This window comes from Hibiscus syriacus, unplaced genomic scaffold (assembly GCF_006381635.1).
Source record: "Hibiscus syriacus cultivar Baekdansim isolate YM2019G1 unplaced genomic scaffold, ASM638163v2 tig00111098_pilon, whole genome shotgun sequence".
Lineage (NCBI taxonomy): Eukaryota > Viridiplantae > Streptophyta > Magnoliopsida > Malvales > Malvaceae > Hibiscus > Hibiscus syriacus.
The window spans coordinates 18947-158105 of record NW_024062983.1 but is presented as its reverse complement, the minus strand read 5'-3'; the positions used below and the strand labels follow the sequence as shown (position 1 = coordinate 158105).

At 35.4% G+C, this 139159-nt stretch overlaps 9 protein-coding genes and 4 pseudogenes across 12 annotated transcripts; 5 read left to right on the top strand and 8 right to left on the bottom strand.

Annotated features, from left to right (window-relative positions):
* Positions 1-2175: 2175 nt before the first annotated feature.
* Positions 2176-4975, bottom strand: LOC120153079 (sulfite exporter TauE/SafE family protein 3-like). The gene is made up of 12 exons (XM_039165087.1): positions 4750-4975; positions 4494-4653; positions 4167-4367; positions 4023-4087; positions 3893-3932; positions 3761-3822; positions 3597-3683; positions 3466-3516; positions 3074-3295; positions 2850-2943; positions 2615-2755; positions 2176-2496 (listed from the first exon to the last, which is right to left on the bottom strand). Exons 1-12 carry the CDS (start codon positions 4969-4971, stop codon positions 2414-2416), a joined length of 1428 nt encoding a protein of 475 aa, XP_039021018.1. The 5' UTR covers positions 4972-4975; the 3' UTR covers positions 2176-2413.
* Positions 4976-8684: 3709 nt separating this feature from the next.
* On the bottom strand, positions 8685-11624 carry LOC120153080 (acidic leucine-rich nuclear phosphoprotein 32-related protein-like). Of its 2 annotated transcripts, none has more exons than XM_039165088.1 (2): positions 10326-11624; positions 8685-9101 (listed from the first exon to the last, which is right to left on the bottom strand). In XM_039165088.1, exons 1-2 carry the CDS (start codon positions 11415-11417, stop codon positions 8850-8852), a joined length of 1344 nt encoding a protein of 447 aa, XP_039021019.1. In that variant the 5' UTR covers positions 11418-11624; the 3' UTR covers positions 8685-8849. The 2 variants fall into 2 exon arrangements, with proteins under 2 accessions (XP_039021019.1, XP_039021020.1); XM_039165089.1 differs by having other exon boundaries at positions 8685-9098; positions 10326-11617.
* Positions 11625-20243: 8619 nt separating this feature from the next.
* On the top strand, positions 20244-21594 carry LOC120153030. Its single transcript, XM_039165058.1, has 3 exons — positions 20244-20423; positions 20683-20977; positions 21059-21594. The coding sequence occupies exons 1-3, from the start codon at positions 20244-20246 to the stop codon at positions 21592-21594; spliced, it is 1011 nt and encodes a 336-aa protein (XP_039020989.1).
* A 19013-nt stretch (positions 21595-40607) lies between these two features.
* Positions 40608-43218, bottom strand: LOC120153070 (annotated as a pseudogene).
* Positions 43219-45639: 2421 nt separating this feature from the next.
* Positions 45640-56917, bottom strand: LOC120153027 (annotated as a pseudogene).
* Positions 56918-81838: 24921 nt separating this feature from the next.
* LOC120153029 lies at positions 81839-83128 on the bottom strand (annotated as a pseudogene).
* A 642-nt stretch (positions 83129-83770) lies between these two features.
* On the top strand, positions 83771-85901 carry LOC120153095 (NEDD8-conjugating enzyme Ubc12-like). Its single transcript, XM_039165101.1, has 7 exons — positions 83771-83916; positions 84134-84260; positions 84450-84558; positions 84755-84833; positions 84955-85071; positions 85172-85319; positions 85686-85901. The coding sequence occupies exons 2-6, from the start codon at positions 84152-84154 to the stop codon at positions 85307-85309; spliced, it is 552 nt and encodes a 183-aa protein (XP_039021032.1). The 5' UTR covers positions 83771-83916; positions 84134-84151; the 3' UTR covers positions 85310-85319; positions 85686-85901.
* Positions 85902-88402: 2501 nt separating this feature from the next.
* Positions 88403-89952, top strand: LOC120153099 (E3 ubiquitin-protein ligase RNF185-like). The gene is made up of 2 exons (XM_039165102.1): positions 88403-88498; positions 88906-89952. The coding sequence occupies exons 1-2, from the start codon at positions 88459-88461 to the stop codon at positions 89607-89609; spliced, it is 744 nt and encodes a 247-aa protein (XP_039021033.1). The 5' UTR covers positions 88403-88458; the 3' UTR covers positions 89610-89952.
* Positions 89953-95921: 5969 nt separating this feature from the next.
* LOC120153028 lies at positions 95922-98320 on the bottom strand (annotated as a pseudogene).
* An 8018-nt stretch (positions 98321-106338) lies between these two features.
* On the bottom strand, positions 106339-133287 carry LOC120153130 (protein DA1-related 1-like). 3 transcript variants are annotated; one of them, XM_039165126.1, is made up of 14 exons: positions 133210-133287; positions 132043-132183; positions 131738-131828; positions 131317-131638; positions 131016-131136; positions 130787-130870; positions 130170-130289; positions 129844-130056; positions 129694-129756; positions 129473-129591; positions 129336-129394; positions 128888-129247; positions 125481-125483; positions 106339-106351 (listed from the first exon to the last, which is right to left on the bottom strand). In XM_039165126.1, exons 2-12 carry the CDS (start codon positions 132142-132144, stop codon positions 128904-128906), a joined length of 1638 nt encoding a protein of 545 aa, XP_039021057.1. In that variant the 5' UTR covers positions 132145-132183; positions 133210-133287; the 3' UTR covers positions 106339-106351; positions 125481-125483; positions 128888-128903. The 3 variants fall into 3 exon arrangements, with proteins under 3 accessions (XP_039021057.1, XP_039021058.1, XP_039021056.1); XM_039165127.1 differs by lacking the exon at positions 133210-133287 and adding an exon at positions 132655-132861 and having other exon boundaries at positions 131317-131635; XM_039165125.1 differs by lacking the exon at positions 133210-133287 and adding an exon at positions 132655-132860.
* On the top strand, positions 110581-111397 carry LOC120153132 (probable calcium-binding protein CML41). The gene has a single exon (XM_039165128.1). It carries the CDS (start codon positions 110650-110652, stop codon positions 111211-111213), a length of 564 nt encoding a protein of 187 aa, XP_039021059.1. The 5' UTR covers positions 110581-110649; the 3' UTR covers positions 111214-111397.
* LOC120153129 (lysM domain receptor-like kinase 4) lies at positions 122923-125156 on the top strand. The gene has a single exon (XM_039165124.1). It carries the CDS (start codon positions 123250-123252, stop codon positions 125137-125139), a length of 1890 nt encoding a protein of 629 aa, XP_039021055.1. The 5' UTR covers positions 122923-123249; the 3' UTR covers positions 125140-125156.
* On the bottom strand, positions 125482-127570 carry LOC120153128 (pentatricopeptide repeat-containing protein At5g66631-like). The gene has a single exon (XM_039165123.1). The coding sequence runs from the start codon at positions 127451-127453 to the stop codon at positions 125486-125488; it is 1968 nt and encodes a 655-aa protein (XP_039021054.1). The 5' UTR covers positions 127454-127570; the 3' UTR covers positions 125482-125485.
* Positions 133288-139159: the final 5872 nt, after the last annotated feature.

Below are 139159 nucleotides of genomic sequence, written 5' to 3'. Positions count from 1 at the left end.
TAGAAAAGTACATGTTTGATATATAGTTTAAAGTAAAGGACTTTAATAATTATTTTATTTTATTTTATGCATGATTTATTTAAATGATGTTTTATACAAAATTGTTTATTTTATATGTTATTTATCTTATTATGTTGTCTCACTAAGTGTAATACTTAGCGTGTGGTTGGTTCACACGTAGAGAAACCAACGTCAGCAGAGTAGGGAGTTAGGTAGGACATCCTACATTTTGTCAGACCAGTTCAGACATCTAAAATCAGTATGACATCTTTCTGATGTTTTTTATATACATAGTTGACATGTATATATTTTTAATTTGATGTTCTGATTCAAATATGCCTGAACTCTTTTTGATCATATGATGAATGAGTATTATTTTAAATATTTTATATTATAGTTTTAAATGCAATTACTTAATTTAATGTCTATTTTAAATGAAATAAAATTTTATTGACTTTTGAACAACATATGTTTTATACATTTGATGTGACACTTCTACCTCGTATATGAGACCGTATACGAGATAAGGGTGTTACAAACTAGTTCGATACCTAACTCGGGTTTGTTACTGGGTAGCAACACTCTAATTACTCTTATTGTACTTCTCCTTAATACCCCTTGAATTGGAGGAACAACTTTTATGTTCTCGGTTCACTGACGTTCTTGAAGCACACACTTTTCGCTATTATTGAATCTAACTTACTTATCGTACCGCTTGTCGGTACATCCTTTACAACAATCCTTGTTCTTAACTTTTAATGTGTGCTCGACTGAAGATACTTTGACGTATTACCCTTAGTATGGTTACATCGGTTGTAACCCACTCATATGAGTGTTTTTAGGCCCTATTGGCCCTTTGTGTCCCTCACGAACTAAGTTCCCCCATCACAGATCATCCTTAGCTCTTACGAGCCTTAAAAATATCAAATCTAACCATCCAAAGTGTATAGTATCGATACTTTACTTGCAGTATAGATACTCCTATGAGTATTGGTACAAAAAATGGCTTATGTTGTTGAAAATTTGACCCAATATCAATACTCTCACCAACAATATCGATACTCCCAGTTTGAAATGTCCATATTTTGTCTCAATTCATCCGGTATCAATACTCGAACACAAAAATGTCTTATTTAAGCTCGGGAAACACCAAAAAATCATCCCAAATGTCTTAGTTTGGTTTCTAATCATGTGCTAAAGCTTTAGGAAGTTACTTAAGGTCGGTGTAAAAACACCTTATTTACATCTAAAACGTCGTTTAATCATGAAATCAAACGTAAATCCTAAAATGCTCAAATGCACAAATCTTAGCAATTCTTCATGCTTATGAATGCTTTAACACTCCAACGGATTAAAAATACACTACATTGGTTAAAGATCCCAAAACGAAGCTCATTTAGCTAGCAATCACTCTCCTTCTAGAACTTGGTTGATTTTCCACCTTTTTCCTCTAGCAAAACATGAAGACAATGATTTCTTAACACAAGATGAAAATGAGGAACGTTATGGATGAATTTTGAAGCTTAGGGGAGAATGGGTGAACCCAAACACTTACATTGAGTTATGCTCTTGCTATGGAGGAGGAAGATAAAGGAAGAAAAGAAGGAAAAGACAAAGTGGGAGAGCCTGCGTCTACATCTCGCATTAAACCCTAAAGAATTAGCCCATTTTTCTATCAATGGTCTAATTGCACTTTTAGCCCTCCACATTTGGTCTTATATTTAAAATCCTTTTTTATGACCAATCGGACTTAATTCTCATTTAAATTAGTCCAAATTTGACCCAACGTCTTTAATTGCTACTTCACAAGGTCACATGCATCTCAGTTAAACTCGAGACTAATAGTTCAAAATTTGAGGGTTACAATTTAAATCAAAATTTTATGAATGGAATTTGGATACAACCATGAAGCCAAAAGCAGATTCATTATTTATATAGTATTAGTAAAAACAATTTCTTTTTTAAAAAGAAAACTAGAAATTTTATGTTTTTATCGTTTAATACTATGAAAATTATGGGTTCGAACCTACTTAACAAGTAATTACCTTCAAATTTAAGTTTTGCTTTATAAGTAATGTTAGTATATATATATATATATATATATATATATTATATATATATATATATATAAAGGGTTTGTTTATAATTAGGAACAACAGGGAAAAAAACTTCATATGAAGAAATAAAAATGAGGAAACCAATAAATAAGCTCAGCTGAAGAAAATTTTTGCGTACAGTGGACAAGAAAATCAATGCCCGAACAACACATTTAAAAAATCCAAATTATTTAGGTAAAAAAATTGACAAAATACTTGATTTTGATGGGCTGAAAGTTAAATGCAGTGTGGATGATGATGTTGTTCTCTACCGAGAAAATTCCACCTATAACAAGGCAAAACGAAAACAGAAGAAGTCATGATATCTTGCAGAGGTTTTCAAATCCCATGTACTCTCCATTTTCCAGCTTCTCAACCATATCAATAATACCAACTCCACCTGTAACAAAGTTCAGGAAAACGGGATCAGGATCTTGGCATTTTGAGAGGTTCAAATTTAAGTAACTTGCTTCGCAAGGTAAATTGTAAGGCCTCGAGGAATCGAGGAGCCGTTGTACCTAAACTGATTGAACTGATAAAGATCGTCAAAGCGAGTATGAAAATGATTATCGATGTTCTTCCGATGACTGCAATAATCTTTCTGACTACATGCTGGCCGGTGAAGGCAGCAATTGTTGCCACGAGAACAAAATAAGCAGCTGCAGAGGAAGAACAAGGTAACATTGAAACTTTCACTGATATTGCTGTAAAAACCTATCATAATAGTAAACTTTCACTGATATCGCCACTTACCGTATGGGACAGGAAAACGGTTGAGAAGATAATATTGTACAACTGACATCGAGGACGAGAATACCATTGCGAACGTCGATGTCGCACTAGCTACCTGCAGAATGTGTGTGTTACTATGTCGAATTCGGATACTATGAAGGCTGAAGAGTAATTTTGGACCAGAAATTTTTGGACCACAGCAATTTGTCTGATAATAAACTATATGAAAGTAGTACTAAAGGTACCTGAGGAGGAATTCCTAGCTCAAGGAATAGAGGCCCCAAGATGAAGCCACCTCCGAGTCCAAGCAGGCCACCAACCATACCGGCTATAATTCCACAAGAGCAGTATAAAAGAACCTGATAGAACTTCCAATTTACGACTTCCTTTCCTTTGGATGCAATCACCCTGGTTCCTTTGTATAGGCTTACGGCTTCAAAGAGTGTCACAGAGGCAGCAATGGGTATCTATTAAAACAAGAAAACGAAGCAATAACGATCGAGTCTAGAGCTTTTATCCCCGATAAACTCTAGATTTTCTGATTTGTAAACCAGTGCTTCTTAAGCTTTTATTTCAAGGCATTAACATGGATCAATCATACTGTAAAATAGCCTTAAGAATTTATTCCATATTTTACCTGCAAAGAGTTCACAACCCAATACATGACTGAGCAGGTTGGAAGATATTCCTGAAGAAACAAACATGTAGACTATGTAAAGATACAAGATCATCGAAATTGTTCTTGTAACATGCACAATATTAGCATACCTTGATTATCTGAACAACAAGAAAACCGACCCACACGTAGACGAGCAGGAGTACCTCTTTCCAGTATATGTTTTGCAGCAGAGATACCTGAAATGAACATAACAATAATAAGCAATCATGACAAAGACTAACTTCTATGAAAACCGAACTGTTCTTGAACATACTTCATAAATTGGCTGGTTTCCAGGGCCACTTGGTAGTGGTTTATAGTCCTGTGCACTTCCATCTGCAATTCTCAAGTTCAGCATAATCCATTTGAGATAATTTCTATAGTACTTAAGGTTTACAGCACTTACCGGATGGGTTGGACTCATCGACTTTGGATTTAGCCGCTTCCTGAAAACAGAATATCAAAATCCTCATAAATAATGTTATGCCAAATGGAAGCAATCCAAAGAAAACTGAAGGAACAATGGGAAATTATACCTTCTTCGTCATTGTCTCCTTCTTCCACATATCTATACCTTTGAATAGAGCTTTCGTAGATGTACCTGGCATAGACAAATTTTCGTAGACCGAAATTTGGAACAAATGAATTTGAACTCGAAATACGGTGTTAATTCTTATTACCAATGAAGAGGATGATGAGCAGAACTGTGACCATCCAATCAGCAAACATGACATTGAAAGCAACTCCAATACTGATTCCAAGCATAAGCATGGGCTGGAAGAGCAATGCCAAATCATAGTCTATGAGGGGCATTTCCAGGGTTGGGTGCCTAAGTTTCAGGTTATAGTATACTGTTGATCCAGCTGCACCCATGATCATACCTTCAATCATAAAAATCCTTGTTATAAACATGTGATTAGTGCTAAAGACTAAACAATCAGCATAAATTATCGAGTTTTACAATGTTAATCATGTCATGATCATGCAATGTTGATGCATGAACTCACACTTGGAAATGGCGGTGGATGACTTCGGGTCAAAGCCGATAATGAGAGAGAGCATCGGCACGAAAATCCCACCGCCTCCAACGCCTCCAACGCTGCCCAACGCTGCACCGAGAAATCCGACAATCGATCCCACAACTATTTTCCAACCAAACTCCATCTCCTGCTCCAAAAATGATTAAATTCATATACATCAAACTCAACAATCTTGACAAGAATTAACAGTTGCATAAGATAATCGGCTGACGGCTTTACTTACCGGCCAGACAGGTTCATAGCCAGACTTCTCACCTTGCCAGAGGAAGTTGACAACTCTAACAAGAAAGCCCTGTGTTTTAACTGTCTCTTTGGGGACATGTCGGTTCCCTTTGTCTTTCAATAATCTCTCTGCTATCCCCACATTGCTCATCACCACAAGAACCAGAAAGACTCTCCATGCCATGATTGCCAACCATCTTCTGTTAACCTTAATTCCATCCATCTATTCTACGAATTTGCAGCTCAAATGAATCTCTTTTTGAAGCTTTAAGTTCACTCAATTCTCTTCTTATCACTCTCCGGTACCAATACAGTAGCTCACAACATGGGAGAAAAAAAAATATGAAAAGTAATGACTTCACTCCATCGGTACCTTCCCTGGTGTCTACATTTATAAATGTCTCTGTACTCCTTCCCTGATTTTTACCCCACGACACAGTTCCTCAGATCCTCCCAGTACTAACTGGATGTTTTAACCATGGTGGATTATATACCTAGACATGGATATAAGATAACATATTTTAAAAAAATAAAATATTAAAACATACTTGTATAGGATATATACTCATGTCTGCAATTCATCATAAATCCGGCTGAGTCAGAAGTGTGAATGAATCGAGTTTAAACTAATAATTGTGTTTGAGTTTGTTTGTTTATTTTTGAAGTTGTTATTGTTCGATTCGTGTTCGTTTGTTTATGTTCGAAAGTATTTTTGTTTAATTCGTTTAACATTCACGAATATATTCATTTAAGGTTCGCAAACCATATATGTTCGTCGACATATTTATTTATATGATTAAAAATAATAAAATTATGACAGTAGACCTTAAGCTCTTTAGACTTCACATATTCAATCTCAAAGTTCGTCTTGTATTTAACTTAGTTTTTACTTTCACCAATATTTAAAATGTTAAAAAGGTAAAAGAAAAAAAGAGAATCGGTTAGACGAGTTTATAAACAAGCTTTATAATGAGTTTGTTCGTGAACATAGAGGAACCGAACACACCTCTATTCGTGTTTGTTCGTTTATTAAATGAATATAAAAATTTATTCATACTAATTTATTTGATTTAATAAATAAACATCGTAAGAACGATTTGCGAACAATTTATCAAACGCTTTGTTGATTAACATTCCTCCCGCTAAACATAGGTTTTGGAAGTGGAAATGAAGAAAGCAAAGGCAAGATGGCGAGCTATGCTTGGAGGAAACTTCTCCGAAGCAGCATACAAAATTGTCAAACATTTTAGTACGGAACAAGAAGTAATATTAATAGGCAGCATCGAAAGTTACAGTAAAAGGGAACCCATTAATGGTGATTTATACGGAAAATCCATGAAGCTTCATATCTGCTTCAGTCCATCTTGGCTTCTTATTTTAACTGTTTTAACATGTTTCCTTCTTTAGTCTTTACCAGATTCACGTCTTCTGCTGGTTTTGGAATTTTCTGATCCAACGGTTCACTTCGGTGATGGATAATTAATTGTGATGAGATTAAAAGTAATAATGACGGTGAATGTAGTTATCGAAAGTTAATAGTGATTAAGATAAAAAAAACGACATATTATGGTTAAATTCTATCATCAGTCCATGTACTATGTGTAAGTTGTGAATTTAGTCTATATATTATAATTTGGTCAACTTTCGCCCTTGCACTTTTCATGTTTCAAGTTTTAGTTATAATCCAAATAATTCGTGGACAATATGACTAAATTATAGGAGCTTAAGACGATCAAATTAGATAACTAGAATTAAATACAAAAAATTTGCATTAACAAGGACTAAAATGATGATTAAAGAACAAGAACTAAACCATAACTATTATTTGAGTCGAGACAAAAAAAAATGAAAATTTCAAAAGTACAGGTTTTCAAATTGAATAAATTATAGTATGAAAACTAAATCTACAGCTCTTGGCTAATAGGTGACTAACATAAGTATTTGACCTGTTATTATCATAATATAAAATTGGTAAAATGGTGTTTTTAGCCCTCAACATTTTTGAAAAGTCATTGCAGCCCTTAAACGGGGAGTGTAATTAATTGGCTCTGTTTGGAACATAATCTCGCTCTCTCTTGAACGGCCAGGTTCACCAGTGTTACTAGGGCGATGAAACGCGTAAAGGATAGGACTAATGAAGAAGGGTTGGAGCAGATTATGGTTGGTATCGGTGATGAAGCGATAAAGGACGATGACAGAAGAAGGGATGCTGCTTCAGCGGTATAGTAAGAGATGGCCAACAGGCCAAGGTAAGTGAATTTCTGGGTTTCTCACAAAGCTCAAGGAATTGTTCGGTGATCTTAACAGAGCTATACGATGAATTGAAACATGCTTGGAGTATGAGGTTCAGGAGAGTCGATGTTGAAACGGATACTCGAGGTGTGTCGCTTGCTGGTTCAAAAGTCTTTGGTAGGAACGAGCAAAACTCGACTCGAAAAATCGATTTTTTTTTTAATTTTGAGTTATTTGAGTCAATTTGAATTATCAATTCAGTTTTTGAATTCGAGTCAAATTGAAATTTGGAATTTCGAGTTACTCGAATAACTGAAAGTTTAACTATGTATTTTGACAGTTTTATGATTTAGTCTCTGATTTTATTATTCATTCATTTTAAGTTTACTTTTAATCAAATTTAAACCACATGCTCTTAAACCATAGTAGAAACCATATGCACTTTTAGTTCCTCTTTTCGATAACAAGTTTTCTATTTTTCAATTTAGTTCATCAATTTTTTATATTTTTTTTTATTTCTTCAATTCATCCTTTATTTTAATTATATTTTTACCAAATTTGAACCGCATGCTCATATACCACCACATAATACATATGTAACTTCAATTCATATATATTTTAACTAAAAATGTGGTATCCTTTTCATTTAGATCCTTAACATTGCATTTTACCCAATTTGATCTTTTGACTGTAATTGTTTGCAAATTATTTCTTCACATCAATTCATTGACTCTTTTATACCCTCATCAATATTTTACCCTCAAATAAAGGAAATTATAATATTATAAATATATTTTATAATTTTATATTTTATTTTATATATTAAATAACATTATACTGTGAAAAAAATATGAAATATATGATTAGAGAAAGTCAAAAATATTAGAATTAATCATTACCATAATAATTATAATAAAATTAGCATAGAAACTCGAATAACTCGACTTAACTCAAAATATTTTCAAGTTAAGTTCGAGTTCAAAATACAACTAGTCAGTTTGAATAACCGGATTTTTTTACTTGACTCGCCCTATTCGTTCGCACTAAACGGATAGGTCTGTTTGACGTCTGTCGTGTGATATTAGATTATTTAAACTTGGGAGAAGAATGTTTTATGAGAAATCACAATAAGAAAGTACAGGAAAAAAAAGAGGGAAACTTCAATATTTATGCAAGTTATTTACAATCAACAAACTGCCCATTCAATGAAAAAAAAAGTACAAAATAGAAGTGGGTTGGCCCAAAACAACCAAAATGTGAAGCACTCTCTATAACTTTAAAAGGCCCAATTAAGCAACCCAGAACTAGTTTTCGGCTTTTGCGTATCCACAATTCTAACTGCACAACCGAGTAGCTAGCGGCTGCACCCTATCGAAAATTGTAATCACACCGTTGATCACAATCCATCCACAGTAAAGACTGTCAATCAGGATGCGGAGGTGAAAGGTCCCATCCCATCCCATGTGACTGATACCCAATGGACATGTGTGCTGATAAAGTACAGACTGATCTGGTCAAATTGCCTGAACCCACCCAATTGCTTGATTATAACAACTACAATATCTACATGGTTTTAAACCTTTGAATCCACCGAGTCCCTCCGCTCCGCCAAACACAAAAACAGTAGACTCCCGATCCGAGTCCGAACTGGGGGTAAACCCATCATAACTACCATTTGAATTAACAAATAGCAACGGCTATATAAATAAAAAAGCCCAGCGGGAGGAACAAATTTTGCTAACGACTTTTTGAATGTTTTGGTTCCAACAACAACAGTCACTATCATTTTAACATCAAATCCCCCTGTTCCAAAGCTTTTCTAAGCTTTTAACATAAACATCTAACTCCGGATTCGGGAAAAAAAAAAAGTTAACCATGCTTCTTTGATGACTTTGCGAACTCAACAACATCATCATCATCATCCACGTCTTCCTCTGCATCGCCACTTCTCTTTCTCTTAATCTGTGAAGACGATGGCAACACTTCCTCATCATCTTCAACTTCTTCCTCCTCTTCTGCATCTTCTTCTTCATTCATCTGCTCCATACCACTACCTCTGGCATCATGTTCTTCAGCTTGGCCCACTGGTTGAACCAGGTATCCTTCACCATAATCATCCTGCTGCCATAACATACACCAAAATATGAGTTACACAAAGAACTCAATTCAATTATTTCGTCAAAGCAGAAAATATTACATTGAACTAAATTTTCCCTTTAAAGAAAAAGGCATTGTATTGAAAACAAAATATCGTATAATCTAAGATGGCACTGCAATTAGCCAGCTTCTATTTCTCTCTCCGTCCTCCAAAACATCAAGATAATTACAGTAACAACGAATAATTCAACTAAAACTACTGTAACAACACAAAAAAATACACAAAATGCCAATATCTTTTTTTTCAAAAGAGAAACAAGAAGTTCCTAAATCCATGAGCAAAAACAACTTCACTAAGAATGCAATGTGCAGATTGTCAAATAGGCAGATAGGTTGAGAGAAACTAAAAAAGTTAACAGATAAAAATGTATACAATAAATGTAATCCCCATAGATACCTTGAATATCAAGATAAATCTACAGAAACTTCATAAAGTAAGCAGCCATTGCATTTCAAAGATGCTTATCAGCTTTACAAGTATATTATCATGGTAAAGTAGTTCGAAAGTGATAAAAACACGCTTCGAAGACAAGAACCCCAATTCACCTTCTCTGACAATGAGAATATGAAAAAACAAAAACCAACAGTTCAACGAAAGAGCCAATGAGCTACATGTCTCAAGGGATTCAAGAAAAACATTAGAGAAACCTCCATCAAGCTAAAAATCTAAGACCATTGTGCTTCGACATAATTTCTCATCGTGCAAGCACTTATAAATAAGAGTAAATGAGAAAAAGAGTTAAAAACTAACCTAGAATCCACTAAATACATTAGCGAAACATACAAATACCAAAATGATCAATGAAGCATGCATAAATTGTTAAAATGTTGTGTATATGAGCTCTTCCACGGGGAAATCGTAAACTACATATATGATTTTCTAACAAGAAAACTAGACAGATTTATAGCAGGAAAATCTTGGCACCATTACAGAAGCACAACACATTTTGTTCCCTCCCTGATGTTTCAAAGAAACAAAGGCACACTGCAAAATTAATTATAAGGCCAAGAACAAATTGTAAAGTTAAAAGCACAGCCATGCCATGGCAGATCGGCATCTTCTTTTCCTGAAAATTCTAAAATGGTTAATTCAATCAAAAAAACATTCACACCTGCTAAGGACAAAAACAGTCAGAAAAACTGGAAACTAAAACACACCAATTAGGTTAAGAGTAAAAGGAATCTCACCTCCTCTTCGCCCTCTTCTTCATCATCAAATTCCTCATCATTTTCAACACCTTGCTCTTCTTCCTCACCAGTCTCACCATTATCATCCCCATCATCTTCTCCATGTTCATGCCCATCAATCTCCCCTTCTGTGCTCATCAAACCCCTAGCACTCCCTGGCTCAGTAAAATCTACATCATCATTATCCACCTCTTCCTCGTCATCATCCTCAACCCCATCTTCCTCGTCATCACTACCCCCAATCTCATGACCTTCCACAACATCTTCTTCTTCCTCCTCTTCATCGTCATCATCATCATCAACTTCCTCATCTGAAACATTCTCATCATCGTCATCCTCGTCGTCTTCATCATCATCTCTCCCTACTTGCTCTATACGAAACCTGTTGGCCTCATGGCTCTGCACATTTACTCTTCTACCAATTTCAGTCTCTTCTTCATCAGCATCACTGTCATCATCATCTTCTTCATCCTCATCAGCAATCCCTTCCTCTTCTTTACTATGCCCATTATTCATTCTGTTGGGCCGATCCTCTCCATCGATTTCCCCACTCCCTGGATCCTCCTCCTCCTCTTCATCTTCATCTTCCTCCTCCTCATCCGATTCCGGCCTTTCATTCCCCTCAGCGTCCATTTTATCCAAATATTTCAACGATTTAATCAAACCAAAAACTCTAGAACGATAATCCTTAACTCTGGTAACTGGACACTGATAAAGATCGAGCGAAACAAGCTTAAGCTGAGCAAGCGGGGCAAGATCCTCAATATATTGAATCCGATTGTTGGACAAGTCGAGGTCTCGAAGCGAGTCAAGGCCAGCTTCAACGAGGAACTCAAGTCCACCGGCTATTCTGTTATCAGAAAGGATAAGCTTCTGGAGATTTCGTAGACGAGGAAACTGTTCTAGGGATGAAACCCCTATGTTGGCGATGGAAAGGTGTTCAAGATTCTCAAATTTTTCCAAGAGACTAGGCGGCGGGAGTCGACCTTGAACACACTTCACCGCACCGTCAAGTGTCAAGGTCCGAGTCGCCGTGCGGTCGGTGTGTCCATCTAGCGCTGTCTCCACCGCTCTCTCCCAGATCTCGTCCATCAATAACGACACCCTAACCCTATTTTTTTCTGATAGACCGAGAGTTCGTATCCAACCCGTCTAAACAGCTTAAACACTAAAGTTTTTTTTCCTTTAAGATGTACGGATCCAATTCTTCCTAAGTCCCCAACCCTTGCAAATACAATTAAAAAGAAGAGAAAATCCCAATCTCAATTTTCTCTGTCCTCCTCTCTCTCTCTCTCTCTCTCTTTGGTTTTTGTTTTTTTGTTATTGTATAATTTTTTTTCCACTTATTATTAGAGACGTGTATTTATGGGCGTCGAGAGGGGATGAACCTCTACTCCATGGGAAAGGATGGGGCCATTGGGGCTCGTTGTTCCTGGCTAGGGTTAAGGCCTAAGGGTGCGGTTTTGTTCGAGGGAGCGGGGGGTTGAGGTAAAGTAGTGGTTTCGTGAATTATTGGAAGACTGGAAAGCCGTTGGATTGACGAAGACACGGATCGGTGAGGTGGATTAAATGGACGGTGAAGATGGTAGGCGGATGTGTTTGTTTTCTACATATATTTAGGCACACGAGAGAAAATGCGCAGGCACAAACAGAACGGACCTGTAAATTTGTGCCACGTCACTTGAAGTTAAAATATCAGGAAGATTAAAAGAATACCACTGGAACTTAAATATATTACGCAAGTGCCACACACGTTGGTTGTGGACAGCTGGATTGGCTAAGCAACGGCGAATCAAGGCCCAGCCTACGACTTTCAAACCCAAAAAAGTTGCATATGACAGATATTCACAGTAATAGAAATTAATTTCTAAAATTTAGGTTCCAATTTTAAGTTTTTTTATTTGTATTGTGTATTTCTAATTTTCTAAATGATATTCAAAACTAATGGAGGCAATTGTTTTTTTAATTGCACTACTAAAAAAAGTATTAGTTAAAAAAAATATTACCAAACATCAACCCTACTTAAACACCACCACAAAATCATATTTAAAATAATAACAAAATCAGATCACTGCCGAGTTCTAAAGCCTTGAGAGCTTTAAAGGTTTGATTATCCAGATTTACCACACAGAACAAAGAATAAAGATCATGACAGAAGAAGAGGAAGAATTGAGAACCTACCTAAATAAATACATAGTTTGAGAAGAATTATATGGTTTTGCCAATCATCAGTTTTACCTCTCACAAACTTGGGCAGCACACAGCCAAACCCAGAGGTACAAAAGTGCAATAAAGATTTCAACTTTGAAGCCTCAGATTCGGCATTCTTGGTAAACATCATTCATTGATCACTTCCAGTTGTGGGTCTAACTGTCCATGCTGGTTTGTTTCAGACTTTTCCTCGGTTCTCTTGCACTCTGCCAACATAAATGGTAAAGAAAGTCTCATGGCCACTGCAAAAATTCATGCATGTCTCACTCTACAAAGTAACAAGTGTAAACAAGCAGATAATGAATATAAAATGAAGTTACTATTTCTATAATAAGCTTGTTTCCTTCAATTGTTCCAAACTGCAATTTTACTTATACAATCAAATCCAAAAGGATATGATATATCCATCTTATGAATCGTTGTATGCAATAAGTCTTTCTTCTATGATGCCTGATGCCATTAAGCTTTAACCATGATGAAAACATCGATAGCAAGAGAAGGAAAACTTGGGGCAGGATCTTGCAGATTGTTCACTATAGTCAATTAGGTAAAAAAAACAATCTAGGATTTCAATCACACTCGATATTTTCTACCCGTGATCACATTCTCTCTACATACTCCATTAGATAAACTGGTTCTCAAGTCCAGAAAATCCCCATGGTTCATTGAATTAAAATGCAAATGATCGGAAGAATAATCGGAGAAGACCCCTGTTCCTTATTTGTCTCCCTAAAAACATTGTAAAATGTAGCACCAAGGAATGTCTTCAGCTCAGAAATCATGTAAAATTCAGATTATAAGCTCCAACTGTCAAACTGGTTGAGGGGATATATCTACTCATTGAACTAATCAGATCTATTTGAATGCCTTTCCATGTGAAACTTTACTGACCATTGATCTAATTCAATCGACTTATTCATTCTACTTGACTCATTCGAACCAAAGAATTCAATAATAGATGAACCACCGAATCTTACATCTCTATCCGGCTATCCCCTTATAAAATTCTGTCAAGAGAAACATTCCAGCATCCTCACAGCACCATGGAAAAGGTCACTTAAACGGGTTCAAACTCTAAAACTTAATATGCCCAAGATTAAGATTAATTAAAGCTTTGTCAAAACTCGGAACTGATCTCTTCTACAAATCGAGGCCAAGAGGTACAATACATTATTTAAAAAAAAATTCTTAATCCACCAACAGAATTGATAGAGATAATAAGAAAAATAAATTAGCTAGAAAGGCAAATCAGGAACACATGGACTCTAAAAGATTAGCAACCAAATTTAATACGTCTTTCTTGGAAGAAAATGAAGATAAACACTCTAACTGGATAATTATTGTCTGCAGACCGCAAAGTAGCCAACAATGGCGTAAATTGGAGCATCATTAATGCTTGAATAGCCACATTTATTCTATATCACCAAAAACTAAGATAAGAACGATAAGAACGAAAAATAAATAATTAATTTACAGAGGAAGAAAACCCTAAATTCTTACAATCGATTGGATGCGAGGATGGTAAAGATCCACGGACCGTATGGACATCTTAGCGATCTCAGTGATTGTGTCTTCTCTAACCCCGGGCACATCACTGGTCAACTCCTCGTAGCCAGCCTCAAACGCCTCTTGCCAAAACCTCATTAATCTGATCCGACAGCTGTTAGTGTACGCATCCCACATGTGCTTCACCACTTTCTCTCTCTCCTCCATTTCCTACCAAGAAAAACAAAACAATTGAGAAACAAAATTTTTTAGATAAATGAGTCGTATCCGCTTCTCTCTTGGTTCAAGGTGCTTTTTGTTTTTTTCATCGATCATTTCATCTCATCTCAACCATAACCGCCCGCCATCTTTATACATCGCGTTCGTCGTCTATTGTACAACGTCTATTGTCTACAGTCCGACTTCCGCCGTTCGCCGCCACATTCCGTTATTCGTTCGCTGCCATTTTTACCCAGAAAGATCGTTTCCTCACTCTGATTTTATTTTTGAGATTAGATTTATGAGAAAATAATCCATTCGGCGCAGATCTAAACGCCGTCCTTCACCGACTTTCGCCTCCGGCCGTCGTAGGTTCACCGTCATATCATCGGGCTCGTCGTACAATCGCGATCTATTCCCATCTATCCTAGCGTCGCTGCCTTTCTCTGTTTTTCTGCCTTTGACCGGCTAAGATTCGACAGTCGGACTCTCTTCATCATTTTCGTCCTTCTTTTCTTCGCCGGCATCACATATTTCACGATCCCGTTTTATTCTGACGGTTTCGTTGAAGTCACAGCATATTTTCGCCGGACTAGCGGTCGGGATTTCTTGTCAGGTCACTGGGTTTTCATTATATGGAGGGTGTTGGAATCGATCCTTGTCACCAGCAGAGACCATCGGTCCATGCTCCTCCACCATCCACAGCATCGTCTTCTCCAATATCTCATCATTCTCATCAAGACAAGGTTCGTACTATTTTCATTTCGGGTCTACCTGAAGATGTCAAAGAGAGAGAGCTGCAAAATTTGTTGAGATGGCTCCCTGGTTATGAAGTCTCGCAAGTGAGCTATAAGGGTGAAAAGCCTAAGGCTTTTGCTCTTTTCTCTAATGTCAAATTTGCAGTTGCTGCCAAGGTTGCCCTTCAGGAGATGGTTTTCGATATCAAGTTGAAGTCTTTTTTGCATATTGAGATGGCAAAGAAGAATCTGGTTGTTAAAAGAGGAATAGGTAGAGAATATTATCCTGTTCCTCCTGTTTTGCCAGTGTCGAATCCAGCTCCAGTAGCGTTTCCAAGTTTTCATGTGCCTGATAATTCTGGGAGTTGTGTTGAAAAGTCTGCTGCAAATATTGACATCGGATTGTCTTCTTCTCTTGGAGGGAGACAAAAGGCAGGAAAGAATTCTTTAGTTCGGGTATCTCTAGCTCTTCCTATCGTTGATATTGAAGACGGAACCAAGGAGTGCGACATGAAAGGCCTCTCCTTTGAAAAGTTTCTCGAAGTTTCGAGGAGGAGAAGAAATGGGTTCCAAAATTTGTCGATGGATGGTCATCCAAGAATCGAAAATGGGGTCATAAATGGTTGTTTCACGATTTTTATCGAAAACCTTCCAAAGAAGATCCATTGGAAGAGACTTGGGTCTATTTTTGGCACACATGGTCAAGTTATTGATGCATTCATTCCTAAAAAAAGAAACTCGAAAGGGGTTCGTTTTGGGTTTATTCACTATGCAACAATTGAAGAAACCAAGATAGTGATATCTAAGATAAATGGTAATTATATTTACGGTTGCAAAGTTAGAGTCTCTCTGGCTAAATATAAACCCCGACAGTCTTTCTGGAGGAAGGCCTCGACAGTGGTTCATAGTAAGTCTAGGAGAGATGTTACTCCGAGGAATAAACTCTTTAAAGTTGAGGGCGTAGTGGACGATGATAAACTACAAGTGTTGAGCAATTGTCTTATGTGATGGTGCAAGAATTTTATTAAAATTGGTAATCTTGCTAACCAAATACAAGCAAAAGGATTAGCTGGTTTCACGCTGATGAGAGCTGCTGGTAATGTAATTCTCATGGTTTTTAAAGACTCTGATTCGATGAGAAGCGTGAAGGATGATAAGTTAGAGATGCTTGCAGAATGGTTTCCATAGTGGAAACTTGGTCAGAGAGCCTATTGGTGGAGTGCAGGCGCGTGTGGTTGGTTTGCAAAGGTATCCCTTTTCACGCTTGGAATTGGGATACTTTCAAAAACATCGCAACTAAGTGGGGCAAGTTAATAGCAATTGACAACAGTTGTGAGTTTCCATCGTCCTTTGATAGGGCTAAAATTCAAATACTCACAAATGATAAAGGGAGAATTGATGAGTTGTTAGAGTTGAAGGTCGGTGATAGTTCATTCAATGTCTTGGTGCATGAAGTTGATCCTTCCTTCAAACCTAATTCTTGGGTCCCTGAAGATTGCGATATTTCATTTGATCTTATTCCTCCTATTGGATTGTGATGTTTCAGCAGCAGTATTCAAAGGTGTTTTCTAGTTTGAGGTTGTAATTGTTGGTTTTTATTTGGCTATGTTATCTTATATCTTGAGGTGTTTTTTAGAGATAGGGTTTGTCTTAGGTCGTTTTGTTTGAAGATGTAAGATTTCTAGGTTTTTGGTTTGTAATGGCATATATTCCCGTATGAGGGATTGGTGTTACCAATTGTACTTGGTTTACTATTTAATAAAATATGAGGTACTCTTTTCTCCCTTCCAATGTTCTTCAACATACTCCTAAGTATGTGGAAGAATACGAAGGGAGTTTTTAATGAGACCTCCAACTTCTATAAAAAAAAATTTAGATAAAAACAAACTTAGAAACGAGGAAAACAAAACAATTGAGAGGAACATACGAGGACATCTATGTCACCGTGGAAAGGACTATGGAGATCACCGAAAAGACGGTTCAGATTACGGGCTGACCACCGAAGAGTAACGGTGGCGGTGAACATGGACCACAATGAGAACAACAAAATGGCCGCTAATGCCCAGCACTAGTACCGTCTATTACCGAATAAACTGGAACCTGAACTTTCCTTTTTCAAATTCGCTGTCGCCGATGTCGGCAGACTGTCCTCATCTTTAATCTCGAATCGCAATGTAAACTTTTGGTTCTAATATTTTCACAAATTTATTGTTTACCCTTTGAGTTATACTACTAAGAGATGAGTTGGGATTTGGGGAGGACACATTCAAGAAGGCGATTGATGATTGATGTCGATATGCCGTCTCACAGTGGAGATCAATGGGAGAAGCAGTTAATAGTATTTTATTAGACGTAGCTTTTTTACTGGCCACCACACTAGATTATTTCCGCTTTACTTGATCGTTTTACTCATCTGTGAACGATTTTGACCGTTGATGTTTCGGTACAGAATTAGCAGTTTATATGATAATTGTCATTCTCCTTAGATATGTCATATAACACCAACTCAAGACGGCGCATTTTTCCCGCTACTCGATATTATTAATTTTATGAAATTGACCTCTTTAAAAATAATAATAATAATAATAATAATAATAATAATAATAATAATAATAATAATAATAATAATAATAATAATAATAATAATAATAATTTCATGAAATCGAACTATCTGATTTATTTGCCGAAATGTCATTACTTAATAATTATTTTCAAATATATTTTTATAATAATTTATATGACTAAAAAAACAAAGAGAAAATAATCTCAGTGACCAAAAATGTCTTATAATATACGATTTTAACCAACTTTTTTTGGATTTGCCAAAATGACCAACTAAATCGCAATGCGATCGATAATTCGCAACGCGATCTCCGGTATCGTAAATCAGTTTCCAGATTCGCAACGCGAACTTCGACTATCGCATTGCGATTTACATATTCGCATTGCGATAGTCCAAGTTCGCAGTTCGCGTTACGATTTATTACAAATTCGTTGCGATAGTCCAAGTTCACGTTGCGATTTATTCCAAATTCGTTGCGATAGTCCAAAATCGCAACGACTGGTGGTATTGCATTTGTTTCTTAAGAATTTTCTCTAAAAAGATAGTATTCGCGCGGACGTGTCGAAGACACGTATTACCAAGACCACGACCACGACCACGAGACGAGACGGACGGCGGCAAAGGCGACGCGCGAGAGTCCCCCTTGTTCTCTATCACTCAACAAGGATGTGGGAAAGCCAAGCCTTAAATACCATTCACAATAGTGTTTTCAATACTATGTGGGATTGAGCATTACCAACACTTGTTTCCAATACTATGTGATTATTCAGGAAACAATTAACAATCATGCACCTTAAAACAACTGAATCAACAACCAATTGTATTAGTATTATACGATTAAATATGTCATAATTAAAAGTCAATCTACAATCAATCGTGATTATTGCAATTTTAAGCAAAACATTCAAAAAAAATTGCATCACTCGCGAGAATAAAAAAAATTGTTATCGTGCAATTATAATCAATTGAAAATAAATTAGAATTGCATGAAAACTAAACGAACCACAAATACTTTTCATACAAATACTAAAGTCATTAACTATAATTCATAAATAATATCACTATTTAAGGCTCAATCCCACATAGTATTGGGAACAAGTGTTGGTAATGCTCAATCCCACATAGTATTGGAAACACTATTGGGAATGGTATTTAAGGCTTGGCTTTCCCACTTCCTTGTTGAGTGATAGAGAACAAGGGGAACTCTCGCGCGCCGCCGCCGCCGCCGTCCGTCTCGAGTCGGGTCGGGTCGGGTCGGGTCGGGTCGTGGTCGTGGTCGTGGTAATACGTGTCTTTTACACGCCCGCGCGAATACTATCTTTTTAGAGAAAATTCTTAAGAAACAAATACAATACCACCAGTCGTTGCGATTTTAGACTATCGCAACGAATTTGGAATAAATCGCAACGCGAACTTCGACTATCGCAACGAACTTGGAATAAATCGCAACGCGAATTTCGACTATCGCAACGAACTTGGAATAAATCGCAACGCGAACTTCGACTATCGCAACGAACTTGGAATAAATCGCAACGCGAACTTCGACTATCGCAACGAACTTGGAATAAATCGCAACACGAACTTCGACTATCGCAATGAACTTGGAATAAATCGTAACGCGAACTTCGACTATCGCAACGAACTTGGAATAAATCGCAACGCGAACTTCGACTATCGCAACGCGAACTTGGACTATCGCAACGAATTTGGAATAAATCGCAACGCGAACTTGGACTATCGCAACGAACTTGGACTATCGCAACACGAACTTGGACTATCGCAACGAATTTGGAATAAATCGCAACGCGAACTTGGACTATCGCAACGAATTTGGAAAATCGCATTGCGATAGTCGAAGTTCGCGTTGCGATAGTTGATGTTCACGTTGCGAATCTGGAAACTGATTTGCGATATCGAAGATCGCGTTGCGAATTATCGATCGTATTGCGATTTAGTTGGTCATTTTGGTAAATCCAAAAAAAGTTGGTTAAAATCGTATATTATAAGACATTTTTTGTCACTGAGATTATTTTCTCAAAAACAAAACACTAACTAAATATGTCTCATAAATAGAAAATAAACTAAACAAATATTTGAAAAAACATTTTTAATAAAAACACATTTATTTATATGATATAATTTAAGTGATTTAAATTAAAGTAAATTCCAAATTTACTCTTCTTTCTCTTATTTCACTCACGATAATATGTTAAATAAAAATATTATTAATTTTAATTATAAATATTTAATTGATTCTTATGTTTAACATATTTTTTGTTTAAATTTCGAGATAAATACTTTTTATTTAATCTCATTAAAGTAAAATATTTTTAAATAAACTTTATGAAGAAGTTATTCCTTAAGTTTAAAACACTTAAATCCAATCTTAAGCAACTAAATAAGGAGTCTTTCAGTGATATTTCTGTTTGGGTTAGGGAAAAATAGGAAGAGACTAAAAAGCAGCAATTGCTTTCTTTAATAGATTTAGAGCCCATTGAAAAGGAACTCAAGTTGCAAAGGGAGCTAAATGCTTTAGAAGAAGCCGAGGCCATGTTCTTAAAGCAAAAAGAAAAAACTCATTGGCTCAAAGAGGGGGATAAAAACTCTTAGTTCTTCTATTCTGTAATTGCTACAAAGAATAAAAAAGACACCATAAGAGCTCTTATTGATGATCAATGAAGGAGATTAGACACCTTCGAAGACATGTCCGCTGAGTTTATTAATTTTTCAAAAACCTCTTTGGCTCAACCGATTCGAAAGTCACAAACTGTTCTGTTAGCTTACTCAAAGATCTGCTTAATCCAATTCCTAGAAGTGATAACTATCAAGGAATCACAAATGAAGTCACTTCCTAAGAGATTTATGAAGCTATTTATGGCCAAGGTAACGATAAGGCCCCATGACCCGATGGTTACACGCCTCTTTTCTTCAAGAAAGCTTGGCATGTGATTGGTGATGAAGTGATTGAAGCCATTAAGTTATTCTTCCAAGAGTCTATAATTTATCCTTCTTTCAATGCAACTTCCATTGCCTTAGTTCCCAAAATTCCTAACCCTTGCAAAGTTTCGGATTATCGGCCTCTGTCATCTACAAGGCTATCACTAAGATTATTGTCAAGAGAATCAATTTTTTTCTCCCTCAGCTTATCTCCCCTAATCAATCTGCCTTTGTTAAAGGGAGCAGTATTATTGATAATACTCTCATTGCTCAAGATATTGTGAAAGGGTATAGGAGGAAAAATCTCTCTCCTCGATGTGCAATCAAGATATACCTCCAAAAAGCTTTTGATTCAGTTCACTGGGGTATCATTCCTATTATCCTTAAGGCTCTTAATCTCCCTACTTATCTTATTGACAGGATTGTTGCTTGCTACTCAAATGCTACTTATTCCATTGCTTTTAATGGAAGTTTGATTGGATTTTTCAAAGGTGCTAAAGGTATTAGACAAGGTGACCCTTTATCCACTCTATTGTTTGTGCTGGTTATGAATGTCCTATAAAAAATGCTCAATACTATAGCCGCCAAAGGGATTTTCAACTTTCACCCAAAGTGTAAGAAAATTGGCCTTACACACTTAACATTCGCAGACGACCTTCTTATATTCTACAAAGGTAACCTTGAGTCTGTCTTGGGAATCATTACTGTCCTTAACTCTTCCTATGAACTTTCTGGTATTAAACTCAATGCTCTCAAGAGTGAAATATTTACTACTGTAATTTCTGCTCAAGTTATTGATAACATTATTTCTTATTCGGGATTCAAGCATGGTCTACTGCCTATTAGATATTTGGGAATCCCTCTGGTAACTAGGAAGCTTTCTCCCAAAGACTGTCAGCCTCTCCTTGACAAGATTTATTCCAGACTTAATCAATGGTCAAGGCTGAAACTTAGTTATGCAGGTCGCATTGAACTAGTTAAGATTGTTCTTATCTCTGTTGCAAATTTCTTGTACATGCAACTGATTTTACCCCAATCTGTCATACATAAGATTGAACAAATATGCTCGATATATTTTTGGAAAGGATCAGATATCCTGCCTCTGGAGCTAGAGTGAGTTGGGATCGTATATGCATCCCAAAGTCTGAAGAAGAATTAGGGATTAAGGACATTAAGTCCTGGAACAAAGTCTGCACAATTATCCATATTAAAAATCTGTTGGCTGGTGAGGGTTCTTTATGGGTTGCTTGAACTCATAAATATATTATCAAACAACAAAACTTCTGGTCCATGGACATTCCTACTTTTTCTAGCTGGACTCTTAAGAGAATAATGAAGCGTAGACAGCTTGCTTATCCTATTCTGTCTGCAGGATTAAAATGTTCTAAAAATTTATGGGAAGAGGTTAGATCGAAGAGCAGCAAAGTTTCTTGGCAGAAACTGATATGGTATTCCCAAGCACAACATCATCACTTGGATGATAATTCTGGATTGTTTGCCAACTAAGGACAGGCTGTAGAGATTTGGAATTCTTACTAACACTCAGTGCATCTTATGTTCTGAAGCTACGGAAACTAGGAATCATCTTTTTGCTGAGTGCAAAACGTCAGCCTCAATCTAGAACTCTATTCTTCTTCTTTCAGGTATTCAAAAACCGCAACTATCCTAGTCTAACTTCCTTATTTGGGCGACTGCAACTTGGAAAGGTAAATCTCTTATCACTTGCATGCTCAAGCTCTCTTGGTGTGCTTTCAACTACACAATTTGGGAGGAAAGAAACCATAGGCTATTTAGAGGTGCCCATAGAACCGAGGGGGAAGTACTACAAGCTATCAAGCAAACTGTTAGTACTCACTTAAGTAACATAAATATTAATAGATTAGATAGCTCTAATATTGATATATATAACAATTGGGGTATATTATGATTTTGTTTGTAAATAGGTTACCCTTTTTTTTGTTCCATTGATTGATTGGTTCTTTTGTAGCAACTTTGCTTTCTTTGGATAATAAAATCTTATTTATCCAAAAAAATATTTTTAAATATATATAAAAATATGAACATATTTATAATTAAAAATTTATTTAGTAAATAAGAGTTATGATGTTCAAACTTCTTAGTTGAGAGAGGTTGATTCCTCTGTAATTTTTTTCATAGAGACAAAACTACATAATTCAAGAATGGTGAAGGTAAGAAGTTCTTGTGGTTTTCGATATGGTATTGAAGTTGAACCCTAGAGGACTCGCTAATGACTATTCCTCGCTTGGAAGTTTTTGAATGAAGTGACACTATGATCAATTTCAAGTTCACATATTGATGTGATGATAACCGATAATATTGATTTTAAATGGAGGTGTACAGGTTTCTATGGTGCTCCAGAAGAACAACATTGAAGAGAGTCGTAGAATTTGCTACAAAGTTTAAATGACATATCGAATATTCTTTGCTTAGTAAAGTTGTGGATGGTTGTGGTTTATCGGATTCGGGTTCTTGGTTCACATGCGAACTGTCCGAGGCATCCCCAATCTTCGGACATTCTAGCTAAGAAGTTTCATTGCGACCGGTTGGCCTGGGTGCTCAGACCTGTCGGTATATTCGAGTTTCCAGCAACATTTTCTTCAGAAACAATCGAAGCCACTGGACTACTTCACTGTCTCTTAACACTCTCCTACTTTACGAGAGGATCATCTTCCTCTGCCCCAATCATTACCACGTTAGTCCCTCCTTGTTGATTTCTATCTATATCATGTCTTGGAAACACTTGCAACCCACGTTTTCGTCTGGTGTCTCGTATTATTTCCAACTAGTGATAATGTATTACTTCTCTCAGTATCCATATGATATGTGACAGTGCCTCTCGTTTTAGGATAATTCGATTTTATTACCCAAATATCTGTATAAAAATAGCTTGTTCAAGAATACAAACAGTATCTACTTATAGCAGAACATAATTCAGCTATTCAATACCCCAATGATTACAAAGCATAGTATTAACACTATCATTCCTATTAATACTTCTACCTCTTAGTTGGATAGAAACAGTGTGTTTTACAGCATAGAGTAATGCTTCAAAATTCCATGAGCATCCCTGGAATAGCCTCTTGTTCCTCTCCTCCCAAACAGTGTAAATAAATGTTGTCCAAGCTAATTTCAAAATTGTAGTGAACAAGGATCTACCTTTCCAAGTATCACAAGCCCAAGCTAAGTGATTTCCCCATGTACGTGATGTCCTTCGCATGCCATTGAGAATGATAACCGCATCCCATAGAGAAATAGCCAGAGGACATTGAATGAATAAATGATCACTAGTTTCCATTGAGTCATTACAAAGCACACATTTGTCATCGATATCAAACCCAAAACGTTTCAGTCTGTCTTTAGTTGGGAGTCTGTCTAATAAGGCCATCCATGCAATAATACTAAACTTAGGAATATGGAGAGGGAACCAGATCAGTTTGTGCCACGCCACTTTTACCCCTTTGTTTCGAATCAGTAGCCAAATATCCTTAATTTTCTGCACACCAGAAGTTAGCACATGGATAGCTTGGAGTCTCATTCTAAGTAAGCGTCGAAAGCTCCAAGTAGTATTAATAGAATCGTTCATATTCCAAAAATCGAAATCCTTGATTGCATAATTTTTTATCCAGGCAATCCACAAGGAACCTTCACCCGCTAGTAAATTTCGGATCAAATGCATCATACAAGCATTATTCCAGGATTTGATGTCCTTAAATCCAAGCCCTCCTTCAGGTTTAAGGAGGCAAAGCTTTTCCCAGCTTACTCTCGCACCAGTAGCAGACTTGTTCGAACCTTTCAAGAAAAAACGCGAACATAGCTGCTCAATTCGGCTAAGCACAGATTGAGGTAGAATAAGCTGTCTGCACCAGAAATTTGTAATGCTCAACAGAACAGATTTAATAATGTTGAGTTAATCGATTGACGGAATTGGCCAAGAGGGGGGTGAATTGGCAATTAAAAATTTGGTGGAAGCTTTTGCAGAAAATTGAAAGTAATTGCACATCGATTTAGAGTGGTTCGACTTTCTCAATCAAAGTCTACGTCCACTACCTTAGCTATCCACACTAAGGATTTTCCAACAAATTCACTAATTTGTTCTTTCTTTTGAGGCCAAAGAGATAACCTTACAACACCCTCAAGAATATACCCCAATTCTTGAGAACACTCTTTCCCAAAGAGAAAATTACAAATTTGCAAACTTACAAGGAAAACCTCACAAGGTAAGATGTTTGCACAATTCTAGAACAAGAAAAGAACACTCAAAGATAATTACAAATGAGCACAATGGTGTTCTTGAAAGCAAAATGAATATTGAAAGGAAAATTGGCTTGATTTGCACAAACTTGGTGTTTGATGCTTTCTCTCTTGTTTCTCTATGATTTCTTGTTGATCAAGGGCTTTAGAACTTGTTTAAATACACCTTGAATCATTTATGAACGTTGGGGATGATTAGTGAAGATCATATAGCCGTTTTAGTGTGAAAACAATTAATAAAACAACTTGGAGCGTGGGGGGAATCGGTTCCCCCTCATAGGGAATCGGTTCCCTAAGTGTAAAATTCAAATATTTCGACCGTTGAACAGGGGGGAATCGGTACCCCCTATGGGGGAATCGGTTCCCTCCGAGCATTCTGGAAATCTCGGAGCCAAACCATTCAGGGGGGAATCTACCACCTTGGTGGGGAATTGGTTCCCTCTGAGAAATCTGAAATTTTTGGCTTTGAAATGGTTCGAAATACTTTGAAAGATTATTTTGAAATTGTTTTAAGATTAAAACTTAATTTTACACTTAAGTAAGGATTAAAAATGATTTTTGAAATATTTGGAGTAATGTTTTGATATTCGAATAATTTTATCGAATATACTTAGAAAATCATTTTGGAAAATCTTAAAATTCATTTAACTTAATTTGTTATATCGAAATATCAAAATGTTTTCAACAATCTCCCCCTTTTTGATATAACAAAACATTTTAGTAATTTTAAGATTTTGAAATCAAGTTTTGAAATTACTCCCCCTTACTTTAACACTTCTCCCATTTATCATTTTTAAAACATACTTAAAACACACACTTCTCCCCCTTTTTGTTAAATCAAAAAAGATTCAAAGAAACGTGAAAAACATTTAGCCAATTGATTAGGTATATGTATGCATAAGCTGCTAAGATCACAATCAAGAGAAACGTTAGCCATTAGTTCCATAATCAATATTCATAAACAATGTGATATGGAAAAATTGGTCATATATCTAACATGAAGTAAATGATGTGATAATGAATAAATCACACAAAACATATAAGTTCATACCATCCATAAATCCAAACAAATTCACAATCAATCAAATTCAAACATTCCAAAATATTCAAAATGTTAAAACAATAAGTTTGGAGTTCAAAGTAAAACATTTAATCACATATCCGAATCAGGAGGAGGAAAACGAGCTCGCATAGCGGCCATTTCGTTAGTGAGGTCATTAATACGTGCGTTGGTTGCTTCATTATTTGCACGCATTTCCCGAAGAATTTCTAATTGTTGAGCTCCTATTGTGGATAAATGAGACTCTATAGAAGTAAAACGCGAATCCATGGTCGCATATCGGAAATCAAATGTCTCCATAAAAGATTGAAAATATGGAGGCATTTGAGTCGATTGTTGTGCGTGCTCCTCGGGTTGCTCAGGCTCATCTTCGGTTTCATCGATATCCCTCATTAATTGTTCAAACTCTGGATCTTCTTCAACTTCTAGTGGAGCTTGTGAAGAACTAGCTCCCAGAGTAGTTGCAAAAGATCGAACCCATTCACCGGTTTCTTTATTTTTGACCCATCCCGCTCTTGTTAAAGAAAGAAGATTGATTTGTTTCTTAAGAGGAAAGGAGTCATCTAGACCAACTCGAAGCTCGGCTTTAGAAAAGAGATTACTAAGGATACAACCGTAAACTAGTGAAGAACAAAGTTTTTTATTTGGCACTAGGTTAACGGTTTCAACAATCTCAGCAAAGATAATCTCGGAAAGGTTTATTTTTATATTGTGTTCAAAACAATGCAATCACCAAAGATCTAAAGCTCTGAGAGTAGAATAACGACCCCCGGATGGTCGAAACCACCAAGTGATCATAAGATGAAGAAAACGCTCATGAAGATCTAGAATACTTGCACTATCATTTCGTTTATATCGTGAGCCTAAAACTTGTTTTTCATTTGATAAACCTTCATTATCCAAGCCTAAGGCATTGGCTATGTAAGCCGGATCAAGATAGAAATATTGACCTAGGAGGTAGGAACGTACTCCTATGGTTTTGGTTTTGTCACGATTTTTTATACAAACGGCATTACAATAGAAGATACGAACAAGTTGATGATAGACAACGGGTTCAAGTTTGAAAAGTTTATCAAATTTCCATTCGTGCAAGATAGGAAGATATTTAAAGTTAATAGTAACCATAGCTTGAAGAGATGTGATACGTTCTTCCTTAATCTTATACGAGTCAAAATATTGGTAAAACCAATAACGATAATCTTTAGGACCCGGTTGATTGAAACAAGAATTTTGGATAGTCAAGTTAGGATCAAGATTTGGAATAGGATTTTGAGGAATAGGAGGAGGAGGATTTGGAGGTGGATTTGGTTGACGACTAGAACGACTAGATGAAGACCTAGCACGTTTAGGATTAGACATGGTGAAGGAAATCGGAATAGATTGGATAACCTGCAATTTTAAAAACAAATGTATGCAATTCAATTAATCCCAAAACTCAATTGAGTCCTCAATATTTCAAGGTTCTCTAAATCAATCCTAATGGGCAAAGTTTTTGAAAAACTTTTGAAAAATATGGTTTTGAGAAACAATATATGTATAGTTTTCATAACAACAACATAATTTAATTAAAACACAATAATTTGAAAATTAACATTTTTTTTTATTTCGAAAATTTGAAAATTTTTGGAAAATTCTTGTGTTTTTGATGAAATTAATTATAACATCTAGTTTCTAATCACTAAACAATCAATGCCCGATCACTATTTTAACCTAGAACTAATTAAAACTAATATTATGTTCAAAATCAATGAAATATAGAGTTTAGAAAAAATTACCTTGAAAGATGAAGATTGAGGGGATTTAGATGTTGTTTGCACGATTTTAATGATTCCAACAGGTTTAGAAGATGATATTTGAATCGAATTCCGATTAATATCTTTGATTTGAGGCAAAAATGGAGATTTGAGAAATTGAGAGAGAGAACGGCGTAAGGGTTTTGGGGTGTTCTGCCCGATTTTAACAGAACCACAGGGGGGTATCGATTCCCCTGTGGGGGGGAATCGGTTCCCATTCAAAGGGGGAATCGGTTCCCTCATGGGGGGGATCGATTCCCTCTGCACCAAAATGCTAAAATCCGACTTTTAAGCACACAAAATGCTAAATTAATCTTCTCTAGTGGTATAGGCAACTCATATATTGAAAAATAATTATGTTCAAACAATTAAATTAATCTTTAATCAATATTTGAACATAAAGTTAATTTTTCATCAAGAATCATAAACTCCCCCTAACTAATAGCAATGAATGCAATCAAAAATTACTATTATGAGCATTTTTCAGTATCTATTAAAAGTGCTGAATTATTTTAAACACTAAGTGAAGATAGGTCAGTTAAACCTAATTCTCTCCTAAGTGTCCAAAACCTTTCCTTATCTAAGGGTTTTGTAAAAATATCCACTAATTGATGCAAAGTATCAACAAATTCTAGAACTACATCTTCCTTAGTGACATGGTCTCTAATGAAGTGATGTCTAATTTCAATGTGTTTAGTTCTAGAGTGTTGGATGGGATTTTTAGTGAGACAAATAGCACTAGTATTGTCACACTTGATAGGAATAGTACCTACTTCAATTCCATAATCAAAAAGTTGTTGTTTCATCCATAAAACTTGTGCACAACAACTACCGGCTGAAATATATTCCGCTTCAGTGGTAGATAATGCAACATAATTTTGTTTCTTTGAAAACCAAGAAATTAGCATATTTCCAAGGAATTGGCAAGTACCGGAGGTGCTTTTCCTATCTAATTTACATCCTCCATAATCCGCATCAGAAAAAACATGCAAGCTAAAGCTAGAGTCTCTAGGATACCAAAGTCCTAAACTAGGAGTGTCCTTAAGGTATCTAAAGATTCTCTTAACAGCTAGTAAATGTGATTCCTTAGGGCATGATTGAAATCTAGCACATAAGCAAACACTAAACATAATGTCTGGTCTACTTGCAGTTAGATAAAGTAGAGATCCAATCATTGACCTATATAGTTTAACATCTACACATTTACCTCCTTCATCTAAGTCAAACTTTGTTGAAGAGCTCATTGGAGTATCATGAGGTTTCCCATTTTCCAGTCCAAACTTCTTGAGCATATCTTTGACGTACTTAGCTTGATTAATGAAGATGCCATCTTTTCTTTGCTTGATTTGGAGTCCCAAGAAAAATGAGAGCTCCCCCATCATGCTCATCTCAAACTCACTTTGCATTAGCTTAGAAAGTTCTTGGCAAAGAACATCATTAGTAGAACCAAATATTATATCATCAACATAAACTTGAACTACTAATAAATATTTACCTTTATGCTTTAAAAACAATGTAGTGTCAACCTTTCCTTTTGAAAAACCTTTTTTAATTAAAAAAATTGACAATATTTCATACCAAGCTCTAGGAGCTTGTTTTAAACCATAAAGAGCTTTTGTCAATTTAAGAACATGATCTGGAAATTTTGAATCTTCAAAACCTGGAGGTTGTTCCACATACACTTCTTCTTTTATAAAACCATTTAAAAATGCACTTTTAACATCCATTTGATATAATTTAAATTCATGAAAACATGCAAATGCTAATAACATTCTAATTGCTTCTATCCTAGCTACGGGAGCGTATGTTTCATCATAGTCTATGCCCTCTTCTTGAGTATACCCTTGAGTAACAAGTCTAGCCTTGTTTCTCACTATATTACCACTCTCATCAAGCTTATTCCTAAATACCCATCTAGTACCTACAGTAGATTTATTACTAGGCCTTTCAATTAATGTCCATACTTTACTTCTCTCAAATTGATTTAACTCTTCTTGCATAGCTATAATCCAATGTTCATCATTTAATGCTTCTTTAATATTCTTAGGCTCTATGCATGAGATAAATGCAACATAATTACAAATATTTCTAAGAGAAGATCGAGTTGTTACCCCTTTTGATGGATCACCTATAATTTCACCATCCTTGACATAGTTGTACTCTCTTGGATAAGATACTTCCCTTTCTTCAATGGTTGGATTCTCAAGAGGATCATGAGTTTCCTCATTTTTCGTTTCTTCCTTTGAAGATGGTTCTCCAACTTCATGTCTAACATCATTTGTATTTATAACACTTACATCATCATTCACACAAGAATCCTTCCTTGGAAGGGGATTATCATCGAAAACAACATGTATAGACTCTTCTACAACTAAAGTTCTTTTATTAAATACTCGATAAGCTTTAGAATTTAAGGAGTAACCCAGAAAAATTCCTTCATCACTTTTAGCATCAAATTTGCCAAGGTTTTCTTTACCGTTGTTTAAAACAAAACATTTACACCCAAAAGGATGGAAATAGCTAATGTTAGGCTTTTTATTTTTGAAAATTTCATATGGAGTTTTCTTTAAAATTGGCCTAATCATTACTCGATTAACAACATAACAAGCAGTATTTGTGGCTTCCGCCCAAAAATATTTTGGCAAATTATTTTCACAAAGCATGGTTCTAGCCATTTCTTCTAAAGTTCGATTTTTCCTCTCAACAACTCCATTTTGTTGAGGGGTTCTATGTGCTGAAAAATTATGACTAATACCATTAGAATTACAAAATTCAATAAATCCAAGATTTTCAAATTCAGTGTCATGATCACTCCTAACACTAGTTATAGAGTAACCCTTTTCATTTTGGATTATTTTTGAAAATGTGATGAACTGTTCTAATGTTTCATCTTTAGTACTTAAAAATATAACCCAAGTATATCTAGAATAGTCATCTACCAAGACAAATGCATATTGTTTTCCACCCAAGCTAGTAGTCCTAGTTGGCCCAAAAAGATCTACATGGATCAATTGTAATACTCTACTAGTTGATACGTCATTAATGGATTTAAAAGAAACTCGCTTTTGTTTTCCTTTGGCACAAGCATCACAGATTTTATCATTATCAAATTTAAGCTTAGGCAACCCTCGAACTAAATCACCTTGAATTAGCCGTTGCAAAACACTCATACTAGCATGTCCTAGTCTCCTATGCCATAACCAACTATCATGTTAATCTTTAGCAACTAGGCATAAATTAGTCATATCAAAAGAATCTAAATGCACCATGTAAATGTTCCCTATTCTATGACTAATAAGCATAATTCAATTAGATGCAATGTCAATGACTTTACAACCATTAATTTCAAATAAGACATTGAATCCTTTATCGCATAATTGACTAATACTCAATAGATTATGCTTTAATCCATTCACATATAAAACATTCTTAATTTGTATGGAAGAGGTATTACCTATTGTACCAATACCTTCAATGTGACCTTTTGAATTGTCTCCAAAAGTCACTTCTCCTCCATTTTTAGCGTTAAGCTCAATGAACCAGTTTTTGTCTCCGGTCATGTGTCTTGAGCATCCACTATCAAGGTACCATGAATTTGAATTTGTTTCCCGTGCCGTGTAGCAATGTTCCTTTCCCTATAAACATAGATTAATTTTTTATTTTTGGTACCCAAATTCTTTTGGGTCCATATTCATTAGTTTCCAAAATCCTAGTCCCTTTAGGTATCCATTTGTGTAGGATATTTTTATCTTTAGTAGTAATGAGTTCTTTAGGAACCCACAAACTTCTAATGATTTTTCCATTAGAGGTTCTTTGGGGACCTCTATGATTGTAGTTTCTAAAACTTTTTCTAACAAAGTTGGATTTTGAATTTCCACCTTTTTCAAAATGTTTTGTTCCAACTTTATCAAAAGAAGTTTTAAGATCATCAATTTTCTTTTGATGACCATCATTGATCTTTGAAAGTAAATTTTGCAAATCTAAATTTTTCTTTTCAAACTCTTCTAGTTTGATTTGCAAATCTTTGATTTTACTTTCAAGATCGTTGTTGGTTTTGGATATGAGTTTGTTTTCATTTTTCAATTTTGAAACATCGTTTTTATATTTTAAAAATAATTTCTCATAATCCGAAGCCAACCCATTATATTCCTCTAATAACTCATCATAGGATAAATCATCAAAATCGGATGAGTTAGAGGTTACCTTAGAATCTTCCCCAAATTCCATCAAGCACAAGTTAGCTACTTCTTGTTCCTCTTCATCGGAACTTTCTTCATCGCTCCATGTAGCCATATGAGCCTTGTGCTTATTCTTTGATTGACCCTTTTTCTTCAATTGTGGGCAATTATATTTAACATGCCCTGGCTTTTTGCATTCGTAGCAAATGATTGGGTCCTTCTCTTTCGGTTCATTTTTGAGGCCTTCATTTCGTTTGAATTTTGTTCCTCGATAAGGTCTCATCATTTTTATGAACCGTTTGGCAAACAATGCCATTTCCTCGTCATCGTCATCGTTATTCGAATCACTCTCATCTTTTGTGGATTTGAGAGCAACTCCAATGTTTTTCTTCGTCTCCTTCTCCTTTGGTGTCTCGTCAATTTTGTCGAGGTCCACCTCATCTTCGAGCATCATTTCATGAGTGAAGAGTGACCCAATTAGCTCTTCAAGAGTTAAGGACGTTAAGTCCTTAGACTCGATGATTGCCGTCTTCTTTGATTGCCACGATTTTGAGAGGGAGTAGACTAACTTCCTCACAAGCTTTTCATTTGAAATGATCTCTCCATATGATTTGAGACCATTGACAATCGTTGAAAATCTATCCGTCATAGCTTTGATATCTTCATTTGGTTTCATCCTAAAATTTTCATAGCTATGCGTTGGAATACTAATTTTAGATTTATTTACATCATCGGTACCTTCATGAGTGACTTGAAGTTTGTCTCATATTTCTTTGGCGGTTGTACACGATGAAACTCTTCCGTATTCATATGGTCCAAGAGCACAAAAAATGATATGGATGGCTTTGGAGTTGAGCTGGAACATTCTTGTCTCTCCTTCACTCCACAACCTTGGATGAGTGGGAGGTTTGATGTATCCTTCTTCTACAGCATTCCATGCTCCCATGTCACTTGCTTGAATGAAGTACATCATTCTATTCTTCCAATAGGCATAGTTAGCTCCATTGAAGAAAAGAGGCTTGTTGACGGGCATCGAGTCGAGACCGGAGTCGAAGTTTGAAGCGGAGGCCATTGATGACTTTGATTATCGATATAACTCTTCCCGAATCGACTCAAGAGGCGATTAAACCTTCAAATGAGTTAGGCTCTGATGCCAATTGTTGAGTTAATCGATTGACAGAATTGGCCAAGAGGGGGTGAATTGGCAATTAAAAATTTGGTGGAAGCTTTTGCAGAAAATTGAAAGTAATTGCACAACGATTTAGAGTGGTTCGACTTTCTCAATCAAAGTCTACGTCCACTACCTTAGCTATCCACACTAAGGATTTTCCAACAAATTCACTAATTTGTTCTTTCTTTTGAGGCCAAAGAGATAACCTTACAACACCCTCAAGAATATACCCCAATTCTTGAGAACACTCTTTCCCAAAGAGAAGATTACAAATTTGCAAACTTACAAGGAAAACCTCACAAGGTAAGATGTTTGCACAATTCTAGAATAAGAAAAGAACACTCAAAGATAATTACAAATGAGCACAAATGGTGTTCTTGAAAGCAAAATGAATATTGAAAGGAAAATTTGCTTGATTTGCACAAACTTGGTGTTTGATGCTTTCTCTCTTGTTTCTCTATGATTTCTTGTTGATCAAGGGCTTCAGAACTTGTTTAAATACACCTTGAATCATTTATGAACGTTGGGGATGATTAGTGAAGATCATATAGCCGTTTTAGTGTGAAAACAATTAATAAAACAGCTTGGAGCGTGGGGGGAATCGGTTCCCCCTCATAGGGAATCGGTTCCCTAAGTGTAAAATTCAAATATTTCGACCGTTGAACAGGGGGGAATCGGTACCCCCTATGGGGGAATCGGTTCCCTCCGAGCATTCTGGAAATCTTGGAGCCAAACCATTCAGGGGGGAATCGGTACCCCCTTGGTGCGGAATCGGTTCCCTCTGAGCAATCTGGAATTTTTGGCTTTGAAATGGTTCGAAATACTTTGAAAGATTATTTTGAAATTGTTTTAAGATTAAAACTTAATTTTACACTTAAGTAAGGATTAAAAATGATTTTTGAAATATTTGGAGTAATGTTATGATATTCGAATAATTTTATCGAATATACTTAAAAAATCATTTTGGAAAATCTTAAAATTCATTTAACTTAATTTGTTATATCGAAATATTAAAATGTTTTCAACAAATAAGTTCTAATCTACCAGCATAGCTCAAATGTCTTATAGACCACTTGTGTAAACGATCCCTGATGTTGTCAATAAGAGCCACACAATCTTTATCCGAAAGCTTCCTCGATACCAAGGGAATACCCAAATATCTAACTGGCAAGCAACCTTGGTTAAAACCAGTAAATCTTTTTATTTCATCAGATTTACTTGGTGAAATTCCAGCTGCAAAGAATTCACATTTGTGAGCATTTAGTTTGAGACCAGAAATTTCATAAAACTACTCTAAAACGTTAATAACACCCACAACATACTCCACATTTCCTTTGCAGAAAATAAGTAAGTCATCAGGAAAGTTAAGATGAGTTAACTCAATTTTTTTGCAACGAGGGTAATAACCAAATAATCCTCTTTGAGCAGCCTTGTTAAGTAATTTAGAGAGTACGTTCATGGATATGACAAATAAGAGAGGTGAAATAGGGTCACCTTGTCTGAGACCTCTTGCACCTTTGAAGTAACCAATTAAGGTTCCATTAAATGAAATGGAATAACGAGCAGCAGAGAAACAAGCTTCAATCCAGTTAATGAAAGCTCTAGGTAGTCCAATAGCAGTCAGGACAGCAGAAATAAAGCCCCAATGTAGCGAGTCAAAAGCTTTATGAAGGTCGATTTTCAGTGAACATCGTGGTGAAATAGATTTTCTACCATAGCCCTTTACGAGTTCTTGTGCCAGGAGGGTGTTATCTCTAATGTTCCTTTCTTTTACAAATGCTGTTTGATTAAGGGTAATAATTTATGGTAAAAGATTTGTCAATCTTTTAACCAAAATCTTAGAAATAGCTTTATAAACCACTAAACAACATGAAATAGGTCTGAAATCCTTCACTTTGCTTGGATTTGGAACTTTAGGCACCAGAGTAATACTTGTTGCATTGAAAGCAGGTAACATGATAGATTCCTGGAAGAATTGAGTAATAGCAGCCACCACATCATTTTCAATAATAGACCAGGTAATCTTGAAAAAATAGGGAGTGTAGCCATCTGGTCCTGGTGCTTTATCATTACCTTGACTGAAAAAAGCCTCTTTAATTTTATCCTTTGTAAGTTCCTTGACAAGAGCATTGGAAGCATCGGTAGGCAAAGAGAATTATAGCAAATGTTTTAAAATGTTGGGGTCACATTCTTTGACTCCTGGATCCGCAATCCCAATCAACTTAGTAAAAACAATAATCACTTCTTTAGCCATATCATCGAAAGATTCAAGTTTGTTTCCATGATCATCAACAAGGACTCTAATAGTGTCCCTCTTGTTCTTAGAAGCCACATTCGAATGGAAAAATTTGGTGCATTTGTCTCCTTCTCTGAGCCATTAAACTTTGGCCTTTTGTTTTAAAAACAAATTTTCAGCCTCTTCAAGAAGTCGAAGCTCTCTTTGTAATCGAAGCTCTTGGTCTATGGTAGCATCTCCTCTTAAAGTTTTTAGTTGTTGATGTTCTAACTCAACCTTTTTATGCTTAACTCGGGCTGATAAGTCACTATAAAAGTGATGGTTAAGAGATTTCAAACTAGCTTTGAGACGCTTTAGTTTGAAGAACAGAGTTTGCATAGGGCTGCCTTGTGAGTCATTTTGCCAAGACTGCCTTACCACATGTAGGAACTGAGGATATTGTGTCCAGAAATTAAAGAATTTAAATGGCTTTGGATGGTTAGCAGGAACCTCTTTAGTGAGCCAAGCCAATGCCAAACAGTGGTCAGAAATTCCAGGGGCAAGGAATTCCACATGAGAATCTCGAAAGGAGTTGAACCACTCAGTGTTGACAAGGACCCTGTCAAGCTTCCTCGCAAGGTAAGAATCTTGTTGTTTATTGCTCCACGTGAAGGTAGGGCCAAAAAAAGGATGATCATATAGCTCCAGATCAAAGACAACATCTTGGAATTCCTTCATATCAGCATTCAAAAAAGGTCCCAACAAGTCAGAATTTGAGGTCTCATTTGAGTTTAAAATAACATTGAAATCACCTACCAAAATCCAAGGAAGGTTGCCAAATTGTCTATTCAAATCATAAAGGTGGTGCCAAAGCTGTCTTCTTAAATTGCCATCATTTCTGCCATAAATAGCTGTGATGACCATAGGAACACCAAGGAAAAGTCCTTTAATAGAGATGCATTGGTCCGTAGTATTGATAACAGTGAAATCCAAGCTTTTCTTCCGAATGATCCAAATCCTTCCATTTTCAGTAAAATCATAGTTAGTGCAAACATTCCTTTGCTCAAACTTACTGTCAAGGATACATTTAGATTTACTAAGTTTAACTCTAGTTTGCAAAAGGCAAAAAACATCAACATTAGTAAGAGTAGCTCTCTTAAGAACATTGTTTTGCTTTAGAGGGCTATTCAGTCCTCTAATATTCCAAAACCCAATTATCATTGAGAAGGAGAGATGGGGGCATTCACGTTACCACCCACTGTAACATTTCTAACTTTCTCCAAATGATTCTTCTTTTTGGCTTTCAGTTCATTGACAAGCACAACAACTCCTAAAGAAGCGACTCTTTTCTTATGTTGGACATCAACAGAACACGAGTCATCTTCAGCTGAGTTTAAAAGCTCAAAACGATTCCTTGATCCAGTAAGAGCAGATTTTGAAGTGTCCTTGGCAGGCTTACCTTTACCCCGCGTAAGAATTGGAGGCTCATGATTTGGTTTTTTGTCATCCACTGGTATTTCAATAGGTTCAGGAACAATAGTTTCATCTTTACCAACAGAATCAGGTGGCTCGGTAGGAGAAATGTTTTATGTTTCAGAACTAACTGCCTTAGTATTATGTTCTTTAGTATCATTTACAACAGAGGGAGTCGGATCTTGTAGGAGCTCAATGCCTCCTATTGTTGGAACCACCACATTAGAATTTTGCAGAACGTCTTTCTTTTTCCATATCTGCGTAATAGCCTGGGAAGATTTTGATTGTTCTTTACAACCCTTATCATTGTGCCCAAAGACTTTACAAGCCCTACAGCTCGGAGGTAACCACGGGATCTCAATAGGGATAGAAGTTATTGAACCATCATTTAGTACAACATCCACATATTCTGGAATTTTATCATTCCATCCTATTTCAACACAGATTTTAGCGAACTCTAACCTTGTTTTAGAAGCTGTTACAGAGTCCATGGAGAGAGGAACTCCGATGGCACTCGCAATAAAACTAAGGCCTGTCCGAGAGAAGAGCTCTAAAGGCACGTTATGGAGGTGTACCCAAATAGGGATTTTAGTAAGATCGAAGTTTAATTTTTTTCAGATTTGGTTCCCATTTCCTAAGAATTAGAGGTTTTTTTATGTAAATGCCAAGGTCCATTTTCTAACACCCATTCTTTAGCATCTTCCGAATTGAAAGAGAAGATGTATAAGTTGTTACCTGCCAAACTAAGATGAACCCGTTTTCCTTTCAGTGCTTTCTTCCACAAGATGTCAACAGTGCGTTGTAATGAAGAGAAATAAGGAGGTGGCCCAAGGAATTGACCCACTAGAGAATGTTTCCACTCTGAAATCCCAGCCTCGAAGACCTCAGGCGGAGGCTGAACCGTCGAAGACCCATCGCACACTTTTGGGGGAAAGAACTCCAAATCATGCCCTATTGTGCTCACGAACAACTTCCTCCAATCCATCTTGCCCCTCTCAGTAAACTCTCGCCGTGTTTGAGGTCCGAGGCACGCTCAGAGATGTCGCCGGCAACGGTCTGAATAAAAAATCTATGTAAGTGCCCCTCGTTTTATCTCTTAACAAAGGATTCAATATTGCCCCTCTTCTTTTTGGAGGAGCACTTAGTAAAATGTCCCATTGTGGAACCAGGTCTTTCTTCTCTTCCAACAGTCTCAGAGGACATAAATTTTCCCCACGTCCTAATTTGCCACAAAGGAAACAGAAAAAGTCTAGTTTTTCATACTGAAAATTAATGTAAGTAAATCCAGTGTTCGGCAAAGCAACCTTTTTCTTTCGCTTCGAAGGTTTTCGAACATTTAGTGCAACCCGAATCCGAATGCATCTCCTATAGCTGAGAGTTACAAGATTAGCATCAAATTGGCCACCTGCTCCGAGATATAACCAATCGACACATCATTCACGTGAATCCAGAATCCAATTCTATTCAAATCACCATCAACTCTCTTGTTCTCAAACGATGCAACACTAGAAGGTTGGAACTAAAATAACTCGGTTCCTCCTGTTCGGTCCTATCAACATCAACCTCATGAGAAAACCTGAACAAAAACCACCCTTCTCCCAATTCTGTGACGGAAATTCCACCGATTGGATGCCATACGTTCGTCAGTGTGATCCGCATGGCCTGAAAATTAATCATATTTGACGTAAGAAAGCGTCCGACAAAACGATTATCAGAGGAAAACCGTGAGGAACAATTTGTTTGCATCAAAACCAACTCCTCATCCTTTTCCTCTCACAAATTCAAATCTTCTAACTCACGAGCAAGATCCCTCGTAACACCGAAAACGAAAAAACAGAAAATAATGAACTAGCAGAACTAACCCAAATCAAAATACGTGCAGCACAAAGGCAGAGAGACGGCAAGCCAAAGATGGCGGAAAACCCTAGCACAGAGGTGAGTTATATTATTTTTTATTAAATAAATACATTCTTTTTATGTAAACGAGTTCACAGTTTTGGAAATTTGTAGGGATTAAAAAAAATTATGATTTGAATCATGTTATCTCGCTAATACAAATGGAATGAAAACTGGACTTGAAATACAACTGAATATAAGAAGAAGCTGATTCAAAATTTTCTTTTATATTAAAATGAAATTCCATCGTGTAAAGCCAAAGCCATTGACCGTTGTTTTTCTTTAGTCATCTTGAAAACCAAAGAAAAATGTAGATTTCTCTTCTTATGCTTCTAAACTATATTCTATATATGGAATTCTTTCTTTCAACTCGTTTGGCGGATCAGAAGGCGGAAGAAAGTCCTCCTTCCTCAAACCCCAAACGTTGAAATCAACATCTTCGATCTTCCATTTCTCTTCTATTGCCGCTTGTTTTCCCAGAATGTGCGATGTTAATGCCATCGGTTGTTTTATGGTCATCCATTACCGATTCCGTCCTCGTGATCTCCCAGAACACGTCGTTGTCATCCTTGTTCTTCATCATCAATAGCCTGGAATCCTCGAATTGAATCATGAGACCCGATCGCCGGCTAAAGTAACCCCAAATTGTGTGGTTTATTATCTCATAGTTCGGTCCGCTTTGGGCCTCACGGATGGCTGCACTCGTTCCAAGCTTCAGGATAAAGCAGTCTTCATTGCTTATAACTTTCTCACCTCTGCATGTGGCATCTATAAACAAATATTAGATTCAAATTATTTTTCCAAATATTAGATTCAAATTATTTTTACAAGCACGAATTAACCTACCTTAATGATTAAAAGAATCGTTGTTCTTAGAGGTCATGGATTCGAACACCAACGACTGTAGCAGGGTAATTGAGCGTTCATTGTCAAATAATTAAAAATATTTAGAACAAATACTATTTTGTAATCACGTTAACTTAATAAAAAATATACTTATAATATGTACTCACGTGTTTATATTTTGATTTATACTTTAAATATGCCCACTTCTTATTCGAATTGACATTCAATGCCCAACCAAATGGTGAGTAACTTAATTAATTAATACGATGGTATTACTTTAAAGACCAAGAGTCTGTTTGTGTCAATGAAAATGTTTTTTGAATTTTTTTTATAAAATAAATTGTATCTTTTGAAAAAAATTTACAGTGTTTGGAAGAGGTTGTATAAACTATTTACTACTGGTTGATGGTTTTTTAGAAATTATTTAATATAAATATTAAATACAATAAATAATATTATTCATTCTTACCAATTTAATAATATTATTTCTATGAAATTAATAAGTAATATAAATTTTATTAATAATTTATTATATATTATTAAAATAAAAATATAATATCTTATATAATAATAATATAATTGAGTATATTATTATAATATTAAAAATTATAATATTATATTATTAGAAATATTAATAAATATATTTTAAATATTTTAATAATTAATATTTTATTTAAAATAATATTAAAATATAATATTAATATTAAATATATAAAATAAAATTATTTTAAGCATTTATTTTTTAGAGTGAAAAATTAAAAAAAATACTTACATAAAGTCACACAGTAAGTTTTTTTTTTAGAAAATGCAAAGAAAATTTTATTGACCCAAAATTATTTTACAGTAACCAGCATTTTTTCTTCCAATCAAATATAAAAAAAATGAGAAAAACGTTTTTTTAAAAATATTTTAATTGAAATAAACATACCTGAATTTGAGTCATAGCTCATATCTCGAGGACATGTAACATGAATCCGACAGCACTCAAAATCCATTAAAGATTCATGAATCCGACACGGTAACATCTAAAATCTGCCTTTAATTGATTTCATCTTTTGTGGTAGAAACAATAACTCGGTATTAAAAGGCATAGAACAATGCTCGAATGACAAAGGAAACTGAAAATTCGATTATCAGACTTCTCATTCCAAAGCAAGAACAACAAAAACCAACACATAGCAACAACAACAAAAAAGTAACATCAATCAGTCCTTGAATTTAAGCAGACTTAGCATTTGCTAAACCATCACCATTCAAGTTTCTTCTATGGTAGCTTTACCTGAAATTAGCATATAACTGATTGCATAATTCATCTGATCATTCTTAGCTGCAGGTGAAGTGAAAGCAGCCAACTCAAAAGTCAAAACCACCAGCAAATAACAGCTACAATCTCACTTCGAACCTGTAGATTCTTTGGCCTCTTGAACTTCAGCATTAGCATCACTACAAGAAACCAAACCAAGTTCTTTCTCGAGCTTGGTCCAGGCATTCAAGAAGTTGGGAGGAAAATTCTTCTTTACCGTCCTCATTAACCCTTTGGCGACCTTGATCTTCTTTTTCTTCACCAATCCCTCCGCCAAAGGCTTCAATGTGTTAAAATCTGGAATCTTATTTAACCTTGCACTCTCTTTGAACACCCTATAGCCTTGCTCATATAATCCATTTAAGCACAAATAAAACACCACAGTCCTAAAGGAAGCCGCATTGGGGTTGCACCCATTATTTTCCAATCCTTCATAAACCTTCTTAGCTTCATCCAACATGCCTCTCTTAAAATAACAAGTCATTAGATAATTATAACTAATGGTATCCGGTTTCAAACCCAGGCAGGGCCGGCTCTGGGCCGGGGCAGAAGGGGCGCCCGCCCAGGGCCCATAAAAGTTAAACATATTATCCTACATTTCTACTACTAATGATGCTATCATTTCCTGTAATTTTTTATTTATTTGATTCGATTTCACAGTACATAAATCTTTTGAGGAGAAGTGGTGAAATAGAGAAGCTGCGGGAAGCAAGGGAAAATATGAATACATTGTTTCCACTGAGTCCCGAAATGTGAATAGAATGGGCTAAGGACGAAGCTTCTCTTTTGAATGATTCCAATTTCGGTTAGGTAGAGCCCCACAAATTTATTATAATTTTTCTTGAATTAAATGCAATAAACGTTAATTATTATAATATTTTTGAAAAATCCAATAGAGGTTAATTATTTTTAATTTTTATTAATCATTTTTAAATTTTACCTTTTTAATTTAAAATAAAAACATTAGTTATTGTACGAATAACCGTTTTAGAAATTTATTATAACTGTTCATTTCTTTGCATAATTCGATTTGATTATAAATTTTTTGGAAATTTATTATAACTGTTAATTTTTTTTTCATTTTTTATTAACCATTTTTTAATTTTACCTTTTTAAATTTAAAAATAAAAACATTATTTAAAGATTTTTGAAACTTGTTTTGGATTTTTAATTGATTTTATAAGGTTGAAGTCACTGGATGATAATAAATTAAGAGAATGTTGTAATAATTTTAAAATTATTTTTTCTCATAATAATTTGTCGGATGTTGATGCACTTGGATTTTTTTTTTTCTGAAATGAAAGTGTTTTTCTAAGTTAAAGATTATTATTTTTCATAAGTTAGAGATTATTTGTTTTCTCATAATAAATTAAGAGAAGCTTTTCTAAACTGAAATTGTTGAAAAATTACTTGAAGTTAATAATGTCACAAGAAATATTGAATGAGTTAGGTATGTTATGTAATGAAAAAATATGTTGAAAAATATTAATATTGACGCTATGATTTTGTATTAAAAAATGCTCGAAGATAATATTTTCTATAAATTTTTGTGTGCTTTAATAGTTTCTTGATATTTTTGAGATGACAATTAATCAATATTTATTTATTTTAATAAAAAATTAATATTAATATTATACTATATATACTTTTAAAAAAAATTAAAATTAAGGATTCATTTTTTTTATTTCCGGGTCAAAAAAAAAAACCCGCCGGCCCTGAACCCAGGCTGCTCATTTCATCAATCAATTCCTTCATTTTCTCCGGATCCCCGCCCTGAAAGTTCAAAATCCGAACGTTGTAGGCAGCAACATCTAATTCATTACCGGTCTTCATCATCTCCATCCACAACTTCTCAGCTTCTTCTGTTTTTCCCTTCTTATACAAACCATTTAAAATTGTCGTAAAGGTAACTGTACTAACCTCAACGCTTTTCCTTTCCATTTCTCTTAAAACCTAGAGCCTTTTATACTGATGACCCGCTTCGCAATAAGTTTTAATTAAAATCCCATAGGAAACCTTGTCTGGTGAGATACCGTTGTGTTTTTTTGGGAATTTCGTCGAACAGTTGGGGACTTTATCAAACTGCTTTGACTGATTGCATGCCGAGAGCAAGGTGTTAAAAGAAATGGTTGATCTTGGGGTACCAAATTGATCCATTTGAGGGAAAGTTTTGATGGCGTGATCTAACATGCCAGTGATCCCATACGACCTGATGAGAGTAGAGTGGAAAGGCTCCTGGGAAATCTTGGGGTCTGTTTTGTGCGACTCGAGAAAGGATTCGATCTCGGAGAAACGGCGGGACTTGGCGAGGCGGCGGACGGTGAGGTCTTGAGCGTAGCGGGAAGAAGAAGGGGAAGAGTAGTTTTTGGAAACGGAAGTGTAGATTTCGAGGCTTTGTCAGGATCGTATTCGGTGTGGAATTTGTTTTTGGCTTGGGAAACTGAAATGGAGGACGAGTGAACGGCGGCGACTGCATTGGTGGTGGTCGAAAAGCGACGGAGTTGGCTGAGACGAATAGAAGACATCTTGTTTGAGGACTCGTGAGGATTTGATTAGGGTTTTAGAGTGGGAGAGGACACGAGAGCAGCTAAACAATGGCCAACGTTGCGATAGTTTATAAATTCGTTGCGATAGTGTATACGTGTCGAAGATATATATTATCACGATCACGACTCGAGACGAGACGGACGGCGGCGGCGGCGCGCGAGAGTCTCCCTTGTTCTCTATCATTCAACAAGGAAGTGGGAAAGCCAAGCCTTAAATATCATTCCCAATAGTGTTTCTAATACTATGTGGGATTGAGCATTACCAACACTTGTTTCCAATACAATGTGATTATTCAGGAAACAATTAACAATCATGCACCTTAAAACAATTGAATCAGTAACCAATTGCATTAGTATTATACGATTAAATATGTCATAATTAAAAGTCAATCTACAATCAATCGCGATTATTGCAATTTTAAGCAAAACATTCAAAAATAATATCACTATTTAAGGCTCAATCCCACATAGTATTGGGAACAAGTGTTGGTAATGCTCAAATCCCACATAGTATTGGAAACACTATTGGGAATGGTATTTAAGGCTTGACTTTCTCACTTCCTTGTTAAGTGATAGAGAACAAGGGGGATTCTCGCGTGCCGCCGCCGCCGTCCGTCTCGTCTCGCCGTCCGTCTCGTCTCGTCTCGCCGTCCGTCTCGTCTCGCCGTCCGTCTCGTCTCGTCTCGTGGTCGTGGTAATACGTGTCTTCGACACGTCCGCGCAGATACTATCTTTTTAGAGAAAATTCTTAAGAAACAAAATCTTTTTTTTAAACTATCGCAACAACAACTGTAGACTATCGCAACGAATTTGGAAAATCGCAACGACAACTGTAGACTATCGCAACGCGATTTTCAACTATCGCGCGAAATGAAAAATCGCGGGCGATTTTCAACTATCGCAACGCGAAATGGAAAATCGCAACGCTATTTTCAACTATCGCAACGCGAAATGCAACGCGAATTTGCGATAGTGGAGATCGCAATGCGAATTAGAGATTGCATTGCGATTTTGTTGGTCATTTTCGTAAATCCAAAAAAAATTGGTCAAAATCGTATATTATCTGGGATTTTTGGTCACTGAGGTTATTTTCTCTTTGTTTTAACGTTATAAAATTTTAGGGTTTTGAGTTTTAAAATCAGAACACACCCACAACCATTAAATATTGTTGGAGTCATTTTTATCTTTGTAACATATTAATGTCCTTCATCTAAACCATAAATTATAAACTCTAAGTTAGTGTTTAAAGGTAATGATATTATGATTTAAGGTTTAAGGATTATAATTTATAGTTTTAAGTTAGGGATAGGGATATGGTTAGAGAATGATACAATTGAGCAACTTCGAGAATTAAATTGATGCAAAAATATGATAGGGGTTAAAGTGATAAATTAAATCTATTATAGGGGCAAAAGTTACAGTTTTATCAATCTTGTTTCAAACAATTTTACATTTTATAGAATAAATATTAAATTGTGTATATAAATTTATAGTGTGATTTCAGTAATAAAAAATATTGATTTCTCTTGAAGACCTGAATTTAAACAATTAGGTCTGATTACATTTTATAAAATAAATATTTTATCACTCATTTTTTTAGTTTGATCACTAAAGTGGTATCTATCTTTTACAATTATGAAATGACCTTAATTTTTTTATTTTTATTAAAAAAAACTCTGGTTTTAGATTCCCTTTAATTTTGTAACGATGGAATATCTTCTTACAAATTCATAGGGGTGAGAAGATAAAGAAGATTAATTTATATCTTAGTTTTAAGTTGATTTGGCAATTGATATTGTATATAATAATAAATTAAGGTTTTATGAGTTTTATTTTTAGAATTAATTTCTTGAGTTTTAAAGTTATTTGCGAAAATTATAACTAATAATAGTTAGGAACACAGAGACAGTTTGTCATTATTTTGAGTAGTTGATTTTTTTTTGTTGAAGAATGGTGATTACAATAGGTGATATAAGACTTAAATTGTATTTTATTCGGAAAAATATAATTAAAGAAAGAGAAAAAAAAATGAAGTGAATGGCGTGCAATTGCAATGTCATCTTTTCCTTTTTTTTTATTAATTTGAGGTAAATACAAGACATTATTCGTTCAAAAATAACTTTAGACCATTTGACATTGAACACTTACACCTCTAAAATTCTTGATACTCAAGTCCATGACCTCAATGAACAATTTCTTTATCACCAAGGTCGCTCGGTTCGTGCACATATTTTCCTTTATGATTGGATGTATAAATGACTGAAATATAAACAAATTAGAAGCTAAATGAGGCCAAAATTAAAGGATAAAATTTGCAATTTACTCCTTTTATATTCAAAAACTCGAATCAAAAGCCTTGTTCAATAGGTAAATAATTTTTTGCTTACAGCATAGCATCTCACAAGCTTGACATTTACTGCAAAACCAACACTAGAATTACAAAAGAGGTGGGCTGTCATGGAAAATATTCTTACATCTTAAATCTCGAGTCAAAAAAAACCTAAACAAAGAAAGAACCAGTTCGTCCAACTATAACGCATCGTAGATGAGATAGGACATTATGCATCATATTCCCCCTGAGCAAATTTGTTCTCTGGATAGAACACTGCAATTACTTGATTATCACCGAATCTCCTTCCATTCATTGCAGCTTGGGCTTTTCGCGAACCTTCGACGTCTGAGTACTCCAGAAATACCTTCGAATACCAATAAATTGCAGGTCAGTACCAGGGGAAACGTAGGGATATAGTGCAACTATCAGAAACATTCTGTCAGCGCAGGTGATAACTAAAACAACGGGCTTTTTTTAGAAAAATGATAAACTTGGAAGAACAATATCAAACACTAACCTTCCCAACACCTGGTAACGGTTCGCCGTTTGGATTTGGGTGGGGTATGACAACATTCACCAATTCACCTGCACATGACGTGTGTGAATTCTTCAAATCCAGAATTTTATTCAAGGAATAGGTTAAGCAGAAACTGTATAAAAAAATGCAGATAAAGGGGTTATTGTGTCTCCTGTCTATGTAATCTAAACTCGACTCCTCTATAACACAAGGCGAACAAGGAAGGGCTGTAAAACAGAGATACAAACACACAAACAAAGGGGGGGGGGGTGGAATTAATAAAAGGACGTACAATTACAAAAGGATGGACCAAATAGTTTAAGAAGAATTTTACCATATTTTTCACCCTCTTGTCTCATGTCTTCAACAATATCCCCATACTCCTCATCATCTCTAAGATCATCTTCGCTAATTGCTTGAGTCAAGCACACAACCTTCGTGGGCACACCTTGTGGTTGCAAAATAAGCCTCTGACAGAAAAAAAAAAGGACTATGCAAATTAGCCTATAATATAAGATGATAATTGCAACAAACAAGAATAAAATTTAGAAAAAGATAAGTAATACTTCATCTTACCTGCAAAGCAATCTGCTGCTGTGCATGCTGGAGGATACTCTCTTGCTCAGGTTTAGGCTGGGTAGTTCCTTGGTTTGCTCGCCTAACGGTGAGAGTTTTATCACCCATTTTAATTCCATTTAAAGCAGCACAAGCAATGTCCGTAACTGACAGATCTTGATAAATGCAGAAGGCATAGCCTTTCGAGTTTCCAGTTTCTCTATCTTTCACCAGATCAAAACCACGAAGGGGTCCAAAAGACTCTAAAACTCCCAGATCTGCACTTCAGTGAAGTAATATGGAAGCCCTCCCACAAAAATGCGGTCTGGACCCTCAAGCCCACCAGCAGATCCTGGAGATAGACCCACAGCAGCCAGATTAAGATTAGGACTAGGCTGGCTTGGACCAAGAGTTGCAGCTAGAGAAGGGTTATAGTCACTGGGTCTCCTAACCTTCACAGGCGCTCCCTAGAAACTCAAACAGGTCATTGCAACTTTTTGTACTTAAATGACCATTATGAAGAACCAAAGAAAATAAAATACCTCAAAGATAATCCCGTCTAAGGCCATTGCATTACTAGCTTCCTCGACTGATCTCATCTCTGCAAAAGCAAACTTCTTTTCATGGTTTATGTAGACATTAACAACAGCATCCCCTGAATGTAAAGAAAAGAATGAGCAACTAGAGACACAAAGCAGGTATTTTAGTCAACCGATAGATAAAAAACTTCTCCATATACCAGGACCAGCAGTGTTTCCACCAATTGCAGCCATAACATGACTGAAGAAAGTCGCGACTGACTGTAATATAATATTTAGGGTCAGCTCCAGCACTAGACGCAACAATAAGTCTATAACAACGAAAATGTTAAGCACAGTGCAGAGTAAAACCTGTTCATTTGCATTAGGTGAAAGCCCTCCGACATAAACGCGACGAGCATGCCTGGTAGCCTGAATGAAAAGATAAATCATTAAGTGTAATTTAAGAAATCATTTTCTAGAGAAGAGGCCTAAACTCCAAATGTATGCATAATACACAAAACCTGTTGAGTCATTGCCTGAACTGGCATTAGAGGGAGACCACCAAACTGCTGCAAAGAACCAAAGTTTTATACAAAGTTTGAGAACATAGAGAGCTCGCAACTGTCTCATTCAAATGAGAGAAATACATACCTGACCAGTTGCCAGAGGAAACATGTTCGGAAATACTCCAGGATGGGCTGGATTATTCCCTGGAATCGGGACTGCAAATGAAATTCAGATTTCATGCAGGGATATAACTATTTTTTTATAGGAATTGAAGGCCTCGTTAAAAACCTCCTTCATGATTAAAGGAGCTTATAGAGAAGCTCTTTAATCAGCGAGAGGAGGAAAAGAGTGCCTTAAGATTTATTAATCATTAGAAAATACAAGATACAACTAGAGAGCCACCCCCAACATAAACATAACACCAAAAGCAACCGCAAACAACCCTAAACAACAACATAGACTCAGCCTAATCCAACTTAGCAACAACATTAGCCTCAAAAACAGACTGACAATACTAAAAGCCTAAACGTGGCCCGAAGAACAGCACGCACATAACCGCCTGTCTGCCACTTTAAACTCGTCTTGATAACAGAGACTGTAATAACCAATTTGTCCATGCTGCTGCACAGTACCCCACGCTGCCCATACTCTGCTTTTCCAGCCCATACCCTGCTGTTTCTGCAGTAGCACTCCACTAATGCAGCACTAACTCTATCATGTTGCCCATCCGAACCTCCAACTCCAATAACAATAAACAAATGCAAATCACCTGAAACTTCCACTACTTCCCCTGCTATAGGTTTCCGAAATCAGATACACTACTGAGCCATTAGACTCAAAACCCAATTCTTTCCCGAACTGTAATGAATCGATCGCTTCCTTCTGTTGAGTCTGCCCCAATGCTGGAAAATCAGAATCATATAGGAATCTGCCTTCAATATCAGACACCTCTACCTCACGATGCCCCTTACTCTGAAAACTCTTACTTCGACAGCCTCTAGCCTTCCTATGGGGAGCCTTAAAATTCTCAAGAAAAATTTGGACGGAGCAATTTTTATTGACATGTCCCTCCTTTGCTCTTTGATTCTGCCTGACCTTACCCTTGGGATTATTGAAAGCACAATTATTTGTAAGGCCTTCTTTAAATACATCCTCCACCACCTTTGACTCAACACGACCATCCAACATGGGAAAATCAGTAAAATAATCCTTCGAACCCTCATAAGCACGTGCAGACTCACAAATCTTCCTGTTAAAGTCTTCTGACTCTCTCTCCGCTTGAACACACACTACCTCATTTGAAAGGCCCATATTAAGCACATCCTCCACCACCCTAGACTCTAAACGACTATCCAGGATGGGAAAATCAATTAAATAATCCTTAAACCCCTCAACACGTGCAGACAAACAACTTTTCTTTATGACATCTTTTGCCTCGCTCTCCGCATGAACCAACACTATCTCGTGCTCCCCCACATACTCAATTTGCGATTGAACCATCACCTGACCCGCACCATTACTCCTCAGGCCCATCAGCATTTCCTCGCCAATGTTTCTAACTTCTTCGTCCACACCCGACAAAAAACTGCCACTTGTTCTATTCCCCATACAACAAAAAACACTATAATCTTCCTTAGAACACCTCGTGATTCTTCACCTCCGATGAGTTCACGTTTTTTCCTTCTTCCTCAGCACATACCTCCAACTCGGGATACTTAACTAGGGAGACACCAACGAGCTCCCCCACCAAGGATACCGGGGAGGCACTTACCTCATCCATCAAAGACGAATCAACCCAGACAGATTCTGGGCTGAAAAACGGTTCAAACTCAGAAACATAAACTTTAAAGAACCTTTCCCCGATTTTCAAAGCAAAAGTTTCTTCCACTCGAGCATGATAGTTCGTAATAATCTGAAACAAAGCCCTATCAAAAGAGCCGGGATTTAAGGTCCCTTCCTCAATGGATATAAGAACTCCCCATTTGTCTGCAATATTTCTGAAGGTGGTGTGATTCCACACTAACGGAGGGATCCTTTTGCACGAAAGCCATGCCCGACGGCTGCTGCACTGAAAATCTTCCGACCAAATTCTCGAGGAAATACTTGCAAGACTACCCAAAAAGGAAATAGTTGCCAGTGGAAAGACGAACAATACCATTAAACCGGTGCATTGATTCCTCCTTGTACACAAAAGCTACAGAAGTCGGCTCACGCCATTGCCTTCTTACAGCAAAGACAAAAACATAGAAACAAACAAACAACAAACACAAGACAAAACCAAAACTCTCTCAGTTTCATAATTATTACACCAAGCGTATAAAATAATATTAAAACCCTTCAAAACACTGCAGCTTAAAAGGCTGTATATGCAAGATGGAAGCAAAAAATACAGCTTACCAAATGCATACCAGATTTCTGGTACAACTTCCCACAATACATCAACCAAAAGAACAGTGGAAGTTAACAAAAATATAGAAATCTTAGAACTTGTTAAGGCATATGTACCTGATGTGGCGGTGACTGCAGCGGGAGCAGCAGCAACAGCAACAGCAACACTAGAACCAGCAGCACTAGAACCAGCAGCTAACATTGCTGAAGCAGGAGGTGCCATGTCAAAGCCACAAATCCTTTTGCTGCAGATACATAAAATTAGCATATCAGGGACAAGAAATATAATCAACATGAACCAGGGTAAAAAACTTCAACTGTCCATTGACCATACTACATACAAGACTTCAACACAAGTATTCTAAAACTAACCAAATGCTTCTTAGATTTTTAAAAACAAGGAAAATTACATTTCATAAATTATCTAGTTCTTTATAACCTACCTCTTCGAGGGTGAGCGAGAGCGGGACCTTGATTTTGATCTGTGTTCGGATCTACGAGAACCACGCCTATTCCTGCTCTCCCTGTCTCTATCATAATCCCTTCTCCTGTAAACAACATTTAGAAATATAACTCCTTTAACAACTAGCAATAAGAACAACCAGAATAATGTAAACAGAGTAATCAAATTACAGGCAGCTTAAATTAATTAATTTATGCTACCTATCATAGTCTCGACTTCTGTGATAATCATTGTCATCCCTGTCTCTTCCCCTTTCCCTCCTCTCACCCCGCCCCCTACTCCAATCCCTATGTCGATCTCTGTGATGACGGTCACGATCCTTTTCCCGCTCCCTATCCTTACTTCTCTCCCTCTCCTTCTCCCTTTCCTTGTCCCTATGGCGATCAGAATCCTTCTCCCTTCCCCTATCACGGCTTTTCTCTTTTTCCCTACTTCTAGAAGATCCCCTCTCCCGTTCACGAGATCCATGCCGCAAATAGTTAGTCATATTAACATTAATGAATATGAAATCAACAATTAAATAGCTAAAAGAAATCGATTTGCGAAAAAACATAATTTAAAAGAATACTAACCCTAATATAATTGCTTTTCATAAACGAGCTCACTCATACAACTAATATGACGTGTAAAAGAAGAAGAAACTAGAATCTAACCAACCTAAAATTCCTCTAAATATTCTTCAAAAAGGACTAAACAAGCAATATCAAGAGCTTTAAACTGGGGGGGGGGGGAGAGAGAAACCCTCACTTTAAGCGATCTCGTGGAAGTCAAACAAACGTACCTCAGATTTGGAATCGCGGTGATCATCAAGTCCGCCGTAACTTCCTTCGCGAGGCTGAGGAGAGGGAACACTGCCATTTCTATAGTCAATATCCTCTCCATTGCTCTGGTAGCAAGCTTCGTAATCGGTCATTTTCTTTTTTGGTGGCAGTCTTTAGACTATTTAGGTTTTCTCTTGGATTTTGTTTAGTTGCTGTGAGTACTGAAAAAACAAGCCCCTTAAGATATTTGTGCTACGTACGTGCTTGGCATATAACTCATTTTAAGTTTAGGGTTAAATAATATTTTAGTATCAAAATTAAAGATTTCAATGTATGCTAGGGTTTTGCTCTTTTTCTCTTAAGGTTTTTGCCTTCCCAGAAGGTTTTACCTTGTTTAGGGTTTTGTTATAATTTTAGCAATTTCTTTGAGTGTGGGTGGTCGGCTGTTGTTGTTCTGTACTTTCTGGTGTTGGATTTGGTTCTCGGATAATTTCTTGTCTCTTGTTTTTGGGCGATGGTGGAAATTGTACAGAATCTGAAAAAGTTACGGATAAAGGAGGAGGAGGAAGAAGAGGCGCTGGCAGTTGATGTGGGTGTAGGGGGTTATGGTCTTTCTTTGGTAAATTGTTTTGTGGGGATATTTCATACATCCAACATGATTAATTTCCAAGTGACGAGGACTACTTTGACAAATGTATGACACCCCATAGAAGGCATATCTATTTCCGATTTAGGAAATGATAGGTATTTGTTTTGGTATGGGATAGAAGGGGATTGTCCATGGTATTTCAATGGCCATTTATTAGTGATGCACAAATTATTGGAGGGGATGACCCAAAAACTTTTCCTCTTCAAAAAGTGGTTTTTTGGGTCCAGATTGAAGATCTACCAATAGGATTTTTCTATGAAGGAGTTGCAACTTAGTTGGGAATTTATTGGAAAGTTTCTGCAGTATGATACTTAGACAATCACACTCGGTTACAGAGGCACCATGTGAGTAAGGGTGAGGATTAACATTCGGTATACTTTGAAACGCAAAGAGAAACTTGCCTTGATAAGGGGTAAAGCCACTTATGCTTCATTTTGGTATGAAAATTTGTGTTTATTCTGTTTTCTGTGTGGGAAGTTAGGACACGAATAAGAGTTCTGCCCGATGTGAGTTTTGCAAGATAGAGAGGAGCACATTTTCCAATGGGATACATCATTGAGAGCCCCCCAAGACAAAAAGGAAAGTTGTAAAGTCCCTAGTTTCATGAGGATGAGGGGAGGGAAGCCATGGTTTCAGCGGGATCTAGTAAAACTTTTGAAAAACCGTTGCATGTTATTAAACTTAGGTTTGTTATTAAGACTAATCCATAGCGTGTAACCTTATTGGCAACTCAGAGTACAAAGGATGTCATCATGACTGGGATGAGGAAAACAATCTCGTAGAGAAGGTAGACAACTTAAAGTATCAGAGGCATTTTTTATCATCAAATGAAGGAGGAAGGAATTTGAGTGATGGACACTCGGGATCAACGACGGGCCTACGACTACAGGCCAGTCGATTTCAATGAAGCTTCTAAGCTGGAATGTCTGGGGTTTGGGGAAACCTCGAGCATGTAGGCGTCTTCGGTATATGCTGAAGAATGCAAACCCTTTTGTATTTTTTGTATTGAAACAAAACTACATAATACCCGGATGGAGAAAGTTTGTCGTTTTTGTAGATTTAATAGTGGTTTAGAGGTTAGTGTTTGGGGAAGAAGTGGTGGCTTATGTTTGGCTTGGAAAGAGAATTGTGATGTGTGATTGTATTCTTTTTCGGATATGCATATTGATGCGATGATCATAGATTTAGAGGAAGGATGAGTTGGAGATGTACTAATTATTACGGTGCTACTCAAATTAGTCAGTGCAGGTTTTTTTAGGATCTTTTTCGTCAGCTTGATGGTGAACCGGATACTCATTGGCTTGTTATAAGAGACTTCAATGAAATTTTATTATCAACTGAGAAAAGAGGCGGGGTGACGAGAAGTGAATGAAAAATGGGAGAGTTTCGTTCTGTTTTATCTGATTGTGGCCTTGATGATATTGGTTTTTCTGGTAATTAGTTTACATGGGTAGAGAGGTAGACGTGCATCAAATAATATTTGGGAAATACTAGATCGAGGAGTGGAAAACTCTTCCTAGTTTGACTTATTTCCCAATTTTAACTTGTCTCATTTAGTTCATGCAATGTCTAATCATTGCCCTCTACTGCTTAACACTACAGTAGTGCCCCATTTAGAAAGATATTAGCATTTTAAGTTCTTGAAGACTCGTGGTTGTTCAGGATGAGTTGAAGAAGTGGTCCCAGAGAATTAGGTGCAAAAAGAAACTGATGAGGAAGATTTGAAGAGGAGATTGACAGAGCTGGGTGAGTATTCAACGTCAGATGACATTCTTACGAAAATGGCGGATGTTCAACTCCAGTTAAATATAGAGGCGGATAAATCTGAATTACAATGGGAACAAAGGGCCAGAACAAATTGGATTCGAAATAGAGATCAAAATAATGTTATTTTCCATCATTTCGCTACTTAAAGAAAAAGGCGTAACCATATTTATTCACTCGAAGATGATAATAGAGTACAGTTTGTTGATGGTCGTAAAATAGAGGAACACAAATAAGTTATTTTACCAATTTGTTTAAGTCCTCAGGTGAGGTTGATTATGGTGGGGTTCTTAAAGGCATATCAGAGTATATCTTAGATGAAATGAATGAGCACCTTACTGCGGAGTTTACTTACGAGGATGTTGTTAGAACGGTTAAAGATATGGGCCATCTTAAAGCTTCAGGTGATGATGGGTTAGGTGATGTCTTTTATCAGAGGTTATGGCATATAATTGGTAGAGAGACTGCAAAGTATTATTTGGGCTTGATCAAGGGTTATTCAAATATGAGGTTAGTGAATACAACTCATATTGTTCTCATCTCGAAGGCTCTATCTCCAATGAAGTTATCTTAATTTCGTCCGATCAGTCTCTGTAATATATTCTATAAGATAGTGTCAAAAATGTTTGTACATCGCATGTAGGGGTTTCTTCATCTATGTATTAACGAGGCACAAAACATGTTTGTGCTGGGAAGACATATCACAGACAATATAATATAGTCTTACAAACTCTTGTACTCTTTTATCAATAGGCGCGTTAGAAATAGAGAAATTTTTACCCTTAAGGTAGATATGAGTAAGGCTTACGACCATGTGAAATGGTTTCATTTGTGTGGGCAGTCATGAAGCAATGGGTTTTTTCCCAATGGATTTCAGTGATAAATCATTGTGTAAGCATAGTTGCTTACTCGGTTATTGTAAATGGTGTCGTGGGGGAGGAGTTTTGTCCTAATAGAGGCCTCAGACAATGTGACCCGTTAAACCCATATTTTTTTTAATTTGTAGTGAGTGGTTGTCTTTACTTATCAGACACGCGGTAGATTGGGGGACGTTGAAAGGGGTAAGGATTAATTGGTATGCACCTTTGATTACTTGTCTTATGTTTTCTAATGATTGTATTTTGTTTGGTGAGGCAGATAGGGTTAACGCATGTTTTATTTCTGATATTCTTCGGGAACATGGTTTATGTTCGAGATGAGTAATAAATTTAGATAAATCTGGTCTATTCTTTAGCTCTAACATGATTGAGGAAAATAGAGCTGATGTGAGCCGTATTTTGAGTGTCTCTAGCTCTAAGAATCCGGAGAAATATTTGGGTTTGCCTGCGATCATCGGTCGTTATATTAGAGAAAAACTCACTTCTATAATCAATTTGTGGAGTGTTCGGATTCTGTCTCACGGGGGTAGGGAAGTTTTCATTAAGTTGATTTTGTAGACGATTCTTTTGTTTGCTATATATTGTTTTCTACTCCCAAAAAAACTGTGTTCAGAATTAGAATTAGTGATTGCATGATTTTGGTGGCATAAATCATCGAATAAGAAAGACATTCACTGGTGTTCATAGAAGTCTCTTTGCAATTTAAAAGAGGATTGTGGTTTAGGCTTCCGGGACCTTAGAAATTTTAATGTCGCCTTTCTAGCGAAGTAGGGGTAGAAACTTTCGAATGATATTGGATCTCTGATGAGTCGGTTAGTTCGAGCTAAATATTACTCGAATATTGATTTATGGCACGTTCAATTGGGTTCGCTCCCGTCGTACATCTGCCGTAGCATCTAGAGCGCTAGGAAGGTTTTTGAGATGGGTATTCATTGGCGAGTCGGTTTGGGTGCAACTATATCCATCTAGAACGATTTATGGTTATCGATGTTTCCTTTATCACAAGTTGAAAGCCCATTAATTAATCATTTAAAATGGGTTGCTGATTTAATTGATCAGAGTACAAATTCTTGGAACACAGATTTTATGTAAGAATACTTTTCTTTGGTGGAAGCTGACATTATTTGATTTATTCCACTTCCCTCTTCGGTTATGGCAGTCTGTAAGGTGTAGGGAGGTGAGAAAATAAGAGTGTACTCGGTAAGGAGTGGCTACCGTATTTTGTTGGATAGCAATTCAAAACCTGGTTAAGAGCAAGGTTTGTTTCGAAAACTATGGGAGAGTTCCTGTTAACGAAAAATTAAGTTGCAAGGTTGGAAATTTATCAACAATTTGGTTCCCACCAGACATAACCTGTAGTATATGTGAATTACAAATACCCATGTTGTTTTAAATGCCTGAATTAGGAGAATTCGTTGGAGCATGTTCTGTGGTGTTGCGACCATATTCGATGAGGCATGGAGGTTTTTTTAATTTTAGTGTTCCTAATATGGGTTTTACCAGTATTGTCAAGGAATGGTTGAGTTGGGTGTTTGCTAATTATCTTAAAAGCAAGCATGGGTTACGCCTTATTATTATATGGGCAATTTGGTACTCACGAAATCAACATTACCATACGGTGAAAAAGATAAGTAGTGAGGAGCTTACCTTATTTATCCATAATTATTGCCAAGTGTATAAGATTGTTCAGAGCTGAACCAACGCTCCAAGCCCTTTGCAACAGATCTGGTGGCAACCCCTACGGACACATTGGGTTAAGGCTAACTTTGATGCTAGTTTAATCATGAAACGAAGAATGGTTGGTCAGGGTTTTAGTTCGAGATGTAGAAGGGTATATTCTTGGTGCTTGTAGAAAAAAACTTGTTAGGATTACCTATGTTTTTGCGGCTAAAGCCATGGTTGTCGTACATACCATCCAACTGGTTATTGATCTTGGCTTCCGGTATATATACTTTGAAGGTAATTCTAGGGCGATAATCATGAGGTTAGATTCTCATGGATCGAATTAATCAAAAATTGGGAATTTTATTGAAGATAGAAGAAAACTAACCCGATTATTGCATGCGAGCTCTTTCCATCATGCCTCAAGATTGACTAATGGTGCTGCCCACATCCTGGCGATGCTCTCACCTTCTTCGGAGGAAGATTAGTATTGGGTTGAATATGCTCCGGTTTCGATATATCTGGAAACTACTGAATACCGGTGTACAAATCATCCGTTGTAGTTCAGGCCCCCTTTGGTTCTTTGGGTCTCGAGATTCAAGCTCTATGCTCGGTTTTTTGGTTCCTTGAATGAGCGTTAGTTTTTCTGAAGTTTTTTTAAGGAGCAGATGTCGGTTTCTTTTCTGTGGGTTTCGTTTTTCTTGCTTTTGATTTCTTGTTTGTTTTTTGTTTGGCTTTTCTTTTGTCTTTTGAGTTGGCTTTTCTTTTACTTTTCTTTGTTTATGGACGTTTAATTTTTTGCTTTTAATAATACCCCCACCGATATATCTTTGATATCCTAAACTTTCACGACCCTACCTACCCATCTTTGGTTCGAGCTTTTTACTCTACTTAAAAATTCATTTTTGATGTTATATATGTATCTACGTGGAAAGAGGAATGAAATGATAAAGAAAAATCTGGAGATTTTGGTTAGCTATCTTCTTCTCTTCTCGTGACTTCATTGATAAGGTGTGTTGGCCTCAAGTTAATGTTTTCTTCCATTTTTAAGTTGGTTTTGAACCTTGAAGTGTCAGTAAAGCGTAAGGAAAACTTAAGGTTTCTTAAATTTAAAAGATGAAGAAGTTATGAATGATTGAAAATAAGGAGTTTTTGAGTTAATTGTTAAGAAAGAGCTAGTAAATGAATTTTGAAATGAAATTTGACTTGTCATCAGTTAGAATAAGAAATTCAAGAGGTTAGAAAGGATTTATAACAAAGTTGAAAATTTGGTATGATTTTTTATTTCAAGTATGCTATTGAGAAATTGAATGTTTAGGAATACTAAAGTGAAATAAGTTAGTTTGTGTGAGTATAGTTGAGTTTAAGGGTTTAAACGGAGAGTAAAGTGAAGAATTTAGCAAAGTGTTGGTAAATTTTTGAGTTAAAATGAATAAGTTATGGGCAAGGGGTATCGGAATTGGATTAACAATACCGATACTTTAAATTAAAAATAGGTGATATTTGGGTCTGGGTATCGATACTGGATGAAGAGTATCGATACCATAAGTCAAAAGTTGATAAATTATTCAAAGAGTATCGATCCCGAAGTAGTAGTATCGGTACCAAGGGTACCGGTACTAGGTTATAAGAATCGATTCCATTTTCATAGATGAAATTCTAGAACCGAGAATGGGTATCGATGCTGAAGTATAATATCGATATTATAAGTAAAGAAGTATCGGTACTATACCTTAGGTACCGATACTATACATATGGAATTTGTGAAATTAAGTGATTTGTTTAGGTTATGTTAGTAAGAATTGATTATAGTGATATGAATTCCGATATTTATGCCAATCGTATTATTGTCTAGATATTGATCGAAGGCAAGTTGAGGATGATTCTAAGATTAAGATCAACCAAGAGTTATAAGTGTGTTGCATTGACTAGTAAGGCTAAGGTGGGTGCATATTATTATGATATATGTATTGCTATATGAAAAGTAGATTTGCGATAAGTCTATTTTCGATATTTTGAATATATGATTACATGAGTAGAAGCATGGTTATGACTTTTTACTATGTGAATATGCATAGTTTTGTATTATATGTTGTGATATGAACCTATGTGATATAAGTTATATGACAATGATCTATGTGACTATATGAAAATGTGACATGAGTTATGTGATAATAAACTATGTGATTACATGCCTATGTGATATAAGTTATGTGAACTGTTATAAATGGTAAAACACATAGTATGTGATATGAGAGTTGGGGATATAATTGGCATGCCAGGAGTCGAGGGTTCTATGCGGTCATTCAGGACAATTCTATGTGGTCATTTGGGACATTTCTACACGGTTCTTCGGGACAATACTATGTGGTCCTTTGGGACATTTCTACGTGGCACTTTTGTGTAATTTATACGAGTTGTGGTGACAACATTTGTGCACAACCTCAATGCACTCACATACCTTAAGTTCTCAATAATGTATCATGGGCTATTAAAAGATATAACATGAATTAACAATGTATAATTTGATATATCTTGTTGGTTAAATGCATGATGATATATGTTTTTTTGATTAAATATATAATGTTTATTGTATAGTTTGAAAGTATGTGAATGCATGTTTCATTATTTCATTTATGCATTATATGCCTCATTAAGTCAATGACTTAACGTGTGAGTGTTTCACACGTAGGATTAAAGAAGCCATAGGAGTAAGGATAGGAATATAGGACATCATATCTTTACCAGAGATCAGTTCATAAACGATTTAAGCAATATGTTCTTTTGTTATATTAATTATTGTTGGTATGTAATTAAAGGTTTAAATCATATATGCTCTGATTGGTTTTGCAAAACCTTTTTGATTGTATTTATGTAAATTATTCAGTTTTATTTTAATGAAAGTTTGAATTTTCAATTATCTTGTAAAAGTCAATGATTTGAAAAGTCAATGTGACACATCGGATTCATATCCGGGTCGGATATGAGTTTGGGGTGTTACAGATTTACTAATTCTTCTTAATTTACTTTTGTATTCTTTTATTTATTTCATCTCAATCTCATCTACCCTTTTTATTTTTATTTATTTTTGTTACAGCTTATTGGATTGAAATCGACATACATTTGCATCAAAAATTCTGAATTCCCTGTGGATCGACCCTCTTCACTATACTACTTATTTACTTTATTTAAAGAGGATTATTTTATTTTTGACGAGTAAAACGACGCTTGTCAATTCGCCGTTACACTATATGGCGCAGCAAAAAAATTATCAAACGATCACACCAGTGATCCAAGTACTAAAACTTGGATTCATGAGGAAGAGATACGTAATTCACCTCAGGTTCCTGGAAAAACAACAATTCGTCTATGCAGTCACAAACAATTCAAATCCAAAGCCATCACGAAATCATCTCGGCCTCTACGCAGTTTACCCGATTGTGAGCAGTTTTTCATTTCTCCCAAAATTGTTTTGAGAAAAATATCCAAAAGAGATTAGAATGGCTGCTAGACCATTATAATCATTTCATACGACAAAGAAACCTTAAGCCTTAATTTTTCTTCGTATTAAATGATTATTTTGAATTTTATATTTATTAAAAGAAATATAATCATAATTATATTTTCTTTGATATCCATATATTTATATTTGGGATTATTAAAGTTACATATATATTAAATATATATTAACTATAATAAACATTTACATTAATGTATAATTAAATTGTACACTTACAATTCATTTAACATCTGCTCGTTTCAACCCTGGGGTGTGTCCCTGTAGGTTCTTGTAACATTAGTAGTAATTATTAGAACCATTCTAATATTACAATCAATAATATATCATTGTCACATAAGTTACAAGAAGTCATGATTCGACATAACATATTCGTATCTAACTCTTTTATGTATTATATTCTTTTGTCATTTATATCTAGAATAGGCATAAGTCTTGGAATAGTCACACTTGTATATCTCATATATTATTTCTTAATATCTATAGTAGACTAAAATAAATGAAAAACTTATGATATATCATATCAATTTGTTCGAGCATGACTATGTATTTCTAGTCTCACTTAATCAAGTTACCTACGATATATTTCCCATTATGTAGGAATGACAAATCCTATCTTGATAATTCACATCTCACTACATATTTCTTGATATGTTTAATATCAATCATTATAATGCAACCAGTTATGGAGCATGTTTAATTGTATCAAGACATACAACAATATATGTTGAGATAATAATGATCTCAAGTTTGAGGATTATACATATAGTCATCACCATAAGCAGTGTTGTGATTGTCATATAATAATCCAAGACACATGCTCATAGCGGGTCAATTCAATATATTATTCTCTAACAACATACTTATGTATTGATATTAACATCTTTATGACAATGATAACTAGTTTTCATAAATCAATTCCATGTTAGTCATAAACTTGTTATTATTGTCCATGTCTAAAATAATACTTGATTAAGGATCTTTAATAATAATCATATTATTATATGAACTTTATTATCTTTCCGTTTATGTTAGATACGGAAATACAACTAAAAATAATAGTGACAATGCCCTTATTCAATAAAAACAATAAAGAAAAAGTATCATTACAATCATCTTATGATTGGTCTTGGGTATACTCTAATAATCTCCCACTAGCACTATGACCAATCACTTACATATCTAATACCGAGTGACTCAGTGTGATGATCATACTTTTGTTGTACCATAGGCTTTGTCAGGGGATCATTAATGTTATTGTCGTAACCGGTTTTCGTCCGGGCACGAATTTTTACTTGGCGGGAAAAGTGATGTGAATAAATTAATGATTTTGATTTTTAAAAAATATTTTGGGAGTCGCCATCGGCCTTTTGGGTCAGGTAGGTCGAATACCTAAAAATCATCTTTTAAAAGAGCTTTTAAGAAAACATCGATTAAAAGATAAATTGATCTGCGTTTTAACCAAAAATTCATTCTTTTTAATAATAAAAAGGGATTCGTGGTCGGTTACATTTAGGGAAGGATTAACACCCCTACAACGCCCAAAATTGGTACTTTTTAATTATAAATTGTCTCTATTATTAAAATTTCAAAATATATTTAATTTATAATCCTATTTAATTCAAATATTTTTAAGAAAATATATCAAACATAAATAAGATATTTACTTATTTAGAAATATCAGAAAATGACTTCTAGGTGCCTTAAGACAGCTCTTTTCTTTGATATTAATAAATATTATAATAATAAAATTAAATTATAAATTTTTTATTATAATATTTAATTTTAAAATACCAGAATAGGACATCCAGTTGTATTAAGACTGCCCTTTTCTTTGATATTGAAAAATAAATAAATATTAAAATATGATAAAACAATTTATGTAAAATCAAATTAAGATTTAATATAAATTATTATTTATTATATATATTTATATGACTATATAATAATAATAAAAATAATATTTAAATATAAACAAGTAAAATTAAAGCATAAATAAACAATAATAAAAATAAAATTAGAACTATATATTTAAAAGCAGTAAAACTTTATAATAAATGAAAATATTTAAAATTAGTGACTAAATTATAATCTAATAAAATTAAATACCTAATTCGTAATTAATTATTTAAAATTACAGGGATTAAACATGTTATTCTCCTTATTTATTAATTTAGTGACTAAACTAAAATTATATAAAATTCGAATATCAGATTAAAATAAATTAAAAATATGTACTCGTGATTAAAATATTAATTATTAAAACTAAAGGACTAAATACGTATTTTATCTAAAATATTTATAATTACGGTTAAGGGCTAAAATATAAATAAATAAAATTTAGAGACCAAATTAAAAGGATCATAAATTTGATTCAGTGACTAAAATGTAAAACATATAAAATAGAGGGACTATGGACAGGGTTTAACATTTAAAAATTACACAACTAGCCCTCCCCAAAACGACGTCGTTCGGGAAGGGCTATTTAAGCCCGAAACGGCTGGCCCTTCGGGCCAGCTCTCTTATCATTCTCTCTCTAACTGATAGAGAATGAAAAACGCTCTCCCCTCTCTCTAGCTTCCCTCATCGGAGGGAAGCCGGTCACCGGGTGGCAGCCGTCTGCCGCCGCAAAACCCACCACCGGCCACCGCATCTTGTGGTCGGAAAATTTTATTTTTATACAAAACGTAGATTGGACCGTCCTAATGACGGTTTCGGTGTTCCTTTCTCTTAAATAGCTCCCGATCGGAGCAAATCTAGGAAAATACCTTCGATTTTCGAAGGTTTTTGGTGACGCTTGGAGGCCGGTGGTGACTCCGATCGAGGTGTTGTCTTCCCCGGTAAGTTTCTCTCGCTCTTCTCTTTTTGTTTTGTGGTTTGCTTTCTGCTTTTTTCTTCTTTTTTCTGTTTGATTGCTCTGTGTGTTCTTCTCTCTGTTTTTTTTCTTTGCAGGTTGTCAATGGCTTTATAGCCATCCCCGGTGTGGCTATCGGACTGGGTAAAAGAGTGGAGTCTGGTGAGTCACCGGACTTCCAGTGGTGACTCACCGTTGGGGCGACATGTGTGCGGCTGGAGTGGCGCTTCTGGAAGCTTCCGATGAGACGTGGCAGCGGTGGAGATGGTGGGAGTAGCTACGGTGGCCGCGTGGTCCCTAGGGTATCATTACCCTAGGGTTCATTCTGGATGAGTGTGGGCCGTTGGATCTCTCAGATCCAACGGTTGTGATGCTGAGGCGGCTAGGGTTAGATGATACAAACCCTAAATTGGGTTTAGGGTTTCCTGATGGGTTTGGGCCAGTTGGGTCCTTTGTAACTGGGCTGGTCCAGTCTGATTTGGGCCTGTAATAATATTTATTAATAAAATAATAATAATAATAATAATAATAATAATTATAATAATAATGATAATATAAATAATATTTAAATAAAAAATATGAGTATCTTCAGCTGCCCCTCTTTGCTTATTCTTGTGTTAACAAGAATAGAGCAAAGACGACAAGATAATAAGTTTTTTTTTCATTTGACTTCACTTGATTAATATGGAGATGTTGAATAAATTTTTCTCTTTCTTCAGATGAGTTCTTCTCATTATGAACTTTCCGCTGGGGATGATGTTGACCTATTTCCTTCTGTGATAGAGTCATTCAAAAGGTTGAATAAGCTCTTCTCATTATGAACTTCTTCTTTCTTCTTCAGATGAGTTCTTCTCATTATGAACTTTCTCTGGAATGGTTGATGCTAATCTATCTCCTTCTGTGATAGAATTATGCAAAAGGTTGAACAAGCTCTTCTCATTGTGAACTTCTTCTTCTTCAGATGAGTTCTTCTCATTATGAACTTTCTCTGAAAAAGCTGATCCATCAAGTGATGGATTTGAGCAAAAAGTTGAACAAATTCTTCTCATTATGAATTTCTTCTTCTTCAGATGACGAGTTCTTCTCATTATGAACTCCACCTGGCAATGTTGATCCATCAAATAATGAATTCAAACAAAAGGTTGAACAAATTCTTCTCATTATGAACTTCTTCTTCCTTCTTCAGATGAGTTCTTCTTATTATGAACTTTCTCTGGAAAAGCTGATCCATCAAGTGATGAATTTAAGCAAAAAGTTGAACAAGTTCTTCTCATTATGAACTTCTTCTTCCTTCTTCAGATGAATTCTTCTCATTATGAACTCTAACTGGCACTGCTGATCCACCGGGTGAGGAATTTAAGCAAAAAGTTGAACAAGTTCTTCTCATTACGAACTTCTTCTTCCTTCTTCAGATGAGTTCTTCTCATTATGAACTCTAACTGGAAATGTTGATCCATTGAATGATGGATTTTAATCTTTGCTAAAATCTTTGAAATTCCTGTCAAAATTCAACATGGATAAAATGAATGAAAATGCACCTATTTTTGCAAATGCCTAAATATGATGCATGAATGTTAAGTTTATTTGATTTCAAATTGGTGAACTGAGTATTTCTTCAGTTGTGTAGAAATCCAATAAATCGTTCTTCTTCAAATCGGAGAATCTATCACCTTTGACAAATGTAGATGTAGATATAATGTCACAAAATCCCTTGAGAACAAAACTCAATGGCACAGGCTCTTGAAAAGTTTGCACTCATGTAACATGTTGATTTTGATAACTACTCATCTAATTATGAAGTGATCTCTTAAGATGATTTCACAGATATCGATAGTTCTTTTGATACCGAGAAAATCCTGAATTCTGATTCTGATGAGGAGAGTAAACTGTTATACTTGACAAAAATGGGATACTCAAATGCTATGTCTTCAATAGTCATAGAGAGATGTGGTCCGGATTCATCAATTGTAGAGTTGACAGATTTTATATGTGCTGCTCAAATGGCTAAGGCTGCTGACACACTTCTTCCGGTAAAAGATAGGAAGCCATTATGCAATGATCCCAATTACAAGAAAAAGCGAAACTTGGGCTATGATTTTTGGGAAAGGAATAAGCAGAAGAAGCTTGAAAAAAGCTTCTTAATGAAGACGATCATGCAGTTCATCTTTTAATTCCAATGATTGGTTTTGTGGTTCCTACCGAACCAGATCAGATGACTCAAAGAAAACTTCCAGAAGATGCTATTGGGTCTTCGTATTTCTACCATGATAACGTGGCACTTGCTCCAATTGATGTTTGGACTGGAGTATCACAATACTTATTCGATGTAGAGCCAGAATTTGTAGATTCGAAGCATTTTCATGCTGCTACACTGAAAAGGGGCTATATTCATAATCTGCCAATTGAGAACAAATTTCTTCTTGTTCCGCTTCCAAATAACTCTATGATGGTAATAATTTGTTTTCTTTTTAACAATGATTGCAGACGTTGATAAGACTTGCTTTAGAGTACTGATGTAAGCTTTTGTCTGGAAGATCTCAAACGTTGTCAGAATGCTTGTAGATGTGAAGTTTCTCCCAAACTATCAAAATCTTAAGAGGGTTCAATTGCCATATACCTAATATCAACATGCATTTGAGCTGCCCTTTCAGTTTTTCAACTCAAATCCTTCCTTTGGTTACAAGATGCCCTTTGCGGGTTTTCATCTTGACCCCCCTTTTTTTTCTTCTTCTTTTTTCTTCTTCTTCTTCTTCTTTTTTTTCTTTTCATTTTTTTTTCTTCAAACGTAATATTTCTTGACAGAATCTGAGTTTATTGGATTTCTCAGAATTTTTCCATCCATTTCTGCCAAGATCATCGCTCTTCCGGAAAAGGCCTTTTTTACAACGTATGACCCTTCCCAATTAGGCATCCATTTCCCACGGAAATCTTTATGTATAGGCAAGATATTTTTTAGTACCAGATCACCCTCTTGGAATTCTCTTGGATGTACTTTCTTGTCATGAGACTTCATCATCCGTTTCTGATACATCTGTCAATGGCAAATAGCTTTCAATCTTTTTTCCTCAATAAGGTTCAATTGATCAAATCTTGTTTGGATCCATTCAGATTCATCCAATTTTGTTTATCTCAAAATTCGAAGCGATGGAATCTCAACTTCAATTGGTAAGACTGCTTTCATCCCGTAGACTAAAGAAAAAGGCGTTGCCCCAGTAGATGTTCGAACAGTAGTTCAGTATGCATATAAAGCAAAAGGTAACTTCTCGTGCCAATCTTTGTAAGTTTCAGTGGTCTTTGTAATGATTCTCTTGATGTTCTTATTTGCTGCTTCAACTGCCCCCATTCATCTTTGGACGATATGCCACTGAGTTTGCATGTTTGATTTTAAACTGTGCACAAAGTTCGGTCATCATTTTGTTGTTCAGGTTCAGAGCATTATCTGTAATGATCCTTTATGGTAGGCCATACCGGCAAATTATCTATTTCTTTATGAATTTGCAGACTGTGGACCTCTTAATATTGGCATATGAAGCAGCTTCAACCCATTTGGTAAAATAATCAATTGCCACAAGGATGAAGCAATGTCCATTCGATGTTTTTGGTGTGATTGCCCCAATGACATCTATTCCCCACATAGAAATAGCCAGGGTGATGTCATTACATGTAAAGGAGATGGGGGTACATGAATCTTGTCTGCATATATCTGGCATTTATGACATTTCCTTGCATAATCAATGCAATCTGTGTGCATGGTATCCCAATAGCATCCATATCTCATTATTTTTCTAGCCATGGAAAGACCATTTGCATGTGTTCCACATATTCCACTGTGTACTTCTTCAATGATGCTTCTGGCTTCACTGGTATTTAAACATCTCAATAGCATTTGATCATTGCTTCTTCTATACATAATCTCGCCATCAAGAAAATATTCAGCAACCATTCTTCTCAAGGTTCTTTTATCAATTTCAGATGGATTTTGTGGATAACTTTGATTTTTGATATATTGCATGATATCATAATACCATGGTTTACCATCTACCTCTTCTTCTACACTATAACAATGTGCAAGAATTTCATATACTAGCATTTTGATTGGCATCATATCAACTTTCTTAGTTGCCTGAAACATAGCAGCTAATGTAGCCAAAGCATCTGCCATTTGATTTTCTTCTCGATGGAGATAATTGAAGGTGACTCTCTCAAATTCTTTCACTAATTCGAGGGTAAAATTTCGATATTCCAACAATTTAGGATCTTTTGTTTCCCATTCACCTCGTAATTGATACACCACTAACGATGAATCTCCATATATCTTGAGACATTTGATTTTTCTTTCTATAGCTGCTTTCAATCCCATGACACAAGCTTCATATTCCGCCATGTTATTGGTGCAAAAGAACTCCAGTCTACTTGTAAAGGGATAATAAATATTTTCTGGAGAAATTAATACTGCCCTGATTCCTCGTCCCAAGGCGTTGGATGCTCCGTCAAAGTAAAGCTTCCAAGATGCAGATGCATCATTTGTTCCGACTTCTTCATTCATGGATATGCACAACAAATCTTCATCTGGAAAATTGAAACTCAAAGGCTGATAATCATTCGATACACGACTGGCCAGAAAATCAGCTATGACACTTCCTTTTATCACTTTTTGGTTGACATATACAATATCAAACTCGGATAATAACATCTGCCATCTAGCCATTCTGTCTGTCAAAGCTGGTGATTCCATTAAGAATTTCAAAGGATCAAGTTTGGATATCAACCAAGTAGTATGATATAACATGTATTGTCTGAGTCTTCGAGTAGCCCACACCAGGGCACAACATAATTTTTGTACTGGTGGATATCGAATTTCACAATCATTAAATTTTTTGCTCAGATAATAAATAGCTTTTTCTTTTTTTTCCAGATTCATCATGCTGTCCCAGTACACATCCCATCGAATTTTCAAAGACTGTCAAGTAGAGAATTAACGGTCTATCAGGCATTGGTGATACTAAAATGGGGGCATTGTATAAATATTTCTTAATAATATCCAAATTTTCTTGACATTCATCATTCCAGACTTCAGGATTGTTCTTTCGAAGTAATTTGAACACTAGATCACATTTGTCAGTTAATTGAGAAATAAACCGAGATATATAATTTAATATTCCCAAAAAGCCTCGAACTTCTTTTTTTTGTATTGGGTGGTGGAAGATCTTGAATTGCTTTTACTTTATCTGGATCAATCTCGATTCCTTTTTTGCTGACCACAAATCCCAAAAGTTTCCCGGAAGTTACCCCAAAAGTGCATTTAGCGGGGTTGAGCTTTAATTGATACTTCCTCAATCTCTGGAAAAGCTTTCTCAAATTTTGAATATGTTCTTCTTCGGTTCGGGATTTGGCAATCATGTCATCTACATATACTTCAATCTCTTTGTGCATCATGTCATGAAACAAAGTTACCATGGCTCTTTGATACGTTGCCCCTGCATTTTTCAATCCAAATGGCATTACTTTATAGCAGAATGTGCCCCACATGGTTACAAATGTTGTTTTTTCCAAGTCTTCAGGATTCATTTTTATCTGATTATATCCTGAAAAGCCATCCATGAATGAAAACCATGCGTGTCCTGCAGTATTGTCCACCAAGGTGTCTATGTGGGGTAATGGAAAGCTATCTTTCAGACTAGCTTTGTTAAGATCTCTGTAATCCACACACATTCGAACTTTTCCATTTTTCTTTGGTACTGGAACAATGTTGGCTACCCATTCTGGGTATTTGGCTGCCTGTAGGAAACCTGCATTAATCTGTTTCATTACTTCCTCTTTGATCTGTAACAACATTTCTGGCCTCATTCGCTTGAGCTTTTGTTGGATCGGTTTATATTCTGGATTGATTGGAAGCTTGTGCATCACTATATCTGTACTCAAACCAGGCATATCTTGATAATACCAGGCGAAGATATCTTTGAACTCTTGAAGGAGATTTATCAATTCTTGTTTTATCGGGATTGTCAGAGTAGTACCAATTTTTACCTCCTTTATTTCTTCATCTGTTCCCAGATTTACAGTCTCAATCTCTTCTTTGTGAGGTAGAATTTGCTTATCTTCTTTTTCTATCAATCTTAATAATTCAGTAGGAACATCACATTCCAGTTCATCCTCACACCCATTGATTTCTTCCAGACATATGGGCTGCTCTAAATTTATCTCTCGATTAAATTTAGGAATAAACATGCTATTAACATTGTGACACCTGCAAATTTAAGTCGGACATATTTCCGAAAGAATATAGTAAATTTATGAAATAAATAAATGTAAAAATGTAAGAAAATGTAAAGAATGATTGCCATATGAAAATTTTAAAGAAAATTTTGTATATTTAATATTAGGTGAACTTAACATAATTTCATTTACAAGATAACAAAAAGTTTTCATACTTTTGGACTAAACATGATGATTAGTTCTGAATATTACTCTGTGTTAATATTAAAAACTACAGGAAGGTCTTCAGTGGTCCAATTGTTGAGTGTTTCTCCAGGAAAACATGGGCGAATCCTATCCAAGTATTTGCCAGTCTTGTTGTCATTCATGATCATGTTGATAAATAATCCATTCATAGCTTCTTCAACTATGCTTTGATCTTTCGTCAACTTTTCTTCTTTAAAGGCCTCAACAAGCTGTTGTTCTACATTAATTGTTCCCCCTGATCTGAATATGGTCTTCAACTGTGGGGAAAACATGTGTTCCCAAAGGATTTCTTCTCCTTTCAACCTTGCCTTTCTGTCTTCACACCTTCTTTTCATCTCTTTGTTCTTTTGCTGAAAATTGGGCTTAAATCCAAGCCCAAATCGATCTTTCTTCATTTTCATACTTACAGGAACTGAACTCCCTTGAAGATTCTTTCTTAAACCTTTCCCAGTTTTAGCTCCAATGCCTAAAGTCTGTCGTACCGTCATCTTGGTGCAATCAAACAATCTGGGATATGGAATTTTGCTTCCTTCTGCAATAAAGGTTGCATTGACAAATTCAAGAGCTCGGAAAGAGCATTTAAGAGCATCATCATTGGTTTCAATATATGGAACATCACTTGTTATAGACGCAATGATTTCTTCTTCAGCTCCTACACATATTAGTTGTCCATCAACAACGAATTTCAATTTCTGATGTAATGAAGAAGGAACGGCTCCTGCAGAATGAATCCATGGCCTCCCTAATAAACAATTATATGTAGGGTGGATATCCATCACCACAAAGTCAATATTGTACACGACTGGTCCGATTAACAATGGTATTTCCATTTTCCCAAGCACCTCTTTTTGAGTGCCATCAAAAGCTCGCACTACATTCTGATAACTTTTCATGTGTGATTTATCCACAGGCATTCTTTGAAGTGTGACTAGAGGCATCAAGTTAAGAGCGGATCCATTGTCAATCAATACTCCTGGCAAAATATGACCATGACAATGTATGGTAATATTCAAAGCTTTTACTCACCCCATTCCGCCTTCAGGTATTTCATCATCCGTGAACGTTATATAATTGTCAGCGGCTATATGTCCCACAATTCTGTCAAGTTTATTGAGGGATATATCTTCAGGGATAAAAGTTTGATTAAGCATTCTCATCAAAGCATTTATGTGTGCTTCTGAATTCATCAATAGATCAAGAATAGAAATTCGCGCTTGTTGTTTATGTAGTTGTTCAACCACACTATACTCACTATGTTTCAGGAATTTCAAAAATTCTTGCGCTTGTTTTTCTGTTACAGGCTCATTGAATGCTGGAGGGGATTCATCATCAAATACCTTATGGGGTATTATCATGGCTTTTCCTTTTGTTTTCACTTATTCTGAGGCGTTGGATGTTTCGGGAGAGTAACATCTCCCACTTCTTGTAAAGAATCCGACTTCACTCATTGCTTCAGACATCGAATCCAGACTCTGTGTTTTCTCTTCTGTTTTTTCTTGAGAAACAGATCCTCCTACCATTGAAACATTGGTAGTATAATTCCAAGGTACCCTGCGGGTATCCTTATATGGAAATAGTAAAGGAGTTGTGATAACTACTTTTGGCTTTGTTGGTGCAGGAATCACTGTAGATGATTTCACATTAATAATCACATGATCAATTGTTCTTTGATTAGGTTTAAAATCATCTGATGAACAAACATCATCTTCTTTTTTCCTGGTTCTTCTTCAAAGAATTCTATCTCTATGTTATTCATCAATTTTTGCATCAAATCCCTAAACTCAAGACATAGTTGAATTTCATGCCCCTTCTCTTGATGATATTCACAATAATTCTTGCCTTCATTATACTTTGGCCTGAATTGTTGTGGAATTATACCGGCTAAAGAGAGTTGTTGAAATATCCAAACAAAAGGAGATTTATGTCAGTTTTTGCTTTCTTTTTGTTCTCTTCCTGAATTGCATTCACGTTTTTATCTCCATGATTTGGCAATGGGTGATTTGATGTAGATTGTGAATTGAATTCCAACTTTCCAGTGTTGATCAAATTTTGAACCACCCATTTGAATGCCAAACAGTTTTCAATAGAATGACCCGTAATTCCTTCATGGTAAACACAGTGTGCCTTTACATCATACCATGGAGGGAATGGTGGTTGCATGGGAACCAAAGGATAGGGCCGTATGACATCTGCTTTTAATAGCGAATCATAGATCTCAGCATAGGGTACTTGTAAAGGTGTAAAAGACAACCTTTCATTTTCTTTTCGAGATCCTCTGGACTCTGCTCGATTAGTGTTTGTTTCTTCTTTCTTAACCCTTGGTTGGGTTATTGTAACACTTTTCTATGAATCCTTGTTGTAAGAGTTTGCATTGTTGACTTCATTCTCCTTTTTACGGTACATAGGTCTTTTGGAACTAGACCCCTCATTTAATTCAATTTTGCAACTTTTCAAGATATTTTCAATGAGTTCTCCAGAAATGACCAAATCTGCAAAATTTCTGGTTGCATTCCCCATTAGATGATTTAAATAAGGAGCTTTCAATGTATGGACAAATATTACTGTGGCCTCTTTTTCTGACAGGGGTGGTTGAACTTGGGCTGCTGTGTCACGCCATCTCTGAGCATACTGTCTGAACGTTTCGTTATTCTTTTTCTCCAAATTTTGGAGAGTCCATCTATCAGGGACCATGTCTGTTACGTGGTGGTACTGCTCTAGGAATGCTTTAGCTAGATCTTTCCAAGATCTAATGTTGGCTTTGGTCAATTGAGTATACCATTTTAAGGCTGGTCCTGTCAAACTATCTTGAAAGCAATGAATTAACAATTTCTCGTCTTTCACATATCCTGCCATTCTGCGACAAAACATAGTAATGTGAGATGAAGGGCATGTGGTACCATCATATCTATCAAATTTGGGAACTTTGAACTTGATGGGGAGAATTAGGTCTGGAACCAAACTCAACTCACTAGTGTCAAACCCATAGAATGATTCAGTTATTTCCACGGATTTCATTCGTTCTTCTAAGCTCTTGATCTGTCTGGTCAATTCTTCATTTACTTTTTCTTTCTCATTCAGCTCATTCAAATCTGGGATTAGATGTTCAGTATTAAAATCCCCTATTTTCATATCTGATATAAGTGGATTTTTGCTTTAAGATGCAGGATCCACTTGTCGATTTTTATGTGGTTTGGCTTCTTGAAATGCTGATGTGTGGGCATTGATTTGTATAGGTGTAGTACCATAGTGATAAATTGGTTCTGGTGGGAAACCTAGGGGATACATAGGTTCTTGGTCGAAAGATACAAGATTTTCATGCATTTTTCCAATGATAGCTTGCCTTTTAAACATGTCTTCTATTTTCTGCATCATGCTGTCTTGTGAGTTTGCAATACTGGCTTCAATTTTCTCTAGCTTCATTCTCATCTCTGCTTGTTCTTTATTATGTTGTTCCTCAATACGTTGTATTTTATCCTCCATAACTCTCTTAGTAGCTTGTCTAGTACCGTAGTGATGTTGTATTTCTCTTTTGGCCAGAATAACTGCGATTGAAAAATCTTTTGATATTATTTTTTCAAATTTTAATTAATGAATATTATCTTAATAATAAAAATTATACATAAAGAAAATAATGCAATGAATAATGAATGTATGCATGTATGCAAAAGGTATTGATCCCAAAAAGTTAACTGTCATAGAACAACTTTCATCGGCATACAAAAGTTTCTTTATAATAGTTCATAACTACAGATAAGGCGTAGCTTTCCTGTTAAGCTCTATAATTTCTTTCATTAGCCATGACACCTTCTTTCCGAATTTAGAAACTGGATCAATATAATGCTCGATTATTTTTGCTTCAACAGCTAGTTCCCCAACATATCTAGCAACTTCACTCATTTGTACCATGGCCTCGAATACCATATTACTTCTTTCTTCACTTCTTTCTACATAGAAATCAGTTGATTTTTGTCATTTTTCATTAGTTCTTTCGATTGTTTGCTCTAACTCAGTGATTCTGACTTGATAATTGTGCAGAATTTTTCAAGATCTCTAATGCGTCTTCGCAGTGAAGCACTTTCCTCATTACTTTCTTTGAGATCACTAGGTCCTAGACGAACCTTTTCTTGAAATAACGACTCTTCAAGTTGCAAAATGTAAGCATTAAATTCTGAGTTTTTATTTCTAGACTGATCCAGATCTTCTTTAAGTTTTGTTCGTGCTTCTTGTGTTCTTTGATTAAGCTTCTGGATTTGAACATTCTTGTTTCTGCATCTTTGCATCCAATTGCTAGCCACTTCTTGCTTTACCTCAAGTTTGGTGTTAAAATTCTTTCTTTCCAGCTCCCATTTTTCTTTTTCAACCTTGAACTCTTCAATCGTTTGGCCTCTGACTTCAAGTTCGGTAATCAGATGGTTCATTTCAGATTCAAATCCCTTGAACATGATATTTTTCTCACCCTCAAATTTATCAAGAATATCACTCTTCATCTCTTCTAAATCTTTGGCTCGATCCCTTTCTCTTTGCATTTCATTCATGATCTCGCGATGTTCAGCTTTGTGTTTTATAATTCGCTCTCTTTTGTCAACCTCAAAATCTTCCATTTTTTGCTTTCCTTTCTCAAGGCTTTTGAGTAGACGGCTATTCTTTTCTTTCAGATCTTCAACTCGACTTTTTTCGATGTTCAATTCTCTGGTCATCTGTACTGTTGATCGGCTTGGTCCTGATGCTTTCCGGGATTTATATAACTCCTGGTAATTTTTCTTTAATGCTCTAAATTCACCATCAACTTTTTCTTTGTTTTCTCTCAGCATTGCACATTGTGATGAATGAAAATCAATGTCAACACCCAATATAGCTTTATCTCGTCTCATTTACTCTAATTCTCTTGACCAATCTTCTCTTTCTGCTTCAAACTCAGCTCACAGGATTTCAATCTCTGATGGAACCACCTTAATGCGATCTTCCATAGAGATATCCTTAGTTTGGTCTGGTAGAGGAATATTTTCATTTTTCCTGACAGATCTCCATTCCTCATAATCAGGAGTTAGCATTTCTTTTGCTGCTTTAGCTCGGATACAAAAAGTTGTTTTCCAAGCTGTAAAGGCTTCCATGATATTTCTTTTATAATTTTTGCTGTGGAATGTGAACTCAGATAAATGTAATCCAGCAGTGACAGGTGCAAATTGACGACCTTCATACTGTCTTATGACCAAAAGTGGTGTATATCCAATTCCTCCCCACAATCCGAGCAGCATTATCCAGTTGTAATCACCACATTTGTAAAAGAATTCCCTTTGGATTTGCCACGGGGCTCGCCAAACAATATCATTGCTTTGCAGATTTCGAAAGGCATTAATCCACATATCTTTCTTAATTTCTTTCGGCCATTCTTGCTCCAGAAATTCTTTTAATGGTGAATAGTCCGTATTAAAACGCCGGTATGAAACCTTTTCTGTCCTCCAGAAATGGCTACGGATCCAGACATATAACAATTGGGTACACCCTGAGAATCTTCCACCTCCTAGCTTTCTACAAGCGTTTAACGATCTGAATATCTCTGCTAGAATTGCAGATGCAGGATTAATCTTTTTTGATAGCTGCTCAAACAAATCTACTACTGCAACTTCAATATATCCCAATACTTTTGGGAAGATGACCATACCATACATACCCAGAGTAAAGAGATCGAATCGTACTTTAGTGTCTGGATGACTCTGAATAAGTTCTTTAATGTTGGTCCAAGCAATGCCTTCGCTTTCGCCCTTTTGTTTTGTACGGGATGTCACCCATTCTTCTCGTACTCCCGCAATATTTGCTAATTTAACTCGAAATGGTTGAGTTTTAATTGACTTTGAATAAATTCGATTCTCCAAAGCCCCTTCTATATGTAGCAAAGTTGTGTACTCTTCAATAGTAGGGACCAAGTCCTCTTTATTGAGAGTGAAGCAATTGTACCCTGGATTCCAGAATTGAATTAGGGCTCGAAGTAAGTCCTCATCAACTTCAACATAGAGCAAATATGGGATATCTCCGTAAGTCTGATAAAACTGCAACTTTTTGTTTGAGTCCCAACTTTCCCAAATGCTTCGCAAATCTTGCATATCATTTCTTTTTAGCGAAACTGGAGCATAACTGGCCAAATCAGATACATAGTCATCTTGCAGACTGTCTCCTCCTTGTATTTTTAAGTCTTCAGCCCACTGTCTTACTTCTGAGTTTAGAACTATTTGATTTGAACACTTTTTATCCATAGATGAAGGTTTTCCAATGAGACAATTAACACGAGGATCAATGTCTTTTATCCTGTATGATGCTATGCAAACAAAAGAAATAAAAACACACAAAAAGAAATGAATTAGTATACATAAAAAATAATTTAAATAATAATGTCTACCTAAATATCTTTATTTAAACATGCTTTCTTCATACTTTAAATAATTTAAAATTCACATGCAATTTAATCAGTAAATAAATAAATTAAAAGGAAAGTTAGAATTCATTTCTCCTGTGTGTACACCTATTTTGGACAAAATTTTGGTATGGCTTCAAATCGAAAGAGTTTCTAGGGTTTATTATATGCATGGTTTCATATCTAAGAATAAAGGTACCCGAATTGTCCTTGTTAGTGCCCCCTTGGGCTGTTAACCCTCAATCCTAGTCCATCACAGACTAAAGCGGATCGAGTTCAATTCGAGGGGATACACTTCTCTATGCCTGACACGGAGAATAAATTCTCACGAAGACATAGAGCATATGAACCCCGAAAGTTACTTGCTAGGTCTGACACGGAGAATAAATTCTCACGAAGACGTCGCTTTCACTCCCACTTAAAAGGGACTAACTCAATTATAGACCTTTATGTTATGCAATGCAAGTGATGTGTGTGAGGAGAAATGTTCAAATCTCTGACAGAAAAATAAATAATGAAATAAAATACATGAAAATAAAATAAAATATATATATATAAATAAATAATATACATATAAATATTATGAAAATAATAAGTATATATAAAAATTTTGAAAAGAAAGAATTATAAATTAAATTATAGAATTTTTAATTTCTAATTAATAGAGACAATTTATAATTGATTTTAAAAGCTTAACCAGGTCCCCAGCGGAGTCGCCAAGCTGTCGTAACCGGTTTTCGTCCGGACAAAATTTTTACTTGGCGGGAAAAGTGATGTGAATAAATTAATGATTTTGATTTTTAAAAAATATTTTGGGAGTCGCCATCGGCCTTTTGGGTCAGGTGAATACCTAAAAATCATCTTTTAAAAGAGCTTTTAAGAAAACATCGATTAAAAGATAAATTGATCTGCGTTTTAACCAAAAATTCATTCTTTTTAATAATAAAAAGGGATTCGTGGTCGGTTACGTTTAGGGAAGGATTAGCACCCCTACAACGCCCAAAATTGGTACTTTTTAATTATAAATTGTCTCTATTATTAAAAATTCAAAATATATTTAATTTATAATCCTATTTAATTCAAATATTTTTAAGAAAATATATCAAACATAAATAAGATATTTACTTATTTAGAAATATCAAAAAAGGACTTCTAGGTGCCTTAAGACAGCTCTTTTCTTCGATATTAATAAATATTATAATAATAAAATTAAATTATAAATTTTTTATTATAATATTTAATTTAAAAATACCAGAATAGGACATCCAGTTGTATTAAGACTGCCCTTTTCTTTGATATTGAAAAATAAATAAATATTAAAATATGATAAAATAATTTATGTAAAATCAAATTAAGATTTAGTATATATTATTATTTATTATATATATTTATATGACTATATAATAATAATAAAAATAATATTTAAAATATAAACAAGTAAAATTAAAGCATAAATAAACAATAATAAAAATAAAATTAGAACTATATATTTAAAAGCAGTAAAACTTTATAATAAATGAAAATATTTAAAATTAGTGACTAAATTATAATCTAATAAAATTAAATACCTAATTCATAATTAATTATTTAAAATTACAGGGATTAAACATGCTATTCTCCTTATTTATTAATTTAGTGACTAAACTAAAATTATATAAAATTCGAATATCATATTAAAATAAATTAAAAATATGTACTCGGGATTAAAATATTAATTATTAAAACTAAAGGACTAAATACGTATTTTATCTAAAATATTTATAATTACGGTTAAGGGCTAAAATATAAATAAATAAAATTTAGAGACCAAATTAAAAGGATCATAAATTTGATTCAGTGACTAAAATGTAAAACATATAAAATAGAGGGACTACGGACATGGTTTAACATTTAAAAATTACACAACTAGCCCTCCCCAAAACGACGTCGTTCGGGAAGGGCTATTTAAGCCCGAAACGGCTGGCCCTTCGGAGGGAAGCCGGTCACCGGGCGGCAGCCGTCTGCCGCCGCAAAACCCACCACCGGCCACCGCATCCGGTGGTCGGAAAATTTTATTTTTATACAAAACGTAGATCGGACCGTCCTAATGACGGTTCCGGTGTTCCTTTCTCTTAAATAGCTCCCGATCGGAGCAAATCTAGGAAAATACCTTCGGTTTTCGAAGGTTTTTGGTGACGCTTGGAGGTCGGTGGTGACTCCGATCGAGGTGTTGTCTTCCCCGGTAAGTTTCTCTCGCTCTTCTCTTTTTGTTTTGTGGTTTGTTTTCTGTTTTCTGTTTTTTTTTTCTTTTTTTTCTGTTTGGTTGCTCTGTGTGTTCTTCTCTCTGTTTTTTTTCTTTGCAGGTTGTCAATGGCTTTATAGCCATCCCCGGTGTGGCTATCGGACCGGGTAAAAGAGTGGAGTCTGGTGATTCACCGGACTTCCAGTGGTGACTCATCGTTGGGGCGACATGTGTGCGGCTGGAGTGGCGCTTCTGGAAGCTTCCGATGAGACGTGGCAGCGGTGGAGATGGTGGGAGTAGCTACGGCGGCTGCGTGGTCCCTAGGGTATCATTACCCTATGGTTCGTTCTGGATGAGTGTGGGTCGTTGGATCTCTCAGATCCAACAGCTGTGATGCTGAGGCGGCTAGGGTTAGATGCTACAAATCTTAAATTGGGTTTAGGGTTTCCTGATGGGTTTGGGCCAGTTGGGTCCTTTGTAACTGGGCCGGTCCAGTCTGATTTGGGCCTGTAATAATATTTATTAATAATAATAATAATAATAATAATATAAATAATATTTAAATGAAAAAAAATGAGTATCTTCAGTTATCATTTGTGTGTACTCTACATATCTCCATATCTCCTCAATCTATGATCTCTCGAATGAGATGAAAAAACCTCAAAATATGTTTTGATCATTGATGAGATCTAGATTCCTTTGCTTTCGCAATGGCTCCATTGTTGTCACGGCGAAGTTCTATAGCATTTGATATGATGGGAACAACCCCTAGTTCGGTTATGAACTTCTTGGTCCAAACATCTCTTTAGTTGCTTCATATATTAAGGCAAAAAAACAAAACCAGATTGCGATCGCGAGTCATCCTTATCGGTTTGGAAGCTAGCATTCGTGTAACCTTTTACACTAAGTTATTCTTCACCTCCATATACAATAAATGTATCCTTAGTTCTTTTCAAGTACTTAAGGATATTTTTAACCGCTGTCTAGTGATATTCACCAGGATTTACTTGATACCGACTCATCACGCTTAAAGCATACTATACATTGAGACGAGTATATATCATGGGATACATGATGGAACCAATAGTCGAAGCATACAAAATCTTATTCATCTATTCTCTATCTTGTGGAGTGGAATGACACATTTTCTTCGAAAGTAATATGCCATGCCTCATAGGTAGAAATCCTCTCTTGACCTATTCTATGTTGAACCTTTTTAGCATTTTTTCTATGTATGTACTCTAAAAGTATGGATACTCTAAAGGTTAATAATAATGTATCCATACTTACTCTAAAAGTATGTATACTGTTTCGACAGTAATGTAAACGGTAAAATATATACAACTTAACCGTTTGAAATGTTTTTTTTTAATTCGAAAGTATGGATACTTACTTTAAAAGTATTAGCTGACCTTATTCACATATGTAATAGGGTAAGGGGGAGGTAAGATAGTAGGTTACCCCCAACGCCAGGTTGAGAGCAGCTTCCGTAGGAGACCTTCAAATTATGAAATACCGTCCGTGGGACTCGATCCCACGACCCCAAGGTTAAGAGCTTTGTGCTCTACCAACTGAGCTGGATGGTCATTTCAAACTTACTTTAAAAGTATGTGTACTCTAAAGGTTAATAATAATGTATCCATACTTACTCTAAAAGTATTGCTATTTGCTAAAGTATCAACCATCAGATTATAGTAGTATCGATATTTATTTTAAAAATAATTGTCATACAAAGATACATAATATATTAAATCCTACCAATATCATTAAACACAACTTTAATATTCCGGATTGCAACCTATTTCTTTATTCAAAATAACATTATTGGACGCAACCTAGTATGTTAATATTTATTTATAACAAAATGAGAAATTAACATATTTTGTTGTCGTGGGATTTCGAATGCCCCCATCAATTTAAACTTTGGTAACATTTTAGGCGCTACCTAATATGTTGATAATATTAATAACAAAATAAGTAATTAACTTATTTTATTATCGGGATTTCTAATGTCCCGTCAGCTTAAACTTTTGTAATATTTTGATTTTAATTTTGAACTAAATATTTTTAATTTTATTAATAATTTTAATTTTTACAATTATTAATTAAATTAAAATATTAAATTTATGATTATATATAGAATCATTAAATTATAACTCTAAAAAATAAACATTAAGCTTAATTTATAAATCTTAAATTTTATTTTTTTTAATATTCTACTAACTAATTTATAAAATATATGCAATTGATATTCAAATTTAAGATTTGCTTAAATGTTCTAATATGCCAATGCTTATCAATCTCTATGTTATCGTGTATAGTATAACACAATTGTTCAAGTTGGTTTAATGGCAAATGTCAGTGCTTGCATTCCTGTGGACCTGGGTTTGATTCCCTTAACTTCTGTTAACATTGCTTGGGCTTTTCTAATTGTTTTTCCATCCAACCAGATTCTCTTAGCTCCTGTCAACATTGCTTGGGCTTTTCTAATTGTTTTTTCATCCAACCATATGTAGACACGTGTCACAATTTAAGTGGCAAAATATAAATAAATTTAAATTCTAAAAAAGTTCAATAAGATGTTGACACGTGTCATTAAATTTATTGAATTAAATTAGAATTAGGACCAAATTGATAGAATGTATAAATATTGATAACTAAATATATAATTATACCAATTTTATTAACTGTCACGTCAATACTTCTATTAAATATTATCGAAAGGCGGCTTAACTGAATATAAATAAATAGTTAAGTGGTTTGATTGACAAAATTTAAAGATTGATAGTAAACGTAAAAATGACTAAATAGTTGAGTGATCAATTGTATAGTTTACCCTTAGATAATTCCTCTTTAAATTTTTAACTAATTTATAATTATATGTTGAGTACTTTATAATTTTAACATTTTATAAATTAATTTATTGATATTTATCGTTAGTGTTGATCAATAGAAGAATAATCCTATATGGTAAGTATAAATAATAGCGGTTAATGTTTAACAGTTTTTCTTACCATTACATTTGCATTTTAATTTTTATTATTTTGCAAGTAATGTAATTGGTTGACATGGCAATTAATTATGGTGCATGTATTTACAATAAAATAATATATATATATTTTTAAAAAAAGTATAATTATAATACTATTATATTAATATAGTTAATGGGATAAGTCTCCAAAATCATAGAACTACAATCTCTTAACTGTTCTTCACAATTATTTTATAATTTTTTTAGGGTAAACTGCACATTTAAAACCTAAATTATCAATTTTGATTTGTCTTAATACCTAAACTTTTAATTTTTTTCAAAATTATATTTAAAATTTAATTTTTGTTTCATTTTAGTAACCCGCCGTTAAAAACTTAACACGTTTAATACCTAAACTATCAATTGTGATATGTTTTAGTACCTAAACTTTCAGTTTTTCAAAAATTAACATTAAATTTGAACGAGTATACTAAAATGAAACAAAAATTAAACTTTAGATATATTTTTGAAAAAAAAATATAATTTTGAAAAAATTGAAAGTTTAGGTACTAAAAATGATAGTTTAGGTGCTAAATGTATAATTAATCCTAATATTTAAATAAAATTATTGAAAACTATATTGAGGATATTACACAATTTATACCAATTCATCTATAATCACCTAATAAATATCTTTTTAATACTTTCCGAGTCCAATTAAATATGTTGCTTTTGAGTTTTAAAATTATTTCATTCAAAATATCATCAACAAATAACAATATTTATATTTTTTTTACCCTTATTCCTTTACTATTATCAAAACAAATATGTGAAATGTATAAATTACTTTTTGAGGGATAATACTTTAATTCATATGCATCTTAAATATAAATGATATATTGTTAGTAACATTTTTTAAAAAATACTCAACTACTTTAGATATAATTATTTTTAATACAAATCTTAATAAAAATAATAAAATCAGTATTTAATTATAAATTTGTAATTCGAGTTTCTTTACCAACTTTTTGCAACATAAAGTTAATTCATTAACTCACTCGTATTTAACAATGTAATTGATATATATGACACAAGTCCAGATCAACTCACTCGTAGAGGTGGAACTTCATTAACTGGAATTTTACATAAAGTTAATACGCAGCAAAACATGTCGTTGCTAGAGTTCTAAATGGCAGGAACCAGTCGATGAACTACCAGAATCTTTCATCATCTTCTTCAAAACCAGTCCTTGCCATCCTAATATTATGTCTAACTGTATCGGCCTGTTGACCCAGTTCCTCGATGGTCGTCATAAATGCTTCGGACTACCTCTTGATCTCATTGATCGCGAGCTTCAGTGCATCTTCTTCTGCAAGTGCAAAACCGGCATCATACAATAGTGATTCCATCTCAATTTCCAGCTTCCTGATAAGCACTCTTATGTTTTCCAAGTCATGGATTGTGAAGTGAGAACGAATCCACATTTCGTTTATTAACTCCTTCTGCACTTTCAGATCGTTCTCGTGTCGCTTCCAAAGCCAGTTGCACGATTTCCCGACCGAACAGATAGGTGCCAAGGCAGCAGCCAAAGCTGCTACAACGGGCGGTGCAGCCCACAGAGAAGATCATAACCGAAACGAAAGTGGCTACGAACAACACATTCGACACCCTCCTCCACGTTTTCAAAGATTTCAACTTCTTATCGAGCTTTCTCTTCCGGGCTAGCAATTTATGCAGCATTAATTCCTTCTGCTTTAAATTTCCCTAGTTCCTACAAAGTCTTCACAAATTTCCTCTCACCATCACCAACTTGTAAACCCGCCTATTCATGAAAATACCTAACAGCCAACTGAATAATTAACTGGTTGTTTCGACCACGTTTGAGGCAATTCTCAAAAGCAATGCAAAATTCTAATGTCTTTTTACTGTTCTCAAAGTGTTCCTCAACCAAAGAAAACAAGTCGGGGTTTTTCCATATATCTCTCTGACGTTCCAAAATGATTTTCACCGCTTCCTCGTTGGTTTCAAGAAGACATCCGATAACCTGTTCGAGCGAGTAAAAAGATAAGGATCGAGCATCCAAACGAGCAGCGAGTGTGTCAATGACATCGTTAGTGCGTTTATAGAGGGTCGCATCAAATTGCTGCAAAGTCAAATTGCTGCATCAAAGTAAATTCAAGTCGTAAAATACGACTCATTAACTTGAATAACTCAAATTTTGTTGATTCGACTCAATCGGATGTTCACCCCTATCTTTATCTACCTTTCAACTTTTTCCCATCTCTCTACTAGAAGAACTTCCAAACAAAATCCTGTGAGAAATCCATAAGCAAATAAAAAGATGCACTGAATCAGCCGAAAAAAAAGTAATAATAAAATTGGAAGGAAAAAAAACGGATGGCTCACCTCGAAAACCAGCTAGAGCTGTGTACACCCGAGCCCAAATTTGAAACTAACTCGAAATCATTATATAATATATATCATATCATTAATTTAAACATATAATACGTACCATGTCAGTATTTTGAGCATATGTAACTAACTACAAGCATTGATTGTTAAATGTAATCATCAAAATGTTCCAAAAATGAATATAAGTCAAAATTATTATTCAATCAAATGTTAAGAACATTTTTACCATTATATTTATTCTAAATTCATCATCGAACTTTTTAATGTTTTAATTTTATCTCTAAATTTATCCAAAGTATGAAATTAATTTCAAATACAATTACTTTTTGCAAACTTATAATAATATAGTTTGACCTAATGGTTTTATTAACATGTGACGTGATTAACATATACTTATAATTTAAGAGTTATAATTTAAGGATAAAATTAAAATATTTAAAGTTTTAAAGATTAACTTAAAATAAGGGTAATATGTTAGAGATAAAATTAAAATACTTAAAATTTTAAAAATCAATTAAAAATAAGCCCTATAATTTGAGGTAATACGGTACAATTGACTCTTGTGGAATTTCTATCCCAGTAAAATTATCTGGATTGGGCTTTCCTCGCAGTCCGTCAATTGCAATGGGAATCACGGACTGTTACCCCCCACCCCCACCAAATTATATATGAAAAAGTTTTTCTCTCTCTCAAATTTCATTTGAAAATCAAATCACGGAATCAATCTTTCCACTCATCCCCGCCGGCGCAGCCACACACGCGTCTCACCACCACTCGGTGTCAGCCTGTCTTTCTGTTCTGACCCAAGCCCTCCCTTGCCTTCAAGCCAGGAAATCAGATCAGGTAATTTTCTAAGCCCTAAACTCAACTTGAATTTTGTTTTCTACTTTGAGTCACGACTAAGATTTTGAGACCACTCTGCTATATTTCCTGTTTCCGATCCAATTGCTTGTTGCTTTCTGTATACTTCATTGAGAATGAGAATTTTTCTAAGCTATCGGTTTGAATCTGTTACTAAATTCTTCTATCAACAATGTAAATTAAAACGAAACGTTTTCAGTATTTATTTGTAGGAGCTATGATTCGATTGTTTAAAGTTAAAGAAAAGCAGAGAGAACTTGCTGAAAATTCAAATGGCGGATCACCTGTCAAAAAGCAAACTGCAGGGGAGTTGCGTTTACACAAAGGTTTGCTTGTTTACTAAATTGATTTAAAAAAAATCCTTAGATTTTGTTGCAAGCTTCTTTAGCTCTCTTAAGGATTGAATGGGATTTAGCATTGCAGCAACTGAATTTTAAGAGGATTTGTATGATATAGGATCGAATTAAGGACTTACAGATTTATAAGTTTGATATCATTTTGCATTCAATTTGCAGACATTTCTGAGCTTAACCTACCCAAATCTTGCTCCATAACATTTCCTAATGGAAAAGATGACCTGATGAACTTCGAAGTTACAATTCGACCCGATGAAGGATTTTATCTGTGAGGAATTTCTTTCATGAATTGTCTCTTAAAATGAGCTACATTTTGTTCCAGAGCATAATATATTGGTTAAAATTGTTCTTAGGGAGGAAGTAGTGTTCTTACTTCTTACATACAATTGCTTTACATTCGTTTTTTTTCTTTTGTTATTAATAAATCAAACAAGTAATCTCCCAACTGACTACTGTTTTCTCAGTGGTGGTACATTTTTGTTCTCCTTCCAAGTTTCTCCTGTCTATCCGCACGAGGCGCCGAAAGTTAAGTGCAAGACCAAGGTAGACCGGCTCATCTTATTTACTTCTTGGTCCCCTGATTCTTTACCAAATTCATGCTGCTTGCTTTACATTTTCCTTTTGTTATAACCTGGCTTGTTTCATGTTGTACTCTGATTTCCAGATATACCATCCAAACATGGACTTGGAAGGAAATGTTTGCCTTAACATCTTACGTGAAGACTGGAAACCCGTGCTCAATATAAACACCATAATCTATGGATTATATCATCTTTTCACTGTAATAACCGTCATATTTTTAAACATTAGTTCTTTGAATTTGCATCCATCTCCTCTATACATTTGTATCCATCTGATATCCGAACCATTTTTTTGTGAAGGAACCGAATTACGAGGACCCGCTAAATCATGATGCTGCTGCAATTTTGAGGGATAATCCAAAGTTGTTTGAGTCTAACGTGAGAAGGGCTATGCATGGTGGCTATGTTGGGCAAACCCATTTCCCACGGTGTATCTAGTTTTTGCAAGGTAGCTCAAAGTCCACTTAAATTTCCATGGTTTACATGATGTCTGAGAATATTTTTTTCTGAAAGATCATTTCCATTTTTGCTTTACCGAAGCTTTCCTAATGTTATCACATGCCACTGAGGGCGTATATAATGTTAGTATGGAACTAGGATGGACAGAAATTTATGCATTGGCTTAGAACATGACATTCGTCTTTGCATCTTACACCTGTGTTTGCTTAAAGCAAAGCAACTCGCAAATGCTGCAAATTATAACTGCTAAGACAAGCAGCACAGCTTTGCGTTGCAACAACGAAGCATTAGCTTCGAACCTTTTTACTGTAGACATTCTCTTTTGCTCATTTCGACTTTCTTCTCTATTGTTTAGGCCCTCCAGTTAGACCAAGTGAAAGCTTTCCATGCTTTCAAGATTTGGGTACTCTCACTTGTGATGGTTTTTTTGCTTTAGTCTTCTTCCGTGGTCAAAAGGAGTGTTGTTCTCTCCAGAAAACTTGGGTTTGAGCAGCCGTGTTTGTAGGATCTGCGTTGTCAATGATTAAAAAAAATATTAATGGATATTATCTTGTAAGCACCTTATATTATTAAAAAAAAAAACTAGTTGTGCTTTTAAACAACATATATGGTTGTTTGGAAACATATATTTAGAATTTTAGATATTGGTAACAATTTAAATGAATATTATGAAATTTTAATCTAATCTAATTATATTATTCAATTTTTTTATTAACAAATTAATTTACTCATATTAACACCTTTATATTTTTTAACTGAAGCTCATTTCATTCCTCTTTTCTTCACACCTCATTAAGATATTGATTAGTTGTTATTTTTAATGAACAATCTATAACTTTAATCTTCGTCTTTCTTTTCTTTTTCCCCCTAAAAATCTCCATCTTCACAAGTAAAATGTTTGATCCAATCATTACTTGAATCAACTAATAGAATCACATGAAGAAATGCAAGTTTTATTAATTGGATCGACTATACTGAAAACGAAAAAAAATGATTTTATCATATTTTTTTAAGGGGGAAAGAACAGTTATAGTCCACTTGGATTTAGAGAACATATTAATCCATGAAGAACAGTTAATAGGATTGTATTTATATGATTTTGAAGACTTATTAACTATATTAATATAAAAGTATTAGAATTATGCTATTTTTTTTGCCAACAAGTGTTGGCACAAGTGATAGAGATTTATGAATTTGAGTTTGTAAGGCCAATTTCGAATCTTACCACTATCAATCTTGGTGGGTAATCTGTAAATTCGTATGTAAATTTCAGTTGGGTCTTAAGTATGTCTTGACCCTAGATTGAAGGAGTCACCCCTAACCTAAACTTTAATTGACAAAAAAATACTATTTTAAAAAATATATATTATTTTATTGTAAATACATGCAACATAATTAATTGCGATGTCAACCAATTACATTACTTGCAAAATAATAAAATTTATCATGCAAATGTAATGATAAGAAAAACTGTTAAACATTAACTTCTATTATTTATACTTACAATATATATGCCCTTTATAAAAAAGTAATGAAGTAATAATAATATTAGTAATAAAAACAAACAACGCCCGATAATAACAATAATTATAGTGAAACAATCAAACGAATTAAATTAGCAAATAAATGCTCAGGGGACAGGACAAGATAAATGCCACGTAGTAAAAAAGTTAGGAAAGGGAGAGAGCCGCTCTCTACGGTCCCCGTTTTTAAATAACTTTATTTATAAAAAATCGTATCAATAAACGTCTTATTAATTATAACTGAATAAATACAAATGAGACTATCGAAAATAAAATATAACAATGATTACTTAGAGATAGTATATAAACAAAACCACTAATAAGTGAAGTAACGACATATATAAAATGAACACACCAACGACTCCGAGCAACAAATATAGAGTAGAGAAACTTAAAGAAGAACCAAAAAAGCCAACAGACAAAACGATCTCTTTAACAACAATCTCTTCCAACACATATATGTGATAATCAACGAACTGTATTGTACAAACAAATAGAGGAACCATGTTACGAGAAAGCAACAACTATGTATTCAAAAAAAAGAAGAAGAAAACTAATAAAAAAACATGTATCGAGAGTTCGAAAACACTGATAACCATGATACCCTTTACTAGAGAAAGACCGTAGCCAGGAAAGACCACCACACCTGCCATAAAAAAAAACTTAAAAAAGTACAAGAGAGAATGTAACTGCAGCAGATAATGAGGAGCGTACATAAATTAATATTTCTCTATATATACATAGTACGTTAAGCATTTATTAAATTTAAATTAATTCAGATTAAAATTTAGGATAAAAATAAAACTAAATTATTATCAGATTTGTTTTTATATGTATAAAAGATTCAAAGTAAAAAAGAAATATAAGTATTGTTATTTGTTGATTTTTCTAATAGAACATTTTAAATGAAATAAATTTAAAACTCAAAAAATATAAATTTAATTGGACTTAGAAAGTATTAAAAAAGATATTTATTAAGTGATTATAGATGAATGGGTATAAATGTTGTAAATACCCTTAATATATAGTTTTCAATAAATTTACTTTAAAATTAGAATTAATTATATATTTAGTACATAAACTATCATTTTTAGTATGTTTTAGCACATAAACTTTCAATTTTTTTAAAATTATATATAAAGTTTAGTTTTTGTTTCTCTTTAGTATATCAGTTCAAAATGTAATGTTAATTTTTGAAAAAATGAATTATAGATACTAAAACATATCACAATTGATAGTTTAGGCACTAAACGCATTAAGTTTTTAACGATGAATACTAAAATGAAATAAAATTTAAACGTTAGGTATGATTTTAAAAAATTAAAAATTTAGGTATTAAAATAGATTAAAAGTGATAATTTAATTACTAAATACGCAGTTTACCCTAAAAATTATAAAATAATTAAATTCGGGGAGTTTCGCTTCCAATTTCCGAGTGAAAATTTCTGTGAAATACGATGGGACCCCACTGTTTTTTAAGTTCACTATATATATAAAGAATCTTCAATTCCCTCTCTAAATTGGCTTAGACTTGGAATAAACAACACGGAAATTTTCGAGTAACCTCGAATCTTCCAGAAACTACCTAACACCCATTTAAGAAACATGCCCCCCGACTCTACCAATCAAATCTTTGGATTCTCAGGTTAGATTCTTTTACCCAATTCTTAGATCTGTTTCGTTTTCCTTTTAATTTATACTTTTGTAAGATTATACTTTGTGATGAATGCAGATGCGGTTGTGTTTATTGATTTTTTTGGGTTTTTTTTTAAATTTGATTTGTATTCTGATTATAGATTTGGGTTTTTTTATACCTAAATCTAATAAACTGTTGAGAGTTGTTAATGATTAGTATTGTTTATGGGGATAATTTGATGAATTCGAAAGATTTGATTTTTTAGAGTTCTATCAGGTTTGTGGTGATCTTTTCAAAAATTGGGTACTGGCTTTTTTTTCTTTTTAATTCCATAACTTGAATTTCTAGATTTTTTATAATTTTTTGCCCTTCCAATTCGTGCATTTTCCTCATGATATTTTGATCTATTGGTTTAGGTATAAAAGCAATGGAGAATGGTTTTGGGGAATCAACAAGCATGCCTCCCCCAAGTCGATCTTGCTCGAGTAGTAGTAATGCTAATGATGCTGGTGACTTCGAATGCAATATCTGCTTTGAATTGGCTCAAGATCCAATTGTCACACTTTGTGGCCATCTCTTCTGTTGGCCATGTCTATACAGGTGGTTGCACCATCACTCTCAGTGTCAAGAATGCCCTGTTTGCAAGGCCCTCATACAAGAGGAAAAACTTGTTCCCCTTTATGGCAGGGGCAAAAACCAGACCGATCCCCGCTCTAAATCGTACCCGGGCATGGAAATTCCTAACCGCCCAGCAGGACAAAGACCAACAACTGCTGCTCCTCCACCCCCGGTTACAAACCAGTTTGTCAATTACGGGTTTGGACTAATGGGCGGTTTTGTTCCGATGGCAACTGCAAGAATCGGTAACTTCACAATGGGTTTTGGAGGCTTATTGCCATCCTTGTTCAGTATTCAGTTTCATGGATACCCAGATCCTGCTGTGTATGGAGCGCCTCCAGGATTTCCTTATGGATTACATACGTTTCATGGTGGACATGCTCATGCTCATGCTCATGGGTTCCCCCCACCGACGACCGGAGGGCAGCAGGCAGATAATGTATTGAAGAATCTTCTTTTGTTGATTGGTTTCTTTGTCGTGCTTGCTCTGCTTTATTGGTGAAAATAGGTTCAAGCCTTTGGCCCGTGGTGGTTATTTAGTGTCTGTAAATATACCAACAGCACTGTAGATTACGTTTTTGGCTTCAAGACCAACTCAAACCAGTGTCGATTCCTCTTTTTCAAAAATAAAGAACTAGTTTTTCTTTTCCTCCTGAGACATGGAGACATTGTGATGATTGCTTGTTCGGCTGTACCATTATCGTCGGTGAATCAGGGAGTCGTATATCCTATTCTACTCGAGAGCATGAAAATCTTGTCCGGTAACGGAATGGAAAAACGTCCTGATGTTGGTACCTTCCTATGTCTGCAATGTATTTGCAAATACCATATTTTCATTGGCATTTGATGGCTTACATCTTCTCTGAAACACCATTTTGATTCAGAAGTTGTTGTCAGATATCAATCTTGTTAGATTCATTCAAAGCTACAGTTGTTTCTTATTCAAACTTGAATCTGATTTCGGATATATGAATTGGGAATTGAAAGCTTAAAACCATGACAATCGAATGAAAGTCCTACTTTTTTGACCTTTTCCTTGATATTGTATGAACATTGGCAAAGGTACCTATAGGGATGGTCAAAACATCCGAATTTATCCGAACTTGATGCATTTGATTGTTGTGAAAGACGGCTATCGGATAGAACAAAATTGTAACTGATAATTTAAGAAAATAAAAATGAAGATAAAGAAGACACAAAATTTACGTGAAAAATCCTTAAATAATATAGGGTAAAAACCCCGGGCAACGGTAGAAGAATTTCACTATGAGAAAATATGAATTATAATCTCTCTCGATCTACCAAGGAGAAAATAATGATAATTCTCTCTTGATAAAAATGAGAAAACAACTCTCAAGAAACTCTCTAAATTCTCTCTAGTATTGGAAGAAAGCTAGAATGCTTTGGGATGATTTTGAAGCTAAATGAGCTAGGGTATTTATAGTTGAAACATAAAGACTAATTTATAAATACCCTAAAGTTTAGTGACTAAATTGAATTATCCCATTTAATATTTAAACAAAAATTTTCATCCCTTTTTGACTAAAATATGCCGGTGGATTTGCTTATTTTTCAACAATCTTCCACTTGAAGATTTGATTGGAACAATCATATCTTCACATCATTCTTTTTACCTTGTACCTTCATATTGCTTATGTTTCTGACAGACCACAGGAGGATCGACACCAAGTAAATTTATCAGTGTTGATCGTCTTCGTCATGAAATCTGCTATGTTGTCTTTGGTATGGATCTTCTGCATATCTATTGTCCCTTCTTCCACCTTTTCACGAATGAAATGGTATTGAACTCGTATGTGTTTTGTCCTTGAATGAAATGCTGGATTCCTTGCTAGATGCAAGGCGCTTTGACTGTCACAAAATAGAGAGACAAACTCTTGATTGTGTCCAAGCTCCTCCAATAGCATCTTCAACCAAATTGCTTCTTTACTGGCTTGTGTAGCTGCTACATATTCTGCCTCTGTTGTGGATGTAGCCACAACTGACTGCAATTTTGAAACCCAACTTACAGCTCCACCAGCAACTTTGAACACATATCTTGTAGTAGATTTGCTTTTATCCAAATCCCCTGCATAGTCAGAATCGACATACTTATTTATAAGTAAGTTTGATCCTCCGTAACATAATGCAACATTTGAGGTCTCTTTGATGTATCTTAGGATCCTCTTTACAATATTCCAATGCTCTTTGACTGGATTCGCCATGTACCGACTAACCACTCCCACTGCTTGTGCAATGTCTGGTCTTGTGCATATCATAGCGAACATTAAACTTCTCACTGCTGATGCATACGTTACTCGAGAAAACTCCATCCTCTCTTCTTCACTGCTAGGACTCATACTGGAGGATAATTTGAAGTTAATAGGAAGAGGGGTAGAAATTGGCTTACAATCTTACATACTGAATCGTGACAAGATCTTCTTCAAGTAATTCTTTTGTGAAAGCCAAATCTTCCTATTACTTCTGTCTCGCTGAATTTGCATCCCTAGAATCTTGTTTGATAATCCCAAGTCCTTCATTTCAAATTCCCTAGCCAGTTGTGCCTTCAATTCTTCAATATGATCTTTGTTGGGTCCTGCAACCAACATGTCATCTACATACAACAGCAATATAAAAAAATCGTTATCACCAGACCTCTTGAAATAAGCACAAAGGTTTGCGTTAAATATGTTGTATCTAAGGCACATAATGAAGGAATCAAATCTCTTATACCAACACCTCGACGCCTGCTTTAGACTGTATAGAGATTTGTTCAACCTGCAAACCAAGTTCTTCTTTTCTTTTTCTTCAAAACCTTCAGGCTGGAGCATGTAAATCTCTTCTTCAAGATTTCCATGAAGAAAAGTTGTTTTAATATCTAGCTGCTCTAGATGTAAGTTCAATGTAGCACATATTTCTAAAACTACTCGAACTGTTGTTAGTCGAACCACAGGAGAAAATATTTCATTGAAATCAGTACATTCTTTTTGAGCATATCCTTTGACCAACAGTCTTGCACGATACCTCTCAACTTGATCGTCACCATTTCGCTTGATTTTGAAGACCCATTTATTACCAATTGGCTTCATTCCTTGTGGTAGTGGCACAAGGTCCCATGTATTATTTTTATAAAGGGCTTCAATTTCTTCTTGCATCGCCATCATCCATAGTGAAACATCTGAGCTGTTTATTGCCTCCTCGTATGTTGATGGCTCACCGTCCTCTGTTAAAAGGCAGTATGCAATATTTTCTTCTATAATATAATCTGAGTGCCAATTGGGACGTCTTCTCACACGATCTGATTGAAGAGTTGTTGGAGCTTCAGAACTCTCTGGTTCTTGGTCATCATGTGCTGGTTCTGCTTCAGAAGAATCTCCTTTCTCAACCTCCTTTTCCACATGTATTTGTGTAGTCTCTAACTTTTCAGTGCTATCATCGTATTCTTTTCTCTGTAGTTTATCTTCTACAAAGATAACATCCCTGCTGATGATCACTTTGCGGGCAGTAGGATCCCACAAGCGATACCCCTTGACTCCATCAGCATACCCCAAGAATTTGCATTTCCTGGATTTTGGATCTAGCTTTGAGATTTCTTGGGAGTTGTACATCACGTACACAATACTTCCAAATACATGGAGGTTTGAATAATCAGCTGGTTTACCAGTCCACATCTCCATTGGTGTCTTCAGCTCTATTGCAGTTGATGGAGCTCGATTCACCAAATAACAGGCGGTATTGACTGCTTCTGCCCAGAATGATTTTTCTAGGCCTGCGTCCCTCAACATTGCTCTTGTTCTTTCTAACAAGGTTCTGTTCATCCACTATGCCACTCCATTTTGTTGAGGAGTGTTCGCCACTGTGAACTGTCTTTTGATACCTTCTTTCTTGCAAAAGTCATCAAATTCTTTGCTTGTGTATTCTCCTCCATTATCTGTTCTGAAACACTTGATCTTATTTTCAGAATCAAGTTCCACCCGCGCTTTGAAGTTTTTGAAAGTTGAAAACACGTCTGACTTCTTCTTAATAGGGTGCACCCAACATCTCCTGGAGTAGTCATCAATAAATGAGACAAAGTATTTTGCTCCACCTAGGGATGTTACTGGTGCTTGCCATACGTCAGAGTGAACCAATTCTAGAACACTTTTGCCTCTAGAATTTGATGTGTTGAATTTCAACCGGTGCTGCTTACTTGTTATGCAATGCTCACACAAAGTAAGTGATACCTTTGTTAAGCCTGGAAGTAGCTTTTGCTCCACAAGGACTTTCATTCCTTGTTCTGACATGTGTCCAAGTTTCTTATGCCATAACATTGCAGAATCTGAACTACATGAGGCAACAGAGGCTTCTGCTTCTAGCAATGTCTCTCCCTTCAGCATGTACAAGTTTGCAGCTATCTTTTCACCTTTCAGCACCACAAGCGCTCCACGGAACACCTTTGTGATTCTTTTCCGTGTTTCAATCTTGCTAGCATTATTATCCAACAATCCGTATGATAATAAATTTTTCTTCAGACCTTTCACGTGCCGCACATCTCGAACAACTTTAATTGTTCCATCATACATCTTTAATTTGATGGTTCCCACGCCAACGATCTCTAAGGCATGATCATTGCAACTATACACAGATCCTCCTGAGACAGGTTCATAATGATGGAACCATTCTCTTCTTGAGGTCATGTGATATGTTGCTCCCGAATCAATGAGCCATATATCTGCAAATTGTTTTCTTCCTTCCACGGTGGTTGACGCTTCACAGCATAGAGCATCTCCATCATCTGAAGTGTTTGCGGTATTGCCTTGTGGATTGGAGTTTTTATTTAGACTCCAACAATCCTTCTTCAAGTGACCCTTTTTTCCACAATTGTAACACTTTAAATTCTTCTTACTTCTCGACTTCGATCTATCATGTTTGTGACTGCTGCTTTGGCCACGTTCTGTTGATCTCCCTTTCATCGTTGTCATCGTTGTCAACGCTTCTGTTTGTTGCAGATTTACTTGTCTGTCTTCCTTGTTCTTGCGCCGATTTTCTTCTTGTAGAACAACAGTTGCAACGTCATCGAAGACTAGACTGGTGACATTACTGTTTGTCAAGTTGATGATGAGTTGATCATACGAATCCGGTAGACTTTGAAGTAGAAGTTCAGCACGTTCTTGTTCTCCTATTTTACAGCTTAAGGATGTAAGCTGAGAAAATAAAGTGTTCAGTGTATTTAAGTGCTCCGTCACTGAAGTAGATTCTGGCATACGGAGAGTGTATAATTTTCTCTTAAGGAAAATTTTATTGTGCAGCGATGTGGCCTCGTACAGTTTGGTAAGATGATCCCATATCTCTTTAGATGTCTTCTTCTCCTCGATACTTGACAATACTTCTTCTGCTAATGCTAGATGAAAGTTTGCCATAGCATTTCCGTCCAGTTCGATCCATTTGTTGTCGTCTGTGAAATCTACTGGCCTTTCGCTGATAGCTGCTAGACAACCGTCTTTCCTCAGGATGACCTTCATCTTCAATTTCCACAATGAGAAATTTCTCCCATTGAACTTTTCAATATCAAATTTCGTTGCCATTGCTTCGTTTACGGATAGCTCCCACTATTTCACTATCGTGAATAGTTCTCTGGAACCTTAAAAGAATGGGTAATAACTTCTTACTTTCTTATGTTGGAGGATCCACCTTTTGGTAGCAACCACAAAGACAATAAGCATATATTACAAACTCTAATCTGGCTCGGATACCAATTGTTGCGGAAGATGGCTATCGGATAGAGTAAAATCGTAACTGATAATTTGAGAAAATAAAAATGAAGATAAAGAAGACACAAAATTTACGTGAAAACCCCCTAAATAATATAGGGTAAAAACCACGGGCAACGGTAGAAGAATTTCACTATGAGAAAATAGGAATTACAACCTCTCTCGATCTACCAAGGAGAAAACAATGATAATTCTCTCTTGATAAAAAGGAGAAAACAACTCTCAAGAAACTCTCTAGTATTAGAAGAAAACTAGAATGCTTTGGGATGATTTTGAAGCTAAATGAGCTAGGGTATTTATAGTTGAAACATAAGGACTAATTTATAAATACCCTAAAGTTTAGAGACTAAATTGAATTATCCCATTTAATATTTAAACAAAAAATTCCATCCCTTTTTAACTAAAATATGCCGGTGGATTATTTTAATTCACCTTTCGGTGGATTTGCTTATTTTTCAACATTGATATGATGCAACCAAATTTATAGGATTTTTTTTGAGATTTCAGGGTAGGGATTGGTTGAGGCAAGTTACATAATAGAGAGAGTCAAGGTCGGGGGCAAACAAATTTATAGGATTTTTATAAATCATATATAGCATTTAGTTTATGTTTCGTTTTAGTATCCTGATGCCAATAATTAATAGTGATGTGAAAATGTTATCATAAAATAATGTCATCATAAGATAATGTCACATTATCATTAAAAAAATAATATATGTAATGCCAACCTGTTAAGTTTTTAATGGCCGATATTAAAATGAAACCTAAACTAAATGTTAGATAATATTTTGAGTACTAAAATGAAACAAAAATAACAATTTAGATACTAACCACGTAGTTTATCTTATAATGATACTATAATATAAATATTTTAAAAATATATTAGTAAGGTACTATAATATAAATATTTTAAAAATATATTGGAAAGTCGAATTTTCAAATTATTTATGACGTTTTTCACTTGAGATGTGGAATTAAATTTAAAGGGAATATTGGGTGCGGCAAACGAACATAGCAGTATACATAGATACGAACAGCAAGTTGTCGTCTAAAGCGCTTTCAACCTTCTACTCTGCTTCTTTGCTTTCTTTCCATGTAATCTCCATCACTGTTAAGCGTCTCTCTGAATATTTATAATATATAAACTGTGATATGATCTGTTATAAACAATATTAAGGTTTAATGTTCGTGCGAGCAGAAACTGTAATAAAATCTTCCAACAAAAAGGATACAAATAAGTCGAGTGCCACACAAACTGCAGCATCCAGCAACCATGGCATGTTAGGCTTGATGTTTTCCCATTCACTGGTTCTCACTAGAATGCTGTGGAAACATTCAAAATGAAGATTGACATGATTATAGATCAGAGTATGTAAAAATCGATGTTTGAAAAACTAGACTTGATGTCGAAACCGTGAGACCACCGGTTCGACATTCTGGTTTTTTGAACGGTGAGTGAAATAGATAGACAAGTCTGAGACAGAGCCGACCTTGCCACATAGGCAGAATTGGCTATCAGTGCAAAGATGAACATGAGGATTCAAACCCTATATGATCTCCACAGGTTTAGACAAATTCAATCTACATATTCTAATACATACATAGATTTAGTTCAGAGAATTACCTCCACACTGCCTCTTTTGATCTAGTCAAGAAAAGCAAATTATTAGTTAAGGAACCAAAACAATTACAATGAGAAAGAAATCCATGGTTTCCTATTTTAGATCAATGCTTACATTTAGCCATATCCGAGGGATTCGACCGCCCATGTATACGGCAGCCATTAGCCATCCCAGCCACTGCCCCAGGGCACTATGCTCCACACCGTGTTCCTGCAATGGAGACTAATGATTTAAGTAATATGCAGTTACATGGGCCGATTTTTTTCCGAATCTAAGTTAGAATTAATCGGTAATGATACTTGTAAAAGTCGTCAGACTGGTAAAGCCCGTTCCCGCTTCCATCCATGCCTTACTTCCTAAGGGCAAGTTGATTGAGGCAGGCAGGAATGTACCATAACTTGCAGCCTGGAAAATTAAATCATTCAGCTGTCAGTTTACATTAAAAAAAAGCCTTACATCAATGCAGGTTCAAGACTCACGGATCTCGGGATAGGCATAGGTTGAGTGCCGGACTTTTTCGATTAAACTTAGGTCGATTCATCTTCTGATGATGAATCATGTTCAAGTTCCATAGCTGATGGACCACTTTTAGCTACCCTCAAATATGTTCGAAAAGGTGGAGTACCACTGGCAGCCAAAGATCTAGCTGACCTGAAAATAATGTAATATACTGTAATTGAGGTCACAGAGGAATTAGTTTTCAGATTTCAATACCAAAAAAAAAAAAGGTTTCGCTGTTATTTTTGTATACATGAAGTAATACTCCCTGCAAGGACTGGATTTTGGCGAGGCGTTAAGAATTGGAATGCCTGAACGAAGCTTCCAAGCAGGCTTCAATGGTGTTTTCTCATCTTGAGCCTAACAGTTACAGACAACATATGCATGAAACCGTCACTCGGAAACAAAACTTATGATATATGTAAAATCACATGAAATACCAGAACTTTGAACGGAAGGAAGGTGTTTACCATATTATCACTTTCGATCCTTCCACATTTCCACCACTTGTAGACATAGTCATAGTATACAGTTTGTAGTACTAGCACCACAGTGCTCCCTGTATAGAGCTGAAAATCAAAACTAGGCAATTAGCTGGGGACTATTTTGAACAAAATAAACCCATGATGTTGACTTGTGTTGGGGTCATTTTACTTTTGATCCAAATAGTGTCCTCAAGATGCAATTATAAAAAGTGTCGGACTGTGATTAGTATACCAGAGCTGTGTAGAACTGTGTCGGCAACTGCATCCACAATTGGAAAAAAAAATCCAATAAGGCTTACAAAAGTAAATTGAAAGACAGCATTTCTAATGATAAAAACAAAGGGTGGCTCAAACGAGAGTCAGCCAACAGTTTCATCTGGGTTCAGGTTCTTGGACCACCAAAGGCTGAAAAGAAAAAGAGTTCACCGTTGCAGGTTCAAGAAGGCGTCCAACGAGGTTGAACACATCACTGCAACAGCAAATGAAGATGAAAAATGAACATAAATAAAACAATAGAGGAGGAGGAGAGTGATATTATGTGTATTGCAGGTGGGACAAAGGATCGAACCCGGCAACCCAAGTGAGGAGAAAAAGAAGGGAGACTCCATGGCTGGACTTGGTTTGGAAGTTGGCGATGATCTGAGGAATCTCTGCAACTCCCCAGCAGACAAGACTAATTAAACCCAAAACCAAAAGACAACTCATCCTTCACATTGCAAAGACAGTCCTTGAAATATCTCTCAACCCAGACATTGCAGGGCTTGTTTCCCTTGACACAATAAGCTTCCGACTGAGACATACCCCAACTCGATCTCTTTCTTTCTCTCGTACAAACAAAAAAATGGGTGCAAGAACATTGAGTAAGTTGATCAGTTTTATGGAAAGAAGAGCCGTTTATATATACACCAAAACCGGGATCCAATAGTAGGTTCAATTATTATTTAAATACAAAACATAGAAATCATTTAAAATAAAATAAAACCATGAATAAATAAATTATATGTCATTTGTTTATCATCCCTTTGGGAGCCAATCATGAAATGATTTAAACTTGGGCTTAAATTTTCATTAGCAAATAAATTGAATTTTATTATAATTTTAGTTATTAAAAGTTATTTGATAATTAAACTTATTTAAATAAAAGTTCTTACAAAATAAAGGTTATGGATGATAAAATTTAGAATAAATATTAGTCTTACAAATACAAGAGAGATTTAAAATGATATATATTTTATTTAAGTTTTTGTGATCTCTCTTTTTGTTAGTATATATATAATACTTTAGATGTGTTTCTGTAAGATATTGAGAAATTATTTTAAGATTTATTGATATATATATATATATATATATATATAACTTAAACAATTAAAATCTTAACAAGTCAATCTTACCATTAAAGTGAATGCGCTTAACGCTGCCTTACATATTAGCATCCAAAACTTACTCTCCGCAGGTATTGCCCCATACGTGAACCGAGGCCATTATTCAGGCCACGATCAGTGCTGCAAAATTCACAAGGCAAACATTGATTGATTTCATTTACTTGAATATAGCCCTCAAATTCGTCCAGATTCATTGAACAAGACAATGTCTCAGAGGCTTGAGGTTTGATAAAATAAATATTTCTAAGTTGATTTTGATCCAAGGCTTAATCTAGCTTAGCGGCAGAACTCCTAATAATTAAGATGGAGCTGCCCCTTTAAAATTTTTAAGAGGAAAAACATCTTAATCCTTCATCTTGTGGAACAGAAATGAGTTGTAGTATAAATAACCAGAAGCCCTTGTAATGATATGATGAAGATCAATTTAGTCCTTCTCAAAATAAAAAAAGTAACTTAATTTTTTATTCGAAAAAGAACGAACAAGAACATTTCAAGATAACACTAATTATTTTTGTTAATAAACAATTAGGTCTGGCGTGGGAATGAGTAAATAGTCGGGTACCCAAATAACAGAATAAATCAAACCAATTGAACTGAATTTCTTTTAGTTATTTGGTACGGTTTCGATTTTTCGAACTGAAACCGAACAAGCTTGTTAAATAATAAACCGCATATATATGTTTAATTTTTAAATAGTTTTTGTTCAAAAATGGAACTTGTTATTTTTTTTAAAGTTTTTTTATAATTTTAAAATATTATGTAAAATTTTCAATTCTGTCTTTATAATTTTACCTTCTATATCCATTCAGCTATATTCATTGACAAAAATTCATGGAGCCGCTCATTTGTCCATGGACATGGCCAATGTATTACGTAGCCTCACCTCATATCTCGCACCTTGAATCCACTGCCATATGCCTACCGAATCAAGCGTCATTAGTCAACAAGTTATTTAGGGAGGCAAGCCATAGGCATGTTTTGATTCTTTGGGGGACTAAATGTCTAAATTTATACACTTGTTAAGAGAAAATTGATTATTCCATTATATATTAGTTTCAAATACGTTTATTAGTACTTAAACAATAAAACAATTGGTTTTATCGTTGCTCCATTCAAAATGTTCTACTTATTTGCATTAGGGATTGTAAGTAATGTAAATAGTTGAGATTAAAGATGGGGACTTGGTTATCTATATTTAGTGAGTGATTAGTGTGAGTAATTTTCATTTAACAACTTTATCCCTCTATCGCTTCTATAAAAGGGACAGCCATTCTCCCTAATTAGATGTATAATTGATAGTTTTTATATTTCTTTCTTGAAAAATTTTTAATCAAGGAGAGCATCACAAATAATTTTCAATTCCTAAATTCGGGTGTACGATATTTGAAAGTTTGTGTCGAAGAATAACATCTATTTTCAGAATTATAACAATAAGCACGGAATTAGACTTTTATTATGACACAATAAAGAATTCTCTTTTGTCTTTTGCTAACGTTTTTTTTTCCAGCAGTACTATTTTCTTACCCAAGTATTTACTCAAGTTCTCTTCTTCTCTTCACTTGAGTAAAAGTCCAAACAACTGCCAATGACAGTCCTCAAATTCCTATTTATGTTCGAGAAAAGGATCCTAGCCTATCTTTTAACTTGCCTGATGTCATCAATACTTGGGACCTTTAGATGTTGCACGTCAAATACGACCACTGCCCGAATCTCCTCGCCTGTAACTTCAGCAGTCAAACCACCAATTTCGAGCTCCAAGAACCTATGAAACTTCCCACAAAGAGGAGAGGATGCCACCCAAGTAACTTTTACTAAATGGGCATCGAAAATACTCAACTGCTTCATTCTCAAGGATTTCATAATCCTCACACCAAGCTTTTATTCCGAGATTTCTGGTGTCACAGACTCTCTTCGTACACAGAATCTCTTCCGATTCCTTCTTCAACGTTTTTCCAAGATAAAAAAGAATAGCATATTCTTTGTGTTCCAAGGCTCAATACCTCTGATCAGCGCCGTAGCTGGACCTGGGCAGGAGGGGCACCTGCCCAGGGCCCCAAACCAAAAAATTAGTATTTTTATTATAATATAATTAATTTTTAAACAGTTTGTGTGAACCACAAACCAAAAAAAAATATTTTTATTCTAATATATTTAATTTTTAAACAGTTCAAGTGGGCCCAAAATGAAAAAACTAATTTTTATTGTAATATAATTAATTTTTAAACAGCCTGGGTGGGCCCCAAGCCAAAATTAATATTTTTATTCTGATATAATTACTTTTTAAAGGACCCAAATCAAAAAACTAAATTTTTATTATAATATAATTAATTTTTAAATAGCCTGATTGGGGCCTATTTTTTATTGTAATAGAATTTTTTAATAGTTATTATTAGAGGCCTCATTCTTAGATTTATCCTGGGCAACTGAAATCTGAGAAACGAGCCTGCCTCTGATGTGTGCTAATAGCTTCCTTTTTCTATTTATCAATGTGCAAAAAATCTCCTTATTCCATGCTTGAACAACAATCTGAAAATTAAGTATATTATCGATAGCATTACCCTCCATATTCCATGTCTGCTCGACAAAGGTTTCACATCTGCTACTAAATGATCATTTCTACTCACAAGAAGAAGAGGTCGATGGTCTGACCCAATATGCTCCAAGTGATGCACCATCGAGTTCTGAAAGGAAATAACCCAAGCCTCATTCCCGATAGCCAAGGTTCAGTTTCACGCTCGTTGGTTGCATTTGGACTGACATACACCACGGTCAAAAGGAAGTGCTCACTAGTTTCTCCACACGCATATGAATATAACATGAGGTAACATTGCGAGGGCTTTTTTTTGGCCCAATACCCCAGGTGGGAAAAATATTTAGGGTATTGGGCCTACCCAACCATTATTTAATAAAATATGACATTTGCTACAGTTAAGACATAATTCATTACTTCGATGGACCCCATGTGGATCATTATTTTAATGGCTTAATAATGACTCATTACGTCGAGATGACGAGACTATTAAAAAATATTTTTAAAAATTTATAAAAAAAATAAAATTTAGAAAATAAAAAAAATATTTGATGGAACTAGTCACGTCGAGATGACGAGTTCCTTTGAATTAAAAAAATATTAGTCGTTGTTCAACGGGATAATTTAAAAAAAATAAATTAAAAGAGAAATCAACTTATTTAAATTTTACGAAATACAAAGTAAATTAATTGTGAAAACAATTTTTTACATAAAAATTACAAAGAAAATTTATCTATGTCTTATATGTTCTTGATGATGTCACGGAGTGGTTGAATGATAATGTCGCGGGGGTCGTCAAATATGTCGGGGTCGTAGGCCTTGATCGTTGTTGTCGTCGCCGTCATCGACTTGTCGAAGAGGTGTAACGAACACGCTCTGCAATCCACCTTCTGAATACGATAATTGATTTATGACATTTGATGCCCTCATCGCCATAATTGCTTCGACTTGGTTGCTGCTTTGTTGATCATATAGGAAATGGTCTCAGTCACCCGCAACTACATGTTATGTCGAAGATGCTTGAGTGTACTACGGTGCATCCCATGAACCTCTAACCCGAGTCGATCGAGTATTTGCTGAAGTATGATATGGAGGAATGAAATTGAAATTAGCTTGAGATGCATAATAGTACTCTCTAGTCGCATATTCTGAAGCGGAAGACGCTGATGACGATGATTTCTTCTTGGACTTGGACTTGGTGCATGCAGCCTAATGATGTTGCCATTCGACCCTCTCTTCCGGTGTCGTGAGATATGGTTTGCCATTTTGTTCGTAAAGCTGGAGATACTGAGAATGGTTGAAATCTAAGTCCAACAGTATAATGTCCTAACGATAAGGGAGTGATAGTTCACGCTAATTCCATAGGTCGATGTAGTAAGCGTGTCACACCGACCAATTTTCATCATGTTTTCCATGCATATCGATTATATGGAGCGCAACCACATCAGCCTCTATTTGCATAGGAATCGGCTAGTGCGTCGCAAACTGGAGCATCACTCTATCAGTCGTGTGCCACTCAACAATCGCTTGGTGTAATAACAACATCACGACACACTATAAGTGGGACCCCTAAAGAAATCGCCCCGGCAATACCTGCTGGATCTCCTCGTCGACTTACGGAAGCCAAGAGAACTGTAAATATTAAATATCAAAGTTAGTATATATAAAGTTAAAAAGATTAACAAATAATAATAATTTCGTATGTCATATTGCGAATCGACAGGCGATGTCGATCCTCATCCGTATGTCTCGTGCAATGACACCCGTCAACTTCGTCTATTATATTTTATGACAACATCTAAAATATTTAAAAAAATTATAAGCAAATAAAAAAATAAATAGATTTATGAAAAAAAAGGTTAAATAAATGAAGTTGAACAATTACCTTCCAGCCAGCGAAAACTCGATCGGGGCATCTATAATTGGAGTAAAAAAGGGAAGCGATACCAAGCCCAGTACTGTAGCAATATCAAACAGCCTGCTACATTGACTTTTCGACCCGACATTACAAGTGCATCCTTGCAAAGCTCCTAGTACAAAAATGCTAGAATCGACGAACCCCAACTGGTATTACGACACACAACAAAGTCTTCCAAAATTTGCAGATACGAAGTGTGCACCAGATTATCGGATTTATCCAATAATAATATCCTTCCGATCACTTGGAGAAGAAATGCTCGGGACGTAAAAATAACATCCGCCTCGGTAAACTTGTTCGTGACTTGGGATTCGACCTCCAACCACGTTATCATTACTCGATAGCCCTTCATGACGTTGGATGGTGGTCATTTTCCTAGAACTTGGAAGACTAATGTCGAGGGGTCGTACACGTTCAACCTCACCACTGTGGCTCCATTCACCAGAACATCGAGTTGATAAGCGAATCTTCCAAAGTAATCGTCACTTCACCACTCGAGAAATAGAACATGTGCGTCTCGAGGTGCCAACGTTTGATCAGAGCCTCGATCAATGTTGGGTACACCTTGAAGCCACATAAAAATATAGTCCAAAATAGACCAGATTGATGCAGATATATCATCATTCTCTAATGCGGCTCTCTGGTTTTCATCCCCTGACTAAGAATCTTCCATTCGTCGCCTGCTCGCGTTGGATCGACTAAACATCGGTGTTATCCAGACGTAACATATATTCTCATGTTGTCATTTCGAGATTTTCACACAATGTATTTTTTTTCATTTTTTTTTGAATTTAGGGTTTGGTAAAAAAACTAAAACCCAAACCCTATTTATAATTTTCCCCCCAACGGCTATAAACGACTTGTTTTTTTTGAAATCTCCGGTCGAACTCGTCACCTTGAGGTGACGAGTTCCAAGTAACCGTTGCCCCGTCTGCCCGTTGAACAACAGGTTTTTTTGGAATTCGAAGGAACTTATCACTTCGATGTAATGAATTCCATTGACTATTTTTTTTATTTTCTAAATTTTATTTTTTCTTAAAACTTTTTAAAAGATATTTTTTAATGGACTTATCACCCCGACGTGACGAGTCATTACTAAGCCATTAAAATAATAGTCCACGTGGGACCCACTACATGTGGACCATTAAAAATAATATCACATAAAACTCGTCACTTAGTAAATATCATATTTTGGCTAAATAATATTTGGGTTGGCCCAATACCCTAAATATTTTACCCGCATGGGAAATTGGGTCAAAATACCATATTCCTAACCCTGGTTCGAACATTATGAGGGTATGAGTATAAATATAAGGTCTAAAATTGAGTTTAGACAAAACTATATGAATAATTTAGGATTTGAACATTCAAGACTAGAGTTGGACCCAATTTGATTTTTATATTATTTCTTTTATTTTTTGTTATGTATGACTCATAAATATACCGGTAAAGGAAAGTCTCGTAGAAGAGGTTATGATTATGTGGGTTGAGGGTGCGGGAGTGCGGCCCTACGGTATGGTATAGGGTTATTTTTGTAAATTTATACTAGAGTTTATTTATTATAAAAGAAGATATAACCTAAACCTACGAGACATTGAATTGAATAAAAATTCTAGCGCCGTCTAAGGCACCGAGGACGTAAGCACATTGATGAACCTCGTTAAAATTCTTGTGTTCTTTCTATTTTCTTTACACGAATATTCAACATTTGGTATCAGATGTCAGGAGACAAATTCGAAGTTACGAAATTCGATGGTCAAGGTAACTTCAGATTATGGCAAACAAGGGTGGGATCTGTTGGCGCAGCAAGGGATCCTGAAGGCTTTGCGACCTATAAAGCCGGCGTCGATGGAGGAGGAAGATTGGGAAGAATTGTAGCAGCGAGCGGTATGAACCATACGATTATGTTTGGCGGACGAGGTCATGTATCACGTCATGCATCTGTCGTCTCCAGATGAAATTTGGAAGAAGTTGGAAATTCAATTTATGTCCAAATCCTTAACGACTAAACTGTATCTAAAGCAGCGACTGTATGGGCTGAAGATGCAAGATGATCATGATTTGGCGCAACACGTGAATGTCTTCAATCAAATCATTTCTGATTTGGCTCGACTTGATGTGAAAATTGAGGATGAAGACAAAGTGATGATTTTGTTGTGTTCATTGCCTCCCTCTTACAAACACATAATGACTACTCTTACATATGGGAAAGAGACTATCAAAGTTGAGGAGATTACTGCAACCTTGTTGGCTCACAACCAGCGGAAGCAGAATGCAGTGGAAAGCTCTCAAGCTGATAGTTTATATGTCAAGGGTAATCGAGATCGTGGACGGAAGCCAGAGAATGCAGAGTCTGGGAAGTGGAATTTCATATCTAAATCTAGGGATAAGAAGAAAATTCACTGTTACAAGTACAAGGAGGCGGGATATATGAAGCGAGACTGTCTGAAGTTGAAAAAGCAGACTGATGAGAAGCGTGATGACTCATCCAAGTCTGTGAATGTGGTCGAGGATTACAATTCTGATTGCAGTGAGGGTGATATGCTCTTTATTTCAACGACTCAATTGACAGATGCTTGGATTCTTGATTATGGATGTTCTTATCACATCATGCCAAATAGAGAATGGTTTTTGACATACATGTCGGTTAATTCTAGTTCTGTTTATTTGGGTGATGATCGATGTTGCAATATTGTTAGTATTGGTGATGTCAGAATTAAGATGTATGATGATTATGTTCGGACGTTGTGTGGTGTTCGACATATCCCAGATTTGAAGAAGAATTTGATTTCTCTTGGCACTTTGCACAATAATGGTTTTATCCCTAAGGCTGATGAGCATAGGGAAACCATTCGGATTATTAAAGGAGCTTTGACTGTGATGAAAGGAAATATGACTGTAGGGAATATTTATAGATTGTTAGGGAGTATCATTGTAGGTGGAGTTCATTTTGTTGAGTCATGTGATGATACTAACAAACTGTGGCATATGCGTCTTGCTCATCTTAGTGAACGTGGTATGGATGAATTACATAAAATAAATCTTTTGCATGGTGTTAAAAGCTGTAAGCTCGATTTTTGCAAGTATTGTGTTCTTGGTAAATAGACTAAAGTTCGTTTCAAGACTGGGAAGCGCACAACTGAAGGGATTCTTAATTATTTACATTCTGATGTATGGGGGCCTTCCATGACATCGTCTTTGGGTGTATCTAGGTATTATGTTACTTTTATTGACGTTTTTTCATGGAAAGTTTGGGTGTATTTTTTTGAAACAGAAGTCTGACGTTTTTGAGAAGATCAAGCTGTGGATAACTGAGGTAGAAAACTAAATAGGACGAAAAATCAAGTGTTTACGGTATGACAATGGTACGGAGTACACAGATTCACAGTTTCTAAACTTCTGTAAAGATCATGGGATTAAGAGGCATTTTACAGTACGCAAGACACCACAACAGAATGGTGTTGCGGAACGGATGAACATGTCGTTGAATAAAAGAGTCAGATGTTTGCAGTTGAATATGGGGCTTCCCAAACACTTCTGGGTTGAGGCTGTTGACATGGCATGTTATCTTATCAATAGATTGCCAAGGGCATCATTGGCTGGGAAAGTTGCAGAAGAGTTATGGACTGGTCATTATATTACTTTTGATCACTTACGGATTTTTGGTTGTCTGGCTTATGTGCATGTACCTGCTGATGAGAGATCTAAACTTGATGCAAAATCGAAAGAGTGTATTTTTCTAGGTTACAAGAAAGATGTTAAAGGATTCAAGTTCTAGGATCTAGTTGCGAGGAAAATTGTGATCAGGAGAGATGTTGTTTTTGATGAACAACCCATGTTACAACAGAAGAAAGAAACGACAGTGATAGATTTCGAACAGTTTACAGTTGAGAAAAACAGAAATTTCTCAACCAACTTTTGGTGGTTTCGCTACGGTTGATTTGCAGGATTACAGCCTCGCTAGAGACAGGGTGAGACGGACGAATATAAAGCCTCTGAACAAATTGGGTTTTGAAGACTTGGTCTCTTTTGCACTTACTGTTAGCAGTGATGATCCAATTACTTTTCATGATGTTGTTACTAGTAAGGAAAATGACAAGTGGATGACTGTCATGGTTGAGGAGATGAAGTCTTTGAATCATAATCGTACATGAGAGTTAGTTCGCCTTCCTGATGGTAAGAAACCTATTGGTTGCAAATGGGTGTATAAGAAGAAACCAACAGTAACAGAAAAAAAGGGAGAAGTTCAAGGCTCGTTTGGTAGCAAAGGGTTTTTCACAGCAGAAAGGAGTTGATTATGATGAAATATTTTCTCCTGTGGTCAGGCACACTTTAATCCGAGCAGTACTTGCATTGGTGGCTAGTTGGGATTTGCATTTAGAGCATATGGATGTTAAAACTGCTTTTTTGCATGGTGATTTAGAGGAGCATATCTACATGCAACAGCCTGAAGGTTTTAGTCAACCTGGAAATGAGCATTTAGTTTGCAGATTGAAGAAATCTTTGTACGAGTTGAAACAGTCTCCGAGACAATGGTATAAACGGTTTGACTCCTATATGATCAAAATTGGCTACAAGCGAAGTGAATATGATTGTTGTGTCTATGTTAAGAGCCTTGATGATGGTTCTTTTATTTTTCTGTTACTGTATATTGATGATATGTTAATTACTGCGAAGAACATGGATGATGTTATCGTTTTGAAAACTTTATTGAGTCATGAATTTGATATGAAAGATTTAGGTGATGCAAAGAAAATTCTTGGAATAGAAATTTGCAGGGATAGAGACTCAAGGAAACTGTGGCTATCTTAACGGGGTTATGTTGAGAAAATGCTAGAAAAGTTTGCGATAAGCAGCGTAAAACCAGTGAGTACTCCATTGGTGAATCACTTTAAGCTCTCATTAGAACAGTGCCCTAAGACAGATAAGAAAGCTGAAGATATGGCAAAGGTTACGTATTCTAATGTTGTTGGCTACTTGATGTATGCAATGGTATGTACTCGTCCTGATTTAGCTCATGCAGTTAGTCAAGTTTGTAAGTACATGTCTAAACTTGGTAAGCAACATTGGGAAACAGTCAAGTGGATCTTTAGGTACTTAAAGGGTACTGTGGGACATGGAATTATTTTTAGTAGTTAGCGGGATAATCCTTTTGTTGTAGGATATGTGGATTCAGACTATGCAGGTGACTTGGATAATAGAAGATCTACGACAGGGTATGTCTTTACTCTTAGTGGAGGGCCTATTTGTTGGAAGTCTGCTGTTCAATTTGTTGTGGCATTATCTACAACTGAAGTTGAATGCATGGCAGCGGCTGAATCTGCAAAAGAAGCTTTATGTCTTACTGGTTTAGTGAAGGAGTTGGGTGTTCAGTAAGGTGGAGTTCAGTTGCTTTGTGACAATTAAAGTAATATTCACATGGCTAAGAATCATGTATATCGTGTTAGAACCAAACATATTAATGTAAGGTTTCACAAGATCAGAGAGTTGGTTGCATCTAGAGAGATTTTGTTTCAGAAGGTACATACTGATGAGAATGCCGTTGATATTTTCACCAAGCCAGTTACGACAGACAATTTCATCCATTGCTTGGACTTGTTGAATGTTTCGAGTTGTTAAAGAAGTAAGGTAACCCAACCCACATTGAATGTTTCCTAAGGGGCAGGATATTCGCCAATGTGGATATTTGTTAGGTACAGCTCATAAATATACCGGTAAAGGAAAGTTTCGTAGAGGGGGTTACGATTATGTGGGTTGGGGTTGTGGCCTCGTGGTATCGTACAAGGTTATTTTTGTAAATTTGTATCAAGGTTTATTTATTATAAAAAGAGATATAACCTAAACCTATGAGACATTGAATTGAATAAAAATTCTAGTACCGTCTAAGGCACCGAGGACGTTAGCACATTGCTGAACCTCGTTAAAATTCTTGCGTTCTTTCTATTTTTTTACCCGATTATTCAACATTTTTTTCTAAGTTTTTTATTTAAATTTATATTTTTTATAATATATATTATATAAAAATTAAATCTACAATAATACTGTATCATACCTTAATTTAAACATTACAATATTTTTGGCGGTGAGTACGACGCGAGCATGTTGGCGGCTTTGATTTTAGAGTCATAGTTAGAGCAAAGAAAAGTGGGAAATGCTCACGTGCGACATTCTTAATATACGGCTAAAAAAGGCGCTACTGGTTTTGTTATTATTTTAAATAATAAAACCAATAAAAAATGACCGAAAACATTATTATTTCTACAAGTTTTAATTACCAATATAGGTAAACTAACCTGGTAAAAAATAATGTTTTCGGTAAAGCGATACCTAAAACATTATTTTTTACCAGGTTTTTTCTACCTTGTTTACCTATATCGGTAATTATAACCAGTAGAAATAATAATATTTTCGGTCATTTTTTACGGGTTTTGTTATTATTTTTTTAACTGTATATTAAGGTTGCCGCAGCGTAGAACTTCTCGAGAAAAGTTGAGTTACTACTTAAGATATTTTTTAACTATTAAATTTTTTAAATTAATTTAAAATTAAAATTAAAACATTAAAATATATAACTAAAAATATTATATGCGTAGTTATTTTAATTTTAATTTTATTAATTATTATGTTATTTTTTCGTTAAATATTAGTAATAGGTGACTCAATTGATACTATTTAAATAATTAAATGATTTGATTAATAAAATCAACATATTAATGATTAAAATAGAATCTACACATAATTAAATGATAATGAATATAGTTTACCTTGTCTTTTAACCTATTCAATACACAATTTTTTATTATATAAATATGAGATAAATACAACATAGTATATGTTCAAAGATTTTCAATTATTTAACAATAAATGTTAATATCCTTATATATATGGTGCTCGAACCTAAGATCTAAAGAGATAACAACAAATCATTAACTACAAAGATCCTTTATTTCGTGGCTACGTACACATCTTTTAAACCCGCGAAATGTATTTTTTAACCTAATTAATGAAAAAAAAACTGGACGCAAGATTTACAATATATTGTATTTGAAAAAATAGAGGCACTGAAATGATCAATTTATAAATAGAGATATTTAAACTGTAAACAGAACATAATACATGAACTTTTTTATAATTTAACCAAAAAAGATGGTTGGCCTTTTTGTGTGTCAAAGGACAGTGGTCAATCAATTTTGGGTCCCTTTAGGAAGTTTCCATGCCATTTCCTTCCACCGAATTAATACGTTTATATATTAATTTCTCGTCCTCTACATTTCTCTGCAATTCCCCTAAAGCATTCCAAAAATATATATACCTTTATTTTAAGCTATTAAATCTTCGGCCAACTTTCCTTTGGAATCAAATGGCAACCGCTAAAGTTTCCAAGGCCTCCAAATGGTTCTCGAACAAGACCCTTAGGTTAAGCCTTCACCGCCGTCGATCCAAGTCTAGCCCCACTCCAACCTTTCCCGAATCATCACCTTCGCCTCCTCGTAAAACCCCAAAGAGGCCTTACGAGGAGATGAAAGAAGTGTTCCGCTATTTCGACGGCGACGATGACGGGAAAATCTCCGCTCTCGAACTTAGGGCATACTTCGGGTCCATCGGAGAGTACATGTCGCATGAAGACGCTCAAGCGGTGATCAACGAACTCGATTCCGACGGCGATAGCATGTTGGACTATCAGGATTTCTTGAAGTTGATGAAAGTAGAAAACAGGGACGACGACGATGATCTGAAGAGAGCGTTCGAGATGTTCGAGTTGGAGAAAGGTTCGGGTTGCATAACTCCGAAAGGGTTGCAAATGATGTTGAATCGCCTTGGCGACGCAAAGTCTTACGATGAGTGCGTTGCGATGATCCAGGTTTATGATATCGACGGGAATGGAGTGCTTGATTTTTACGAGTTTCACGAAATGATGGCTTAATTCCATAGTGTAAGTACTACGTTCATGCCTTCAATTTGTAATTAAGCAATATTATACTACAATGGATGTTGCTAGAGAAAGAACCCTACTTTAATTGTATTTGAAGTCATTAAGTTCTTATTTCTCTCAAAATTATGCTTGTTATTAGGATCCTATTAATTCCAAAATTACTAAAATTGAACTTGTTTTCTTTTAGTTTAATTTTGATTTCTTCCCCGTCATTTTGTAATATGTAGAAACCCTTACACCTTAAGCAAAGTTTTGTTAAATACTATGTTAGGAAGGGGGGGAAATGCAGCAAGGCAGGCAAAAGAAGAGAAATTTATTTAACATTAAGAAGGAAAACATGACATGCTTGTTGAAAATGAATTATTATCCATAATTTTGTTTGGCTTGTTGGCTAAGGAAAATTTATTATCTACTTGAACCGCATTCATGGACTACTCGTGAGGCTTCAAAGCAGCTGCAAAACCGTGAAGTCTAGCTATTATAGTCATTAGGTGCTCCTCCTATCCACATCCAGATACGATCCTTCTTATATATACCAATATCCTCAACCAAATTAACAACATTATTCAGAGGTAACTTACTTTGAGCATTGATTTCTCCTTCGATTATTTTAAACGTATAATGTGATATTGTAAAAACCTCATAAAATAAAATATAAAATATCATAATTTTATTATTCAAATCTTCATATTTATCCATCTAAAATATGTCTAAAATTTTCAAATATTCATTTTTTCCCTACAAATTAAAGTAAACATCATGCCAAACTTTAGCGACGGTGAATCCGCGGCTGTAAAGATTCATTATTTCAAACACACTTTGTGGTGTTTGTTTGTTGTTTTTATTTACAAAGTAAGGACATGCAGCCGATAACGTTGTGGGTATTTTGGCTGTATCATTATGGAAATCGTGCGTTTTTCTGTAGCTTTTAGAAGAGAGTGATAGCAAAGCATTGATGTCCTTTGCTATTTCCAGACAAGAATTTATAACTATATCGTAAACTAGTTGCATAATTTAGACCTTGTATAATATTAAAACTAGTCACTTTATATCTATAAGAATCATAGATGGAAAAAGTTAAAAACTCAACCAAAAAACTCGAACAAGAAATAGATGCAAATAAATTTGACTGCAACAACAAACGAACCACAAAAAGATTACAAGTAAGAGCCATATTGATCAGTCGTGACATCGTCAAATCTCACCCTAAGAAAATATAAATAAAAGAACGACCAAACAATGAAGGAAAAAAAAATGAAAAACGTGCCATAAAAACAGAAAAAACGTGTCATATAGGTAAAATTATTCATATTAAAAAAAACTAAAAAACAAAGAGAAAAGAGAACCAGTAGACGCTAACCAGCATCAAAATTGTCGTCGTCGTCGTCAGTTAAATAAAACCAAAGAAGAAAATTTTTAAATATATGAAAAAGGTACAAAATTCTAAAGAGAAAAAAAAAAGGGAAGGGGAAGAGCAGCTAGGGTTTTGAACTCTTCCAGCTGCTAGTTTTAAATGCTCATTGTGCATGTGCATGTTCTTGGTGGGTCGATAGTGGAAATGAATTATCATTTGATGGTAGTTGAAATTTTATTTCAACAGAAAATGGGAGTAATAATTGGTTTGCCTAATTATTATCATTGGGAAGTAACGAAACTTGTTATATGAATAATAACCAAATGTATCATTAGTTTCGTCTTATACCTTCCTCCATAAATGTTTTGGTCTCGTGGGCTACCTCGAGTTCGGCCTTTGGAGGCGGAGCGTGCTTTCTTAATTTTTTTATTTGGATAAACTACACGGGTGATCATTAATATTTTAGGTTATTTTTATTTTAATCACTGAATTTTCAAAACTTGTAATAAATTATTAAATTTTTAATTATTTTCATCACGCATCATTGATTTAAATTATTTTTGAGAAAAAAATTGATATGCAATAATAAATTATTTTTCTCCTCTTAAAATTTTTTAAGGTTTCAAAATAAAAAAAGAGGTTTTATTTTTGATAAATGAAATTATCATCTATCAACTCCAATGGTGGAAATACTGTGTTTGGTCAACATATTAGCATAGTTCAATTTTAAATTAATACAATAATCGATAGTGGCTGATAGGGATCTTTTAATTTTTTATTTTGATTGGGGTCTAAGGAGATTAGAAAGTTTTTTAACGAGTTTGAATTAATTTAAATAAACAGAATAAATAATTTGATGATTTTTTTATTGAAGAAATCATTAAACAACGATAAAAGAAAAACAATGACTGCTAGGTTTCTTTTAGGAATTTTAATGCGTTAAATTCTCATTAATGGTTTAACAACTAGTGACTAAAATAAATTTTTTTGTTTATAAAAACAAATGATTTTTCATTTCAATAACCAAAGTCGAAGCGTCTTAAAAGTTCAATGTCTATTAGTATCATTTATTATTTTATTTTTTTATTGAAATCGGTTTTAAGTTCAAAAATGTTTTTTTTTAAAAGTATATATATTTCAAAATCGAGAGTCGTCATCATTAACTTTGTACTAGGTTTGATTGAACACCTATAAAACCATAATTTTTTAAAAAAAATAAGTTTTATTTGAAGAATATAATTTTAAAGATTTGCATTTAAAATCAGATAAATAATTAGATTCAAAAGTTGATTACGTATGAATAATTTTAAACACTCATGATATCAAAAATTAGTATATTTAAAAAATAATTAATTACATTGTTTTTTTAAGTTTAGATTCAAAACATGATTCCTTGAATGAATATAAATTTTACAAAAGATGACCGATTATTAATCTTACATTCTTATAGATTTGTCAATAATATTTTTTTTATTCTAGAGTGATTACAAATGATATTATATGTTCTAGAGATTCTCAATTATTTGACAATAAACACTCATACACCCTAGATTCGTTGGTGCTCGAACCCTAGATTCGTCATGTCAAATAATATTATAACTTTGTATGAGTATACAATGCATGTCGAACATTAAAATGCACCACAAATGTGATATACCGAAATACACCACTAAATAAATTATCCTTTTAAGTAAATATTTAAAAAAATCAAGAATCGCTCTATAAATAATTCATTTTTATTAAAATATTTTTATTAAAATAAAATTGCAGTATTCTCTTTAATCCACCCATTTAATCGATTTTCGTTTAATTTATAAGTAGGGATGGTAACTTAATCCGAAACGGACAGGTTTTGATTCTATCAAATTTGATGGGTTGAATTTTTTAAAAATAATTCCTGTTTGAGTTTGGGTCAGGTCGAACTTTTTAAAGGGTGAGGTCAGATCAGGTTCGGGTGGAGGGTGAAAAAACTTTGACCCGATCCGGGAATAATAATGTATTTCTTTAAAAAAGGTATTATTATTATTTTTAATCAAGTTCTTATTTTACACTGGGTCAGGTCGGGTCGAGTCAAATTTAGAGGAAGATATATATTTTCGGGACGGATCAGATCAGATAGAGGATATATAATTTTCGAGTTAAGTCAGAGTTCAGCATATGATACATATTTTCAGATCGAATCGATTTGACCAAAAATCTAACTCTAACCTGACCCGTTGACAACCCTATTTCTAAGTGATTTTAGTGACTACCAATGGAGATTAGCATATATTATTTTCCCTACTTGGTTTGCTTATTTTTGTTTTTAATTTTCCTTTATCGACTTCAAATGTTAAGATATCGATAATAGCGAGGTAGTGAAGATTCTAAACTCTTTTACCCAGATGCATGAAACATCTATTGTTTGTAGGATCCGAAGATTTCATCAATTCCCCTGGAACATCAACATCAATGATGTCATAAGAGAAACCAACGGCATAGTTAGTGCTTTCGGTATTTTTCTTAGAATTGCAATTTCTATTTTTTTGTCCTTTTTCTTAGCCCTGTCCCTTTATGCGCGGGGCTGGAGGAACTTGATTTAAACAAGTTTCCTCCAGACATATCCCTTGCCGAATCAGCCCAATTGGAACGAGAAACCAAAGAGAATACCATGCAATGTGATCGGTTACACAATAAAATCATTCAACTATAGAAGTAGCTTGGGGGACGGGAGTCGACGATAATAAAAAACTTGAGAAAATCGTCGACGCGGTCAAGTTTCTTGCCAACGTAGAGGACTTGGCCGAAAAGGCCCGACTCCCCAAGCTCCGCGACTTGAAAGACAAGATCTCGAACAAAGTTTGAGAGTCTTTGTTCGAGATAGATAGGGAAATTAAACGTTGGGAAATGTTCAGGAGGATTGGGCCTCACGATTTTACCACATCTTCCTCATGGCATTCAGTGTCTACTCACCTGGGACATGGCTTATTGTAAATTTTATTATTCATTGCCTAGTTATTTACCTTTGTAACCAAAAAAAAAAGTATAGATGGTGAAGAACTATGCGATGAGGAAGGTGGCAGAGATGAGGAAGCCAGAATCCAGCATTAAGGGCAATTTATGTTGAAAGTCCAAGTTAATTGTCAAATTTGGGGCACCCGAAAGTGCACAATTAATGGCATCGAAAAGTAGCTAGCAATCGTTGATTTTTTGTAATGGTAAAATTACACATTTAGTCATTGTACTTTAGGGTATTTATAAGATTAGTCCTTAAGCTTTAACTATAAATACCCTAACCCATTTAGCTTTAAAATCATCCCAAATCATTATAGATTTCTCCCAATACTAGAGAATTTAGAGAGTTTCTTGAGAGTTTTTTTCTCCTTTTTTTATCAAGAGAGAATTATCATTGTTTTCTCCTTGGTAGATCGAGAGAAGTTGTAATTCCTATTTTCTCATAGTAAAATTCTTCTACCGTTGCCCGTGGTTTTTACCCTATATTATTTAGGGGTTTTCCACGTAAAATTTGTGTCTTCTTTATCTTCATTTTTATTTTCTCAAATTATCAATTGCAATTTGGCTTTATCCGATAGTTGTCTTCCGCAACAATTGGTATCAAGAGCCATATTTAAGTGTGTAATATCTACTTATTGTCTTTGAGGTTGCCACCAAAATGTGGATCCTCCAACATAAGAAAGTAATAAGGTATTACATATTCTTTGAAGGTTCCATAGAACTATTCACGATAGTGAAATAGTGGGATTTATCCGTAATAGAAGCTATGACAATGAAATTTGATATTGAAAAATTAAATGGGAGAAATTTCTCATTGTGAAAATTGAAGATGAAGGCAATCCTGAGGAAAGATGGTTGTCTAGCAGCTATCAGTGAAAGGCCGGTAGATTTTACAGATGACAACAAATGGATCAAAATGGACGAGAATGCTATGGCAAACTTTCATCTAGCATTAGCAGATGAAGTATTGTCAAGCATCGAAGAGAAGAAGATAGCTAAGGAGATATGAGATCATCTCACCAAACTGTACGAGGCCACATCGCTACATAATAAAATTTTCCTTAAGAGGAAATTGAACACTCTTCGTATGCCAGAATCTACTTCAGTGACGAAGCACTTAAACACACTGAACACTTTATTTTCTCATCTTACATCCTTAAGATGTACAATAAGAGAACAATAACGTGCTGAACTTCTACTTCAAAGTCTACCTGATTCGTATGGTCAACTCATCATCAACTTGATGAACAATAATGTCACCAGTATAGTCTTCGATGATGTTGCAACTGCTGTTCTACAAGAAGAAAATCGGCGTAAGAACAAGGAAGACAAACAAGTAAATATGCAACAAGCAGAAGCGTTGAAAACGATGAGAGAAAGATCAACAGAACGTGGCCAAAGCAGCAGTCACAAACATGGTAGATCAAAGTCGAGAAGCAAGAAGAATTTAAAGTGCTACAACTGTGGAAAGAAGGGTCACTTAAAGAATGATTGTTGGAGTCTAAATAAAAACTTCAATCCACAAGGCAATACCACAAACACTTCAGATGATGGAGATACTCTATGTTGTGAAGCGTTAACCACCGTGGAAGGTAGAAAAAGATTTACAGATATATGGCTCATTGATTCAGGAGCAACATATCACATGACCTCAAGAAGAGAATGGTTCCATCATTATGAACCTGTCTCAGGAGGATCTGTGTATAGTTGCAATGATCATGCCTTAGAGATCATTGGCGTGAGAACCATCAAATTGAAGATGTATGATGGAATAATAAAAGTTGTTCGAGATGTGCGACACGTGAAAGACTTGAAGAAAAAATTATTGGATTGTTGGATAATAATGCAAGCAAGATTGAAACATGGAAAGGAAATATGAAAGTGTTCCGTAGAGCGCTTGTGGTGATGAAAGGCGAAAAGATAGCAACAAACTTGTATATGCTGAAGGGAGAGACTTTGCTAAAAGCAGAAGCCTCTGTTGCCTCACGTAGTTCAGATTCTGCAATGCTATGACATCCGAAACTTGGACACATGTCAGAACAAGGAATGAAAGTCCTTGTGGTGCAAAAGCTACTTCCAGGCTTAACAAAAGTATCACTTACTTCGTGTGAGCATTGCATAACAAATAAGAAGCACCGGTTGAAATTCAACACGGTAAATTCTAGAGGCAGAAATGTTCTAGAATTGGTTCATTCTGACGTATGGCAAACACCATTTACATCCCTAGGCGGAGCAAAATACTTTGTCTCATTTATTGATGACTACTCTAGGAGATGTAAGGTGTACCCTATTAAGAAGAAGTCATATGTGTTTTCAACTTTCAAAAACTTCAAAGAAGGTGGAACTTGATTCTGAAAATAAGATCAAGTGTTTCAGAACAGATAATGGAGAAGAATACACAAGTGAAGAATTTGATGACTTTTGCAGGAAAGAATGCATCAAAAGACAGTTCACAGTGGCGAACACTCCTCAACAAAATGGAGTGGTAGAACGGATGAACAAAACCTTGTTAGAAAGAACAAGAGCAATATTGAGGGTTGCAGGCCTAGAAAAATCATTTTGGGCAGAAACAGTCAATATCGCCTGTTATTTGGTGAATCGAGCTTCATCAACTGCAATAGAGCTGAAGACACCAATGGAGACGTGGACTGGTAAACCAGCTGATTATTCAAACCTTCATGTATTTGGAAGTATAGTGTACGTGATGTACAACTCCCAAGAAATTTCAAAGTTGGATCCAAAATCCAGGAAATGCAAATTCTTGGGGTATGTTGATGGGGTAAAGGGGTATCTCTTGTGGGATCCCACTGCCCGCAAAGTGATCATCAACATGGATATTATCTTTGTAGAAGATAAACTGCGAAGAAAAGAAGATGATTATAGCACTGAAAAGTCAGAGACCACTCAGATACATGTGGAAAAGGAGTTTGAACAAGGAGATTCTTCTGAAGCAGAACTAGCACATGATGAACAAGAACCAGAGAGTTCTAAAGCTCCAACAACTTGTCAATCAAATCGTGTAAGAAGACGTCCCAATTGGCACTCAGATTATGTTATAGAATGAAATATTGCATACTGCCTTTTAACAGAGGACGGTGAGCCATCAACATACCATGAGGCAATAAACAACTCAGATGCTTCACTATTGATGATGGCGATACAAGAAGAAATTGAAGCCCTTCATAAAAATAATACATGAAACCTTGTGCCACCACCACAAGGAAGGAAGCCAATTGGTAACAAATGGGTCTTCAAAATCAAGAAAAATGGTGACGATCAAGTTGAGAGGTATCTTGCAAGACTGGTGGTCAAAGGATATGCTCAAAAAGAAGGTATTGATTTCAATGAAATCTTTTCTCCTGTGGTTTGACTAATAACAATTCGAGTAGTCTTGGCAATGTGTGCTACATTGAACTTACATATAGAGCAGCTAGATGTTAAAACAACTTTTCTTTATGGAAATCTTGAAGAACAAATTTACATACTCCAACCTGAAGGTTTTAAAGAAGAAAAAAAGAACTTGGTTTGCAGGTTGAAAAAATCTATGTATTGTCTAAGCATGCATCGAGATGTTGGTATAAGAGATTTGATTCCTTTATTATGTGCCTTGGATACAATAGACATAATGCAGACCCTTGTGCTTATTTCAAGAGGTTTGGTGATAACAATTTTGTTATATTGTTGTTGTATGTGGATGACATGTTGGTTGCAGGACCCAACAAAGATCATATTGAAGAATTGAAGGCACAACTGACTAGGGAATTTGAAATGAATGACTTGGGATCAGCAAACAAGATTCTAGGGATGCAAATTCACCGAGGCAGAAGTAATAGGAAGATTTGGCTTTCACAAAAGAATTACTTGAAAAACATCTTGACACGATTCAGCATGCAAGATTGTAAGCCAATTTCTACCCCTCTTCCTATTAACTTCAAATTATCCTCCAGTATGAGTCCTAGCAGTGAAGAAGAGAGGGTGGAGATGTCTCGAGTACCGTATGCATCAATAGTGGGAAGCTTAATGTTCGCTATGATATGCACAAGACTAGACATTGCACAAGCAATGAGAGTGGTTAGTCGGTACATGGCGAATCCAGACAAAGAGTATTGGAATACAGTAAAGAGGATCCTGAGTTACATCAAAGGGACCTCAAATATTGCATTATGTTACGGAGGATCAAACTTACTAATCAATGGGTATGTAAATTCTGACAATGCAGGAGATTTGGATAAAAGCAAATCTACTACAGGATATGTGTTCAAAGTTGCTGGTGAAGCTATAAGCTGGGTTTCAAAATTGTAGTCAGTTGTGGCTACATCCACAACAGAGGCAAAATATGTAGCAGATACACAAGCCAGTAAAGAAGCAATTTGGTTGAAGATGCTATTGGAGGAGCTTGAGCACAATCAAGAGTATGTCTCTCTATTTTGTGACAGTCAAAGCGCCTTGCATCTAGCAAGGAATCCAGTATTTCATTCAAGGAAAAAACACATACTAGTTCAGTACCATTTCATTCGTGAAAAGGTGGAAGAAGGGACGATAGGTATGCGGAAGATCCATACCAAAGACAACATAGCAGATTTCATGACGAAGGGGATCAATACAGATAAATTTACTTGGTGTTTATCCTCTTGTGACCTGTCAGAAACGTAAGCAACATGATGGTACAAGGTAGAAAGAATGGTGTGAAGATATGATTGTTACAATTAAACCTTCAAGTGAGAGATTGTTGAAATTCCAAGTTAATTGTCAAATTTGGGAGCACCGAAAGTGCACAATTAATGGCACCGAAAAATAGATAGCAATTGTTGATTTTTTTACAATGGTAAAATTACACATTTAGTCATTGTACTTTAGGGTATTTACAAGATTAGTCTTTAAGCTTCAACTATAAATACCCTAACCCATTTAGCTTCAAAATCATCCCAAATCATTCTAGCTTTCTCCCAATACTAGAGAATTTAGAGAGTTTCTTTAGAGTTTTTTTCTCATTTTTTATCAAGAGAGAATTATCATTGTTTTCTCCTTGGTAGATCGAGAGAAGTTATAATTCCTATTTTCTCATAGTGAAATTCTTCTACCGTTGCCCGTGGTTTTTACCCTATATTATTTAGGGGTTTTCCACGTAAAATTTGTGTCTTCTTTATCTTCATTTTTATTTTCTCAAATTATCAGTTGCGATTTTGTTTTATCTGATAGCCGTCTTCCGCAAAAATTTATATTCTAATTACAATTAAATTTTTAAAACGGATCCATCGTGGAGGAATTCTTGAGCTTTTTAATAGTTACTTAATAAAAATAATTTATTTATTGGTGTGTTTCGGTACGTCGCATTAATGGTGTGTCTCAGTGTGCTGCCTGTGCTGTAGAATTTTCCTATAACTTCAGTAATTTCTAATAAAACATTACGTACCGATAATCTTATTTTCAAAATTTATCTCGATTTTGGATGTTCCGACCCTACATTGAAGATGCCAAAAGCAACAGTCAGCCACCAAACGTATGTCCAAAGCTCAGTCAAATTCTTTTTAACTTCCGATGAACATCGAGGAAAGAATGAAAATGAGAACTTTAGGATTGACAAGGATGGATCATGGCCATGGAAGTAGGCTCTAGTTTAGCAAAGTCGTATTTCGGGACAATGGGGAGGCTGTGGCACCATTTTCCAGATACGCGTTACCAGTTCTTCGATCTCGAATCTAAAACATCAGATATGCTACACTTTTGTTGTTTTTCTCAGACAATAAGCAGCTGCTCCATAATCTTACTTTCATTATTTATTCTCTTGTTTTAGATTTTGCCTTGAAATCCAAGGAGCTACATGACAAATGCATCAGCAGACAAGTTGATTATTCTCTTTTAAATCTTATAAAAAAGACAAGCAGGCTGGAATACATTTATCATTTTGATTGCTTGTCATGAAATCTCAGTTTCTTTTTAATATATAAATACAAAAACAAACACATATGATATAAGGATTTCATATCAGTTGTATGTAGCTGTGCTGACCAAATAGTCTGAAAAATAAACAAAAGATTCCTAAATGAATTTAAGCATCGGAGAGAGCACTAAAACCAAAACTCGATATCCTTTGACATCATTGTGTTTTGGGTAGTTGTGTTGTGGGATGATCTAATCTAGATTAATTTACGATTTATCAATTTAAAATATTATTTTATTTAATCAAAAAGTTATACAATTCATAATATCTTTAGTTATAACCGAAAATGTTATATTACGATGGATTTTAATTTTAAATGTTACATATCTACGGGAATAGTTACGGTGACGTCTCCTCTCTTTCCTCTTTTTTTTTTCTTTTACAATTTGTGTCAATTTTTTTTATCAATCCAACTTTTTCTTCTTCAATTTTGTTTAACTGCCGGCGGCACTGGTTTTAATGCTGGTTGCCTCCCTCCGGTTATCTTTTTTTTCTTTGTTTTTTTTAATAAGAATAATTATGTCTTTGTGACATGTTCTCTGTCTTTATGACACATTTATATTTGTCTTTTGGTAGCTTACGTTTTTTTGCCGTTGTTTACAGTTATTTGCCGTTATTTTTGTTTATCTTTTTTCTCATGGTTAGATTTGACATCGCCACGACTGATCAAGATGACACTTATTTGTTATCATGTTGATCTTCCCTGCTTTGGACCCTCGGATTGATTTGGATACACGTTTTGTGTTCGTAGATAGTTTTTTCACGTAGCTTGACTCTGATTTACGATTTGTCGGTGATCTTTCAATAGTTTCATCCCCTTTCGTGGTTAGTTTACCGATGCAGTCAGATTTGTTTGTATATTTATTTTATTCAAGTTTTTTTGTTAGTTTTTTTAACATTTTCCTTCTTTGATCCTTATGTGATCTAAGTAACTAATTGTTATCTCAATGGTAATAGTAAAATGTCATAATTATATTTTAGGTTTACGGTTATGCTTGTAAATCTTCATTGTAATTTTAGATATTTTCTATTTTTAATAAAACTAACGACTTTCTATAAAAAAAAATTGTTACATGTCTACTCTAAAAAATTACACAACTAATAATAATATCAGTCACAACAAAAAATTTACATGAAATAAAATATAATATTTTTTAGTTTCAACCTAAATTGTTACCTAGATTAGAGAGTTACACTCTTAGCAAGTGTTCCCGTTACAATTGATTTTTGTGATTTTTAACTTTATATTAACCGGATGTATTTTGTACTCGTCCATATATGTTTTGCAATATTTCCTGCCTTTTAGCTGCCTGCTTGATCAGCTTTTCACACTTAGACATGGACATATTAAATTATTCTCCTTTTTTATCCTATTTTATTCTATCATTTTCATGATTCCTGTACTCAACGCAACAGCCGTGCTTCAGTTTTGTTAACCTTGCTTTCACAAAAGGAAAAATTCAACGCTGTTTGATGATTCCTCCTTTCGTTTTCTTAACCTTTTGTGTCATTTTCAATCAATTTAGAGTTGGCCGAGTCCAATGTTTATACTTCAAATTTCTCGTATTCCAAACAACAAATCTTAAATAATTTAGGTTCCCCAGCAATGGTTTTCCAGGAAAACTTCAGTGATCAGCACATTTAAGTCAACAAAACCTTTTCTTCCACATTTGCAGCCGATGCCAATGTTTTTCGAATCTATCTGAAACAGCTTCAGTGTTTTTCCCATCTTCCTGTCATGGATCGGTTTCGGCTTGGTTTCTTCGTGCTATTATGTGTTTTCATGCCAAAGTTCCATGCTCAACAAAGTTATTCGGGAAACTCTATACTGAAGTGTGATGAAGATGATGAAACTGGCCCATCTTCAGCTCTTCTTTACACTTGCAATGGTGAAAAGCCATCCTGTCAGACCTTTCTGATATTCAAAGCTTATCCTCCATATGACTCGATCTCAACCATCTCGAACCTTACGTCTGCAGATCCATTGGAGCTTGCTCACATCAACAATATTTCACTTTCTACAATCTTCCCTGCAAACAAAGAGGTGTTTGTCCCTGTGAATTGTTCTTGCTCAGGTCAGTACTATCAGGCCAACACCTCTTACATCATGCCGAATATGCATCTCGATTATTTTTCGATTGCAAACGAAACCTATCAAGGGTTGTCGACCTGCAAGTCGATTGAAAAAGAGAATAGTGATTCAAGCTTGCAACTTGGTTCAGTTTTACAAGTACCACTTAGATGTGCTTGTCCCACAAGAAATCAGACTTTAAATGGTACTAAATATCTAATGACTTATGTGGTTGATTGGGGGGACACCATCTATGATCTCAGTAATAGATTCAACACTAGCATGGAAAGTGTTGGTGATGCAAATGGAATTGATTTAGATGAAGCAATTATTTTCCCCTTCACAACTATTCTTATTCCATTGTCAACCCAACCTTCAATCTCTCAAACTATAATTCACTCTCAACGGCCACCCTCTTCTTCACCCGTCACTCCGATAGATGTGATCAGACCAAAGAAAAGATTCAATGTTTGGATCACAATCGGAGTTCCTTTGCTTGCCATTTTCCTTCTGCTCCTGTTGGTGTTTTTATATCATAAGAAGAAAACAAGTGAGGCTGCTGCAAAAGATGAGAGAAAGAAATGGGAGTTACCAAATGATGTTCTGGTTAGCATAGATCAAAGCTTGAAACTTTATGACTTCAACGATATAGAGGCAGCCACTGAAAATTTCAGCAATAAAAACAAGATGGGTGCTTCTGTTTATCGAGGTGTTCTTGAAGGAGAATTGCTGGCTATAAAACAAATGAGCAAAGCTGTAGATAAGGAGGTATGCTTGCTGCAGAGGATTAACCATTTCAATCTAATAAGCCTTCGTGGGGCTTGTGAGCACTCTGGTGTTTTCTACCTTGTTTATGAGTTCATGGAGAATGGTTCTTTAAGAAAATGGCTTCGAAACAAGAGTTGCCAGAAATTTCAAACATGGCATTATAGGATTCAGATTGCTTTAGATGTTGCTAATGGGCTTCATTACCTTCACAACTTCACCACCCCAGCATATGTGCATAAAGATATTTGCAGTGATAATGTGCTGCTCGATCGAGATTTGAGGGCAAAGATTGCTAACTTCAGTCTTGCACGATCAGCTGAAAGAGAAGATAGCAGAAAATCATCGATATGGAGTTCTCTGGGAACAAAGGGTTACAAGGCACCTGAATATGTTGAGTATGGCTTGGTGACACCTGAGATGGATGTATATGCCTTCGGGGTTGTTCTACTGGAACTGATTACAGGAAAGGAAGCTGTTTTTATGCAGGATGGAAAGGAAATACTATTATCAGAAGCAATATTAACAATTATGAAAGGAGAAAATGCAGAAGCTGAACTTGATTGCTTAATCGATCCTAACCTCAAAGGATACCTCTGGATGGAACTTGCACATCGGCTGTTGAAACTGAGCATTGACTGCTTGGCAGAAGAACCAGAAAGCAGACTGAGCATGGCTGAAGTAGTTTCATATCTGTTGAGGATTCAACTGGATGCACAGCGATCGGAAGAACCATTTCCATTAGAATGGCATCAAAAGCATAAGGTAAATAAATGCGAGTATGTTCGGTAATCGGCATTTGAAATGTAACAATCATAATTCTTCTGTTAATTGCGTTAATATATAGTGTTCCTGTTGCTTTTCTCTTTAACATAAATAAAACATAGGGCAAGCACATTAGATCAATCCTGAAAAATGTTTTGATGACCTTATTTCCTGAGCCCGTCTTTTCTATCAAATTTCATTTCAGAATTTGATTCAAAAAGTTGACATTTGCAAATTGCAACATTAAAAAAAGAAGATAAAAAAATAGTTTTCTGAAAGACTGCAGGAAAAGGGGGAAAAGGGTTGCCACAATAGTCTAAATAAAACAGTAGTAACCATTTTGCTAAATACTTCGCTTTGAAAAAGACAAACTCTATGCAGAGGCTGTAACACTGTTATAATAAATACTATAAACTCTGGTGAGATCTTCAGAGCTAACTGTCCAGACATGACCTCGTAATGCCAGTGGAAGGGCTGCATCAGCCTCCTCATACCTCTCTTCTACATCAACAGCCTCTTTTCGCTTGCCTTCTTGCCAAAGACTCTTCACAAGCAAGTCTTTTGTGGCAGCATCAGGCATTAAACTTGAATTTCTCATGTCTTCAAAAACTCTATATGCAAGTGCAGCTCTCTGACACTTGCAATAAGCTTGGATTAACAACTTATACATATATGCATCTGGTTCCAGGCCATTATGTCTAACCATATAAATGAGTTGCTGAACAGTTCTGATATCTCCCTGTAATGCAAAGTGATATATCAACCCAGAAAATGTCTGGATATCAGGGAAAACACCATTTAAAATCATCTCATCAAGTACTTCCAGGACATCAGAATTCCTACGAGACTTTGTTAATGCCCTCAAGAGAGAAGAATACAAAAGCATTAGATTGAACCTTGATATGTGACCACAAAGTGATCTATCATCACGGAAGACCTTCAAGGCAGCATCAGCATTCTTTGAAATACCATAGAATTCAATTAGCAACCTTATGGTGCTGAAAGGCAATTTCATTTGCTCCCTCCTTACTTTGTTTATAAGTTCATCTACTAATTCAACATTTCCATGGCGCGCCAGCAGAGTCATCATTCTTTGAACTGTGTAAATGTCATGAGTGAATCCTGGCTGAGAAGCTACCCAACAGAAGAAATTCCAAGCTGTTTCGGTTGAAGTGAAATTCCTAAGAACTTTGCAAACCAACCTACTAGTCCACACAAATTTAGCGTCCTCTAATATATTTACCACTTCAGGATTCCATTGTTTTAAGGCATTCGCCAAAGCTTTTGGATCCACCCATGGTTTCAATTTTACCATATGAATGTCAACTCCTTCATTCACATTATCATCCCCATCCTCATAGGCATCCTCATCTTCATCTTCATTATTACTATCCTCGCAAGAACCGACACTCTTGATCCTTCCATCAGGCAGCATTTCTACAAGAAACTCATCGGCCTCACCACCAAATCCTACCTTTTTCATTCGCTCCAAATACACACGCATTGCTCGTCCAGGAAGCTTCCCATCCTCCCTCATTTCTTTAAGCAAACTTTCCACCACATCAAACCGTTCCCCACCAACAAACCCTTCAACCAAAATCAGAAACTGTTTCATAGTCCTCTTGATTCTCATTGACGGCAATACACTAAACACTTCCATTGCGGCATCCAACTTCCCTAACCTTACAAGTTGCTCGATCAAAATAGTATAAGTCCTGGAATTTGGAATCGCCCCTTGATCAATCATACCCCGGAAAGCCTTCACAGCCTCAAAATTCATACCCTTTTGAGCATAAAGCCCTATTATAATGTTATGAGCCTCAGTTGATAGACGATTTTCCTCACTCGTATACTCTTCCCATGTTTTCAAAACTTCTTGAAGGTCCCCCGCAGTAGAATACCAAAACAAAAGGTTCATAAAACTGACTTTAACATTGTTAAATTTTCCATCTTTAACGACACCAATCAGGGCCTTGAGTCCCTCCTTTCGCTTGAACTTTGCAAGAACAGTGGCAAAAGCAAAAAGTGTATTCTGGGAATGCTCAAAATTTGGAACTTTCTCGAGGTTTTCAAAGAAAGAAACAGCAGAGTCCGCTGAAGGAGCAGAACGAAAAGCGTTAGCAACAACGAAGGAGTCAAGAAGGCGAGTTTGGAGAAGAGGGTTGAGTGAGTTAGGAGAGCTAGAACGGATAGCGAGTCGGATTGAGTCGATGAGTTTGGCTCGCTGAAGGTAATGAGTGAGTTTGTTTGGGAATGGCTCGCGTGCAAAGGAGCGAACTTGTTGGTTTAGGAGGCTAACCAGGTTTTTACAAGACGAGAATCGTTTAAAATACATTGCCATTTTAGCAAATAAAAAAGAAAGATTAGGAAATAATCAACAAGCTGCCTTTGGATCACATCTCTTTCGCTATGACAAAAATGCAAACACTTGGTCTGCATGAGAGATTTTTAACAAACGCATACATTTCCAGGAGTCGTTGAAGTTCATAGAGACTATTTTAAAAAGTGTATTCAATGGCCTGGTCTCGCTTAAATACGGGCTCCTTTAGATTATTATGGGTCAAACTCTAACCCCCAAAGTAGTATCTTTCCTTTCTAATGAATGACATCTTAATTTAAGATTAAAAAATGAAAGAAATATATGCAATGACAGTTTAATTTAAGGTCAAGAAATGATTAAACTGAAAATATTATTTTTTTCATAATATTTTTGTAATATTCTTGATATAATTAAAAATTAAAAAAAAAAATTAAAAGGAAAAATATTGTAAGCTGCATCCAATCAAAAATATTATGTTTTTTATAACATTTTAGTTGCACCCATTCTCAATCGTTTCTTAGCCTTAAATTAAGATGTCGTACGATGTAATATGTATTTATTAACTACATGATTGATTACTTATGTTTGTATTTTGTCTATTTTTCTCACTGATTTCAAAAAATATAATATATTGTCACTTTTATTTTTATTTAATTAAGATATGGTCAACACGAGTTAACTGTCGTTAATAGATTAGGTGGCGTGATAATTAAATATTTTGATATAATCACACATTTGGTCCATACGTTTACATATTTGCTCAATTTAATCATACTTTTAATAAATTAAAATGAATTTAACATATTAAATTAAAATACAGCTAGTCCTCCAACAAAATGATGACACGTGACACCAATGACACATGTCATCATTCTATTAGAAGATTAAATTTATTTTAATTTATTGAACGTATGACTAAATTGAGAGAATATGTAAATAACAGAGATAAAAATATTTGATTATATCAAAATATTTATATGTCGTGTCACCTAATCTGTTAACTACTAACAGTAATTAACCCACGGTGACCACATATTAATTAAATAAAAACAAAAATGACCATATATTTTATTTTTTTAAAATTAGTGAAAAAAAGTGAATAAAACACAAACATAAATGATCAATCATATGGTTACGTAATTAACATTCATACATATCATTAACAATGTACCGCAAAAAATAAATGTTGTTTAGGAAAAGAAAAGTAAACGAGAGATGCGTAGGAGGTGACATATATTTATATATTACATGTATTTGTATTATTATATTTCTTACGTTTTAATACCATTCAAGTACATTGTAATAACTAGCAACATCCTATGTGAGGAGAATATTACACTAATCGCAAATGAACATTTTCATTTGCTTGTTCAGTTCTGTCATGTATTAATTATGTTTTTTTTTTCATTTTTACTGTATTATATTTTCTAATAGACAGGAATCCGGTTCTCCAACGACCGGTTATTGTGAACTAGAAAGGGAAGCTTCCGGTCATCCGAATATGATCGAGTGTTCTTTTAAGACCGTACTTGTTCACTGCTTGATTACCTTGCCTGAATCCCTCTCCATAAGCCTTGGATGAGTCCGATTCAATCTGGTGCTTAAAAAAGCCACCAAGTTTATTCTCAAAATCAGAGCGCTTGCCTTTCTTTGATGATGTGGAAGATGATGATGATGATGACGGTGATGATGACGAAGAGGATGAGGATGAAGCCGCATCACTTCCGGAGGCAGCATAGATCTCCGAGTCCAACCACATATGTGCCAATACCTGACATATTCCTTCCTCGACTTCTGGACTCAGATTCGGATAACCTGTCGAATTTCCCGTTCAGTTGATAGTTCATACCATAACATTAAAAGAATTGCAAGCGTTAATCAGACTCGTAGAACAGATAAACACCTTTAAGCCTAAGCCAAGCATGCATCATCTCATGAGCCAGGATAGATCCTGTCAGCAGCCTGTATGTACAATAAAAAAAATTATATCAAAGGCAAAAGTAACAGAAATACAGCATGAAAGGAAACATGAAATAATACCTAGGAAGACCATACAAAATGAGAATAGCTGTAACTTCACATCGACGGATTAGCCTGTGAGGCTCAGTAATCATGTCAATAAACCGATAGCCTGCCCCAATCCTTGGCCTCCTCAAGACCTGGCAATTTGAATCAAAACAAACATGCAAATCTAGTTAAACATGGTGTCTCGATAAAACTTAACTACAAAAGTTAAGAAGAATTCGAGAGGAGATTCGTACAGTGGTAACTGTCTGTTCTTCGGACAAGCAGAGTCCTCTAGTTTCTGGTAAGTGATGATGGCCCTAACCACAATTAAGATGTTATGTTAAACAAGACTAAAAGATACTTTCCTCTTTAATAGATAAAACTTCCAATGCTTAAGCCTTTACATTCTTTTCTCCTTCCATGGCCTCGTTTAGAGCTTGCCTCTCAACAAGAAGTAGAGGAACCTGTTGTTCCACTTTCATATTTAATCCTTCATAAAATTCTTGGATTTCAAGGTAAAGAGGCTGGCATTCATAAGTGTCCATAATTGCAGAATCTAGACACTCTAGGCACAGCTTCCGACCATCATCGAGTGATAAATATTTCGTATCGGCTGGCTGCAATCACAAGGGTTTATTAAAGATACACTTTTTTGCGCAACTACAAAAGGATTTCATTTCCTTCTCTTCGCTCATTTCTAAAAGAAAATGGGAGCATTCTTTGGGCTCACCTCCATTCTTTCACAACTACAGCAGCGAGGTGTACCATCAAGCTCATGTGAGGGACAGTACTTTTGCATCCAGTAGGGATGTGCCCTGTACTCAATTAGACCAGCTGGATTCGTTGGTATCTGTCAAAAGAAATGAGATCAGATTACCATGGGGGAAAATAACTCAATATTCAACCTGTTAATGCTTAAACTAGATAGCACAATGTCAATTTCCAAAAAAAAAAAAAAAAAGAACGGCCTCCGAAATATCATGTATCTTAAAGTTCCAAGAACAACGCATGAATAGTAGATTAGTCATCGAGCAGCTGGTCATGCAGCAATCAACAATACATTTTAAAAACAGCTGATTAGAAGTTTCTTCAGATTCAGAACCCTATGATGGGCTAATAGGCATATTTATAAATGCCACTTCAGAACTGTTAGTATATGCTGGAACTAGTCACGATATTTGAAGAAAACAAAACTAATCAACTAAACAAATCATCCAGTTACCAATTAGAATTAGATGCAAAGCTAGCAAGCTACACACTGATACTAGACAAAGAGATCAAATAAGAAAACTTGCTTATGCAAAATAAATAAGGTTGATAAGGCCATAAGACGGATTTAGCACTTACAAATTTCCTGCAAACATCACATTTTGGATGATGCTGCTCTTTATAGCAGGGTTTATGAAAAGGACGATTCCCTGAGACTGAAAACTATCACAAGAGAATAAACTTCAAGGTTAGGCCATATACAGCATACACGTCTGTATACCAAGTACGGTACAAAGTAGGAATAACAAATAGAAATCTATGTTTTCAAGTTTCAAGCTAAAATAAGTAAATTAGATGACGTATACACCTCGTAATCATTAATTGGCTGGTTGCAAGCATGACAGCGGAAACATTCTGGATGCCACACAGAACCCATGCAACTAAGGTATCGACCATGACCAATCTCCGCGTGGCAACCAGCACAGATTCTGCAAGCAGCAGCATTTTGTAAACTAGGTCTGGTATTGATGCTAACAAGTAAGACCTAAGCAGTTTTTACGACTTTCTCAACAATGCATTTACTATAGCTTTGCTTCTTTCATCTGCATTTGTCAATTCAAAAATCAATAAAAATTTAATGCAAAAAAAGTTAATTACAAGTAACTTACCTGTAACTAGCTGAAAAGAAGAATGGAAAAGGTGAAAATAAACCCCCATGATCATAACGTGGTGGAGACTCCACATTCAAACTTTCTTGAATTGCCTTAGCAAGTTGTTCATCTTCTTCCAATTGAACTTTAGCACGACCTGCATCTTCCTCCTGTTGAACTTTGGTGTATCGGTCATCCTCTTCATCTACATGAGGTTTAGCATAGCTTTCCTCTTCCTTCTCCTCATGAGCTGAAGAATGTTTGTCATCCTCATCCTCTAGATGGCCTTCATCAATTGATACATCATCGTTCGATTCCTCCTCCGTCTCAGACTCATCTTCTACCAAGCAAACGGGATACATGAAATAACATAACATGCATGAATAAATTTCATCTTTGTCAAAATCATCTACGTCAGAAAAGGGAAGTGCAACCATACCTATCACTTTCTTGCCTTTTTTATCTACTTCAGAAAGGGAAATGGCAATAGCACACTCAATTTCATCTTTGTCAAAACCATCTGAACCTTCCTGCATCAAAGTTTTCCAACAAAGATTCACAGAATTAACACGAGAAAAAACCTCTTAGTATTGAATGAAACAGGATCATGCAGACTTAAGTCTATGAATCATAACATTACATGCATGGATAAATGTGATACAATTAAATCTAACCAACATTTTAAGAATCAATGATATCAAAACACAGGCAACCAGCGAATACTTATAAAGAGCACAGCAGTACCGCTGAACGGCGAGGCTCATCCCAAGTCCTACCAGTGTTGTATCTCCCATGATATCGCCCTTTATTCCTTGAACCTTTAAGAATCTTGGTCAGCCAACCCATTACTTGAAATGCTATTTGCTAATCAGCGCAGTTTTTTGCCTGCAACACCAAATAATCCAATTAGGAAGGCAGAAACAATTTCAAAACCAAAAATGGAATTGCAATTACAACTAATCATTGGGAATTTTTTAAAAAAAGTGCATAATTAGAAAACAATAACTGTTTATATAATGATAGATATGATTATTGTGGGAAATTTAGAGGAATTCCCAATTTGGGGAGGCATCATCCCAACTGATAGTCGAGGCTATTGAATTGAATACTCTAAAAAACTATTTTGACCATAGAAATAGATAAGAGAGACCCTAATCATAAAACTCAAAAACATTGAAGGAATTGACTGAAGTGCAACGTGGATTTCCCAAATCCAATCCCATAAACCAAATTTCCCCCATGGAGCATTCAAAACTACTGGGAACCAATATTAAATGAGGGAAATCAAAATGATATCAAACAGTAGGCGATGATGGAGTGCACAAAGGAAAAGTTAAAAAGGAATCAAAGACGAACCGGAGAAAGAGTGAAGAATATGCAGAAACAGCAGAATCTGATAGATCCCAGATCAGAAACAGCATGAAATTCACATGAATGGAAAGTCATCAAATTATAGGGGACAAAAGGATATTCCAAATAAGACTCTTAATTGCCATCATCCCAAAAAGAAAAGAAAAAAAAAACTAATCCTTTCTTCTTACAGTGTCAAATAACCATTTCTTAGTGAAAGACAAGGCAGATAAAAAGAGAAAAGCAGATAGATTGAATAAAAAAGGACCTTGAATCTCTAAGTAGAAAAAAAACTGGGTTGGGGAATTGAGAATTATGATGAATTGTTGTATCAATATATGATGTTATACCGTAAAAACAAAAAAAAATGATCCTTTTTTTATGAAGAAGATGAAAGGAAGCAAAAGGGAATTCATATGGGTTAGTTGAATTATGGGTCCTTTATGCTAATCCCATTTTCCACCACACTCCACTACACGTCAAAAACGCATAACTATTCTTCTTATTGAAAAAACATGACATTGAGAGAGGCAAAGAGAAACAAAGGAAGGTGAGACTTACTTTCATGTTTCTTCTCTTCCCTTTTGCAGTTGAGTTGTGTTACTTGCAGTTAACTCTGTACTTCACTCTGATTTATTTGGTGTCCCTAGTTTCCCACCCCCTCTCTGTCACCCCACGTTTAGGTCACTGACCAATGGCATTAAGTGGCGAAACAGTACAATCAGTCAATCACCCCTTTCTTCTAAAAAAAATAAAATTTAATGAATAATCTCCCCAATAGGCAATAACTTTAGTTGAAGATTAGGGTTCGAAAGTTGGACTTAAATAAAGAAATATCATATGCAAGGGTCGGTTTGTTCTTAAATGATTTTTAATTTTCTAGCTTGGGAATATCTCCTTCACTTTTTCTTGTTTATAAAGGAAGCTTTAAAAGGTATCAAAAGAGTAAATGCTTCATTAAAAAAAGAGTAGATATAATATGAGAGATTCATTATCCATAGAAACTTCATTAATGATAGTTAATCATTATTAAGGATGGATGGAGGAATTTTAAATTTTCTTATAATTTATGTATTTTACTTGTATTCTACTAACAATTTAATTTTATCTCTTAAAATTTTGTAACTCTACGTTCCTAAAACTTTAATATAAGTTTTTAAATTCATGTCCCTTACATAAAATTTTTGTGTTGGAACTCATGAGCACGTGCATGCTTCCATTGTTTACTCTTCTGCTTGCGTATCCAACATCATTCACAGCTTTCTTCTGCATGTGCTGTGAATATTGAGACGGCTAAATTTCACAAGTCTAAACTGTAAAGTGCTTGTTCAGATTATGCGCAAGAAATAATAATAAAAAAGAGCTCAACTGGTGATTGCATGCAGAACTTGTGGCAGTGTTACTTTATTTGGTTTGTTATAGATTAGGTGAGACATATATTTTGTTTTGGTTTGGTTGCCTATGGACATGTAGCCTTCAGGTTGCTTTTTATTGAGGGCAGTTATTTAGGTGCTGGTTGATCATGTTTGAAGGCTGATAATTTAAGTGCCTCACCTTGTTGAACCCCCAAATGATGTCCTTGAGTCAAATCATTCATGGAAAAATGGTTGTCATTGTTTATGATATAATAATTTAATTTAGTCAGTGAATTTAGTGTAATCAACCTTTTTAAAATTATAAAATGATTATAAAAATATTCAAATATTCATTTTAGTTATTGATTTTTAAAATATATATATAATAATTATTAACTTTTTTAACGATTACAAACTAATCATTAAATATCCACCAGACCAGATCGAGACAAAAAATATATACCTTCCGCCTTACCCGATCCAAAAAAAATAATTTTACCGTATTGAAGACATTTAATTTCTTCCACCGTTGTTTATATAATATTATATTTACATATATATATATATATATACATACACATATTTACATTTTATTTCACAGGCCCAAGACCCCAGTAGAAACATGTGAGGCCCAACAGACCAAGCACGTGACCCAGCAACAAAGGGTTTCCAGAACCTTAGTTCTGTCGTTCCAATTCGTATGGCCGCACGTCTCGCCCCAACGACCCGCATCCACGCTGGTTTCCTCGGAGCAGTCCAACTCACCAACAAACGTGCAAGCAACAAATTTCAACACGATTAGGACTCTACACTTGAGACTAAAAATAGTGCTTTTGTTTTCATTATAAATAGTGGATGTAAAACACAGTACAGGGGGATTTTTCATACGATTTTACACAAAGATTACACGGAAATTACCCAAGAACATTAGCAGAGATACGAAAGGCAAAAGCAAGCATTTTTTTGTAAGATTCCTCGGAAATAAATAAGAGAAGGTATCGTTTTTACCTTGTTCATTTGTTTTTCGCTCTTGCATGTTGATTCCTCCTTGCGATTTAGCTCGAAAACACCAAATAAAACAATTTTTGGCCGATGAACGGGAAAAGTTTCCGAGATCTATCTTTGTAGATCTAGCAATCCCGATGCCGATTTTTTTTTTAAGAAAACAGTGGCCTATGTTCTTCATTTCTGAAGAACAAGGCAGAGAGAATATAAAAAGGAGGGAGGGGGGCTCACGGCTTAAAATGAAAAATGAGGTTGATTTTAATAATTTTAGCTTTTATAATATCCATTGAATCACCATGGCCCGACCCACACCCATGTCTGACCCACGCATGTTTAAAATTTAAAGGGTAAAATCTCCATTTGGTCCCTTCTGTGTTTAATGTGTTCAATTCTTCTCCTTAAATCAATGTTTTCGCTTCGAAATTGGTCTACCAATTGGTTTTTCCTTATAATTTGGTCCCTCACATTGGTGCATTAATTATTATTGTTTATTTGTTTAGCTTTGTTTATACGCACATCTCTTTATTTATTCATTTCATTTAATTGTTTTTTTCGTTTAATATTTTTTTACATATTTTGCGCACTATTTATTCTTTACTATATTTATTTCGATAGATTGCATATGTGTATATATGTCCTTTTCATCATTTGTTTTATTAATTTATGAATATATATTTACCTTTTATTCTATATATGTATTATTCGTACTTTTAATTATCATTTGTTTTATTTATATTTTCTTTTTCTTTTTCTTTATTTCTTATTTTTATTTCTTACTTATTATTTTTATTTTTTTTCTTTTTACTAAATTTATCTTTCTGCATTTTAATTTAATTTATTTATTTTTTACCATTTTATTTAACCTGACTTTTTGACTTTCTTAAGGGCACATTTTCAATCAATCAGAGGTAAAATTTGGATCATATATTACCTTTAAATTTTAACTTTCAATTTTCTTAATTTAAGATAACTGGAAATTACGTAGTACCGAAAGGGCAGTTCAAGGGTGCTAACCCTTCTTTGACTGTAACCGACTCCCGAATCTGACACATCTTTGATAAGACGCAGATCAGTAAGTGGTAAGGTATCCGATCAACCCATTTTTAATAAAATAAATGGTCGGTGGCGACTCCAATCCACATTTTTCAAGTCGAAGCCCAATTTCAGGGCCCAACCGAAAGACGGCCGCGACAGCTTGGCGACTCCGCTGGGGACAGGTAAGTGAGTCAGGCTAAGGTAATTTCCAGTTGTCTTTTTTAATGAAAAGGGTAAGTTTGAATTTTAAGGTAACATTTCGATCCTTATTACTTACTTTTGGTTATATTTTTTTTCTTCGAGTAAATAGTTGGACTGACCGTTTTCTAATGATTTCAGCTTCCTGAATTCTTTTCATCTAAGGCTCTAAACCCGAGCTCCGAACCCGTTTTAAGTGGGGGTGAAAGCGACGCATTCGTGTGAATTTATTCACCGCATATGCCTAGCAAGTAGCCTTCGGGATTCATATACCTTATGTCTTCGTGTGAATTCATTCTCCGCATAGACATAAGGGAATGTGTCCTCTCGAGTTTAACTTAGTCCACACAAGCCTGTGATGGGTTTAAGACTAAGGGTCTGGTAAGCCCAATGGGGCACCGGTAAGGAGAACTCGGGTACCGTTTTTAGAACCTAAACCGGGAGACTTTTGAAGAAATAGAGCCTACCCCAAAACCACATTCCAAAACCTAGGACATTGTTTACCTAACCATGTTTTTGTCCCTATGTTTTTTTCCCTTGCCATTTTTTTCTTTTCTTTTTTCATTTATTTATTTATTTCTACTTTTACTAACTTTTTGCCTTTGTGTTTGTTCTTTAGCATTTGCATCATAACAAGAGGCCATTAATCCCTAAAAAGACGTTCATTACGCACAAAATAATCTGAATTAATGGATAAAGGTGTTGTAATACAAGAGATTAAAAACCCCGAGGTACGACTATGGTCCGAGAAGACTCAGAAGGAAAAGGGAGACAGTCTTCAAGGCAGCTATGTGTCAGAGCTGGTTAGCTACGCCTCGATCAGCCTAAAGCAAAATGACGTGCAAGAGCTTCGGGACATCTGGGACAGTTGGAAGAATGACGTGCACTTTTGCTTCATGTTAAGACTGATGAGCCCCTATCAGAGCCTTGGTTCAATTCTGGAACCCGGGATATAGTTGCTTCACCTTTAACCAGGAAGACATGGTGCCCACCATAGAAGAGTACACTACACTGCTGCATTGTGAAAATATCAAACTCGAGCGGGCCTACCTTAAGCACATTAAAAGTTAACCTTTCAAAAATGCACTAGCTAAGGTTGCCGGAGTTGATGAAAAATGGGTAACTGACCGAGCTCGATGTAAGGGTAGTGGAGAAGGAATCGCTTGGCTTCATATCAAGCAACTAATGAAACACCATCCCGATGAGTGGAAGACAATAGACCTGTTTGCATTAGGTCTGTATGGTCTAATTATATTCCCAAAGACCTTGGGATACATCGATGCCACCGTAGTGGAGCTATTCGAACAACTCTCGAGAAGAGTCAATCCAGCACCGACCATCTTAGCCGAGACCTTTCGATCTCTCAATCATTGTAGAAGAACTGGCGGAGGAAGGTTCACTGGGTGTGTTCAGCTCCTTCAAGTCTGGATTCACAGCCACTTCTGGAAGACTAACGGGGTTGCCTACCGCCGTTTCAGCACCACATATTCACCTCTAAGTGAATTCATCACCAGGAAATGGCATGAAGGTGCCTCAAAGGAAAAATGGATGAAGGTTTTTACGCATCTTCAGGACCGGGATGTTGTCTGGAGAGCCCCCTGGTTATTCCTCAGTGACGTTCTTTCCCGATGTGGGGACTCCGACACTATGACCTTACTTGGACTTTGGGGTGCAGTTGGGTATGCTCCATTGTTAGCACTTAGACAGTATGGGGCATGTCAGTTTGTCCCAGCAACATACGGACTAGCTAGGTCAGAGTTTGAGTATCACGGTGACAGCTATAAGAAGATGATCAAAGAAGTAGCTGATTCATGGAGGAAAGTATTCCGGATGGATGTTGTAGCTGCCAGAAGCATGCTTACTCCTGATTATGTGGAGTGGCGAAGGTTAAGGAAAAATGAAAATATTCCGGTGCCAGACTATGAAGACACCCGTACCATGGAGGAACATCTCAGGCATGTCCCTTCTGAGCTTGAGATAGCCAAGACCGAGTTTGAAGCTGTGAATAACGAGCTGAAGCAAAGGATAAAGGAACTTGAAGCTGAGCGCTATCAGTGGAAACTAGATGCCGACTCTCAGAAAGATCGAGCAGATAAACTGGAAAGAGAACAAAAAAGAGTCCGCTTTGAGCTTGAAGACCTGAGAAAGGGGTATCAAGATAAAGTCAAAGATAACTCCAAGTTGAAGGTAACCTCTGAATACTGGAAAGATGAGGCTCATGGCTTGAAAAGGAAGTTCGAGGGGCCGGATGAGAGAGCTTGGAAGGAACAGATGAAAACTGCCCAAAGACGCTTGGCAGATAGTCAGTATCAGAACCAGCGCTTGAGAGTTCGGGTAGCTTAGTTAGAAAAACAGCATCAGAAAAATGGCAAGACAATAGCTGAGTTGGAAGCTATTGTAGATGGGTTCAAGAGGCAAGCAAACGAGCTTCAGATAGTTCCTTTCGACGGAGGATTACAATGGCGTTTCCGTTGGGAGCAAGCACAGCGAAGGGTGAGGGCCCGAGATGCAACCATCTGAGATTTCCTGGATCAAGTGCAAAAAACAACCCGTCATCTTCACGGCCTAGCAAGGGAAGCTGGAGTGGTTCGACAAGGCATTCAACCAGTGACAGATAAAGGCAGAAGACTTGTCAACCTAATGGAAGCTGTTCGGGGTCTAGAGGATTTAGTCCGAATGTACCTTTAATTTGTTTTTATGTCTCTAAAAAGATAAAACATTTTTGTCTGAATAAGGATTATTTATAATAATGAACACTTTTCTGGATAAATGCCTCCAAATTGCATACATCATACATTGCATATTTTGTATTTTTATATTTCATGTTTTTATTTTTTATTCCCCATGTTTTTACATTCGTATTAACTAACAGAACATGTCTCAGTCACCAAGCTTACCACCGCAAGCAATAGATACGC

Coding starts and splice junctions, on each gene's coding strand:
- LOC120153079 (XM_039165087.1), bottom strand. CDS start 4,971: ATGGATGGAATTAAGGTTAACAGAAGATGGTTGGCAATCATGGCATGG. Junction 3,823..3,892: donor CGATGAGTCCAACCCATCCG/GTAAGTGCTGTA, acceptor TGAGAATTGCAG/ATGGAAGTGCACAGGACTAT. Junction 3,296..3,465: donor GGGTTGTGAACTCTTTGCAG/GTAAAATATGGA, acceptor TTGTTTTAATAG/ATACCCATTGCTGCCTCTGT.
- LOC120153080 (XM_039165088.1), bottom strand. CDS start 11,417: ATGGACGAGATCTGGGAGAGAGCGGTGGAGACAGCGCTAGATGGACAC. Junction 9,102..10,325: donor AAGAAGAGGGCGAAGAGGAG/GTGAGATTCCTT, acceptor ATGTTATGGCAG/CAGGATGATTATGGTGAAGG.
- LOC120153030 (XM_039165058.1), top strand. CDS start 20,244: ATGTCCGCTGAGTTTATTAATTTTTCAAAAACCTCTTTGGCTCAACCG. Junction 20,424..20,682: donor TGAAGCTATTTATGGCCAAG/GTAACGATAAGG, acceptor TTTCTCCCTCAG/CTTATCTCCCCTAATCAATC. Junction 20,978..21,058: donor ATTTTTCAAAGGTGCTAAAG/GTATTAGACAAG, acceptor TCAATACTATAG/CCGCCAAAGGGATTTTCAAC.
- LOC120153095 (XM_039165101.1), top strand. CDS start 84,152: ATGATTCGATTGTTTAAAGTTAAAGAAAAGCAGAGAGAACTTGCTGAA. Junction 84,559..84,754: donor CCCGATGAAGGATTTTATCT/GTGAGGAATTTC, acceptor CTGTTTTCTCAG/TGGTGGTACATTTTTGTTCT. Junction 85,072..85,171: donor GATTATATCATCTTTTCACT/GTAATAACCGTC, acceptor TTTTTTGTGAAG/GAACCGAATTACGAGGACCC.
- LOC120153099 (XM_039165102.1), top strand. CDS start 88,459: ATGCCCCCCGACTCTACCAATCAAATCTTTGGATTCTCAG. Junction 88,499..88,905: donor TCAAATCTTTGGATTCTCAG/GTTAGATTCTTT, acceptor CTATTGGTTTAG/GTATAAAAGCAATGGAGAAT.
- LOC120153132 (XM_039165128.1), top strand. CDS start 110,650: ATGGCAACCGCTAAAGTTTCCAAGGCCTCCAAATGGTTCTCGAACAAG.
- LOC120153129 (XM_039165124.1), top strand. CDS start 123,250: ATGGATCGGTTTCGGCTTGGTTTCTTCGTGCTATTATGTGTTTTCATG.
- LOC120153128 (XM_039165123.1), bottom strand. CDS start 127,453: ATGGCAATGTATTTTAAACGATTCTCGTCTTGTAAAAACCTGGTTAGC.
- LOC120153130 (XM_039165126.1), bottom strand. CDS start 132,144: ATGGGTTGGCTGACCAAGATTCTTAAAGGTTCAAGGAATAAAGGGCGA. Junction 130,871..131,015: donor AGCCAATTAATGATTACGAG/GTGTATACGTCA, acceptor CTCTTGTGATAG/TTTTCAGTCTCAGGGAATCG. Junction 129,592..129,693: donor AAGAACAGACAGTTACCACT/GTACGAATCTCC, acceptor TCAAATTGCCAG/GTCTTGAGGAGGCCAAGGAT.